Source organism: Bos taurus, chromosome 8 (assembly GCF_002263795.3).
Source record: "Bos taurus isolate L1 Dominette 01449 registration number 42190680 breed Hereford chromosome 8, ARS-UCD2.0, whole genome shotgun sequence".
Lineage (NCBI taxonomy): Eukaryota > Metazoa > Chordata > Mammalia > Artiodactyla > Bovidae > Bos > Bos taurus.
The window spans coordinates 79,448,132-79,592,310 of record NC_037335.1 but is presented as its reverse complement, the minus strand read 5'-3'; the positions used below and the strand labels follow the sequence as shown (position 1 = coordinate 79,592,310).

Sequence of the window (144,179 nt, the reverse complement as noted above, 5' to 3'; positions counted from 1 at the left end):
GAGGGAAATGGCAGGTGCCATGTAGCATCCAGGAAGCACATGGATCCATGTGGATTTCTTCCAATACTATCTAAGAAGAATTTGAGAATCTGGAATTTTCAGAGTTTGTAGAGGTAGAGCCTATTTGTGACTTATTTTCATCTTCATATTACCCCTAAGCCAGTGTGACTTTGGAAGGGCAAGTAAAACTGAAAAACAGGGCTACCCAAGTAAAGAAAAAATAAATTTTAAAACTCCCCCCGTTTCCCCATGCATGAAAAAGTATCTATATCCAGCCACCCTCATAATGCAGAAGTTTCTGATTTTTTCTATTAAAAATGACATAACCATTCCCTTTCCACCCCTGGTAATTAAATGCTTACAGCAGTTGTTTGTCTCAAAAGCTCTCTTGTAGTCATATGGGCCCCTTTTGCTTCAAGACAAGAAAGAAGAATCTTGTAGGATCCTGCTTTCTAATACTCATAGTGATCAGAAAAGCACGAGTCCTTAGAGAATTCAAGGTAAACCTGATACACAATAGCAGGCACTGTTCTCACAGCTAATTGGCGGAACCTGGATGGTGCCCAGGTTTGAACCACACAGAAGTAATTATTCCTTTCCCTTCACAGATAACTTTAGAAAAGCACTCCCTTACATTCATGAACTTTTCCCACTACAACATGAGAAATGCAGGAATGTAGCTCAGCCTGCCTTGCTTAGAGATGTTTCCCAAAATTGAGTGCATTTGTTTAAGCTCGTTTCCAAAAAAAAAATTGAAAGTTTAGCTCAAAATTTTCTTTTGGGGAGTGGAGGGATGGAATTTTATCAGATTGGTGGGAAAGTCATGGTGAGTGTGCCAAAGAATCATATTGCTTTCTTTTTCTTTAACAAAAAAAATACCAAAAAAAAACCCCTCATGCTGATTTTGCAGTGGGAAGCCTGCCCAAATGACAAATTAGGCAAGATGAAATGCAGTGGTTTGGCCTTTCTGGAAATTTAATTCTCAGGTTTCGAAAAATCTGGGGAAAACAAGAAATCTTATTGTTAAAGGACAGTAAATTAGCATACGGCAGCAACCCTAGTAAGAAAAGCTTGCCTGCAAAACAGGAAAAGTATGGAGACATTTTGAAATGCAAAGGCTGCCTATGAAACAGCCATTTAAAATAACTACATGGAGATAATCCAAAACATGGAGAGAAAGAAGCACAGGAGTAAAAGCAAGAATGAGGAAATGATGTCCAAGGAACTGAAAGTCTTATATGGTTTTCAGCCTTTGCTTTCATTTTGCCCAAATGTCAGGAGGACCCAGGTGCCTTAGGCTGAGATTTTAAACCGAGTTTAGATCAGTAAAAACTTAGAGATAAAAAATCTAAACCAAGGGATTCCCTGGTGATCCAATGGTTAGGATTCCGAGCTCTCACTACTGAGGGCCCAGGGTTCAATCCCTTGTCAGGGAACTAAAATCCCAATAAGTTGTGAGGTGCAGGCAAAAAAAAAAAAAAATCCGAATCAGAAAGAATCAGAAAAGAAGAAGAAAGGTCAAGAACGCAAGAGGTGAGAACCAAGTGGCCAAGGCAAGGCCAGAAACACTCAGAGTCATAGGAAAGGGACAGAAGACCACCATGTTCAAGTTCACTTACTAAAAGAGACCAAAGCCAAAGAGGCCAAGGGGTGGCTTTAACACTGGCCTTTTCAGACTTTTCCAAAGAAACCATAGATAGAGGAGAGTAGATTCACATCCCCTAGAGATCCCGAAGCACTTAGCCAGCATTTGTAAACATCATATAGCTTAAAAATTAATGAAAATTTCGCATTGTCCCCATACAGCAACCTTGTTCTTATCAATATAAAGTTAATATAAGGTCAGTTTCTCCCACTGAGCAAAACAGAATGCTCAAGAGGACACACCATATGCAAAAGCACAGGAGAACCCCCACCCTTGTGCTAAATGAATTTTTTAAAGGAGAAGAAATCAGTCCAAGAAAGAAGAAATAAAAGAACAAAAACTATAATTCATGTCCTAACTTAGTGAAGCTATTTTTCATAGATTCTCCATTTTAGTAAAGGACAAAGGCAGACCGGGTACAGAACAGAGTTTGGGTGTTGGTTACCCAGAAAGCAGTAATCAAGGCCAAAGTTAATGAACAAAACATTACTGCGGTGTGGGATGGGGGTTAGATAAAGAGTTATTATTCCATGGAAATGGGGATTCAGCTGTATAAAATGAAAAGTTCTGGATGGTGGTGATATTTGCACAACAATAAAATGTATTTAATACAACTGAACTGTATACTTTAAAATGGTTTAAAATGGGATATACACACACATATATAGGAATATTATTCAACCATAACAAAGAAGAAAATCCTGCCATTTATAATAATATGGATGGGTCTTGAGGGAATTATGCTAAGTAAAATGTCAGACATAGAAAGATAAATACTGTATGATCTTGTTAATGTGAAATTAAAAAAAAAAAAACTGAACTCATAAATACAGAGAAAAGATTGGTGGTTGCAAGGTGGGAGGTGAGCAAAATGCATGAAAGTGATCAAAAGGTACAAACTTCCACATGTACAATGTGGCGACTATAGTTAATAATACTGTATTATATGTTTGAAAGTTACTAAGACAGCAGATCTTAAAAGTTCTCATTATAAGAAAAAAGATTAATTGTGTGAGCTGATGGATATTGACTTACTGTTGTGATCATTTTGCAATATATACAAATATCAAATTATCATGTTGTACACCTGAAACTAATATGAAGTTATGTGTCAATTATATCACAATTAATAAGGTAAATTTTATATTATGTATGCATGCATGCTAAGTTGCTAAGTCATGTCCAATTCTGTGAGACCCTATGGACTATATCCTGCCAGGCTCCTCTGTCCATGGAATTTTCCAGGCAGGAATACTGGAGTGGGTTGCCATGCCCTCCTCCAGGGGATCTTCCTGACCAGGGATTGAACCCATGTCTCATGTCTCCCGCATTGGTAGGCAGCTTCTTTACCATTAGTGCCACTTGGGAAGCCCTACATTATGTACCATTGCTGTGTTCAGTCACGAAGTCTTGTCTGACTCTTTGTGACCCCACGGCTGCAATCATGCTAGGCCTCCCTGTCCCTCACTATCTCCTAGAGTTTGCTCAAACTCATGTCCATTGAGTCAGTGATGCTATCTAACCGTCTCATCCTCTGTACCTCTTCTCCTCCCCTCAATCTTTTCCAGCATCAGGGTCTTTTCCAATGAGTTGGTGCACATCAGTAGGAATCAAGTGGTTTGATTGTACGGAGCAAGACACAGTTGAGTGGCACACATGTGTAACTACTCAGAGTCCTATAGCAGTAGGGGGCTAGAGGAGGCCATAGGGACCTGAAATGATGTTCAATCCACAGACGAGATGTAAAAACAGAGGGAGACAGTAATACTCTAAGTAATGATCTCATGGATGAAGGAGCCTGGTGGGCTGCGGTCCATGGGGTCACTAAGAGTCGGACATGACTGAGTGACTTCACTTTCACTTTTCACTTTAATGCATTGGAGAAGGAAATGGCAACCCACTCCAGTGTTCCTGCCTGGAGAATCCCAGGGACAGGGGAGCTTGGTGGGCTGCCGTCTATGGGGTCGCACAGAGTCAGACACGACTGAAGTGACTTAGCAGCAGCAGCAGCAGCAGCAGCAGCATACCATATCTTCTACCATTCTTTGAGAAACATCAAGTGGATTTGACTGGGCTAGGCTGGGAGTCCGTGTAAACTAGGATGAGACCATCAGGTGGATGTGAAAAGCACAGGCAAGCATCAGCTGCTAGAAACAGAGGTGAGATGGAGTCTACCATACAGACAAAGGAGTCTATCATGATCAGGTAGGTGGGCAATGGGAACAGAGGACTCATAAAGAACTGAGCCCTGGAATCCCAGGCAAGTGTTCCTTGATTTAGACCCAGGGTTTATGGGCTATTTACAATCTCTGTGTGGACACTGGCCAGAATAGGGGAATGATCTTACTCAGAACTTCTAGAATAACAGACTGGTGTCCAAGAGAAGGACTCAAACTTGGGGAATAAGTCTGGTTTCCAGTTAGTTCATTCTCTTGTTCAAGAAATATTTATTGAGCACTTACTATGTGCCAGGCACTATTTGTGAGTTTCAGGGATACAACACTGAAGAGAAAAAGCAAGTCTTCAGTGGAGTTTACATTCTAGACTTATAGACAATCAATCCATGAATATATAATATGATTTCAGACAGTGATGGGCTTTCCAGGTGGCACTAGTTGTAAAGAACCCACCTGCCAGTGCAGGAGGCATAAGAGACCTGGGTGGCATCCCTGGGTTGGGAAGATCCTCTGGAGGAGGTCATGGCAACCACTCCAGTATTCTTGCCTGGAGACTCCCATGGACAGAGGACCCCGGTAGGCTACAGTCCATAGGGTTGCAAAGAGATGGACACAACTGAAGAACAGCATGCACACATGCACAGACAATCATAAGTCCTAGTTACGATAGGAGCGCTCTTCCTCACTCACAGACAGCTTCTTTCTTGCTGCTTTTCCATTCGGTCTTTGCTCACTACAAGTGCATGAAGTGAGAGAGAGAGGGCAGTCTGTGGTATCTATTTAAAAGAGCACTAATCTCACTGGACCAAGAACCCACCTTCATGATCTCATCTGATCCTAATTACTTCCCAATTAAGGCCCAATTTCTAAATACACACCATATTGGAGATTAGAGCTTCAACATATGAATGTGAGGAAACACAAACATTTGATATTTAACAGGCCATAATTTTTTAAGTGAAAACCAATGTTTTAACCAAGTCTCATTTTATTAGTTGCAACTTTGCAGGTAGCTCAGTGGTAAAGAATCTGTCTGCCAAACAGGAGACACAGGTTCTTTCCCTGGGTCAGGAAGATCTTGTGGAGAAGGGCATGGCAACTGACTCCAGTATTCTTGCCTGGAAAATCCCCTAAACAGAGAAGTCTAGTAAGGTACAGTCCATGGGGTCACAAAGAATCAGACACGACTGGGGGGCCAAGCACACGTTTTATCAGTTAGGTGTTTTGTTTTTTTTTTAACCCATCCTCTGAAGAATCACAACAAAGAACCTCTTTTCAGAGTCAGCACAGAAAGTGCTGAGTATCACTTCATCTTTCAGTTAAAAATAGGTCTTTTATTCAATGTAGGAGCAAAGGAGGTCTTATACTACCTCTAAATGTCAGTAAGTACTCATTTAGATCCCACAGCGCATCAGGCACATAGGAGATTACAACTTGGAATTCAAACTAACCTTCTTTACTTTGCTGCCTTTTCATTTTCTTCCCCTCCCATCTCACTCTAGCCCCATAATATTGTTCTACTTATTCTTCACCAATAGGTAAATCACCAGAGATAGAAAACCTAACTGAAAAAGCTACCGAATCAAGAGCTGTGATGAAAGTTAATGTGTGTTTTCCTCCTTGTGATCCAAATAGAGAAACATCTACTCTTACAATTGTGTTCATCTGTTTGTCTTCTAAACCCACAAGTCCCATTCATCTCTGAGAGCAATTTGGAGAAAATAGGTAAAAAAAAAATCTATCTGAGCAGGAGCTAAAGGGGACTTGTGTTTGGGCTGTATACAATTTCTAAGTTCTCATCTCAAGAACAAATTAAGATCAGATGGGAATAATTTAAGCTATTTATTTATATCATATTTTAAAATAAGGAGCCAGCTAGAAAGGTGGCAGCTTAAAGTCAGCATATTCCCTAATATCCCTTTCTAAAGTAATATTTCTAAAATAAAGTAATATTTCTAAAGTAATATTAACAACTTGAGAAAACAAGGTAATATGAAGTGCTTTACCTCTTAGGGAAGGTAATCTGCCACTCTCTATTAAAAAGTAAAAAAAGCATATCCTCTAACTCAGGAACCCCACTTTGAGTAATGTGGCAGTACATAAAGATTTATGCAGTAGTCCTTTGATTGCTGGTTATTTGTAGTGATTTAAGTATTGTGAAAGAAAATGCTAACCCAAAACACAGTGCATTATATTTGGGTTTACAGACAAAAATTGCCTTTTTTAAATCTACTACAGTAAGAGATATCCAAGTGTATTGCTCATCTAACAGCCCCAAGACAAAATGAGCTTCACTAGATTTTAAGTACAATGGACATTTATGAAAGATTTAATAAGCTTCCTGGTGAACCATTTACATTAGCTGTTACATTTTTAAATCATTATCAATTTTCACAATAACCACTGTTTCATGGCTTATTAATTATCTAACAGTATTCCTAAAATGTTTGAAATAAGAAACCTCTATAAAGAGTGTATACATGTGTACAAAATAAAGTTTAGAGGAAAGTTCTTGCCTTTTTCCTCTTATGTGTTAGGACCTTGAAACAAAGCTTAAATGCACTTTTCTCCCCTAAGAAGTGAGGATGCATTTCTTATGTAATATCTATCCATTACCTGAATAAATTGTGATAGCTACGTAATATGAAATATTACAGTTTTGTTTTTTAAAGTGAGTTTGGATCTATATTCATCACCCCACAGAAAATCCTATGTTATGTAAAGTGAAAAAAGAAACTCGTTGAATTTCTTCAAGAAAGAAAATTTGGGGTACAGCAAAGAAAAATGGAAGCATAGGCCAAAAGAGAATCCAGCATAATAGATACAGAATCTGTAATATTGTAATCCTAATTTTAAAAAATAACCAAAAATTACCTCCATGTAGATATATGAATATATGTGTTTTATATACATACATAAAAATATATATAAAGATATATATGCATATGTATATGTCTATCAAGATATATATATGCATATATATCTTAGTATGGATCACAAAAAGGAACCAAAAAAACATTTATTCTAGGCTACTGAAAGTGAAAGTCACTCAGTCATGTCCAACTCTTTGAGACCCCATGGACTATACAGTCCATGGAATTTTCCAGGCCAGAATACTGGAGTGGATAGCCTTTCCCTTCTCCAGGGGATCTTTCCAACCCAGGGATCGAACCCAGGGGTCCTGCATTGCAGGCAGATTCTTTACCAGCTGAGCCACAAGGGAAGCCCATTAATAGTTGGAGAGAGGGGATATCATAAAAGTTTTCTTTATACATCTTTATATTATTTAGTTATCATGATCATAAATTACCCTTACAAATAACAACAGAAGAAACAAAAGTAAAAAAGGAAAATGAAGGGGGAAGGGAGCATAAATGGTGCCAAAAGATTTTTTCAAAGTTTCAAATGCAAATAATTTATTTCCAGTAGCCTATATTTGCCCTTATTTTAGTATTTTCTTCCTTAGGTTAATTCTTTCTACCTTGAATTCATTCAGGATTATTTTTTATAAATTAGATTTATCTAATTTAACAGTTCTCAGCTTTATAAAAAGGATTTATACATATTCATGAATAATCTAGCATTAAATAATGCTGTGTAAAAAGGAAGAACACCAGAGATCAAATTGCCAACATCTGCTGGATCATCAAAAAAGCAAGGGAGTTCCAGAAAAACATCTATTTCTGCTTTATCGACTATGCCAAAGCCTTTGACTATGTGGTTCATAATAAACTGTGGAAAGTTCTGAAAGAGATGGGAATACCAGACCACCTGACCTGCCTCTTGAGGAACCTGTATGCAGGTCAGGAAGCAACAGTTAGAACTGGATATGGAACAACAGACTGGTTCCAAATAGGAAAAGGAGTACGTCAAGGCTGTATATTGTCACCCTGCTTATTTAACTTCTATGCAGAGTACATCATTAGAAACACTGGGCTGGAAGAAGCACAAGCTGGAATCAAGATTGCCGGGAGAAATATCAATAACCTCAGATATGCAGATGACACCACCCTTATGGTAGAAAGTGAAGAGGAACTAAAAAGCCTCTTGATGAAAGTGAAAGAGGAGAGTGACAAAGTTGGCTTAAAGCTCAACATTCAGAAAACGAAGATCATGGCATCTGGTCCCATCACTTCATGGGAAATAGATGGGGAAACAGTGGCTGACTTTATTTTTTGTGGCTCCTAAATCACTGCAGATGGTGATTGCAGCAATGAAATTAAAAGACGCTTACTCCTTGGAAGGAAAGTTATCACCAAACTAGACAGCATATTAAAAAGCAGAGACATTACTTTGTCAACAAAGGTCCACCTAGACAAGGCTATGGTTTTTCCAGTAGTCATGTATGGATGTGTGAGTTGGACTATAAAGAATGCTGAGTGCCGAAAAATTGATGCTTTTGAACTGTGGTGTTGGAGAAGACTCCCGAGATTCCCTTGGACTGCAAGGAGATCCAACCAGTCCATCCTAAAGGAGATCAGTCCTGGGTGTTCATTGGAAGGACTGATGCTGAAGCTGAAACTCCAATACTTTGGCCACCTCATGCAAAGAGCTGACTCATTGGAAAAGACCCTGATGCTAGAAAAGATTGAGGGCAAGAGGAGAAGGGATGACAGAGGATGAGATGGTTGGACGGCATCACTGACTCAATGGACATGAGTTTGGGAGTTGGTGATGGACAGGGAGGCCTGGCATGCTGCGGTTCATGGGGCCGCAGAGTCGAACACAACTGAAGGACTGAACTGAACTGAAGTTGTAAGCAATCAGTTTACATGTTTCTAATGTGAGAGAGAGAAAAAAAAAAAAAAAAACTTGAAGAATGAATCAGGGGCCATAGCACTTTGATTTCAATACATTCATCTATAATTTGCCAGTGCCTTCAGATCAATCCTTATAGGTATATATTAAGTTGCTGAGATTTATCAGGACTTCCCAGGTGGTGCCGGTGATAAAGAATCTACCTGCCAATGCAGGAGATGCAAGAAAGGCATGTTTGATCCCTGGGTTGGGAAGATCCCTGGGTTGGGAGCAGGAGATGGCAACCCACTCCAGTTTTCTTGCCTGGAAAATTCCAAGGATAGACGAGATACTGAGATTTATCAAGTAAAATCACTCTCCAAAGTTCAAGTAAGTACGTATAAATGTGTCCACTAGTGAAAACATTAAATAACATTTGGGGAGGATTGTAGAGAAAGGTGAGTACTCCCTTAAGTACCATAGCTTAAAAGGGTGCTCTTTGGGAGACTGACCTTGAGAACTGGAATAAAATGATATAAGGACAAAGATGCCCACAACCTTCAGTACCCTACTGTTAAACACCTCCTTTGTCTTTAGGCAGGATCAAGCACAATTCTGACTCCATGGTCTGCTCTGGAAGCCTGAGGCTATGGGGTGCTGGGAAGGGCAGAAAAAGCAACCTTAGTCACAGGCTGTCTGATGACAATGACCTTGGGCCAAAGTACTCAGAACACCTGAGAGGAAATACGTGCTTCTTCCCTGGCTTAATCCTTGCCTGTTGAGTAGAATATACAAGATAATGTGAATATGTAACTTCATGATTTTGATCAAAGGCAGAAGAGCAATTACAGATAAGCATTTCTAGGAGCTCTCTACAACTTCAAGTTGACTCTCTTTATAACTCAAATTCCTCCCCTCATGACCTCCTTCTTCAGGGAACAAATCTTCCCAAAACTCATCCCAAGAACTTTCTTCATGGTGAGCTAACTAGATCACATGTACTTGCTGTCACTCAATCATGTCCGACTCTTTGCAACCCCATGGACTATAGCCCACCAGCCTCCCCGTCCATGATATTTTTCTGACAAGAATACTAGAGTGAGTTGCCATTTCCTCCTCCAGGGGATCTTCCCGACTCAGGGACCAAACCCTTGTCTCTTGCATCTCCTGCAATGGCCGGCAGATTCTCTACCACTAGCCACCTGGGAAGCTCAGATCACGTGTAACTCTGCCTTCAATTACTGCTTATGATATTTGCATATGGTTTCATGTATTGGAATCCTATTACCAAAAAGAACCAAGAAAATTGGAGACAAGGAAAGCACAGACAGATTTTTAACTCCACTTGGTCAGATTTCTATCAGGTAAATAAGTCCAGAGCTCTGCCTAGTTTCTCAATATGATGTTAATAATATACCCTTTATTACAGTTCTTTACTCTGATTTATGTAAGATGTTAATTATCCCATCTTCATAAGGTGACAGACATCTTCTTAATCAGGCCCAATTACTGCGTTGAAAAGCATAGTTATGACTACTGATAACTCTGAGATAACTCAAATTATTTCATTGTTCTGTGCTCCCCCACTTTGTAAGGTTTCCATCATTCCTTTACAGAACTGTTTGACTTTGTTGTTTTGGATCACCACTCCAACTCCCAGCTGGGGTAGGTAGGACTTCTCATACTCCTCAAAAGAGATCAGATCTCAGTCACTTATCTCTGATTATTGGGTTTCATCTTGCCCTAATTCCACTTCAAGACCAGTCCCTGTAAAGTGTTCAGTTCCAGACAACTCAGGACATGTCTCAGAGGATCCAGGAAGCATCCCACAGCCACATCAACCTCCCTCCTATGTAGGTCAACACTGGTTACCTAAGAAGTGCATAATGGGGATCACTCTGAATGCCCATGGTTGAGTTACAAAAACCACAGAAAGAGCCATTACACCACTCAACACATAACTATTATGAAAGTTACTTGGGATAAATATGGTGGCCTGTTCTAGGCTCCATTTAGTCATTAAAATAAGCTCTTTCATCTGATGAGCAAGACCTATATTCTTAACTCCCACTCCCACTCTAATGCCACAAGCTGGAAAGTGCCGGCTAATTTACTTCTTCTTGGTGAGGAGATGCTGGCTTGAGTTTTTGCTTCAAATTTTCATTGACAGCAAACATTATCTTGAGCTCTTTCTCTGCTGGGAAAAGGGTGACGTTGGTTTTGATTTCCTGCCCCATGATTTGTGTCATTTTCCAAGAAAATGTGTGAATATTCACAGCTGACAAACAAACTCGGGTATACGTAAAATCCTTACTCATGTGTGGTTCATACTTTCCTCACCTCTGCAAATGGGGGCTGTCAAAAACAAATTAAGTAATTACAGAGTGTTGCTGCAGCTGTGTGTATCCTTCATTACATTATATGACTGTGGTTAAGGGATGACTCTCTCCTGCCTAGTTTTTAAAATATTTATAATGGAAGGTGGATTGTCAGGGCATGTTCCACTGTTGCCAGAAAAAACAAAAAGTAAATGAAAATGACGTCAATGGCATGGCATGGCTGTGTGTGTGTGTGTGTGTCTGTCTGTCTGTCTGTGCATCTACACTAAATGTTCTGCTATGCTATAAAAGTTACTCTACTTACCTATTTCTTCTAATTTATATAAAGATGTTCTATTTTCATAAAAACAGAACAAATTTTTAAAAATAGAACAAATTGTCAATTCTCAAAAGACTCGATAAATAAAATATACTTAGTACAAACAGTAGGATTAATTAACCCAAATTTATCATTTCTTTTAAAAATGGGCTATCTCCACTGAAAAATAATATATAATTATAACAAATATTTATCCAAGAAAATAGCACCTTTAATACCTAATAATCTTACAAGATGAGAGGTTGATTTACTTTTTGTTGTTTGAAATATATAAGAGGAGAATAAAAGGTAAAAAGGAATGAAAAATGGTTGATTATTCTAGAATGTCTTGCTTTAAAAATCCTACATTAACCTTTGGACACGGATATCCTCAAAATTCTTAATTTCAGCATTCTAAACTAATAAGAATGAGAGAAGAAAATTTATCATTTAATAATGTGTGTCTACTTTCTTAGAGAAAGTTCTCCATCTCTTGGTGGGCAATTTTCAACAAACTGGATTTTCACAACTGTAAGAATACTTTCACTTAATCTAAATACAAGACAAAAGGCATCTGTATAAAAGAGAAGTTGTTCTACAAGTATTGTGAATTAAATTTATACCAAATTTGTAAGATAATACAGCTTATTTTAAAATATATCACACAAAGAATGTTAGAGTTTCAGTTAGAAGCAACAAAAAAAGGTCAAAATTAAAAGGCAACAAAGAAACGTAAGCATAAACCAAGAAATGGACCATAACCAAATGAATAAAATGTAGCAAAAACAAAGAAAATAAGACATAACCACTCTAGAAAAAAACAGAAAATCCCCATTGTGCCAAATAAACAGAGAAACCAAGGCCAGAGGAGAGAGAGGACCCAACAGCAGCTTCAACTTCAATCACAGACAATAGAGGCTCAGGATTAATGAATGTTTCTACAGGGACCAGAGATAGAATGTCTTCACGGGGCGAGACCTGTAGTTGGACTTCCCAGGTAAGGCATGGAGCCTTGAAGAACTACCTCCTCCATGAAGAGACGAAAGTAACTTCTTCCACCTAACTGTAAAAGCAGTTCAAAAGATTGCCACCTTTCCAGGGCCTTGAGTGAAAAACAAATCAACTGTGAGAAATCAAAATGCAAGGTACCCATTAACACAGACGTAGGGTAAGTGTGTAACACCCACATGATTAAGACACCACAAACCATGCAATTGATATGAACATAAAAATTGTTGCTATAAAAAGCACTTTTCGCATCCTAAAAAATGTGAAATCATTCTTTGGGAATACCTTAAAAATAAGGATTTAAGAAAATTCCAGGAAAGTGGGGGTGGAATGGAGGTGGGGAAGTTACCATAGCTGAAAATCATTTATAAGTTCAGTGAGAAATCAAGACACAATAGAAGAGATTAAGAAAATGCAGTCAATAGGAAAATTAAGCACTCCCAAAATATAGATCATATACAGTATGAAAGGGACTACAAGGAAGTATAATAAGATACTTAAAGGAGATAATGAAGGAACAAAAACCATAAGGAAAAGCTTAGAAACAGAAAATGAACAGACCAACTTAAAAAAAAAATTATATATATATATATATATATATATATATATATATATATGTGACTTACAACATCTAGAAAAGAAGGGCAAACTCTTTGAAGTTAAAAACAAAAATATCCACACCCAGATATGTTATAGAAAACTTTCCAAATTTCAATTATAAAGGAATAAGAAAGTAAAGACAAGTTATCTATAAATAAATGGTGATTAGAATGACAGTAGACTTCTTATTAGCAATCATGATTCCAGAAGGCAATGAGACATCTTGAAGCAATGAGGGAAAATAACCCAAGCAGAGGATACACATGGCTTCCCTGGTGGCTCAGTGGTAAAGAATCTGCCTGCAGTGCAGGAGATGCAGGTTCAATCCCTGGGTGGGAAGATCCCCTGGAGGAGGGCATGGCTACCCACTCCAGTTTTCTTGCCTGGAGAATCCCTATGGACAGAGGAGCCTGGCGGGCTATAGCCCATAGGGTCATACAGAGTCGAACACAACTGAAGCGACTAAGCAGCAGCAGCAGCAGAGGATACACAGAGCTAAACTATATAGACGTGATGGTGAAATGAAAACATTTTTAGATTTTTAAATTGAAAAAGTTTACTGCCCAGTTTTTCCGAGAAATGACTATTAGATTGAACCACATGAAATGTCTGATATTCAGCTATTTTTGATGCACAAAAATGTCAACGTCTTATGATTCAACTAAAAGACATGTGCTTTAAGGAGAAGAAAAGTGAAGCATTGATGAGCAGTTATTTGTAAATCTAAACAAACATTGACTAATAAGGGTGGCTCAGTGCAAAGAATATATCTGCAGTGCAGGAGACTCAAGTTCCATCCCTGGGTCGGGAAGATCCCCTGGAGAAGGAAATGGCAACCCACTCCACTATTCTTGCCTGGGAAATCCCAAGGACGGAGGAACCTGGTGGGCTACAGTCCATGGGGTTGCAAAAGAGTTGCACAGGACTTAGTTACTAAACAACAATAAATAAAAATATTATTTAAAAAATAATAAAATAACCATGGAAGTTGGAATGAGAGGAGAAAGCTAATATGTATCTAAGGGTATGAGCATAAAGCTACTAATTAATATTAAATCATATTAAGTCATGTGTTGATGTTAAGATGTTTTAAGATCGACTCTTTAAAGGTCAGAAATAAAATATAGAACTTCCAAATTGGTAGTTGGAATGGGGGATAGGAATACAGAAAACTCAGTCTTTCCAAGATAAGTTAGGAAAAGAAAGTGAAGTTGGTCAGTCATGTCCAACTCTTTGCGACCCTATGGGCTATAGCCCACCAGGCTTCTCTGTCCATGGGAATACTCCAGGCAAGAATACTGAAGTGGGTTGCCATTTCCTTCTCCTGAGAATCTTCCCAATCGAGAGATCAAACCTAGTCCCCCACATTGCAGGCAGACTCTTTACCCTCTGAGCCACCAGGAGAGCCCCAAGTTAGGAAAGCAGAAAGTGAAAGCAAAAATAAAAGCCATGAGATATAGACACATAAGCACAATGTTCTAGTAATCAAAGCAACTGTGTAATGAAACAAATAACCCTATAAGGGAGAAGATTCCCAGGCAAGATTTTAAAGAACAGACCAGCAAAACCAGCTATGTGCTTTATATAAACATATCTACAATGGCTCAAAAATGTCAAGAATAAATTAATAAGAGGATGAAAGAAGATACACTAGGCAAATACTTAGAAAGAAGAGGAAGATAAGGATGAGGAAGAAGAGGAGGAGAGGAGAAGGAAAGAGAAGGAAGAACAGGTAAAGGGAAAGAAAGGGGAGGAGAGAGGGAGAGGTGGAAAGGAGAGGGGACCAGGGCAGGAAGAAACCAGTATAACAATATCAGACAGAGACTAACATCAAAAAAGATATGATTTCACAGGAAAAGTCTTTGAAAGTGAAAGTGTTAGTCTCTCAGTCGCGACTTGTTGCGACCCCATGGACTGTAGCTCACCGGGCTCCTCTATCCATGGAACTCTCCAGGCAAGAATATGGGAGTGGGTTGCCATTACTTTCTCCAAAGAAAGTCTTTATGTAATGATAAAAAGAACAATACACCAAGAAAATACACTTGCTTTAAATTTGTATGCACCTAACCCAGTAGTCACAAAACATGTTAAATAAATATTAATAGTCTTGAAGAAATACTGACTGAAATTAAGACCACATTTTATTTCTTCTGTTTACAAAAATATTTTCCACTATCAATTAGTTTTAATTATGTATTAGCTTGTTCATTGAAAAAGATGTTGGTGACAATTATGTCCTCAACTAGAAATTAATGGTGCACAAAACAATGTCCCTGTCCTCATGGAGCTTAAATTCCAGTGAGCAGAAAAAACATTTATTTAAAAGTAAATTTGAAAACACATGGCTCACATGCGAGAAATTATATCTAAAATAATACATAGTGCTCAAATTACTTATTCAGTCATATTGCCCAATATCTAAATGGTTCTCTGATAATAAATCAGATATCATTAAGAGATTTGTTAATGTTTTAAGAGCTTCACTTTGTTCAATGAGTTTCATATGTTTGTTCACATATTTGCTTCTCACTTTTATTGAACATGTTTACAAGGATGATACCCCACAAGATGAAAAGTAAAAGACAGTAAGAATTATCTAATGTTAAATATACAAACCATTTTAAAAAATAAGATATTACTGCCAAACTGTGTTTGTAGCCAAACAATAATGGTTATAAAAATAATTGTTGTTGTTGTTGTTGTTCAGTCGCTCAGTCATGTCCAACTCTTTGCGACCATGTGGACTGCAACATGCCAGGCTTCCCTGTCCTTCACCTCTCCCGGAGCTTGCTCAAACTCATGTCCATGGAGTCAGTGATGCCATCCAACCATCTCATCCTCTGTTGTCCCCCTCTCCTCCTGCCTTCAACCTTTCCCAGCATCAGGGACTTTTCCAATGAGTCAGCTCTTTGCATCAGGTGTCCAAAGTATTAGAGCTTCAACATCAGTCCTTCCAATGAACACCCAGGACTGATCTCCTTTAGGATGGACTGGTTGGATCTCCTTGCAGTCCAAGGGAATCTTGGGAAAACACCACAGTTTGAAAGCATCAATTCTTTGGCTCTCAGCTTTCTTTATGGTCCACTTTTCACATCCATACACGACGACTGGAAAAATCATAGCTTTGACTATATGGACCTTTGCTGGCAAAGAAATATCTCTGCTTTTTAATATACTATCTAGATTTGTTATAGCTTTTCTACCAAAGAGCAAGTGTCTTTTAATTTTATGGCTGCAGTCACCATCTGCAGTGTGTTAGAGCCCCAAAAATTAAAGTCTGTCACTGTTTCCATTGTTTTCATAATTACCAACTTGTTACATGAGAAATGTAGCTAAGATCCACTACAGTTACATGGTTTAGGAAGTATAAATAGCAACACAGCACTGTAGGACACTTTCATCATTTGCTTTATTCTCCTAATATAAAAAGCATAGATCCATTTACAGTTCTTCTTTGTACATGTGTGTGTGTTTCCATTGAATCATATATTAAGATGATATAAGAATGTAAATACTTAAATCTTCATGAAGCATATCTCTTTTCATTAACTGCCAAAGTATACCTAATATATTCCAAAAGAACAAATTACAGCATAAGTTTTTTAGATATGGTCAAAACATAGTTGGCATAAGCTACCAAAAGAAAGGTAGTCAAGCGGCAAGGGATATTTAATTTACATCCTGAAATATTTACAGAAACTATCAAGTATTGATGATGATTGACAAAATGACACAAATAACCTCTGCTGTAAATAACATGAATAGTTTTAGCTAGTATAAACACAGTTGTAACAATCAGAATGAAAAAAAGTCCTGAGATTACATCTGGTTCCCCAAAAAACAACTTGATATGAAAAAAAGAAGTTTCCATATGCTTAGAAAGCTTACCTTGAATAGAAATGAACATTTCAAATTAACCTGGCATTTATGGAGCCCCATTTCTCTGTGCATGCATGCTAAGTCACTTCAGTTGTGTCTGACTGTTTGCTATCCTATGGACTGTAGCCTGCCGGGCTCCTCTGTCCATGGGATTTTCCAGGCAAGAATATTGTAGTGGGTTGCTGTGCCCTCCTCCAGGGGATCTTCCCGACCCAGGGATCAAACCCACATTTCTTACATCTCTTGCAATGGCAAGCTGATTCTTTACCACCTGGGAAGCCCCTATTTTGCTGTATGAATGATTATTTGTAATCTCTGCATTAGTGATCATTTCTAAAAGCTATGTTTTCCTCATCACCGTTGATGAGGTCAAGTAATAGAGAGTTAAATCCGAGAATCTATGTCCACAGATGGTCCTGCATTTGATTGAAAGAAGCTTTCCTTGGATTTAATTTTCTGGTCATCACGCACTGAAATGAGTCATGATGCTTTTGCCTATTTTATCCAGCCAGGTCCACCCAGAATCTCTATGTGTGAGTTACTTAACTTGTACCAATTCTGAGGAAGAGGGAAATGCCAGGTCTGCCATTACCTGAAGTTTCCTGTGCATTCCTTGAGCCACTGAGTTTCCCTTTTTGTGTCTTCTAGGAGGAAGTGGTGCAGAGAGAGAGGTGGTGAAGCCCAAGTTCTGCCAAGGTGAAGAGTGTGACAGAAGATCCCTGCATAAAGTTGAGGCCCCACAGGGTATCACCTACCTAGTGAAACTGAAAAAGAGCTAAACTCCACCACACAGGAAGAGGACAGCATGTAAACCTGCCCACCCCATCTTTGAAGCTAAGGAAAGGGAGAGGAGGGAAAACTCTCCTGGCAGTGAGACTCACTAGGTGGTCCTCAGTGGCGTTTGCAGTACCAATTCTTAGTGCTTTAGACAGTCCAAAGAATCTTAAGTGGAGGAGTCAGCTTAAAGTAATTGCATAAGGAATTACTAGTGAGAATAAAGAAGAAATTATATTTAAAAGGATAAGATTTTTCAGAATTGCTGACAGATAACAGTCTTCAGATCATGGTGTTCAGTGAAACCCAAGAAAACACACACTAGACACATCACTGAACAATGTCAGAGATGAAAAGAATTTTTAAAAACAGCCACAGCAGGTAGATAGATCTACAGAGAATTGGCATTAGGATTGATGACTGACTTCTTGATATCCAGCCACTGGAAGTCAGAATAAAAGCCACTGAAAGAAAGAAAATAACCAGCAAACTGGAACTCTATATCCAGTAAATATCCTTTTCAAATAATAATGGTAGAATCTAGGTAGGTATATGGGTATTCACTACAACACTCTTTCAACTTTGCTATATGTTTGAAAATCTTCATAATAAAATGCTAGAAAAATACTTTTCAAGAATGAGTTACAATAAAGATATTTTCAGAAAACTGAAACATTATAAGGACTATACTTCAGACAAGAGAAATGTCTAACATCAAAAGGATTTAATGTAAAAACAAATGGTGAGCAGAGATATTGTAGTAGTAAATAGGCAAATAAATTTTTAAAATTCTCTGTCTAAACCAATGATAATACTCTGGTTTGTGGCAGAAAACATTCTAGAGATAAAATACAACTGCAGTAGTATATAAAGGGGAAGGAGAATGGAGTTTAAGCATTCTGAGGTCTCTTTTATCAGAGAACAATAAGGATACTGATTAACTTAAACTTTGATAAGCATATACATGAAAGTAGCTTTGATAGTGACATAAAAATAGAGAAGGCATAACTTGCAAACAAAAGCAGAAAAAAATTCAAAGACAAACACCCATGTCATTGCAGATGGAATTATTTCATTCTTTCTTATGATTGAGTAATAGTCCATTGTGTTCCATTCCAATATACATATACCATATTTTCTTTATCCATTCATTCAAATAACCAGATGATGGACATTTAGGTTGCATCCATGTCTTGACTATTGTAAACAGTCCTGCAACGAACATTAGGATGCACATATCTATATCTTTACAAATTATGTTTTTCTCCAGATATATGCCCAAGAGTGGGATCACAGGATCACATGGGGGCTATATTTTTACTTTTTCAAGGAAACTGCCTACTGTTCTCCATCAGATCAGATTAGTCGCTCAGTCATGTCCGACTCTTTGCAACCCCATGAATAGCAGCACGCCAGGCCTCCCTGTCCATCACCAACTCCCGGAGTTCACCCAGACTCACGTCCATCGAGTCAGTGATGCCATCCAGCCATCTCATCCTCTGTCGTCCCCTTCTCCTCCTACCCCCAATCCCTCCCAGCATCAGAGTCTTTTCCAATGAATCAACTCTTCGCATGAGGTGGCCAAAGTACTGGAGTTTCAGCTTCAGCATCATTTCTTCCAAAGAAATCCCAGGACTGATCTCCTTCAGAATGGACTGGTTGGATCTCTTTGCAGTCCAAGGGACTCTCAAGAGTCTTCTCCAACACCAGAGTTCAAAAGCATCAATTCTTCGACACTCAGCCTTCTTCACAGTCCAACTCTCACATCCATACATGACCACAGGAAAAACCATAGCCTTGACTAGATGGATCTTTGTTGGCAAAGTAATGTCTCTGCTTTTGAATATGCTATCTAGGTTGGTCATAACTTTCCTTCCAAGGAGTAAGCGTCTTTTAATTTCATGGCTGAAGTCACCATCTGCAGTGATTTGGGACCCCCAAAAAATAAAGTCAGCCACTGTTTCCACTGTTTCCCCATCTATTTCCCATGAAGTGATGGGACCAGATGCCATGATCTTTGTTTTCTGAATGTTGAGCTTTAAGCCAACTTTGTCACTCTCCACTTTCGCTTTCATCAAGAGGCTTTTGAGTTCCTCTTCACTTTCTGCCATAAGGGTGGTGTCATCTGTATATCTAAGGTTATTGAGATTTCTCCCGGCAATCTTGATTCCAGCTTGTGTTTCTTCCAGTCCAGTGTTTCTCATGATGTACTCTGCATAGAAGTTAAATAAGCAGGGTGACAATATACAGCCTTGACATACTCCTTTTCCTATTTGGAACCAGTCTGTTGTGCCATGTCCAGTTCTAACTGTTGCTTGTTGACCTGCATACAAATTTCTCAAGAGGCAGATCAGGTGGTCTGGTATTCCCATCTCTTTCAGAATTTTCCAGTTTATTGTGGTCCACACAGTCAAAGGCTTTGGCATAGGCAATAAAGCAGAAATAGATGTTTTTCTAGAACTCTCTTGCTTTTTCGATGATCCAGCGGATGTTGGCAATTTGATCTCTGGTTCCTCTGCCTTTTCTAAAACCAGCTTGAACATCAGGAGGCTCACGGTTCACATATTGCTGAAGCCTGGCTTGGAGAATTTTGAGCATTTCTTTACTAGCATGTGAGATGAGTGCAATTGTGTGGTAGTTTGAGCATTCTTTGGCATTGCCTTTCTTTGGGATTGGAATGAAAACTGACCTTTTCCAGTCCTGTGGCCACTGCTGAGTTTTCCAAATTTGCTGGCATATTGAGTGCAGCACTTTCACAGCATCATCTTTCAGGATTTGGAATAGCTCAACTGGAATCCCATCACCTCCACTAGCTTTGTTCGTAGTGATGCTTTCTAAGGCCCACTTGACTTCACATTCCAGGATGTCTGGCTCTAGGTCAGTGACCACACCATTGTGATTATCTGGGTCATGAATATCTTTTTTGTACAGTTCTTCTGTGTATTCTTGCCATCTCTTCTTAATATCTTCTGCTTCTGTTAGGTCCATACCATTTCTGTCCTTTATCGAGCTCATCTTTGCATGAAATGTTCCTTTGGTATCTCTGATTTTCTTGACGAGATCCCTAGTCTTTCCCATTCTGTTGTTTTCCTCTATTTCTTTGCATTGATCTCAGAGTAGAATGATGAATTTCCTTCACCGAACTGAAACTCCCAAGTCGCCAGTAATGACTCTTTAGACATGGTAACTTTGTTTTTAATCCTCACTCTCTACAACCCTCTGCCTTTATTTCCCTTTGACACAAGACATACCTGGAGTCCTCACAAAATATGGTCCCTCATTCTGAGTGCTCTGTCCCAGTTCTTCCACCTCTATTATAATAACCTTAACCTCTAATATTCTGTCCTTCTCCAATCCTATTCCACTTCAGCAACCCTCAAAACTGAACTTTTCCAGGAATTTTTTTGGTGGTCCAGTGGTTAAGACTCAGTGCTTTCACTGCCTGGGCCTTGGTTCAATTCCTGATCAGAGAACTAAGATCCCACAAGTCATGCGGCATGGCCAAAAAAAGAAAAAACAAGCAAACAAACACCTTAACTTTTCCATCACAATCCTGGTGCTGGGGATTAGACAGATTAGACAGACCCAGATCCCTTCTTGATCTCTAAGCCAACTGCAGTATTGAGTAAAACTGCTTTAAAGGATAAAGCTGCTTTCCAAATTCTTATATATTTAAGATATTTTCTGAATACAGTAGCCAAAGACATTTGTAATGATTTTGTCACTACAGCTATACTTTAAGAATAGCCAACAGTTAGTCTATCTCACAAAGCATGTCACATGAGAGTGATTAGTGATTAACCAAGCAGTAAACTGGAATTCTTGCAAGCATCCTGACCCGAAACAAGCAGAGGGCAGATTCTGACCTGGTAGGAGAAAGAAATGGGAGAGGGGCAGTGGCTAAAGGTGATGGTGAGAAAGAACCAAGGAGAAGGAGAACAAAACAGAGTCTACTTACTTTTTAACCTGGATCAACTCTGAAAATGTTAACTTATTATTGGAGTGGAACATTTACCAAAACCTGTCAAAAGGGAAGGAGAAAATAAGTTGATCCCCAAAAGTACAAATCCCTTTTCTTTAAAGGGTAGAGGACAGAATTACTGATTAGTATTGAATTTCCATATTTTTTTTTCTCTGAAATACTTTTAGCCAAATGAGAAAGGCCTTAACTCTCATGTAGAAGACCAGGATCCTAGGTCAAAAGAGCTTCTTTTCAGCCACAAGTATTAATTCACCTTCTAGCTGGATTCAGAGAGACAGCATAAACCAGGGGGTGGGGGGGGAAGCTAAATTAAAAGGAGAGATTTAAACACCTGCTCAAGAAATACAAGAGATATCACAAGACAAAAAGTGAATGTCAAAAGCATAAGATCCCCAAGAAATGCTAAAAAAAAAAAAAGATGGACTGATAATACTATTACTACATTCATTTCCATGCTGAAAGGTAAGTGAAGGGAAAGAAAAGACCTCACATGAACCCCTCTGAATAAGTACCTGGAAACTTGGAGAATTTGATGGAGAAAGAATGAGCAAAATGTTGCATAAACAGACAGCTTCAGAAGGGGGTGAGCTGGCAAGCGGGGGGTGCTGCCTCATTTGCTCAGCCCACCGCCCTGTTGCTAGGGGAGAATAACACTGTGGGAGTGAGTCAGGCAAGAAAGAAGAGAACAGGAGGCGTCCTATCTCTGCTAAGTCAGCTGTGGAGATAAAGTAGCACAGACACTGGAGACTCACGGAATGGAAGCTGATGAGCCAGAGGGGAAGAATGCATCCTAGCTCCCAGTCAGCAGCCACATCAAAGATTTCAAGGATTAGCAAAAATGCCCAACCCATTACGCAAGCAATCCTGGATACCCAGAATCTAATCTGGTTGATGAGTTTAATCAGGCCAGTTTTTTGTGGACTTGGTACAAAATGCTCAAATGACTTTTCACCAGGGAAGCAAAACAAAAACAGTCTTCATAAAGCACCATCCTCAGCATTCTCCAATGGTAATAAAACGATTCTATATATCTGCTAATTCCTGAATATAAAATCGAAATCACCAAAGACCAAATCATAGTCCCAGACTCCTTTCTCTCTAGATGAAATGAAGTCTTGTTTATCTAGGCTATTTGAGGAGTATCCAACCTATGCACTTATTTGCAATCCCAGAAATCAAAGGATAGGTACACTGCACCCTCTACTGGCTTTGCGACTGCTGTTCAGTTCAGTTCAGTTCAGTCACTCAGTCGCTTCCACTCTTCGCGACCCCATGGACTGCAGCACACCAGGCTTCCCTGTCCATCACCAACTCCCGAAGCCTGCTCAAACTCATGTCCATTGAGTCGGTGATGCCATCCAACCATCTCATCCTCTGTTGTCCCCATCTCCTCCAGCCTTCAATCTTTCCCAGCATCAGGGTCTTTTCAAATGAGTCAGCTCTTCACATCAGGTGGCCAAAGTATTGGAGTTTCAGCTTCAACCTCAGTCCTTCTAATGAATATTCAGGATTGACTTTCTTTAGGATTGACTGATTTGATCTCCTTGCAGTCCAAGGGACTCCCAAGAGACTTCTCCAACACCACAGTTCAAAAGCATCAATTCTTTGGTGCTCATCTTTCTTTATAGTCCAACTCTCACATCCATACATGACTACTGGAAAAACCATAGTTTTGACTAGACAGACCTTTGTCGGCAAAGTCAGCAAAGCAATTGCAATTAAAGAGAAATTTAACCTCAACTTTCAGCCTTTAGCTAGATTCCTTTCTCCAGTGGCCAAGAAATTGAAGGATGAAGCAAATTACTTTAAGGTTAACTTTAAGTTAACCTTAACCAAAGATTTATACAACATAAAATCTATAAATATACAAGATTTATCTCATTAAGAGCTAACAAAAAAATGTTCAAACCCTTAAAAATAAACTCTATTCATGTATTTTTGCTGATATTTGCTGGAATTATTGAAGTTTTCTGCTTCTGATGACCCTGGAGAGCCAAGGACTAGAAAGTGAATTAAAGAAAGGAAAGTAATAGAGCCGTTTCAGATGTTTCAAAGCAATGTTCCCACATATTTCTTATTATCTCTCTTCTCAATATTTGCAGAACTTTTGTCACCCCATTTCTATCACTGAAATGTACAGACACAAAAGTATCTACCTTCAATTTCTCTGAACTCCCAGAAAAGAATTCAGAGTAGAGATTTTAAGTAAAAGTGAAAATTTTGCAGTGTCCCTAATAATTGAAAAAGAATAGGCTATTTCCCTCTTATCAATTACCTAGCAAATAGTCCAAAGGTAATGTTTCAGAATGTATCATCTCTCTTCCAAGGTTTCAGTTACACCCCTAACTGATGTATTCAACCAAATTCACTCATTTTGTCATCTGGTCAATATTTACCGAGCACCTCTAATGTGTCAGGCAATGCTCTGGGTCCTACAGACAAACAGTAAACAGATAGCCTCATCCCCGGTTTCACTGAAAAGACAGAAGACAGCTTAGAGAGTTCCCATTCATTCTCTTACATTTCAGTGAGTTTGTACACCTCCACACCTACTAGATCCAATTCCAACTCCTTAAAGTCTTCTTTGATCATCTTCACACCGACTCTGATTTTCCTGAAATGTCCTGTTATTAAGCCACTACACATCTCCTATCTAGACATGTGTAGGTGTACAACTGTAGGTTAATAAATTAGTTGTTACTCATGTCTGTTATTGTCTTGAATTAATATTTAAATATCTCATTGTCACTGGACTTGACATATATCTGTGTTTTTTCCTAAACTAAATTAAAAGTTCTTTGAAGCAAGACATACACGACTTGACATGGAATTATATAAGAAATGTTAAAAGAATATAAAAATAAATCATATTTAACAACTCATGTGTTATGAAAAGAATAATATTACATTAAATACAATCCATCAGCAGAGTTTTATATACTGTGATAGTAAGCTGGTTATTAATAAAAATTAGGTTGTTTTATGCTAAGATGTTAATTGTAATCCTCAGGGCAACCGCTAATAAAATAATGCATCAGTTCAGTTCGGTTCAGTTCAGTTCAGTTGCTCAGTCATGTCCGACTCTTTGTGACCCCATGAATTGCACCACACCAGGCCTCCCTGTCCATCAGCAACTCCCAGAGTTCACCCAGACTCACGTCCATCGAGTCAGTGATGCCATCCAGCCATCTCATCCTCTGTTGTCCCCTTCTCCTCCTGCCCCCAATCCCTCCCAGCATCAGGGTCTTTTCCAATGAGTCAACTCTTCGCATGAGGTGGCCAAAGTACTGGAGTTTCAGCTTCAGCATCAGTCCTTCCAACAAACACCCAGGACTGATCTCCTTTAGGATGGACTGGTTGGATCTCCTTGTAGTCCAAGGGACTCTCAAGAGTCTTCTCCAACACCACAGTTCAAAAGCGTCAATTCTTCGGCGCTCAGCTTTCTTCACAGTCCAACTCTCACATCCATACATGATAATGCATAAAACATAGTAAAAGAAAAAACAGCAAGAGAATTTAAATGGGATACTAGAATCTATCTATTTAGTACAAAAAAGGCAATAGAGAAATTAGAGGAACAGAAAGGATATAAGATGTATAGAAAGCGAAAGAAAGTGAAAGTGAAGTCGCTCAGTCGTGTCCGACTCTTTGCAACCCGGTGGACTATAGCCTACCAGGCTTCTCTGTCCATGGGATTTTCCAGGCAAGAATACTGGAGTGGGTTACCATCCTCCTCCAAGGGATCTTCCTGATCCAGGGATCAAACCAGGTCCCCCACATTGGAGGCAGACGCTTTAACCTCTGAGCCAGCATAAATGCTAACTTAGCAGTAATTATATTAAATGCAAATGGACTAAATATTCCAATCAAACTCACTGGATCTTTTTAATGATCCAATTATATTGTGCCTACAAGAGACATTTTATTCAAATACACAAATATATTAAAAGTTTAAAAAGGAAAAATGATATAGTATGCAACCAGTAACAAAAAGAGAGCTGGAATCCTATATTAATATTACATAAAATTGACTTTAAGGGCTGGAGGAATCAACCTTCCTAACTTCAGATTATACTACAAGTCATCAAGGCAGTATGGTACTGGCACAAAAATAGAAATATAGACGAGAGGAACAAAATAGAAAGTCCAGAAATAAACCCATGCACCTGTGGGTACCTTATTTTTTACAAATGAGGCAATAATATACAATGAAGCAAAGACAGTCTCATCAATAAATAATGCTGGGAAAACTGGACAGCTACATGTAAAAGAAATTAGAACACTTCCTAACACCACAGACAAAGATAAACTCAAAATGGATTAAAGACCTAAATGTAAGACCAGAAACTATAAAACTCTTAGAGAAAAACATAGGCAGAACACTCAATGACATAAATCAAAGCAAGATTCTCTATGGCCACCTCCTAGAGTAACGGAAATAAAAACAAAAGAAGTGGGACCTGATTAAACTTAAAAGCTTTTGCACAGCAAAGGAAACTTTAAGCAAGGTAAAACCCTCAGAATGGGAGAAAATAATAGCAAATGAAACAACTGACAGAGGATTACTTTCCAAAATATACAAGCAGCTCATACAACTCAATCCCAGAAAAACAAACAACCCAATCAAAAAGTGGGGAAAACACCTAAATAGACAGTTCTCCAAAGAAGACATACAGATGGCTAAAAAACACAAGAAAAGATGCTCAACATCGCTCATTATTAAAGAAATACAAATCAAAACTACAATGAGATATCACCTCATACAAGTCAAAATGGCCATCATCAGAAAGTCTACAAACAATAAGTGCTGGAGAGGGTGTGGAGAAAAAGGAACGCTCTTGCACTGTTGGTGGGAATGTAAACTGATACAGCCATTATGGAAGATGGTATGGAGATTCCTTAAAAAACTAGGAAAAAAAACACCATATGACCCAGCAATCCCACTCCTAGGCATACAACCTGAGGAAACCAAAATTGAAAAAGCACATGTATCCCATTGTTCATTGCAGCACTATTTACAATAGAAGGCAATGGCACCCCACTCCAGTACTCTTGCCTGGAAAATCCCATGGACAGAGGAGCCTGATGGGCTACAGTTCATGGGGTTGCGAAGAGTCAGACACAACTGAGCGACTTCCCTTTCACTTTTCACTTTCATGCTTTAGAGAAGGAAATGGCAACCCACTCCAGTGTTCTTGTCTGGAGAATCCCAGGGACAGCAGAGCCTGGTGGGCTGCCGTCTATGGGTCGCACAGAGTCAGACACGACTGAAGCAACTTAGCAGCAGAACATGAAAACAACCTAGATGTCCATCCACAGATGAATGGATAAAGAAGTTGTGGTACATATACACAATGGAATATTATTCAGCCATTAAAAGGAATGCATTTGAATCAGTTCTGATGAGGTGGATGAACCTAGAACCTATTATATGCAGTGAAGTGAGTCAGAAAGAGAAAGATAAATATTGTATTCTAACACACATATATGGAATCTAGAAAAATGGTACTGAAGAATTTATTGGAGAAAGAAATGGCACCCCACTCCAGTACTTTTGCCTGGAAAATCCCATGGACGGAGAAGCCTGGTAGGCTACAGTCCATGGGGTAGCTAAGAGTCGGACACGACTGAGTGACTTTACTTTCACTTTTCACTTTCATGCATTGGAGAAGGAAATGGCAACCCACTCCAATGTTCTTGCCTGGAGAATCCCAGAGACGGGGAAGCCTGGTGGGCTACCGTCTATGGGGTTGCACAGAGTTGGACACGACTGAAGCGACTTAGCAGCAGCAGCAGTCACTTTTCCTGTAAAAAAAAAATGTTGGCCTAAAGCTCAACATTCAGAAAACCAAGATCATGGCATCTGGTCCTATCAGTTCATGGCAAACAGATGGGGAAACAGTGGAAACAGTGGCTGACTTTATTTTGGGGGGCTCCAAAATCACTGCAGATGGTGATTGCAGCCATGAAATTAAAAGATGCTTACTCGTTGGAAGAAAAGTTATGACCAACCTAAACAGCATATTAAAAAGCAGAGACATTTCTTTGCCAACAAAGGTCCATCTAGTCAAGGCTATGGTTTTTCCAGTAGTCATGTATGGATGTGAGAGTTGGACTATAAAGAAAGAATTGAAGATTTTGAACTGTGGTGTTGGAGAAGACTCTTGAGAGTCCCTTGGACTGCAAGGACATCCAACCAGTCCATCCTAAAGGAAATCAGTCCTGAATATGCATTGGAAGGACTGATGTTGAAGCTAAAACTCCAAAACTTTGGCCACCTGATGCAAAGAACTAACTCATTGGGAAAGACCCTGATGCTGGGAAAGATTGAAGGTGAGAGAATAAGGGGATGACAGAGGATGAGATGGTTGGATGGCATCACCGACTCAGTGGACATGAGTTTGAGTAAACTCCAGGAGTTGGTGATGGACAGGGAGACCTGGCATGCTGCAGTCCACTGAATTGCAAAGAGTTGGATACAACTGAGTGACTGAACTGAACTATCCAGGGAGGACTCTGAAGTCAGACTATCTATGTTGAAATCCAACTTCTATGGCTTAATAATGCTATGGTCTTAGATGAATAGCTTATCCTCTGTGAGGCTTGTTTTCTCTAAGGACAGGATTAATGATAATAGTAACCACCTTTTAGGGCTGTGTGAGGCTTAAATGAGGCAAGGTGTGTAAAGCACTAAAATGGCCTTATTCATCATAGAGCTGCTCAACATTCATTGAGTGTGGAATTTAATGCTCTGTCCCCAATGGACAGAAGTAGAAGATATGTAAATAAATTAATGCAGTGAAGCACTCTAACTCTGAAAGACATCCAAAGAACACAAGAGGGGTTCCCAAGGGGTGAGAGACCCTGTGTGTAAGTGGGATGGTCAGGGGCACAGGATATAGGAGTTTTATGGAAGAAGTACCACTCGAACAGAGCATTTATTTAACATCAAAGAAAATTATTCTATTTCCCAGGTTGAGAGAAATAGGGAAATAGGACATTTCAAGTGAATGGAGGGAGTGATAAGAGGAAATCACCATTTGTTCAGGGGGCTGTGATTAGCTCAGCACAAAAACAGATCCAAGGTGAAAAGCAGTCACTCTTTGTGACCCCATGGATTGTAGCCTGCCAGGTTCCCATGTCCATGGGATCTTCAGGCAAGAATACTGGAGTGGGTTGCCATTTCCTTCTCCAGGGGATCTAAGGGATCGAATCCGGGACATCTGCATTGCAGGCAGATTCTCTACTGTCTAAGCCACCAGGAAAGCCCCAAAGGCTAGGTAGGCAGGAGCTAAAATCCTTGTTTTCCCCCTCACGAGGGCAAAATGAATCACCCCTTTCCCACTCCAACAGAGGCATCTGCTTTGGTTGGTTTTCTTTCCAAAGATCATAGAGAAAAACAGAGGAAGGACTAAACCCGGAGCCAGCTTGTGTATTTCCAGAGTGTTCTGGTCATGTCAATGCTGATAAGGAGAGTCATTGTTGGCCTGTCATCACTGAGCGTTCAAAGGCCACAGGACAATGATTATGAGTGACGAATTTCCTTGATAAATGCATCTGCACTTTGCACAATTCCCAGTTTGCCTTGTGTGCCTCCAGCATGCACTACTTCCACTGGACACCAGAGGCTGACACAAGATGGCAGCTCCCAGAGGAGTGCCTTCAGTTACCTACAGCAAATATCTAGGCATAAGCCCTCATCATAGGTGATTATGGCCACAGGTCAACCTAGCGGTTTCTCCTAATTAATAGCTTGGAGTATTGAAGAAGCCAGAACTGACCACAACTCTCCAAGTTTTTGGAAAAGCCCAGCTGGCTGAGTGTCAGCCTTCTGTAGACCAAACCTTAGTGTGTTGTTTAACCACATCACCCTTTCCTGGAATCTGGCCCTTTGGCTGACACTCCTCTGTGGAGACACAGTGTCCCTCTTGCGGTTCAGAAATGCCATTTAGGTTTTTCGTCTGCCTCAGCATTCCCAGTTCTCATTCTTTCGATTTCTTCCAACCCATTCTTCTCTCAGAAATAAGCTCAGTCTTTTCTCACTCATTTCTTCAGTTTATTTCTTCAGACTTGCTTTATTTTTTTTCTTTTCCCTCAAAAGACCTGATGTCCCATTCTTTTCTGACTCTCTGATTTTTCCATTTCTCTTTCCCTCTGCCCTCTCTCACTTACCATTTTTTTTTCTAAATTGACCTCAGATGAAAACAAATAGATTAATCATGTTATATGTCTCATGACACTCTCAGCACATTCTATGTATGGCCCTCATTTATTTGGCTCATGCTTTTTCTAATTTCTTGTTTTTAATAATGTAATAAGCACCAGTGAATCTAATAACTGCTGAAACAAAAAGGGGGGGGGGGGTCTCACAATATTCTACTAGACAACATTTAGTAGCCTTCTATCCTACCCCCTGGTTCCCCAACCCAGAATGGCAAGCATACCAAATCCTGGCCATCATCCCCTCCTTTAATACAATTTTATTGTTTCTATATGTAGTTCTTTTTTAGAACATCTTACTCTAGTATCTTAAGTCTATGAAAGGTATAGTGCTATATCTACTGTTTTGTTTTAGCTTTATTTTATAGATTTTTTCCTTTTTATTTTGAAATAAGTTCAAAATTACAAAAATATTTCAAGGATAGCACAAAGAACTCCCCATATAGCCCTGATATAACTTTATTTATATTTGATTTATATATTTGTTTATAGAGTTATTATTCTCCAACTCATTTGAAAATAAGTTGCATATATCTTGCCTCTTCACCCCCTAACACACCAGTGTGTATGTCCTAAGAACAAAGAAAATCTCCTACATAACCACAAATGAGAACATGTAACACTGATTCTATACTTATATTTTAGCAACAGTCCATTTTTAAGTTTTTTCAACTGTCCCAATGATAGTGTTTACAGCAATTTTTTCAAGTACAAAAATCTGATCCAGATTCAAAAAGCATTTAGTTGTGTGTCTCTAGTCTTCTTTAGGAGAAGGCAATGGCACCCCACTCCAGTACTCTCGCCTGGAAAATCCCATGGATGGAGGAGCCTGGTAGGCTGCAGTCCATGGAGTCACTAAGAGTCGGACACGACTGAGCGATTTCACTTTTTCACTTTAATGCATTGGAGAAGGAAATGGAAACCCACTCCAGTGTTCTTGCCTGGAGAATCCCAGGGACGGGGGAGCCTGGTGGGCTGCTGTCTATGGGGTCACACAGAGTCGGACATGACTGAAGCAACTTAGCAGCAGCAGCAGCAGTCTTCTTTAATCTCAAACATTTCCTTCACCATTCTTTGCTCTTCACGACATTTAATATTTGTCTGGTATTTTATTAACATCACTCAATTTGGGTTCTCCTGATGTTTCCTTTCTATTGCATTCAGGATTTATATTTTGGCAGGAATATCACAGAAGTGATGCTATGTGCTATGTTTTTCTCAGTAAATCACATTCAGAGGCCCCTCACTGGTGACATTAGGTGCCCTGTTTCTCCAGTTGGTATGTTAGCATATATTCTTTGGGGAATCACTATTGCACTTAATATTATACTGCTAAGATTCACCCATAATAATAATGTCACTTTTCTCTTTCTCTCCCACACACACATATTTTCTTATTTTCTTTCTCCCTTTCATTTTCCAGCCACATTCTTACTCAAAATCAGTTTGGAAGTATACAACTCTTAGTTGAAGTATATACCTTCTGTTATTCAATTACTACAGACTAAATCTCCAAAGATTGGTGTATAACATGCCAAAGATATGTGTTATTATGAAAACAGGTGGCTTAGCAAAGCAACAGATGACAAAAAGATCAAAAGGGGCCCCTCCAACCTGTCAACATTTATTAACTGAGTAACTATATATTCCCAGCACCATGCTTGACTACAAGGGGCCATATAAGGTACAAAACCACAAAGGGCTTAGAAGCCCAGCGTGTTGTGCGCCTCCTCCCACCAGCAGTGCACCGTGGACACCTTTCTCACACGTCAAGGCTCAGCTCAAAAGTCACTTTCTCCATGAAGCTACCCTTCCCTGCACCAATCCTGGGTACTTAACTGAGAGCCTACGACTTGCCAAGCATAGTATTACCATATATGCTCTCCTCACAACGTTTAAGAGGGCTCTGCCTTCTTATTTCAGCTTTCATGATACAAACTGTGTCTTTTCCTTGTCTATGTAGTGCCAGGATTTTCACAACTTTTTGCTTTTATTGATGCTTTCACTGTTTAAAATGACCCCCAAGCATAGTGCAGAAGTGCTGTCCAGTATTCCAAAGTGCAAGAAGGCTGTGATGTACCTTACAGAGAAAGAATATGTGTCAGATAAGCTTCCTTCAGGCATGAGTTTTAGTGCTATCAATGTGAATTCAATTTTAATAAATCAACAATAATACATTAAATAAAATCTCCTTAAACAAAAACAAGTTTATGTATTGACCAATTTACCTAGCTGTGTAAATATTATGACCAGAGATGGTTAGGATCCTGTATTTTCCCTAAGAGTAATGCTTTGGTGTTGCTAATTCAGTGTTCCTGGTGACTGTAGAAAATAACAATACTGTAATAAAAATAAAAGATGAAAACATGAAGAAAAGAAGCCATTTGTTGGAGACATGATATTAACAGATGAAAAGTTGCTTCATGAACGAACCCACACAAAGCCCAAAATATATAGAATTTATTATTGATATGATAAAGAAGTGCCAGAAAGTGGATTATCATATAATAAATAAAACATATAAAGGGGAAGGAGTACATTTCCTACTCAATGGGAAGAAAATATTCTGTAACAATTTCTTTCCAAAAGAGTGAATATTTATTATGCAAATTGAAGTATATCAGGCTGCCCTGAATTTAACACTCCATAATTAACAACTTTTCTCTTTGTATTTCATTGAGCACATTAGAAATCTGAACGTCTCACATTTGCAAAAATATAATAGCACCACACTTTTAACCACAAGTATTTTCAAGGGCCCACTATAACTCTCTCCCAAATTTTTATGAATACTTTTTTCTTATTAAAAAAAAACAACATTATCTCCATTGTTTTAAGAAATGCACTGGAATATTTATCTCTGACCTCTTCATAAAGCAAGAAGAGAGTTTTCCATTGACTTTATAAAGCAGATTCTACATTGTTGCATGATGGGAGAGGGCCTGACCTGACAGTTCCTTATCCATATGATTGTGGTAAAAGTAGACATAACATTATGGCTCAAACAGAACAAAGATGAGCTTCCAAAGTACATGGTTTAAATAATTCCAGAGCTTTGGGACACAGATCTCTTTTTTTAAGACACGAATCTCATGTAACCATAATCATGATTGGTGGTAGGGAAGTTTAAAAACAGAGTGTCCCCCAAAACCTCCAGACTTAGTTATACCACAGCTAAATCAGGTGATTCCAACACATGATTCATATCCCACAAAAAATGAAATGTTTACAAAAAAAGGCTCCCAAAGTAGCTTTTTCTCAAAATCCATTCAAATTTTTAAGCCAATCTTTCTATATTTTGTTTGCCATAACTACCATGTTTCCTATTCTAAAATAAAAGGTTCATTCAAACACACATACACACACAATTTTCACATCTAAGTTTTAGCATTCTGACATATTTTAAAAGCAAATTTGCAGATGTAGGTTGCAAGGCAAGCCTATTACTATAGTGATGTGTATACACATACATTGTTTTATCATGGAAACTTTTTAGTTCAGTTCAGTTGCTCAGTCGTGTCCGACTCTTTGCAACCCCATGAATCGCAGCACGCCAGGCCTCCCTGTCCATCACCAACTCCCGGAGTTTACCCAAACTCGTGTTCATCGAGTCAGTGATGCCATCCAGCCATCTCATCCTCTGTCGTCCCCTTCTCCTTCTGCCCCCAATCCCTCCCAGCATCAGAGTCTTTTCCAATGAGTCAACTCTTCGCATGAGGTGGCCAAAGTACTGGAGTTTCAGCTTTAGCATCATTCCTTCCAAAGAACACCCAGGACTAATCTCCTTCAGAATGGACTGGTTGGATCTCCTGGCAGTCCAAGGGACTCTCAAGAGTCTTCTCCAACACCACAGTTCAAAAGCTTTACACATACACAAAAATGGAAGAGGGAATAGGATAGCAAATTTCTATACACCAATCACCCAGTTTCAAAAATTATTAGAGATTATATTTTTAAATGCAAAGAAAAAAATTTCACAGCATCATACCTTTTCCTACCTACAACTGTAGAAACAATAAGATGACCACCAACACTGAATGCTTTGCAGAATATGAGCTGTTTGACCTGCAAACACATTAAATTTTGACCTGAAATGCCCAGGGGAATAGCTGCATAGAGCAATTTTCCTAAATCCTTTATATAAAATTGCTTAAATCCCTTGCATAAAATTAATGCTAAAAATTCATGTTGACTTTAACAACATCTGATTTTTTAAAGAAATTTTTTAGTGTTACAATGTTACGCATTTTCATTTTGTGAAGTTTGCAAATGCAGTTACACAAATTTGCATACGGTTGGGTATTCTATGGTATTATAAAATAATTGTTCATTTCTTGGTACAATAACAATATTACATTTAGGTAAGTACTGTTTTTTTCTTAGGAGATGCATTAATAAAGTTAACTGAGGGAGAAATGTTATAATGTCTGCAACTTGCTTTTCAAATGATTCAGCAAAACTCTGCTTGTGTGTGTGTGTGTGTGTGTATACATGTGTCTGTAGATCCAAGGCTGGCAAAATTTTTCTGTAAAGGACCAGATAGTAACAGTTTTAGGCTTTGTAGATCAAAAGACAAAATCAAGGATGTTTTGGAGGCAACTGTGTAACTAGTTAAAATGTTGCTGCTTAAAAATGTAAAAAACCTTTGTACAAAAACAGGTAATGAGCCAGATCTGGCCTTGACTTTAGTTTGCCAACTGTGACACACAGATACATACAGATAGATATACTTAGGGCAAATATGAGAGAGCTAACAATTGTTGAAACTACAAATACGTGGGGGTGTTCATTGTATTAGTCTTTCAAATTTTCCGAATGTTTGAAAGAATTCCATAATAAAAAGTTGGGGAAATGTAAATACATAAAAACACAATGAAAATAAATCTCTTCCACCGTAATAAGCACCTAGAGATTAACATCGTGGTAAAGTAGCTTTTATTTTTAGTTCCTGGAATGTGTGTTTCTTGCAACGATAATGAGATCCTACTCCATATAAAGTTTTATAGCCTGCCATTTTCATTCACCATTTAGTCATAAGCATTTTCACATATTATCGTATAATAGACATATATTCTATTGAACAAATGTTTTAAGATGTTTTAACTATCTCCCAATTATTGAACATTCCACCTACACTAGTTTGTTTTTGTTTTGTTTTTTTCTATTTTCTATTCTTTACTTTAAAAAATTTTAAAGCTCTGGAAAAGTTACAAGAGCAATATAACAATGAACATCATATACCTTCCACCTGGGTTCACCAACTACTAACAGTTCAACAAATTTGCATTATCTCCACTCTGTATAATTATTTTTATTGCTATTTTGAGAATCTTCAGTACATTAGTCTTAAATTTCTTACTAAAATATTTGAAAACCACTGATGAGCTGATTTCCTCAGGGTTTCCAATGTTCACATTAAACGTCCTCTGAGACCTAACTGATCTCGCAGGAAGAAGACTCGAAAATACCCATATATACTAACAAACCCAGGAACTATTTTTAAAGGAAACTCAAAATCTTCACCTTGCCAACCAAAAGTTACATCATGAATCAGGAGTTAGATTTAACAGGTCCCTAATGCTTTACTTACTCTGTAAAGAGACATGGCACCAAACATATTTTTTCCAAAATGAGCATGTGACATGTCAGAGTGTCAATCACACCTCTGTAGTAATTTAACCTTCTCTTCATACTATTTGTCTTGGTCCCCATCTTCATCCCAGCCTTATGGAAAAATTCACCTAAACTGCTTTGAATGTTTCTCTTTGACTCTACTGCCGCCTAGCGTGGAGAAAAAAGAATTCTGGGCTCTGTAAAAAGAGAAATTGAATGTGCTTGTCTGGATTCAAAGCCTGTTTTATTGCAGAATATACTCTTGGGAACTAAATCCACCATGGTCTTCTTGCTTTGCATCATGTAACATTTCTAAGAAAAAAGTCATACTTCAAAAAGTAGACTATATTTCACATTATGGTGCGAAGAAGGAAATGGCACCCCACTCCAGTACTCTTGCCAGGAAAATCCCATGGACGGAGGAGCCTGGTAGCCTACAGTCCATGGGGTCGCAAAGAGTCGGACACGACTGTGCGACTTCACTCACTTTTCACTTTCATGCATTGGAGAAGGAAATGACAACCCACTCCAGTGTTCTTGCCTGAAGAATCCCAGGGACGGCGGAGCCTGGTGGGCTGCCGTCTATGGGGTCGCACAGAGTCAGACACGACTGAAGTGACTTAGCAGCAGCAGCAGCACATTATGGTGAAACAAGTTAGATGATAAGGCTTTGTTTTTCCAATGTCATGTGGCCTGTTTGGCCCTTTCACTCCAATCATGTACTTGTGCCTTTCAGATGGTATTTTCCTTCTTTCCAGTGTGACAAGTTGGAAGGAGGGTGGAAAAAAGAGGGAAAGGAGAAATTCAAAGGAAAGAGAAGAATGAGATAGGGACATAGATGACAGGAAAAAATAATAATAACACTAAAGATGGGGTATAGACACAGGAAAGAAAATGGGAGAGGGAAAGCACAGGGGGAAATGCCAAACAGCCAATGTATAAAGAGGAAAGGAAAGAAATGGAGACGGCGAGGGGGGGCCAAGATCAGGTGATCATTCACTGATCAGCCTTGGGAAGGACCACAGGGCCAGGCCTGCACACATTCGACAGTTTAGAGAGCTCAGGCCTCGCTGAGGCCCCATATCCCAACCCAGTGCACACTGGCTCCTGCTCCCCCTCACCCTGCTCCATCCTTTCCCTCCCCACCGCCTTTCCCACAGGACAACGGTGTTATTTGTTACATATGCTGTCCTCCTGCACTAAAATGTAAGTTCCAGGAGGGCAGAGATCTTGGCCTTTTTTCTTTCTGTTTTGTTCTTTGACATATCCCAAATGTGTAGAGCAATGGATGCTACATTATGACATGATTTAATAAACATTTATTGAATAAATGAAGACATGGGGAGCACTCTAGAAATGGACAAGATGTATTTATAACATTTGTTTTGCTTTATGACAGTGATACCTGTTCTCCTGGGTAGAACACATTTTCCATCACAGGTTGCTGCTGCTGCTGCTTCTGCTGCTGCTGCGTCACTTCAGTCGTGTCCGACTCTGACCCCACAGACAGCAGCCCACCAGGCTCCCCCGTCCCTGGGATTCTCCAGGCAAGAACACTGGAGTGGGTTGCCATTTCCTTCTCCAATGCATGAAAGAAAAGTGAAAGTGAAGTCGTTCGGTTGTGTCCGACCCTCAGTGACCCCATGGACTGCAGCCTTCCAGGCTCCTCCATCCATGGGATTTTCCAGGCAGGAGTACTGGAGTGGGGTGCCATTGCCTTCTCCACCATCACAGGTTACCACCTAGTTTTTAACACATCCTGCTAAAGACTGAATATTTTTGCCCCCCCCCCGCCCCCATTTATATAAGGAAACTTAAGGCCCAATGTGATGGATGGTATTAGGAGGTGGGGCCTATGGGAGGTGCTTAGCTCATGAGGGTGGAGTCCTCAAGAATGGGATTAGTGCCCATATGAGAGACCCCACAGAGCTCCCTCAGCCATTCCACCATGTGAGGACACAGGGAAAAGTCTGCCCAACCACGCTGGCACTTTGATCTTGGACTTTCAACTCCAGAATGTGAGTAATAAACTATTTTTCGTAAGCCACACAGTATTTCACTATCAGTTCAGTTCAGTCGCTCAGTTGTGTCCGACTCTTTGTGACCCCATGAATCGCAGCACGCCAGGCCTCCCTGTCCATCACCAACTCCCGGAATTCACCCAGACTCACGTCCATCGAGTCAGTGATGCCATCCAGCCATCTCATCCTCTGTCATCCCCTTCTCCTCCTGCCCCCAACCCTCCCAGCATCAGAGTCTTTTCCAATGAGTTAACTCTTCGCATGAGGTGGCCAAAGTACTGGAGTTTCAGCTTTAGCATCATTCCTTCCAAAGAAATTCCAGGGCTGATCTCCTTCAGAATGGACTGGTTGGATCTCCTTGCAGTCCAAGGGACTCTCAAGAGTCTTCTCCAACACCACAGTTCAAAAGCATCAATTCTTCGGCGCTCAGCCTTCTTCACAGTCCAACTCTCACATCCATACATGACCACAGGAAAAACCATAGCCTTGACTAGACGGACCTTTGTTGGCAAAGTAATGTCTCTGCTTCTGAATATGCTATCTAGGTTGGTCATAACTTTCCTTCCAAGGACTAAGCGACTTTTAATTTCATGGCTGCAGTCACATTTCCCTTCTGAGGAGATAAGCACTTCCTAGAAATTATCTTTGGAACGTTGTTTTTAGTCGCTAAGTTGTGTCCGACTCTTTTGCAACCCCATGAACTGTAGCCCACCAGGCTCCTCTTGTCCATGAGATTTCCCAGGGAAGAATACTGGGGTGGGTTGCCATTTCCCCCTCCAGGGGATCTTCCTGACCCAGGGATCAAACCCACCTCTTCTGCATAACAGGTGAATTCTTTACCACTGAGCCACTAGGAAGTCCAATTGGAAACATTAGGAGCAGCTGAATTCACAAGTCAAAAATCAATGAAACAATGTTTTCAAGTATCTCATGGGTGGATATTCACTAGATAGATATACAAAGGCTGATCTGGAAATGTGGCCCTTGAGGCCTGCTTGTAAAACGATGCTGACTCGACAAGTGCTCACACAAGAAAGTCTTGCCAGCCAGATGCTAACGCTACTTTCAGATTGCACATCATAAATTTCAACTACTGTTCTGTGGCTTTAAAGGAGGGGAAACTGGATTTACCCTATTTCTCCCTTTCCATCTTGGCCTCCCATGTCATGGACATGATAGTCATGACAGCCCAGGGCCAGGGGTCTCTCCCACCTTCCAGCAGACCACTGTGAGTCCTGCAGCAATTATCATGGTGTTACCAATCCTAGTGGGTGAAAATAGTGGGGTTCTATAACTCAAATGGGACTTGTAAACAGTTTGGATGAAACTGCCAGTATAGTTTGGCAACCGTCTGTGACCATGGGCAAGTTAAGTAAACTCTTTAGGCTTCTGATTCCTCATTTGTAAAGCAATCATGTAGTTCTGTGTGGTTTTTAAGATAGTGGAGTCCAGACAATGAGTCCATTGGTCAGTTAGAAAAAAAAATTTTTGGATGACCCAGAGGGGTGGGGAGGGAGGTGGATGGGGGGTTCAGGATGGGGAACACATGTACACCCGTGGCAGATGCATGTTGATGTATGGCAAAACCAACACAATATTGTAAAGTAAAAAAAAAAAAATAATAATAATATAAAAAAATTTTTTTTTCACTTTAAGGATTCACATGGGCTTGCTAACCCTTTATGTTCAAAATAGATTAAAGATGTCGACAACTACAATCATCTATCACCCTTCCTCTCACCCTCACTACAACCAGTGAAGAATGGACAGATCCTAATGAGGACCCAAAAGTAATTTTACTAGGGGGCTGGTTACATGCCAATACTCCACATAGTAACAGGGAGCCTCACAAAGCTGAATAAGGGGACACTGGCTGGCATCTCTGGAGGAGCTGGGCTTAGCAACCACACCTGATGCCAAATCAGACACAGCACAGCCTATTGGATAAGTGCCTCCTTTGCCCAGACAAGCTGGACCTTGCTCTCCACACCTGCCCTGGGGGCTGTGAAGTGGGCACCTCAGCTACTGCCCCAGAAGACCCCAAAACAGGTCAGAACAGAATGTTAAGATAGCTTCAATGCCACACACTGTAAGCCAAAATTCATTGCCTTTTCTGTTTTCCATTCCACACGATATTCCATTTAATGCTCAACATCACTCACCAGATGTCCTGCAATGAACATCAGAAAAAAAGTCTAAAATACTCTAAATAACACAAAGCCTGTGACACAAAAACACCCAAATATTAACATAAGCCTACATTAATGATTTGGAGAAGGCAATGGTACCCCACTCCAGCACTCTTGCCTGGAAAATCTCATGGATGAAGGAGCCTGGTGGGCTGCAGTCCATGGGGTCACTAAGAGTCGGACATGACTGAGTGACTTCACTTTCACTTTTCACTTTAATGCATTGGAGAAGGAAATGGCAACCCACTCCAGTGTTCTTGCCTGGAGAATCCCAGGGATGGGGGGAGCCTGGTGGGCTGCCGTCTGTGGGGTCGCACAGAGTTGGACACAACTGAAGTGACTTAGCAGCAGTAGCAGCAGCACATTAATGATTAGATATCCAGAGAGGTTGAACTGTTCTGTGGTAGGAATCTTCTTCTCAAGAATATAATTCTGACAGCAGAACTGTCTCTCTCATGAGTGTTACAGACAGAAGGTCCTGGATCCCAATGGCACAAAAGGCACTTTTAGGATCAAGTCAGAAGTTAGAGGTACCATCCATATGCTAGCTTCCCAAGGGATGGATCCTGAGAGAGGAACCATAGAAATGGTGGCACCCCTGTATCTCCTTGATCGCTCTGTGCTTCTCAGTTGAGGTAAAGAATGTATCTTACATTTGGTTTTTTAGGTCACATGAGGCACCTTTGCTCATGACCTAAGCATCATGATATACGATGTGTGATATATGAATGATATCGTAATATACGAGTGTGTTGGGTATGAACTGTCACGGGTGGTGTCTCTGGCCCTGAAGAGTGTTTTAAGACAGCAGGTGTTGATGGTGGACAATGGAAATGTGGGTGCTGTGATTCAGAGACCATGTCAGTATGCAGGGTCTTCTTCCACTGCTCTCTGAGCCACAGGTCCATGCAACACCATCCATCCATACAGGAGCCAGATCACAAGACTGAGATCTGCACCTGAATGACAAGGAATGGAGGGCAGGAGTCGCAGACCCCATGGGTGCTTCCATATTTAGTCCAACAAGTACTGTCATTTATGCTTTTATACATGAATATATCTGTGTAACCACAATTCAGATCAAGACATAGAACAGACACAAAACAACTTCTGAATGCCGGCAGAGGACATCAGGCACCCAGAAAAGCAATCCAACTCTTCGAAAGGAGGTAGGAAAAAATATAAAAGACAAAAAAAGAGACAAAAGAGGGAGGGACGGAGTTCTGTCCCGGGAAGGGAGTCTTAAAAAGAGAGAAGTTTCCAAACACCAGGAAACCTTCTCACTGCCGAATCTGTGCCGAGCTTTGGAAGCACAGAGGGCAACATAACAGGAAGAAAAAATAAATAAACAATTAAAACTCGAAGATTTCGAGTCCTACGGTAACTCCCCCAGCGGAGAAGCAGCGCAGACGCCTGCATGCGCCATTAGCAAGCGGGGGCTGGGCAGGGAGGCGCAGTGCGGGCTGCATCGCTTAGAGTAAGAATCTGGCCTGAATACCCTGAGCACTATCTGAGCGAAATAATTTGGGCTAGCAAACCAGACTGTGGGATATCTACCACGCGAAAAGCCAGCCCCAACCTAAGACACCGCCAGGCCCGCGCACGGAACAAAGAATTGAACAGAGATAGCCGGCTGCAGACCTTCCCCCTCCGGTGACAGGCAGCCAGAGCCGGAAGGGGGCAATTGCAGCCCCAGAGAGACATTATCTATAAAACTGTAAGCAGGCTTCTTTGCTAACTAAAACTTCTTGGGGGATTGGACGGTTAACATCTGCCTGAGAAGGTGCGCCGGTTTTACACCCAGATAACCGAGTGGCGGGGAGGCGATAAGTCGCAGCATTGGCGCTCGCCAAACACCTCATCACTTGAGCTGCTCGGACCTGGGAAGAGCACAAAACTCAGGCCCAGCTGAGTCTGCGCCTCTGAGGACTACCCGAGTGCCTGAACCTGAGCGGCTTGGATCTGGGAGGTACATGCAACCCAGGGCCAGCCTCAGATTGTTCCCGGCGGAACAACCTAGAGCCCGAGCAGTGTGGGCAGGGAGGCTACATGCGCCGTGAGCGGGGGCAGACCCAGTGTGGCTGAGGCACTGCGAGCGCACGCCAGTGTTATTTGTTTGCAGCATCCCTCCCTCCCTCCCCACAGCGCAACTGAACAAAGAGAAGAAATACAGCTCCACCCATCAGAACACCGACACAAGCTTCCCTAACCAGGAAACCTTAACAAGCCACCTGTACAAACCCACACACAGCGAGGAAAAGCCACAATAAAGAGAACTCCACAAACTGCCAGAATACAGAAAGGACACCCCAAACTCAGCAATTTAAACAAGATGAAGAGACAGAGGAATAGCCAGCAGATAAAGGAACAGGATAAATGCCCACCAAACCAAACAAAAGAGGAAGAGATAGGGAATCTACCTGATAAAGAATTCCGAATAATGATAGTGAAATTGATCCAAAATCTTGAAATTAAAATGGAATCACAGATAAATAGCTTGGAGACAAGGATTGAGAAGATGCAAGAAAGGTTTAACAAGGACCTAGAAGAAATAAAAAAGAGTCAATATATAATGAATAATGCAATAAATGAAATTAAAAACACTCTGGAGGCAACAAATAGTAGAATAACAGAGGCAGAAGATAGGATTAGTGAATTAGAAGATAGAATGGTAGAAATAAATGAATCAGAGAGAATAAAAGAAAAACGAATTAAAAGAAATGAGGACAATCTCAGAGACCTCCAGGACAATATTAAACGCTACAACATTCGAATCATAGGGGTTCCAGAAGAAGAAGACAAAAAGAAAGACCATGAGAAAATACTTGAGGAGATAATAGTTGAAAACTTCCCTAAACTGGGGAAGGAAATAATCACCCAAGTCCAAGAAACCCAGAGAATCCCAAACAGGATAAACCCAAGGCGAAACACCCCAAGACACATATTAATCAAATTAACAAAGATCAAACACAAAGAACAAATATTAAAAGCAGCAAGGGAAAAACAACAAATAACACACAAGGGAATTCCCATAAGGATAACAGCTGATCTTTCAATAGAAACTCTTCAAGCCAGGAGGGAATGGCAAGACATACTTAAAATGATGAAAGAAAATAACCTACAGCCCAGATTATTGTACCCCGCAAGGATTTCATTCAAGTATGAAGGAGAAATCAAAAGCTTCTCAGACAAGCAAAAGCTGAGAGAATTCTGCACCACCAAACCAGCTCTCCAACAAATACTAAAGGATATTCTCTAGACAGGAAACACAAAAATGGTGTATAAATTCGAACCCCAAACAATAAAGTAAATGGCAACGGGATCATACTTATCAGTAATTACCTTAAACGTAAATGGGTTGAATGCCCCAACCAAAAGACAAAGACTGGCTGAATGGATACAAAAACAAGACCCCTACATATGTTGTCTACAAGAGACCCACCTCAAAACAGGGGACACATACAGACTGAAAGTGAAGGGCTGGAAAAAGATTTTCCATGCAAATAGGGACCAAAAGAAAGCAGGAGTAGCAATACTCATATCAGATAAAATAGACTTTAAAACAAAGGCTGTGAAAAGAGACAAAGAAGGTCACTACATAATGATCAAAGGATCAATCCAAGAAGAAGATATAACAATTATAAATATATATGCACCCAACACGGTAGCACCGCAGTATGTAAGACAAATGCTAACAAGTATGAAAGGAGAAATTAACAATAACACAATAATAGTGGGAGACTTTAATACCCCACTCACACCTATGGATAGATCAACTAAACAGAAAATTAACAAGGAAACACAAACTTTAAACAATACAATAGACCAGTTAGACCTAATTGATATCTATAGGACATTTCATCCCAAAACAATGAACTTCACCTTTTTCTCAAACGCACATGGAACCTTCTCCAGGATAGATCACATCCTGGGCCATAAAGCTAGCCTTGGTAAATTCAAAAAAATAGAAATCATTCCAAGCATCTTTTCTGACCACAATGCAGTAAGATTAGATCTCAACTACAGGGGAAAAACTATTAAAAATTCCAACATATGGAGGATGAACAACCAACAAATGAATAACCATGAATAACCAACAAATAACCAACAAACCACAGAAGAAATCAAAAAAGAAATCAAAATTTGCATAGAAAGGAATGAAAATGAAAACACAACAACCCAAAACCTGTGGGACACAGTAAAAGCAGTCCTAAGGGGAAAGTTCATAGCAATACAGGCACACCTCAAGAAACAAGAAAAAAGTCAAATAAATAACCTAACTCTACACCTAAAGCAACTAGAAAAGGAAGAAATGAAGAACCCCAGGGTTAGTAGAAGGAAAGAAATCTTAAAAATTAGAGCAGAAATAAATGCAAAAGAAACAAAAGAGACCATAGCAAAAATCAACAAAGCCAAAAGCTGGTTCTTTGAAAGGATAAATAAAATTGATAAACCATTAGCCAGACTCATCAAGAAACAAAGGGAGAAAAATCAAATCAATAAAATTAGAAACGAAAATGGAGAGATCACAACAGACAACACAGAAATACAAAGGATCATAAGAGACTATTATCAACAATTATATGCCAATAAAATGGACAACGAGGAAGAAATGGACAAATTCTTAGAAAAGTACAACTTTCCAAAACTCGACCAGGAAGAAATAGAAAACCTTAACAGACCCATCACAAGCACGGAAATTGAAACTGTAATCAAAAATCTTCCAGCAAACAAAAGCCCAGGTCCAGACGGCTTCACAGCTGAATTCTACCAAAAATTTAGAGAAGAGCTAACACCTATCCTGCTCAAACTCTTCCAGAAAATTGCAGAGGAAGGTAAACTTCCAAACTCATTCTATGAGGCCACCATCACCCTAATACCAAAACCTGACAAAGATCCCACAAAAAAAGAAAACTACAGGCCAATATCACTGAGGAACATAGATGCAAAAATCCTAAACAAAATTCTAGCAATCAGAATCCAACAACACATTAAAAAGATCATACACCATGACCAAGTGGGCTTTATCCCAGGGATGCAAGGATTCTTCAATATCCGCAAATCAATCAATGTAATACACCACATTAACAAATTGAAAAACAAAAACCATATGATTATCTCAATAGATGCAGAGAAAGCCTTTGACAAAATTCAACACCCATTTATGATAAAAACTCTCCAGAAAGCAGGAATAGAAGGAACATACCTCAACATAATAAAAGCTATATATGACAAACCCACAGCAAACATTATCCTCAATGGTGAAATTTTGAAAGCATTTCCTCTAAAGTCAGGAACAAGACAAGGGTGCCCACTTTCACTATTACTATTCAACATAGTTTTGGAAGTTTTGGCCACAGCAATCAGAGCAGAAAAAGAAATAAAAGGAATCCAAATTGGAAAAGAAGAAGTAAAACTCTCACTATTTGCAGATGACATGATCCTCTACATAGAAAACCCTAAAGACTCCACCAGAAAATTACTAGAACTAATCAATGATTATAGTAAAGTTGCAGGATATAAAATCAACACACAGAAATCCCTTGCATTCCTATACACTAATAATGAGAAAACAGAAAGAGAAATTAAGGAAACAATTCCATTCACCATTGCAACAAAAAGAATAAAATACTTAGGAATACATCTACCTAAAGAAACTAAAGACCTATATATAGAAAACTATAAAACACTGGTGAAAGAAATCAAAGAGGACACTAATAGATGGAGAAATATACCATGTTCATGGATTGGAAGAATCAATATAGTGAAAATGAGTATACTACCCAAAGCAATTTATAGATTCAATGCAATCCCTATCAAGCTACCAACAGTATTCTTCACAGAGCTAGAACAAATAATTTCCCAATTTGTATGGAAATACAAAAAACCTCGAATAGCCAAAGCGATCTTGAGAAATAAAAATGGAACTGGAGGAATCAACCTACCTGACTTCAGGCTCTACTACAAAGCCACAGTTATCAAGACAGTATGGTACTGGCACAAAGACAGAAATATAGATCAATGGAACAAAATAGAAAGCCCAGAGATAAATCCACGCACATATGGACACTTTATCTTTGACAAAGGAGGCAAGAATATACAATGGATTAAAGACAATCTCTTTAACAAGTGGTGCTGGGAAATCTGGTCAACCACTTGTAAAAGAATGAAACTAGAACACTTTCTAACACCATATACAAAAATAAACTCAAAATGGATTAAAGAGCTCAATGTAACACCAGAAACTATAAAACTCCTAGAGGAGAACATAGGCAAAACACTCTCTGACATACATCACAGCAGGATCCTCTATGACCCACCTCCCAGAATATTGGAAATAAAAGCAAAAATAAACAAATGGGACCTAATTAAAATTAAAAGCTTCTGTACATCAAAGGAAACTATTAGCAAGGTGAAAAGACAGCCTTCAGAATGGGAGAAAATAATAGCAAATGAAGCAACCAACAAACAACTAATCTCAAAAATATACAAGCAACTCCTACAGCTCAACTCTAGAAAAATAAATGACCCAATCAAAAAATGGGCCAAAGATCTAAATAGACATTTCTCCAAAGAAGACATACAGATGGCTAACAAACACATGAAAAGATGCTCAACATCACTCATTATCAGAGAAATGCAAATCAAAACCACTATGAGATACCATTTCACACCAGTCAGAATGGCTGCGATCCAAAAGTCTACAAGCAATAAATGCTGGAGAGGGTGTGGAGAAAAGGGAACCCTCTTACACTGTTGGTGGGAATGCAAACTAGTACAGCCACTATGGAGAACAGTGTGGAGATTCCTTAAAAAACTGGAAATAGAACTGCCTTATGATCCAGCAATCCCACTGCTGGGCATACACACTGAGGAAACCAGAAGGGAAAGAGACACGTGTACCCCAATGTTCATCGCAGCACTGTTTATAATAGCCAGGACATGGAAACAACCTAGATGTCCATCAGCAGATGAATGGATAAGAAATCTGTGGTACATATACACAATGGAGTATTACTCAGCCATTAAAAAGAATACATTTGAATCAGTTCTAATGAGGTGGATGAAACTGGAGCCTATTATACAGAGTGAAGTAAGCCAGAAGGAAAAACACCAATACAGTATACTAACGCATATATATGGAATTTAGAAAGATGGTAATGATAACCCTGTATACAAGACAGCAAAAGAGACACTGATGTATAGAACAGGCTTATGGACTCTGTGGGAGAGGGAGAGGGTGGGAAGATTTGGGAGAATGGCATTGAAACATGTGAAATGTCATGTATGAAATGAGATGCCAGTCCAGGTTCAATGCATGATGCTGGATGCTTGGGGCTGGTGCACTGGGACGACCCAGAGGGATGGTATGGGGAGGGAGGAGGGAGGAGGGTTCAGGATGGGGAACACATGTATAATTTTTTTTTAATTAAAATTGAATAAAAAAAAAAAAAAACTAAAAAAAAAAAGACATAGAACATTTTCACCAATCTAGAAACCTCTTTCTGCCCCTTCCCATTCAATATACTGCCCCCCGCCACCAGAGTAGCCACTATTCTAAATTCGGCCACTGTATATTATTTTCTCTGTTATTTCACAGAAATGAAACCATATAGTAACTCTCAAAAAAAAAAAAAAATGTATCTTACAACTCCCAGTCCCCAGCTCTATGCATCAGGAAGATGCTAGGACTCTGGTATTTTTAAGCCATTCTTAGAACTATTGGTTCAACAGGTACCAGCTGCCATGTTGAAGCTCCAACTCAAGTTTCCACAGAGAACAGTCAGTTAAATACATACAATGGAATTATTAGCTAGTCTTAAAAAGGAAGGAAATTCCAACACCTACTACAGTAGAAATCAACCTTGAAGACATTATGCTAAGTGAAAGAAGCTACTCACAAGAGGATATACAAGGTATTTATCTTTGTATATAGGGCATTTGGCCACCTGATGTGAGGAGCTGACTCATTTGAAAAGACCCTGATGCTGGGAAGGATTGAGGGCAGGAGGAGAAGGGGATGACAGAGGATGAGATGGTGGGATGGCATCACCAACTCAATGGACATGAGTTTAGGTAGACTCCAGCAGTTGGTGATGAACAGGGAGGCCTGGCGTACTGTGGTTCACAGGGTTGCAAAGAGTTGGACACGACTGAGCAACTGAACTGAATTGAGAAGGAATATATATTATTCCTCTAACATGTGGTACTTAGAATAAGCAACTTAATAGAGGCAGAAAGTAGAACAGTGGTTGTCAGGAGCTGGAGGAAGGAGGGAGTTATTGTTTCATTAGTTCAGTTCAGTTCAGTCGCTCAGTCATATCCAACTCTTTGCGACCCCATGAATTGTAGCATGCCAGGCCTCCCTGTCCATCACCAACTCCCGGAGTTTACTCAAACTCACATCCATCAAGTCGGTGATGCCATGCAGCCATCTCATCCTCTGTCGACCCCTTCTCCTCCTGCCCCCAGTCCCTCCCAGCATCAGAGTCTTTTCCAATGAGTCAACTCTTCGCATGAGGTGGCCAAAGTACTGGAGTTTCAACTTCAGCATCATTCCCTCCAAAGAAATCCCAGGGCTGATTTCCTTCAGAACGGACTGGTTGGATCTCCTTGCAGTCCAAGGGACTCTCAAGAGTCTTCTCCAACACCACAGTTCAAAAGCATCAATTCTTCAGTGCTCAGCTTTCTTGTGAAAGTCCAACTTTCACATCCATACATGACCACTGGAAAAACCATAGCCTTGACTAGACGGACCTTTGTTGGCAAAGTAACGTCTCTGCTTTTTAACATGCTATCTAGTTTGGTCATATGGGACCAGATGCCATGAATCTGTTTTCTGAATGTTGAGCTTTAAGCCAACTTTTTCACTCTCCTCTTTCATTTTCATCAAGAGGCTCTTTAGTTCCTCTTCACTTTCTGCCATAAGGGTGGTGTCATCTGCATATCTGAGGTTATTGAGATTTCTCCCAGCAATCTTGATTCCAGCTTATGCTTCTTCCAGCCCAGCGTTTCTCATGATGTACTCTGCATAGAAGTTAAGTAAGTAGGGTGACAATATATAGCCTTGATGTACTCCTTTTCCTATTTGGAACCAGTCTGTTGTTCTATGTCCCGTTCTAACTGTTGCTTCCTGACCTGCATATAGGTTTCTCAAGAGGCAGGTCAGGTGGTCTGGTATTCCCATCTCGTGAAGAATTTTCCACAGTTTATTGTGATCCACACAGTCAAAGGTTTTGGCATAGTCAATAATTTCATTGGTACAGAGTTTCAATTTGAGATGAAAAAGTTCTAGAGATATATGATGGTTATTGTTACCCAACAATGTGAATATACCTAATATCACTGAACTGTGCACTTAAAATGGAGAAGGCAATGGCACCCCACTCCAGTACTCTTGCCTGGAAAATCCCATGGACGGAGGAGCCTGGTGGGCTGCAGTCCATGAGGTTGCTAAGAGTCAGACACGACTGAGCGACTTCACTTTCACTTTTCACTTTCATGCATTGGAGAAGGAAGTGGCAACCCACTCCAGTGTTCTTGCTTGGAGAATCCCAGGGACAGAGGAGCCTGGTAGGAGGCCATCTATGGGGTCACACAGAGTCGGACACGACTGAAGCAACTTAGCAGCAGCAGCAGCAGTGCACTTAAAAATGGTCGTCTGTAAATTTCATATAGATTTCACAATTTTAAAATTTTTAATTATGAAAAATCTCTTAGTCTGATTGTGGAACTACAAACTCCATTCTATGATTCTCTCCAACTCTCAGCTATGCAGTAATGCCAGACACAATGAAACTGTCAAAGCACTGAGGCTCTTTCAGTAAATTCTATAGCTAGCCCCGCCCTCTTGAACTCTCCATTTTGGCTCATGGAGGATCTTCCTCCAACATTTCCACATCTAGGCCAATGATGGAAAGAGAGTTTCCACTCCACACTCACGCCATCCAAAAGGAAGAGAACCACCAACAGATGAGCTGACATTTACTGCGCATGGCTCACTGGTGGGCAAGGTCTGCGTAAGAGTTCACTGCACCTGTGTCTCTTTCAGTGGTTAAGCAGGCTAAGCCCAGCCCACTATGTTGTTGTTTAGCTGCTAAGTCGTGTCCAACTCTTTTGTGACCCCATGGACTGTAGCCCATCAGGCTCTTCTGTCCATGGGATTTTCCAGGCAAAAACACTGGAGTGGGTTGCCATTTCCTTCTCCAGGGGTTCTTCCCAACCCAGGGATTCAACCCACATCTCCCACATTGCAGGCAGATTCTTTACCATTGAGCCCCCTGGGAAGCCTGGCCCACTCTAGCAAGCCATTATTCTGTCTCTGCTCCACCTCCTCTGCTTGTGATTGGGTATGAGTCAGATTAGCCTTGTGGAGAGGATTTGGTTGAATCTGGTTGCAAAGGAGGGAGGAGACTGCCCTCTGGACTGGATTTACAGTGTTACTGAGCCCTTGCCCAGCCCAGGGACAAAGTGATACTTTGGGTCTGACCCACCTGGGTCTCAGTTTCTTGAGCCTCTTCTCCTCTGACAGGTGCAAGAGACGTAAAACTTTAGGGATCTTAGGTTTTCAGCTGGGGCTCTTAACAACAACAACAAATTAACAAGAGAAAAACGAAGCATGCAGCTCACATCAGTCAGGAGAAACCTAAAAGAAGAGCAACTCAAAGCAATGGCTGAGAACTCCAGATTGTATAGCAACTTCGACAAAGAACAACAAGTCTTTAGAGAAATGGGACAAAAGAAAGTAATTTTAGGCTTCAAAAGTGGCAGGCTGTGGGGAGGTAACTATACGGGAAGACACGAGTGGAGTAAGGTTTGTTCCTACATTTCTCTGGTGTCTCTGGGCTGGTAAGAGCCTATCTCCAGTAAAAGGAGAATTTATACCCTGACTTTAGGCACAAAAGGCGGAGCTTTTCCTACATTTGTGCTTCTTAATTGCTTTCAGCTTAAAATAATTTTTCCTGTCAAAAAGACATATTTTGGGGTGACACATTCTAGTTTCATTCACAGAAAAGGGGGCAGCAAAGAAAAGGTAGAATATGAAGGTTTCATTCCTCCCAAATTAGAAAAGTAGGACAAATATTCTTTTCTTTAATCTCCTTTTAAATTGAATACATGTTGCGTTACACAAAATATACTTTATTTGCTTTTCATTTTGTTCAAATGCTGAAAATCTCCTAATTATCATCAGTTCATGCAGATACATTTGAGGGACATTTGAGGAGCATTTCCTCTGAAGCACATTTTGATCTAAAATTCTGTGATACTAATATTGTTGCCTTTTCTTCCACTGGGGCTTCCCTTGTAGCTCAGATGGTAAAGAATCTGCCTGCAACACAGGAGACCCAGGTTCAATTCCTGGGTTGGGAAGATCCCCTGGAGAAGGAAGTGGCAACCCACTCCAGTATTCTTGCCTGGAGAATCCTATGAACAGAGAAGCCTGGCAGGCTACAGTCCATGGGGTCACAAGAGTTGGACACGACTTAGCGACTAAACCACAACCACCTTTTCCACCACTCATCCCAGAATCCCAGGAAATGAGGGGGTAATAAAAGATGAGAGTGGAAACCAGGATTTAGTGCCTTACAGAATGCTTTAGTAAAGACAAATACTTGACAAATAGAAGAATAAGCTTTTCTCCTGTGCTAGCACAATCCAGGACCTCATCTGATTTATCTAAAAAGAAACCGTCTGTTTATCTAAATCCAGGATCTGCTTAGACTGGGACACTCTTATGTAGATGGAAAAAAATACCAGGAGTGACAGAGCCCAGGGCATACTGCACCAAAAATGATTTCACAATAGGTACCCAGTTTATTTTTGCTTCACAAGGCTATGCACAAATTCAGGTTTCTCTGGTTCATCTCCTTTGTGTTAGTATTTATCTATTAAAGTGAAATAACCATGTCTTCATCACTTTATACACCCCAGGACTAAAGTTAAAATGAAATGACTTCATTTTATGAAGTTCTCCAGGTGTCTGGGTTCATAACTCATCTCTTTCTCTGAGAATTATTAACTCATTCTCTTCACCATGTTCCCACATGGAGAGGAAGAAAGAGAACTCTGTGTCCCCATCCCCACATAAAAAGTATGTGCAAAGTACTCTTTGCAAGTAACTTTTCTTTCAGCTGACATGTACTAGATTGTTCTAAAAAGAGCAATGGCATAATACAAGAACAGATGATTCAAAGACTCCCTGGGAATTGCCACAGCCAGCTCCTAACTTAAAATGCAAGGGTAGGCGAAACATCTGTATTCTGAGTCAGTCCATTTTTCAAGAAGGGAGCCTGTCATTAGCCATCCTGTTGCATAAATCTTTGTGGAAAGTGGGCTCCAGAGCTGGTTCACAGTGTGCTCGATCTTGACACTGCAACTGACCCCCACCCCACTCTCACACAAACTCAACATATTTTGAAGTCATTTTAATAGACTACCTGAACCCAAGAGTTTTAAGTTTACATTTTTAATAACCATGAGGCAGTGTGTGTGTGCGCACTTGCACACACGCACATGTATGGAGGGGGGAGCGGGGAGAAAGAAGTCAGTTACCTTAAAAACCTACACAGGTTTCTGACCCTGGTTCACTAATGCCAGGAATGATACAAATTCAAGGATATTGCCTTTTGTGGGAAGAGATCTTATAAAAAAGTGAAAAGGGAAGCAGATTTTCCTCTAGAAAACTATAGACAGTTTTTCCAGATGAGAGCTTGGTTGAGACACTTTGATTAACGAAGAAAAAAAGATGATGGCAAAAGAAAAGACACTGATGCACAAAAAAAGCTAACAGCAGTTAAGACAGTCAAGTTCACCAGTGTGCTTTTAGGACTTACTGCCTCTTCTGATGTGACTCCTGTGGGGAAATTTCACTGTTTATAGGGATAGTGTAAACATATCTGTTGATATAACAAAATACTGGTTTTCATTCCTCATCCCCTCCTCCCCCAGCCATGGTAAATAGCTTCACATTTAGGCTCACAGGCTTTGGGGTGAGTTGGAGGTTCATAACCTGGCTCTGCTATTCATAGTTGTGTGTCTTAGGACACGATTACTATCCCCTCTGAATCCCAGTTTCTGCCCCTATGTGATGGAGATAATGGTCGGGTCTGTCTTGAAGGGCAGTTGTAAGGATATAAGGAGATAATGCAAGTAACCACCACAGTTCAGCTCCTGGCACATAAAAAGGGCTCCATAATGGTTTAAAGTGGAGTGAGATGGCAGTTTGTTGTTGATTTATCTAGAGAAAGGCTCACTCTTATGAGCACCTGGAACAGAATAAAACTAAAGCTCTCCAGGGTAGGCACCAAAACCTCAGACCCTAAAGTGACAGTAACACAAGACATGCTTATTAAGATAGCCTTGGATGAAGAGATGCAACAAAACTTGAAAGAAGAACTGAGGATGGCAGAAACACCTACTTTGAAAATTCCAGCAGGCTCAAATGATTGCAAGAGGAAGATGGCACGTTACTGCCTCAGCAGTACCTGAAGCAAAAATTTCCAGATGTACAAGCTGGGTTTTGAAGAGGCAGAAGAACCAGAGACCATATTACTAACATTCATTGGGTCATGCCAAATGCGAGGGAATTCCAGAAAAACAACTACTTCTGCTTCATTGACTACCCTAAAGCCTTTGACTCTGTGGATCACAACAAACTGTGGAAAATTCTTAAACAGATGGGAATACCAGACCATGTTACCTGTCTTCTGAGAAACCTGTAAGCTGGTCAAAAAGGAACAATTAGAACTAGACATGGAACAACAGATTGGTTCAAAACTGAGAAAGGAGTATGACAAGGCTATATATTGTCACCCTGCTTATTTAACTTATATGTAGAGTACATCATGAGAAATGCAAGGCTGGATAAGTCACAAGCTGAATCAAGATTGCTGGGAGAAATATCAATAACCTCTGATATGTAGATGATACCACTCTAATGACACAAAGTGAAGAGGAACTAAAGAGCCTCTTGATGAGAGTGACAGATAAGAGTGGAAAAGCTGGCTTGAAACAACACTAAAAAAAACTATCACTTCATGGCAAAGAGAAACAGAAAAAGTGGAAACAGTGGTAGATTTTACTTTCTTGGACTCCAAAACCACTGCAGACAATGACTGCAGCCATGAAATTAAAAGACGCTTGCTCCCTGGAAGGAAAACTATGACAAACCTAGACATCATATTAAGAAGCAGAGACATCACTTTCAACAAAGGTCCATAGAGTCAAAGCTATGGTTTTTCCAGTAGTCATGTACAGATGTGAGATGGACCATAAAGAAGGCTGAGTTCCAAAGAACCAATGCTTCAAATTGTGATGCTAGAGAAGACTTTTGAGAGTCCCTTGGACTGCAAGGAGATCAAACCAGTCAATCCTAAAATAAACCAACCTGAATATTCATTGGAAGGACTTTTGCTGAAGTTCAATACTTTGGCCACCTGATGCAAGGAGCCAACTCACTGGAAAAAGACCCTGATGCTGGGAAAGACTGAAGGCAAAAGGAGAAGGAAATGGCAGAGTATAAGATTGTTAGATACCATCACTGGCTCAATGGACATGAATTTCAGCAAACTCTGGGAGTTAGTGGAATACAGAGAAGCCTGGCGTGTTCCAGTACATGGGGTTGTAAAGAGTCAGACATGACTTAGTGACTGAACAAGAAAGAACATGTCTTAGGAAGTGTGAGTTATTCACTACCCTCACTTCCTCTTATCCTCCCTTCCACCAATCTCTCCTCAGATGCCATGGGCTAGAGCACTGGACAGTCTTCAAACTTTGACCAGAAATGATATTCTAATATAGCACAGCAACACTGTATTTCTCTGTTATTATACTTACCTTTAATAGCTGGTACTAGACTTCATCTTGCACAAAGTCTACCTTTGCTGGGAAAGGGTCTGGGGGGTCACAGATGTTGGCTGGAATCATGGCTTCTGCTAAATGATCCTGCATGGGGTGAGATGCCTGTTACACTGCTGGAGTGGAAGAGAAAGAGTCAGGAGGGAAGAGGAAACTGGGATAGAGAGAGAATAAAGAAGAGTCAGTGAAATGATGTGAGGGTAGGTAGCAATGGAAGAGACAGCTCCTCAAATTCTCACCAAAACTGCTAAATCCATGAAAGCTTGAGTGGGTTATGGTATGTGTGGGGTTTATGTCTGAGCTGAGAAGTTACAAAAGAGAATACACCTGCAGAATCAGGAGCTAGAGAGGCAACATGATTACACAAACATGTATCTACTAAAGACCATGTCATGAGCAGATATGCAAAAGTCAAAAAGACCTAGAGAAAATGAAAGTGAAAAGTGAAAGTGAAGTCGCTCAGTCCTCCGACTCTTTGTGACCCCATGGAATGTAGCCTACCAGGCTCCTCTGTCCATGGGATTTTCCAGGCAAGAGTACTGGAGTGGGTTGCCATTTCCTTCTTCAGGGGATCTTCCCAATCCAGGGATCAAACTCTGGTCTCCTGCATTGCAAGCAGACGTTTTACCATCTGAGCTACCAGGGAAGATGGGAAGGTATGAAAGTGGTGCATCAAGCAAGGGAAGTGCCCAGGTTCATGCATGCATGCAACCATGCGCACCATCACTGATACATCAGTACTGGCTGAACTCTTTATTATGCACTGGGCACCGCACCAGGCTGTGGAACACCATGGAGACAAAACCAGAGTTCTTGTTCTCCTGGTGTTTGTGCACAAGTGGGAGAGATGGACATTGATCAAGTGATTGCACAAACTTTGGTAACACTGTGACTATGAGGGGACCTATAAAGGAGTACATGACACAATGAGAGGAGATAACAGAGAGACTGGCCCAGCCAGAGAAGTCAGAGAAGCTTCCCTGAACAAGTGATCTTACTGATGTGAGCACTGAGTGATGAGACATTAACTGGGTGAAGAAAGGAGAGAAAAGCATCCTGGGAAGACAAGTACATATACAGGCCCTGGGTGGCAGGTTTGAAGACTGAAAGAAGGCCAAGTGTGGCTAGGGCAGACAGCCCAAGAAAATGGGCAGCGTGGCACTGGAAGGCAGGGAAGGACCAGCCAGGTTCCTTGGGGCCTGTGGATCATGTGATGGTATCAGTCTTTATTTTAAGGGCTGCTGCTGCTGCTGCTGCTAAGTTGCTTCTGTCATGTCTGACTCTGTGCGACCCCATTGACGGCAGCCCACCAGGCTCCCCCGTCCCTGGGATTCTCCAGGCAAGAACACTGGAGTGGGTTGCCATTTCCTTCTCCAATGCATTAAAGTGAAAAGTGAAAGGGAAGTCGCTCAGTCGTGTCTGACCCTCAGCGACCCCATGGACTCCAGCCTTCCCGGCTCCTCCATCCATGGGATTTTCCAGGCAAGAGTACTGGAGTCGGGTGCCATTGCCTTCTCCGATTTTAAGGGCAGTCAAAGGGAAATCGACAGAAATCCCCAGGAAAGTCTGAAAATGGCAAATGAAACGTGTTTATACTTTATTTCTAGTTTTCTCATCATTCCTACTGACCACCAATCAATGTGTAACAGCACACCCCAAATCAGAAAAGTAAACATTTGTTAACCCAGTAATTCCATTTAAATCATTTGTATTTTTAAATGAACTATCCATCAACATACAAGGAAAAACTCCCAATTTTGAATTACCATCAAAACATAAACTCCAAGTGTGTAAATTCATAATTCAGTATTTAGTCATCAGTTACTGAAAGAATACTGAATTAGAAATCAAACAACCTGAGATTTTAGTTCTGACCCTGGCAGTTATTAGTCAAATGGCTTTGGATTAGTCCCCCAAACTCACTCAGTTTCAATTTCCTCATCTATATAATAGGGTAATAACTCTTGCCCAATGTACCTCACAGAATTAAAGTGAGAGCCTTTTGTAACACCAAGTAGATTATTATTAACCTTTCACCAAACTGCAAAGCAAATACACAACTTACTTAAACCAGAAAACGTTTCATTTTTAACCTATCAAACTGTTTTGCAATACTGTTACAAAATGAAGCGTCATCTTTAAGGTCATTGCCCTCAAGCTCCTTATAAAACTTATTCTTTTGTACATAAAATTACTGCTGCTGCTAAGTCACTTCAGTCATGTCCGACTCTGTGCGACCCCATAGAGAGCAGCCCACCAGGCTCCGCCGTCCTTGGAATTCTCCAGGCAAGAACACTGGAATGGGCTGCCATTTCCTCCTCCAATGCATGAAAGTGAAAAGTGAAAGTGAAGTCACTTAGTCGTGTCCAACTCGTAGTGACTTCATGGACTGCAGCCCACCAGGCTCCTTCGTCCATGGGATTTTCCAGGCAAGAGTACTGGAGTGGGTTGCCATTGCCTTCTCCACATAAAACTACAGACAGACTGAAAATTTTATCTCATTTGATTGTAGCATGCTGCTGCTGCTAAGTCACTTCAGTCATGTCCGACTCTGTGGGACCCCATAGACGGCAGCCCACCAGGCTCCCCCGTCCCTGGGGTTCTCCAGGCAAGAACACTGGAGTGGGTTGCCATTTCCTTCTCCAAGGCATGAAAGTGAAAAGTGAAAGTGAAGTCACTCAGTCGTGTCCGACCCTCAGCGACCCAATGGACTGCAGCCTACCAGGCTCCTCCGTCCATGGGATTTTCCAGGCAAGAATACTGGAGTGGGGTGCCATTCTGTTCAAAGTTCTGTTCAAATATATAATAGGACCCTGTTGGTTAATTTTTATGTAGTTGGCCTTCCAAGGTGGCTCAGTGGTAAAGAACTCATCTGCCAATGCAGGACGCAGGTTCCATCCCTGGGTTGGGAAGATATCCTAAGGAAATGGCAACACACTCCAGTATTCTTACCTGGAAAATCCCATGGACAGAGGAGCCTGGCGGGGTAGACATGATTTAGCAACTAGAACAAAACAAACAATTGTATATGTTAATTCCAAAATCCTGATTTATCACTTCCCCCTCTCCTCTTTGATAGCCGTAAGTTTGTTTTCTATGTCTGCAAGTCTATTTCTGATTAATTTGTACGATAATCTCCAGGCTCATCCATGTTACTGTGTCATTATCTCCTTCTTTTTATGGCTGAATAATATTCCTGTGTGTGTGTGTGTGTGTGTGTGTACATATGCTACATATTCTTTATCCATTCATCTGTCATTGGACATTCAGATTGCTTCCATGTTTGGCTATTGTAATTAGTGATACAATGAATGTTAGGGTACATGTATCACTATACAAAAAATAAACACAGAAAAGATTAACAGGAAACAAGTTTGATTATCTATGGGGATTGGGAAATAAAATGGAAGAGATGGAAAGGGGACAGGACCTGTCTGAATATAATTTTTATATAGTTTCCAATTTTGAACCATGTTAACATTTTATATATTAAAAAAATAAATTATATAAACAAGAATGGGTGGGTAGGAGGACCTTAAAGTGAAACAAATGAATAAGCTTGATTATAACCAAGTTAATAAGACAATTACAAAGAAAAAAGAATCCAAAAAACATCTGAACATAGTAACAAATTATTCTGACTATACACTTTCAGTGGGATATATTCTAAGGACAAAAAATCTTGACCTTTACTTGGTAAGCTTGTTTTGGATAATGTTGATGAAGCAGTTCTGAAACTGTTTTGTGTATATTGTAGAAAAGAGCAAATTAGTAAACACAGCCATGCTCTGAGGAAGCAGGGAGTTCACTGTGGGAGACAAAGATACAAACATGAATGGAGGTAGAATTCTATCAGATTGGGTATCAATTACAGCATCATTATGAACTCATGATCTTTAAGTGTTTCTAGTCCTGTCCATTGAGAGGACCTAAAAGCAATTTCACTCCAGAGCAATAAGCACACAAGGGCGTGTTTTCTAAACACCATTCTCTAAGCCCTTTGGAAAACTAATTTCAAGCTAAACACCATTCTCCAAGTCCTTTGGAAAATTCCTAATTTCAAGGTAAGCATGGAACATTTTCTTGTGCCAGAAATTAAGGAAGTACCCCAAACTGAGGAAGATATGTCAGAGATATAAGAACACATTTAAGGGGCTGCCACTTGCCAAATTTGGGACAATATGAGCATCAAGGTAAATAATGACAGGATTATAACACACTAAATAAAACAGAATCCATGAGTCCACAGGTGGTGGTGGTGGTGGTTTTTTTTTTTTTTTTTTTTGAAGCAATTAGAAGAGAAAGCCCTCCTTTAGAGAAGAATGCCAATAAACATAAAAGAGATGAGAGAAATAAAAAAGCACTATTTCATAACCACCACAGTAATATATGATGGATACTAAAACCATTGGGTGAAATACAGTGAAACAGGATCTTCACATAGCCCAGAGTATTCCATCACAAGTCACTTATTAATGACAAAGGGAAAAGGAGTCTTTATAATGGAGAAAAACAGTAGATAACACCTTAATCAAATAATCCAACTTATCATCATTAAAAAGACATACTCGCGTCTTAAGTCCTCTGTTGTGACACGCTCAGATGTGTGATGCATCACTCTTATGTTGTGACACTCAAGATGTGTGATACATCATCTATGTAGCACTCCTGCCAAAAATGTTTAACGTTAAGTCTAACCATGGGGAACACTTAAGACATCTGCAAAATAATGGGCCTGGACTCTTCAAAAATATCAATATTACAAATGAAATACTAAAAAAAGAAGAAAATACTGTCAACCTGTACTATAATAAAGAATACTAAAAAGACATGAAAATAAATCCAATACAATGTATGATCCTTTCTCAAATCTTTAATACAAAAAAAATAATAAAACAATGCTAAAGGACATTACTGGAACAATTGCAGAAATTGAAATATGGACTGCATATTTAAAAAGTAGTATTACATCAATAATACTAAGAGTGGTAACTGCATTATGGTTACATAGGAAAATATCCTCACTTTTAAAAGATACATGCTGAGTCTGGGGGCCAAGGCATCCAGATATCTGCAACTAACTCTCAAATGGTTCAGCTGAAGAATATACATATGTACAAAGGGAAGAAAAGAGGAACAGCAGGAAAGGAAGAAAATGTGACACCAACAAGTAACTCCAGTTTGGCGGATCTTTGCCTAGAGTTTAAGCTCTAGCAGAAAGCCTCCCAGAAATATTGGAGACAGCCAAAGTTAGCAACAAAAAAATTAACTAATTAATACAGGACACCCAGTAAAGTCTGAATTTCAGCTAAACAAGCAATTGTTTTAATATAAGTATGTCCCAAGTATTTTATCTGGCAGCCCCACCCTGAGAAGCACTTCAGACTGTTCCATGCCTAGGGGATAAAGTACAACAGTTAAAGAATACTAGGACAGTTCAAGATTAGAGCCATTAATATTTTTGTTTACTATTTTTATCAAACTCTACTCCATTTTCTTTAATGAAGACTACTCTTCAAGTTATACTTTATCCTTACATATTGTTGGTACAATCCTAATTTAGGCTTCATTTTTCTCACTGCATTGCAAAACCTTCCCACACTTCCACCAACTTTGACTTCTAAATACTTTTCCCATCCCCTTCATTTTTCTCCCTTCTGTTTCCACCTGTTTGGCCCAGGACAGGATAGTTGCAAAGCAATAGATGTTACTTGGCAGGGACTGCTTCAGGAAATTTTTGTTAACCCCACCCAATACTGGGCTTCCCTGGTGGCTCAGATGGTAACGAATCCGCTTGCAATGCAGGAGAACTGGGTTCAATCCCTGAGTTGAGAAGATTCCCTGGAGGAGAGCATGGCAACCCACTCCAGTATTACTGCCTGGAGAATCCTCATAGACAGAGGAGCCTGGACAGTCCATGGGGTCGCAAAGAGTCAGACATGACTGAGCAACTAAGCACAACAAAGCACAGAACCCAGTGTTATTAAATGTCTTGACCTAGGCTGGTTAGGGATCCTCCCCTTCTAAGGGAACATAGCAGTTTTGGTACATTTGGCATCCATCAGGCCAGAACAGCTCATTACACTCTCTTAAAAGCCCTCTTATCACTGATTCTCTTCCTTCTTTGGTCTTATCAGCTTATCTTATTTTTCTTAATGTCTAACTGTTGGACAGCCTCAGTGTTTAATTCTGGGCATTTTCTCTCTCCATTTGGGGTCCAGTGCTTCCCAAAGGTCAATCATATGTATATCATCCTCATTTTTGAAACCCCTCAATAATTATTACATTTTCTTTAAATGGGTAAGATTTTTTAAACTCATATTATTTGAAAAAAAGATTTTATATCAAAGCTATAGAGAAAGATTTAATATCATAAATACAAGATAATCTAAAAATAAACCTCAAATACATAAATGCAATCTTCTTAGATTTAAAATAATCAAGTCATTATTAATATATATATATATACACTAAAATGCACACCCCAAAATTAGTTACTAATGAGAACTGAGCTGTTCACAATCAGTCAAGAATACTGACTGGATTATTGGCATTATGTTTCTTTTCATGCTTACAGTCAAGGAACCTGAAGACCACGAGGGAAGATAATTTGCTGAAAATCAAAGTAGAGGCAGAGCTGAAGCCATGGCCCAAGACGACTAAACTGCAGTTTCAGACAGTGGTCTCAAGGAAGGAGAATTCAGAAACACTGGCTCCTGTGGGTACTGAAAGGTTGTTGCTGAATCACGCAAAGATGCAGGGATTCTTGGCCTCCAGAGGAGAAGAATTCAATCCAGGGCCAGAGACAAGGCTTGATCGCTCAGAGCTTTTGTGTAATAAAGTTTTATTAAAGTATAAAGGAGATAGAGAAAGCTTCTAACATAGACATAAGAAGAGGGTAGAAAGAGTACCCACTTGCTAGTGTTCAGTCAGTCCAGTCACTCAGTTGTGTCAGACTCTTTGCAACCCTATGAATCACAGCACGCCAGGCCTCCCTGTCCATCACCAACTCCCAGAGTTCACTCAAACTCATGTCCATCGAGTCGGTGATGCCATCCAGCCTTCTCATCCTCTGTCATCCCCTTCTCCTCCTGCCCCCAATCCCTCCCACATCAGGGTCTTTTCCAATGAGTCAACACTTCGCATGAGGTGGCCAAAGTACTGGAGTTTCAGCTTTAGCATCAGTCCCTCCAATGAACACCCAGGACTGATCTCCTTTAGGATGGACTGGTTGGATCTCCTTGCAGTCCAAGGGACTCTCAAGAGTCTTCTCCAACACCACAGTTCAAAAGCATCAAATCTTTGGTGCTCAGCATTCTTCACAGTCCAACTCTCACATTCATACATGACCACTGGAAAAACCATAGCCTGGACTAGACGGACCTTTGTTGGCAAAGTAATGTCTCTGCTTTACAATATGCTATCAAGGTTGGTCATAACTTTCCTTCCAAAGAGTAAGCAGCTTTTGATTTCATGCCTGCAGTCACCATCTGCAGTGATTTTGGAGCCTCAAAAAATAAAGTCAGCCACTGTTTACACTGTTTCCCCATCTATCTGCCATGAAGTGATGGGACCAGATGCCATGATCTTAGTTTTCTGAACGTTGAGCTTTAAGCCAACTTTTTCACTCTCCTCTTTCACTTTCATCAAGAGGCTTTTTAGTTCTTCTTCACTTTCTGCCATAAGAGTGGTGTCAGCTGCATATCTGAGGTTACTGATATTTCTCCCGGCAATCTTGATTCCAGCCTGTGCTTCTTCCAGCCCAGCATTTCTCATGATGTACTTTGCATAGAAGTTAAATAAGCAGGGTGACATTATACAGCCTTGACATACTCCTTTTCCTATTTGGAACCAGTCTGTTGTTCCATGTCCAGTTCTAACTGTTGCTTCCTGACCTGCATATAGGTTTCTCAAGAGGCAGGTCAGGTGGTCTAGTATTCCCATCTCTTTCAGAATTTTCCACAGTTTATTGTGGTCCACACAGTCAAAGGCTTTGGCATAGTCAATAAAGCAGAAATAGATGTTTTTCTGGAACTCTCTTGCTTTTTCCATGATCCAGCAGATGTTGGCAATTTGATCTCTGGTTCCTCTGCCTTTTCTAAAACCAGCTTGAACATCTGGAAATTCACAGTTCACGTACTGCTGAAGCCTGGCTTGGAGAATTTTGAGCATTACTTTACTAGTGTGTGAGATGAATGCAACTGTGCGGTAGTTTGAGCATTCTTTGGCATTGCCTTTCTTTGGGATTGGAATGAAAACTGACCTTTTCCAGTCCTGTGGCCACTGCTGAGTTTTCCAAATTTGTTGGCATATTGAGTGCAGAACTTTCACAGCATCATCTTTTCAGGATTTGAAATAGCACAACTGGAATTCCATCACCTCCACTAGCTTTGTTCATAGTGATGCTTTCTAAGACACAGTTGACTTCACATTCCAGGATGTCTGGCTCTAGATGAGTGATAACACCATCATGATTATCTGGGTCATGAAGCTCTTTTTTATACAGTTCTTCTGTGTATTCTTGCCACCTCTTAATATCTTCTGCTTCTGTTAGGTCCATACCATTTCTGTCCTTTATCGAGCCCATCTTTGCATGACATGTTCCCTTGGTATCTCTAAATTTCTTGAAGAGATATCTAGTCTTTCCCATTCTGTTGTTTTCCTCTATTTCTTTGCATTGATTGCTGAGGTAGGCTTTCTTATCTCTCTTTGCTATTCTTTGGAACTCTGCATTCAGATGCTTATATCTTTTCTTTTCTCCTTTGCTTTTCACTACTCTTCTTTTCCCAGCTATTTGTAAGGCCTCCTCGACAGCCATTTTGCTTTTTTGCATTTCTTTTCTGACAGAATGTGGTCCACTGGAGAAGGGAATGGCAAACCACTTCAGTCTTCTTGCCTTGAGAACCCCATGAACAGTATAAAAAGGCAAAATGATAGGATACTGAAAGAACTCCCCGGGTCGGTAGGTGCCCAATATGCTACTGGAGATCAGTGGAGAAATAACTCCAGAAAGAATGAAGGGATGGAGCCAAAGCAAAAACAATACCCAGTTGTGGATGTGACTGATGACAGAAGCAAGGTCCAATGCTGTAAAGAGCAATATTGCATAGGAACCCGGAATGTCAGGTCCATGAATCAAGGCAAATTGAAAGTGATCAAACAGGAGATAGCAAGAGTGAACGTCGATATTCTAGGAATCAGTGAACTAAAATGGACTGGAATGGGTGAATTTAACTCAGATGACCATTACATCTACTACTGTGGGCAGGAATCCCTTAGAAGAAATGGAGTAGCCATCATGGTCAGCAAAAGAGTCCGAAATGCCGTATTTGGATGCAATCTCAAAAATGACAGAATGATCTCTGTTCGTTTCAAAGGCAAACCATTCAGTACCATGGTAACCCAAGCCTATGCCCCAAACAGTAACGCTGAAGAGGCTGAAGTTGAATGGTTCTATGAAAACCTACAAGACCCTTTAAAACTAACACCCAAAAAAGATGTCTTTTTCATTATAGGGGACTGGAATGCAAAAGCAGGAAGCCAAGAAACACCTGGAGTAAGAGGCAAATTTGACCTTGTAGTACAGAATGAAGCAGGGCAAAGACTAATAGAGTTTTGCCAAGAGAACGCACTGGTCATAGCAAACACCATCTTCCAACAACACAAGAGAAGACTCTACACATGGACATCAGCAGATGGTCAACACTGAAATCAGACTGATTATATTCTTTGCAGCCAAAGATAGAGAAGCTCTATACAGTCAGCAAAAACAAGACCAGGAGCTGACTGTGGCTCAGATCATGAACTCCTTATCGCCAAATTTAGACTTAAATTGAAGAAAGTGGGGAAAACCATGAGACCATTCATGTATGACCTAAATCAAATCCCTTATGATTATACAGTGGAAGTGAGAAATAGATTTAAGGGACTAGATCTGATAGATAGAGTGCCTGATGAACTATGGACAGATAACAGAATTAGCCAGGTTTAATCCAGAGACTGTACTCAGGCAGGATATATTATTGTTATATAATCCTAAGGAACAATAATATATCCTGCCTGAGTATAGTCTCTGGATTAAACCCTCTGGCTAATCCTGTTATCTTAAAATGTAAATTATGGGAGTAGGTCTGGTCTTTACAAGGATTATATAACAATAATGTATCCTGCCTGAGGACAGTCTCTGGATTAAACCTGGCTAATTCTGTTATCTTAAAATGTAAATTATGGGAGTAGGTCTGGTCTTTACAAGGATTATATAACAATAATGTATCCTGCCTGAGGACAGTCTCTGGATTAAACCGGGCTAATTCTGTTATCTTAAAATGTAAATTAGGTCTGGTGAAGTCTTTACAACCTTCAGATATTCTTTGGAATTGTTATATAATCCTAAGGAAAGGGGCTTCCCTGGTGGCTCAGAATGCGGGAGACCCAGGTTCGATTCCTGGGTCGGGAAGATTCCCCTGGAGAAGGAAAGGGCAATCCACTCCAGCACTCTTGCCTGGAAAATCTCATGGACGGAGGAACCTGATAGGCTACAGTCCATGGGGTCGCAAAGAGTCGGACACAACTGAGCAACTTCACTTTCAATCCTAAGGAATGTAGAGGAAAAAAAAGTTTATCCTTTCTTCCTCCTTGAGAATTCCAGACCCCTCTCTCCTTGGAGACCCCTAGACTTCTTATCAACCTGCCTAGGAAATGAGTCTCTTTTATCAGGCTTCAGTCAGGGGAGAGAAGCTTGGTGCATGGTAGAATTAAAAAAAAAAAAAAAAAAAGTGAAGTGCTAAAGGTTGTGGTCACATTGCATACAGACCAGTTAAGCCATGTTACTATACGCCTATGACTTTACCCTTTGAACCTGTTTCCTGGCATAACTCAGGAACGGTGGAATTGTGAGAAATCAGACACACAGTACTGATTGCTCAGCCCAGTTGGTTACACAGTCAGTAGCAGTTTCCTTTCTTCCTCTCTCATTTTTGTATCACCAACATTGCCACAGACCTATGCATCAACCAGCTCTATCTCCTTTTGAAGACATAGCTAATTTCCCTCCACTGCCTTGTGTCCAGTGCTGGGAGAAAGGACCTCATCTGTGCTGGGCTGGTTGGCAAGGAGATGCAACAGCTTCCTGGTGTCTTTTGTGGGCTGAGTCTGTAAAGACAAAGATGGCCTAGAGACAAATTTTGCAGCCTCAGATAACCCCCAATTTTCAGTTGCAATGGGAGAGCTGCAGGCTCTATGGGGTAAGTATATGAAGCCAAGGATATTCTCAGGTTCCTGATTCAGTGAATGCTGAGGCCTCTTGGGAAGTTAAACCCAAAAAAAGCCCTGGCAGAGCAGGGCTGTGGGGAACCTAAAGTCAAGCAGAGGAAGCTGAAATTGGCACTTTCGGGCGTATCTTGGGATTTCATGTGTCCCTGAAAAGAGTTAAGATGTTTCTGGATTCTTCTTGATATCAAGGAAGACAGATGGTAAAGCAGCCAGGAGACTGCCAATTAGGAAGTAGTTGACCACACACACTGAAAATCTCCTGGAAGTTGCAGCTAAATCTCAGGAGAGATGCATGATGCCATCAAGGGCAGGATGGGTCAAAGTTGGCAAACCACTGGAGATGGACTAAGCTGGGTGAACTAACCATGAGTCCCTGAGTATCACACTTCAGTATCAGATACCCAGCAACAAGGCAAAGAACAGAGACTGGAAAGACCAGAGAAGCAAGAAAACCCCTTAAAGAGCTTGTGGATATGCATCCAAGGACACTTCTTTTCAATGACTCCAGATCATCACAACCCCACATGGCATGCAAAGGGAATGGAGAAAGAAATGTGAACTATGGGGCATATATCCAAGAAACCAAATCATCAAAGATGTCACTTAAATTAGCAAAGACTTGAGATATGTTAACTGACAAGTTAAAATTTTTTCCTCATAGTTCCCAGAGGGAAGGAGAGCCCAGGGTAAGATTAGCTCAGTTTTGGGGGGTCTTGGGGGTGGGGTGGGAGGAGTACATTCATCTAAGCAAAGTCCTAAATTTTCAATTTCAGGACATTCTGTACCTTTACTGTATTTTTCAACACTTTGAGAACAGAGACTATTTCCATATATCAGGCACATATCAGGCGTTCAACATTTGTTGAAAAAACGAAAAGGATGAATGACCCTAAATAAATGGCTGATTCTGGAACAGTACAGTCTAGGTTTTAATTATTTGCATATACCAACACACCAATTTTCCCAAGGTTTAAAAACACATACTGGAAATAAAATTTTTCACTTTACACAACTTCTTAGATCATAAATATAAGATCCTGAAATAATTTACCTAAGAGATTTTATAGCAGGCAGAAGCAGGAGATTTTGTTAGACCTTTGCAATTTGTTAATGACCTCTAAACCAGTTAGCCCCCACAATGCTAATTCAAATTGTTGGAAACACGTCTGGACCATGAAGCAATCATCTCAAAGATTCAAAGTGAAAGTTGCTCAATCCTGTCGGACTCTTTACGACCCCATGGACTATATCGTCCTTGGAATTCTCCAGGCCAGAATACTAGAGTGGGCAGCCTTTACCTTCTCCAGGGGATCTTCCCAACCCAGGGACTGAACCCAGGTCTCCCGCATTGCAGGCGGATTCTTTACCAGCTGAGCCACAAGGGAAGCCCTCAAAGATTCAAAGAAACTCAGTATTCCCTCCAATGACATCCCAAAAGGAATCAAACCAAACTTAAAAATGCAAATACAAATACTTTAGACTCTTAAAAAGATGTATCTTCTACTACTCCTCCAGAACTCTAAACAGTCAAGACCAACTTTTCCTAAACCAGTTCTTCCATATAGAATTACTCGACTAGGTGTGGTGGCCCATGTAATAAATGCAGTTATGTATCATCACACTTCCTTTGGACTCTTTATAAAAGGTCAGTCTGCCTGTCAGATCCTTGGCTTGTCATATATTTTCAGAACCAAAGCATCTAGAAAAAGCATTATACAAAAGTTGTACCTACCCGTTTTAAATCACCTTTATACTAAAGGTTAAGTGGTTAAGAACAGAGTTATCAGTGTTTGGACTCCAGTGGTTCTATTTACTTCACCATAAACACTATTTCCCCACCTTTAAAATGGAGATAATGATATTTTCCCAGTGGAGCTGTCGTGAGGATTAAATGAGTAATTATTTGTAAAGCACTCACAACGGTGCCTGGCAACAGCCAGTACGTACGTGTGGGGATTAAGGCTATAATCCCCACAGAATCTCAAGGATTCAAATTTAAATGCTCTTAAAAAGCAGATAAATTAAAACTGTCGCATTTTCTAGACACTCCCTAATTAGTTGCGCGAGGCTTTCAAAGTATTTATAACGCGGCAGATAGCAAGGAAGGTAAACTCAACAGAAAAGAGAGAGGGGAAAAAGGAACACAGGTTGTTTGCTTATTCCATTAGGAAATTCTCCGTTCAAAAATTCCCGTGTATGAATGTCCTCCTTGGTCATTCTACGCGATTATACTTTTTTTTTTTTTTTCAAAAGAAGATTTTGTTTTTAAGAGAAACTAACTCGCACACAATCTAAGGTGGGGGGTGTCTCTCCCTGAGCCACACGGAGACCTGGGTGAACAGTGGACGCTTAAACGTTAGCGTTTCTAGAGAGTCGGTAACTAAGACCTCACAGAGACGGTCAGTTATTCGAATTATCAGAAAAACAGCAAGTGCTACGAGGCCTCAGACCCAGGCTGAACTTGCCCACAGACAACCCCAAGCATCCAGGGGTAAAGCCGAGCCTCCGAGCCGACCCAGGCGTATTGCTGCGCCCAGACCGCGAGCTTCGCGTCTCCCCGTGGAGAACCAGAGGCTTCCTCCGCACGCTTTCCCGGTGCTTTCGAGGTCCAGGAGAAAAAGGAAGCGAGGTAAGTACACCTCCAAGCGAACAAGAGCTGACAGCCGAAGCCCCGAACCCGACCGAACGCCCGACACCCGTAAAACGCGCGGGCGCAGCAGCGTCTGCGACGGCGGAAGCGGGAGGGGCCGGGCGGTGGGCGGCCCTCCGGGTGAGGCGGGCGTTTCCGGCGTGCGCAACGGAGCGCTCGGGCGGGGGCACCGCCGGCTCCCAATCGCGCACAATGAGACAGCGCTGAGCGCCGGAAGTGGGGCTGAAGGAAAACACGGAGAGGGAGCCCGGCCGGGACAGGAAGAGGCGGGGGGCCGCGGCGGAGGTGGTGAGTGTTCCTGGGCGCCTTTTCCCCTGTGTCCCTTTCAGACTCGCGTCCGGGGTGGCTCTCCGGTGGGTTCTCCGGTCTCCAGAATTGAGGGCGGGCCTGGCCCGAGAGGTACGTTGACTACATCCTCTGCCGGCCTCCTCGCCTCAGTTCCGAGGACCAGGGATCCCCCAGGCCGGCGAGGACTGAGCTCTCAGGCTTGAGTCCGCACCTTCACTTTGTGTCAAACCCTGCGGGGACTGGAGGAAAAGGGATCGGGGTGGAGGCACTCGCCCCCAGCCCCCTGTCCGGCTGGGGGGCACCCCGGAACCCCATCGAGGAGGCAGGTCACTTCCTGCTTCCTGGTCCCCGCGGTGGCTTCGTGGCCAGGAGTGCGGAGACGCCTCCTGTTTCTCCGTCTCCAACTCAAAGGATGGAAACTGAGGCAGATCGGGGGTGGGGCGGTCACTTGGGGATCGAGGAAGGAGAATTGCTGTTTCATGACAAAACCAAAGTTGTTTGGGGTGGGGAAATGAGAACTGGGGTGGTTACCGGGAGTTGACCCTTGGTCGTAAAGCCAGCCCCTATGACCGAAGCGGAGCCTTGGTCGGAAGCCCAGCGTCTCCCGTAGCCCAAGCGATCGGAGCCTGTCGGTCTGAATAGAGGCGAGCGGAGCCGAGGCCCCAGGGTACCGAGAAGGGACTGAAAAGTGGAGTTGAGAGAAGTACTGCCTTCACAAAGTTTCGGTTACTCTCTATTAACACTTAAAAGTAATTGCCAGCTTGTTTTTTAAAAGACTGGGGAGTTCTCTGAAGTATAGGCTCGGGGTGAGGTATTTGGTTTTTATGGGGGAGGGGGGGATGTTCTGAAGAAAAGAGCTTTCGTTATATAGGTAAACGCCAACCAGCTTGGTATGAGTGACATTTTTTAATATTACAGTTTTTAAGACAGATTTAGTTTTATCTTCATATTAAATAGTACTAATTTCTATGAAGATATTATAAAACTAAGCCTCCCACTTCTAACATAATGCACTGATTATTGGAATGTGATGGAAATTAGGAAAAGGGTTTCTTGCAGGCTTTAATACATCTGTACAATGTGTGTGATATTTTGTGAATTTGATATGATGCCTTGTTATATTGATAGTTTGATGTTTCTCCAAAACACCTTCTTTCAGGTGAAGAGGAAGAAAACTGAAGTCAAAGACCATGGGAGATGCCACAAAACCTTATTTTGTGAGACGTCCTAAAGAGCGAGGGACTACAGATGATGATGATTTCAGAAGGGGTCACCCCCAACAAGATTATTTAATAATGGATGATTATGCTAAAGGCCATAGCAGTAAAATGGAAAAAGGCCTTCCCAAAAAAAAAGTAACACCGGGGAACTATGGGAATACCCCCAGAAAAGGACCCTATGCTGTTTCTAGCAATCCATATGCATTTAAGAACCCAATTTACAGTCAACCCACTTGGATCAATGACAACCACAGAGATCAGAGTAAGAGATGGCTATCTGATGAACTTGCCAATAATTCAGACAGTTGGAGAGAATACAAACCTGGACCTAGAATCCCTGTTATAAACCGACCAAGAAGAGACTCTTTTCAAGAAAGTGAAGATGGATATAGGTGGCAAGATGGAAGAGGCTGCAGAACTGTAAGACGACTATTTCATAAAGAGCTGACAAACCTGGACACCATGTCAGAAATGGAAGCGGGAAGCCCTGGTAATGTTTCCAACTTGTCAAGTTACAACCCTGAAGTCAGCAGTGTCTTATTTTTCATTCAGAGGAGCTTTATTATTTTCAGCAATGCAGTTCCAATTTTTCATAGTTTTGGCTTATTTAATGTGATTATTTTAAGGATAATCACGTTATTTGGGAAGCTTCAACACACTGCATATATTGATCCCTTTAAAAGTTAACTTTGCCACAAGGCTCATTTTACCTTAGTAAAAAGTATGTTTCCCATTGGTGCTTTTTAAAGAAGAGGGTGTGATCATATCCCCCTAGGGATATATCATAATTTCTGAGTGGTATGTATGTGTTTTCTAAATTATATATTGTAATTTTGTACTTGAATTATGTATGTATCCATAATATAAATGACAGAATGTAAAGCTTAAAAAAAAATTTATTCGATATAAAAACATAGTATAGACTGCATGTATCTCCTGGTACAGAGGAATACACATCTTTTGTGTGAAGTATCAATGTCTAGAGGAGGAGAGTGCAAGATTTTTTTTTTCTCAAAAGTGAACATGGCAAACAGGTTGAAAAACATTGGTTAAAAAGTTGGAAATTCAGTTAAAAGCTTTGCCTTTTAGATCCCTTCTTCCAAAACACAAATAGATTTTGTCCACGTAGCAGAGAAACAGAATAATCAAACAGCCTTGTAAATCTTTAAGCTGAAAAGAACTTGAAGGAATTGCAGTGCTGTCATGATGTATCAAAGGTAGAATCACAGTTTTACAGAGCAGGTAGCTATGTCTCCGGTGAGGTTAAATTTGTCCCCACTTGTTTACGCAAAGTGGTAGATGAGGAAGTGAAACTGAAATCATGTACTGTGCTGCTCTGGCCATGAACTCAGCCTCACTGACCTGGAATCTGACAGAGAGAAATGAACATGTATTCATAATTTCTGGGCTTTCAAAGTTTGTGTATATTTAAGTAGTTCTTTATTACTGTGTCCAAGTGGGACATGGACATTTTAATTTAGTTACCAATTGTTGGTCTTTCAGAAAAGGTTGATTTTGAGCAGCATTATAAAAAGAAAGGTTTACAAGTCAAAAGTTTGCCACCAGATAGATATTATAAGAGACTGAAAATCTGTTTTTCTGTATTCCTGTCTAGTCTTAAAAGGAAACCTTAAGTGATATTGAATGGGACCTGCATTTTTACTGTCTTTTTGTTGAAGTCAATCCAAAATGCCAGTGTTTTCTCTATAATGAAATTACAGGCGTTTGCTTTCAGTTTGGAAATTAAGGACTGTTCAGTTTTTATTCCTTTAAAAATCTTCGCAAAGAAAATATTAAGCTTTGGATAATATTACTTACTGTAGCAAGAAGTTCAGTTTAAAGTATAAACTTTAAAGTATAACCTAAGGATACTCAGAGTATCCTTAAAAGGCTCTCATTAAAGGAACTGAAATTTTCTTAAATCAAACTTATACCTTAATAACAAAGGTTCTATTAAATGATATGAAAAGATGTAATGAAAATTACTGTAGCATTGCTTTGTTTTTTGATACTGTTTCTATTTTTCAGTTCACTTTACTGCCCCTACCTCAAATTCATTCCTCAAATATCCTAGATTGCCAACTTAATATAGTTGGGACAGTGCCATTAATGATCTTAGCTGGAAACATCCATTCAGATACATGTCTTTTGTAAATGGCATAATGGACCATATTCAAATAAAATATGAGAAACTTGGAATACTGTATGTAGATAATTCATATTACTTACCTAGAGCCTGGGAGGAGCCAGGTAGTCTTCCTCTAAGTAATTAGGAAATTTTTTTTAGCAATACCCAGGTTTGCTATTTGACTGTTTAATTACCATGCAGGACTATGAGATTCAGTTTAGGATTTTTATAACCTTGTCAGTTCTGCTTAATTTAATTAATATTTTTCTTGTATTGTTATATAGATGAATTTCAGAATTCCATCCATGCGCTAATCTCTATTTCAAATCCCTTTATTTACTTTAGTCATGTGTGCCTGGACAAGATACTTTCTTGGACCAGCATTTTGTGCATCTGTATCCTGGGGATAATATTAGCATCCATGATAGGATCACTTCAGGGATTAATCTGAAGCCACCTAAAGTGCTTACGTTGCATCTGTTGCATGAAAAAATACTCAGTATTGGTAGCTGCAGTTGTCATCATCAGGCAAAATTTCTGCAGCCCTCCATTTCTCTTTGTAAAATAAGTTAACTACTTTTGAAGAGAAATTAAAGTCACTCTCTCTAGAAAAATTATATAGCAAATATAGCAAGAAGCCTTTGTAATCGAGAGAGAGAAGTGAAAAAAGTAATTTGGTTCCATATCAATTTTTGTTTTGGTGAACCAACAGTGGATTTTTCTGATTGTGTTACATGTGTCAGTGTAAATCCTTAAAGAGTTTTGCCTAAGAAACTTCTGCCTGGAATACTGAAGTTAGATGCAGTTATTCAGAGTTTGTAATGATAAATTAGAATAGACACACCTCTGAGTTAAAAGAATTGCTTACCTCAAAGCTTTATTCAGACCAGGAGTACCACGCTTAAAAGATTATGCTAATTTAGTTGTGAATAGAGGGAGTGTTAAAAAGCAATAGACTGATCTTAACTATTTGTCTTTTACTATTTTGTTTGGTCTATTTTGATTCCTATTTTTTAAAAAAACTATTTGTCCTAATACTTCTTTATTTTTTTAATTGCTGCTTTATTGTCGTATCGAAGCTGTTTGCAGAATTTCATTATATTCATCTCAGGGTAGTTTGAGTACAATGTGTGCTGCTTTTCCTTCAGAGTTGTTGGTGATAGCTTTTTTTCCTAAATTAAGGGCCCTATACCTCCCTTTCCCGACATAATTTCTTTTCAATTAACTGATTCATTGTACCTGCTCTACAAGGAATGAGTTCCACTGAAAACCTGTCGTGGCAGCTGCTTCATGCAGAGCATTTCAGTTGGTTTATATTTTCAGAGAATAATTTTTGGTAAGCCATTTAAAAACTATTCAGTCCACTTAATCATAATTTTAATTGAGGAAATGAATTTCATTTTACTTTTATATGGTACTAGCAACTTCATTTTCAGAAGTTGTTGGAAATTACCAAAGCTATTTAGAACAGTTTTTTTTTGTAGATGAATTGCACAAACGTCTTCAGTTTTACTGAAGTTGAAAAGTCCTAAGTCTTAAAAAAGGAACAGATTTTGTTTATTATAAGGACTATAGAACTAACAGCAGAGTTTATAACCAGATGAATTAGTCTGTATTTGCAGAAAACTTTTATTTCAATTGCTAATTTGTTTTTGTTTTTTCATTTGAAATGTGCTCTGTGCAGGCTCATCAAAGAAGCTAAAATGAAAGTAAAGATAAAATGGTTAATAGTTGTCTTCAGTAAATAAAATTTTGGCTTCAATTTCTTGAGGTTAACACGGGGGAGGGCCCAATTCTATGATTGCATGATTTACAATTTAGTGATGGACTTTCACTCCAGATAAGAATGAAGTTGATTTCTGAGTTCTTTGGAGATACACTGTCCATCTTTACTCCGTTGGGGTTGTTTACTTAGAAAAAATGAAAGCAAATGTGGACAGTTTTCTTTTGAATACCAAGTATCCTTCCAGGTATATTAGAAATTATTAAATAGAAATTATTAAATATATGTACATTATACATTATATTATGATATATTAATTACATTAGAATTACTGATGTACTTGCTTTCAAGTGATAATTTTTACTATTGCTTGAGTAAGCTCAGCAGTATACCAGGAAGAAATGATAGAATCAGATTTTATGGTTGAAGTAGAAGTCTTTTGTTTTCCAAAAAGATGGCTTCCATGGATTAGTATATCCACATGTTGAGGTGCTTAATGAGCATTTAAGCATTTTATCCATGGGAGAGGTGTACCTTCCCTTTTGCTCTGTGTTCAGATGTCATTCAGCTATCACGTGAGTTCATGAATAAATATGTAAGTTCTGCTTTTGACTTGGGGTTATTCAGTATTGCCAATAATATTTTCCCCCTAACTTAAGAAAACAAGAAACCGAGGTCCAGACCTCGGAAGCCACGGAGAACTAGAAATGATGAAAACGAACAGGATGGAGACTTGGAAGGCCCTGTGATCGATGAGTCTGTGCTTTCAACGAAGGAGCTGCTGGGCTTACAGCAGGCTGAGGAGCGGCTGAAAAGAGACTGCATCGACAGGCTGAAAAGGGTAACAGCTTTATTTGTTAGTTAAAATCCTTGTTTTGGTTTAAACTATGTTAGTAATTGGAACATGTGCTTTAATGAATTATATATCCTACTTTAGTATATAAGCACTATAGATCAAAAGTGATATTCAGTTTGACTTTTTAGTTTCTTTTTTTAGGATTTCTTTTAAAAAACAATCATTAGCATAATGATAGTGACAGTAATTTATTAACAATTTAATAAGTGTACAGGAAATCATCTTCTGGCCAGCTTTTGTTTACCTGTATTTTGTCTCTGTACATCTTTCTCTCTACATGTCTCTCTAAATATGTATTTATATACAAGTATATACATGTCTGTAAATCTCTTCAAATTGTAGCGACCAAGAAACTACCCTACAGCAAAGTACACCTGCAAACTTTGTGCTGTTTTAATTGAATCCATTGCATTTGCTCATAAGCATATCAAAGAGAAGAGGCACAAGAAAAACATTAAGGTAAGTGTAATGTAACCTAAACACGTATGTTTGTCAATTATTACTTGTCATCTTTATGACTTTCCTTAAGACTGTGATACTAATAATTTGGTTATTTATATTACTGAATTTATGTTAACCAGAATACTTTATACTGGTCAGATAGTTTTGCTGGGTAGTCTTGTGAATTTCCTTAGGACAGTATCAGGACAAATGAAGCCAATGCTAGGACCTAGATATGTGTCCTTATGCCAGTAATAACAAAGTAAATAATTTGCCATTACTGTTTCTAATGTTCTTTCCTTACACTTTTTCCTTATTCCTCCCTTCCCTCTATTATCATTTTATGTGCATAAAGAAGTGTGTGCGTGTTTGATAAGATGAAGACTAACACAGCTAAAGGGAGAAGGAGGGCTGAGAAAAATATTCAAGGGTACTGTGCAGGGTGTTGTCTCAGTGACTGGTAGAAGGTAAAAATGGTGTGAGTCATTTTTAATCTCAACATTGATCTTAAAAGGAGAAGCACGAGGAAGAGTTGCTCACCACGTTACCCCCGCCTACACCCTCCCAGATAAATGCAATTGGTATTGCCATTGACAAAGTGGTACAGGAGTTTGGCTTACACAATGAGAACTTGGAACAGAGACTAGAAATTAAACGTATCATGGAAAATGTGTTCCAACACAAGTTACCAGGTATTTTCTAGATTTGCTTTTCTTTTTAGCTACCTAAAATACCCCATTCATTTTTCTTACCATTAGTAATTTTTGCCTAATAGAAATCAATTTGCCATGTTCTAAAGCTCTCAGTTTTTTGTTTTTTATGTTTTTGTACTGAAGCTCTTTATGTTTTTGTTTTTCCTGGCTTACTCTAGGGTAGCAAAGACTTTTACATATGTTGTTATTAACCTGTCTTCATTGTGAATTTCATTGTGTTCGTTTACATGTCCCACATTATTAGAGCACCGTGGGACTCTTGTGTATATGTTTTGTTTACCTTTCTATTTTCCATCTCTAAGTTCAGTTCCCTTTTTAGTTGAAGTATAATTGGCTTACAGTATATCAGTTTCAGGTGTACAGCATAGTGATAATATTTTTTATACATTACAAAATGATCACCACACCTTTCTACCTATGTACATTGACAGAATATTTTGAATTAAAGTGTCTTGGAGTCATTTTCAAGTTATCTCTTTCCAGAAAAAGTTCTGTTTAACCATGCTTAAAAGAATTGCACCATCTAAAATGAGCTTTGAAAACTAATGTATGATAAATTTTGTGCACTGTTGAATTGATGTTTCTAAGTTATATCTATGGAGCCATGAAAAACTATTTTTTTATAGAAAGCTCCACAAGTGATTCTAATACACAGCCAGGGTTGAAATCACTATTTGAGTTTATCATTGGACTACCCATCAAACTATTCATTTTATTGAAATATTCATATAGTATGATTCATATTCATATATTTGTGTTCAGAAAAATAAAGAACAAGAATCTGTTCATTTCCTTATATTAGATATCTCATCTTTGTTGTAGACAAGTTCCTGAGATGTCATTTGTAATTTTGATTTTTTTCATAGATTTCCATTGTAAAATTGAGTGAACTTTGTCTTGGAAAAAATTGTTAAAACCCAAATAAATTACTTTACTTAACCTGGGAAAGAGAAAAGATACAAAGTTCCCTTTTTTGGCCCAACAGTAGTAAAACATTGGGGGGGAAATGCCATAAAATAAATATAGGTGGTACCCATACACATATCTTCCTCTAAAGAGTGACTCACTTGCTGCCTAACATTTTAAGTTATATCAGTGATATTATAATCACTTTCTAAAGTTTTCCTGAAAAGATTGTATTATGTTAAATTAAACTTTTTGTTCATAATATAATGAGTATTCATATTGAAAATAATGTAATGCTGATTTTTATGATTATTGTTTTACTGAACCATGATCTTTATAGTAAATTACACCTATGTATGCTTTCAAAAAGGTGAATGAAGTATCTGCATTAACTCTTCAGTGTACTCAGGTTTATAAACATATAACAAAGTTAGACATCTCTTTTCGACTTCCATATTTTAAAAATCATTTCAGCCAGTATTTTCTCTGAAAAATGTGAAGTAATAAAGGAAGTATTAATGTATTTTACAACTGGTATGAAAAGAGTGGCTATTAAAGTAAACTGCATTCAATGCAGTCTTCCCTTTTAAATAAAATAACAGTGAAAGCAAGAGCAGAGAGTCACCCATTCGTGTCCTTTCATTGTGCCAGACTTGAATACTGTTTTTCTTTTGTGTGTAGTTTTAATTGATGGTTCCATTTCTGAAATAGCAGTGTCTTGCATTAACTTTTGAGAAATTTTACTTTATAAATGACTTCTATTTATTTAAAAAAAATTTTTTTTTTAGATTGTTCTCTGAGATTATATGGGTCATCCTGTAGCAGATTGGGTTTCAAAAATTCGGATATAAACATTGACATTCAATTTCCAGCCATTGTAAGTACAAAATAAATCTTAGAATTTTCACAGAGTGGTATGGAAGTTCTATTTTTTTTCTAAATGTGAGCTATATGTGGATATATTTTAGATGTTTGAGGACAGTTTAAGTGTAATGTTGGGTTTTTTTTCCTAAAACTACTTTGTTTTTAAAAGTATAGTTTTTTCCCAAAAAATTTTTTTTAAGGTTCTAATGCATGCCTTCAATTTTAACGAGTATTTCTTCTTATTCTACATATCTTTCATGCTTTCTTCAAACACTGGTTTTTTTAACCATGTGAATCTGATGGTGTTACTTGGCTCTATTAACTTGAAAAGATTACATTGTCTTGACAATTCAGCTTTGCAGTGGCAGCAAAGGATTTCAGATTTCAAACGGGTGTGGTGTGTGTGTATATATGTACACATATATATATATAAACATTTAAGACCTGCAAGCTCGATTTGTTCCTGAGTTCCCTCTTACATACACCCACCTTGTAAAAATAATTACACTTTTGAAGAACTGCACCTAGCCTAAATTTCTGGTTTAAACAGGGTTCAGAAAGATGTTAATGAGTCAGAACTTTAAAACTGGAAGGCACTTTAATAGGTTATTCATTTACTTACTGGTGGTTCCTGCAGGCCAGTTTGCAAATGGTTTATGCCCATTTACTTGGGTTACTGCTTAAAAATAGAAATAAAGATTTCTGACCTCCTCCCCCAGATCTTCTATTTCACACTCTCTCATTCCTTGCCATTCCCAATTGCTATAGCTACCTGGTCAGTTGACCAAGATTTTACTTTTCTTTTAATCTTAAATTCTAATTAGTATTTTATCAGCATGGCAGTTATTTTGATTTCATGTCATTCATTCTTTGAGTCTGTGTGATATGCCAGGCACTATACTAGGTTCTAGAGGACAAAAAAAGTATGATTGCTTCTTCATGAAATTCATACCTAGTGAAGGAGATAAGTAATTATGTATAGATAATTTATTATAATAAGAGCAATTCAGGAAAACAAGGTTCTGTGACAGAATACAAGCAGTCCTGAAGCCCCTTTGAATGGATAACATTTAAGCTGAACTCTGAAAGATGAAAAGGGATGGAGAGAGTGAAGGAGTGTTTTAGCTTGAGGGCACATCATTTGCAGGCATTAAGCATGGCCTGTTCAGGGAGCTAAAGGGAAAATTGTTAGGGCTGTGAAGGGACCTAGAGAAAGAGGAGCATAAGATTAGGATAGAGATGTAGCCTGGATCCCAAAATAGGGGAAGCTGGAATTTCCTTTTGGCCTAAAGGCATTAAGTAGCCAGACTGAGAGTTTTAAGGAGGGTCAGGACTGGATCTAATGCATGGTTTTAAGTGGTTTTGGTTCCCTGTGTAGCAAGGATTAGAGAAAGGCAAGACAGAAGTGAACACCGGTAAGCAATTTGTTGAAGTAGTCTCACAGAATAATAGTATAGTATTAACAGTTTGACAGCTTCTAGCTACAGCTTCAGAGAAGGCAATGGTACCCCACTCCAGTACTCTTGCCTGGAGAATCCCGTGGACGGAGGAGCCTGGTAGGCTGCAGTCCATGGGGTTTCGAAGAGTTGGACACAACTGAGCGACTTCACTTTCATGCATTGGAGAAGGAAATGGCAACCCACTCCAGTGTTCTTGCCTGGAGAATCCCAGGGACGGGGGAGCCTGGTGGGCTGCCGTCTAGGGTCGCACAGAGTCGGACACGACTGAAGCGACTTAGCAGCAGCAGCAGCCACAACGTGGGAGATTTGCTGAGAGGCTAATTAACTCAGGAATTAGGAGTTAACTGAGTAGTCAGTCTTTTTGCCCATGGTCGTCATCTTTCAGTGCTCATCTTTCTGTGTCTGACTGTGTGCACATAGCATAATGATTAGTTCCTTTACTCAGGTAGTAAGGTGCTTTCTAGTTTGGAGAGGCATTTGGATAAATTCAGATGACTGTATTATCTCAGTGAAGCCAAAGTACTTATGAATTATTTGATGTATTCATTGATTTATTTCCTAGATGTCTCAGCCAGATGTTCTCTTACTTGTCCAAGAATGTTTAAAGAACAATGGTAAGGCCAAATTCCTTCCACATTTTGTTGTTAAATTTTTTTTTTGTCTATAATTTAAATATATCTTATTTCTCAAGCTTTGAAAATAGGAAGTCGTGTTTTTTGATTTACTTATATGAGGAATAGCCAAGAAAAAAACTAAAGCAAATGCCCATGAATTATTAGCAGGTTAATTGGAGTCTTGTTCTACTATGCAATTGTTCTACTATGCAGAATAACTATTTTGTAAGTAAAGCTTTTTGCTTGGTGATAATGTCACAATTTGTAAAGATTATACAGGTCCTAGCCTAAGACTGATAAGAGTCAAAATATGTAAAATTTACTCTTGAGGTTAAAACTAAAGGATGTTCATCTGTATTCCATGGCTCAAATTAATACTTTATGAATAATAAATAGTGTGACTCAACTCAGATTAATGAATCAGCAAATAATTGTTCCTAGGTATGTTATCATATGTCCAAAGTAATGTCCAACTGGGACTTGACAGCTTGTGTGCTTTCCATAGGCCTGGTTAAATCGTCTCATCCCTGAATTAGTCTTTCCCATCCTTTTTGTTTTGACTGAATGAAATGTTTAAACTTTTCTTCTTACTTCAGTCAGTATGTATTTTGACCCCACATGTTTTAGTAGCTTTTGCAGCAGTTTTGTTTTTTATTGTCCTATCCATATTTATAATTATGTTACTGACCTAACATTTAAATGTTCTAGTTCAATAATGTAGCCATTTCTAATCAGACATTAATTTTGTAAAATAAGGGTTTTAAATTAATGTGATTACTTGATTCTTGAGTAGAATACTTTTTCCTTTTCAAGTCATTTTTATTTCATAATCATCTCTTAAGAGCTTTATTTCATAATGGTCTTTTGAAAGACCCAACAGATGATGCACAGCTGGTACTTGTACTTTATCTAATTGTGCTTTTATACAAAGGCTTAATTAACTAATCTGTGTAATATTCTTTTCTTTTTCCAGACTCTTTTATTGATGTTGATGCAGATTTCCATGCTCGGGTGCCAGTGGTGGTGTGCAGAGAAAAGCAAAGGTCTCTGTCTTTTTAAGCTGTTTATTAAGTATCAGCTTGCCAAAAGCACTTGTACTTTACTACATCTTAATGTCCAGTTTCTAGAATTACAAGCTCCTATGTGGTTAATTTCATAAGCTTACTATTAGCTTTCTCCCTCTACTGTTGGTGTTTAACCCAAGAGGGAAAAGTGTTTTATCTTAAAAAGAAGAAAAGTACTTAAAAGGAAAAAATATAGAAAGGAAGCATTTTGATCCATTTCAGTAAAAAAAAAAAAACTATCAAATAGTTACTTGCTCTGATCACCTTTATTTGCCATTCTTTTTAGCAGCATTTTAAACAGTACTGGAAATAGTTGGTATGACTTCACCCAGCTCTCTCTCTCCATCTGGAAACACTCCCATTCCCACTGTAGATGGGTGGTTTGTAGGCTGTAATGAGTCACCATCAAGCAGATTCCTCCAGCTAGGGAAAACACTTTTGCTCCTACTAAGATGAATTCATACTCCCGTTTGAAACATTTTACACTTCTTTGTATTTCCCCCTAAAAACTGTTTTAATATAAGAAAACGTGACAGTTTTAGTTCTTAAAAAAAAAAGTTTACCCAGAAAATAGCTGCCCTATCTTTTTAAAGCCAGTTATTTAAATGACCTATAAGGGTTTAATGAGTTTTTTATTTTCATTTTTAAGGTATTTATTTTCAGTGTAAATTAGTTGGTGGTAGTGTAAAAGAAACCTGATACCTGTATAACACTTTATCTTTCTCTTTTTCCTTCCCATTGTCACCCTCTACCCCCCACCAGTGGTCTTCTTTGTAAAGTGAGTGCAGGAAATGAAAATGCTTGTCTGACAACAAATCATTTAACTGCCCTTGGAAAACTAGAATCAAAGCTGGTTCCTCTGGTGATTGCATTTAGGTACTGGGCAAAGGTAGGTTTGAGTTCTTTAAATGAATGAATACATTCTACATATGCCTAAGCAGTACATTTTGATTTTTACGTGGTTCATTTAATCTTAAATGTTTGGATGCATATTTATAGACATCAAGAGAGTTGGCATCTGAGTATTAGAAATTTTAATATATATATAGAAAGAAAAACGTACTGTTTCTGTTTGACTATAGCATATTGTTCAAAAGATCAATGATTTATGATACTTATTAAAAATTAGATTTGTAGGTCAAATCTGAGTTATAGCCTACAAGTTTACATTTTAACTAGTTTCCTGAAGTGAGTCTCAGATACAGGAGAATTGAGATAAAGTCTCTCATACCATCCAGTAATAAACCCATGCTTAGTCAGTCATGTTGACACTTTGCAACCCCATGGACTGCAACCCTCCAGGCTCCTCAGTCCGTGGAATCTTGACAAGAATACTGGAGTGGGTTGCTGTTTCCCCCTCCAAAGTATCTTCCCAACCCAGGGATCTAACCTGCATCTCCTGTATTGGCAGGTGGATTCTTTACCACTGAGCCACCTGGGAAGCCCCGATAATATACCCAAAGACTCCCAAAAAATGAAAGCCACTATCTAATCTTGCTTTACATTTCTACGGTATTTTAAACATGGTATCCTAATGAAATGCTCAGATGAACACCAGAGTATCTTAACGTTTCTCCAAAATGTAAGGTCCCATCACGATTATAAACTTGAGATTCTGTGTAGAAAAAAGCCAAAGGCTTTATGGATTCGGACATGGCAGTGACAATACATAATTCCTGTTGCTTGAGTCAAAGATGCAACAGGGACAGAGGATGCCCCACTCTTAAGTGAGTGAATTGGTAATCACAATATGATGTGCTTTGAAAGCAGCCTCCTGCTTCATCACTAAGTTGTTATTTTCTGCTAATGCTAATCGGTTTGTCTGCTTTCTTTCCTCTAATTATGGTTCTGACCAAAGCATGCATTTTCGAGGTAGCAGCTAAGCATGAGGGGGCCATTAAACTGAGCAAAGCCAGTTGGCTTACGTTTATTTTATGAATCATTATTTTGACTTAATTAACAAGTTTTTGAACCAAGTGAATGGACTTAGCATGGATATCAAAAAATAAATAGATTTTTAGAGCCTTTCACAAGTGAGTTTAGTTAACAAAATGAAAAATTTGAAGTGGAACTGTCACTGAAAACCACAATATGTGTTTACAACACAAGTATAAGGAAGTTGGGTATTTTGTCATTGTGGAGTTTCATTTTGAAGAGTAAATCACGTGATAAATGGAAATGAATTAACAGATTTTAGACCAGATTGCATAAATGACAAGCTGGTACAAAAGAATGCTTATCCTCTTTTCTCTCATTTGTAGCTTTGCAGTATAGATCGCCCTGAAGAAGGAGGTTTACCACCTTATGTGTTTGCTCTGATGGCTATTTTCTTCCTTCAACAGAGGAAAGAACCCCTTCTGCCTGTTTATCTAGGATCATGGGTATAAAACATTTTTTGCTTATGTATCCAATATTGATTTTATTATGGGGCCACAATCCCTTGTGCGTAATTTCAAAGTCTAAAAACCTAACCAGAACTGACATGAATTTATTTATCCTATTATTGTGAAAATTCATGCCTCTCACTGCTGAAATATTAATGTATTTGGCTACAAGATGCTGCCATATACTCTGCTAGGGAGACTGTTACTTTTCTAAACTGAAGAAACTTATAATTTATGGAGCACATGATCTTGAGGTTTACAGACAAAGAATGTGAACCTACATTGTCATTTGCTACACATTTTCTTTGGGTACAGTTTTATAATTTGATACTTGAATTTATGTATCACCTCCAGACAGACCATAGAAAGCATTCAGTTGGCTATCACTTTCTTTTACTGGTCTTTTTGTTCTCTTTCTATCCTGTTCCCTGTGAAACAAAAGAAAATGTAAGTGCTGAGATTGCTACTCATACTACAAGATGCAGAACTTAGAAGTCACCTCTTAAATAATATTTTGCTGTAATCTTTAATGTGAAAAAGACTTCAGTAAGGTGACCACTCTTTCTTTCTGGATAAATTAAAGTTGAGCTGATTTATTCAAGTAGTAAGATTTAAGAAGGAGCCATCTCAAAGTCAAAATGAGGTTATTTTCATTCTCTTGAAATGCCTCACTTTTAATCCCTCGGTAAAATTCCTTCATAAAAGTCTTATGTGTATCCTTATTTTATAAAAAGCCTCACTTGGTAAAAGCTTACTGTGATACATCCAATATTTTAACTACTTGTCTTCTTACCATATGCAGGATTCTCATCATTTAAGGAGGAGATGTTCCAGAGCTGTAGTTCTTAATTATGGATATTATGTGTGTGTATATATATATATATATATATATATATAAAAATAAGATTTTACAGAATTTTTTTCTTTACACTAAATATGTTGAGAATTAAGCAAGGACCTTTATCAGGCAGGCCCTGAGAACAAAGGCTGAAACAGAAACACTGTCCTGGCTTTAGGAATTGCAGTCTGCTGTGCTGCAACCCAGTTGCCTAAAGGGAGTTCTCCTTGTGCTTGTGGTACTGAAATGAAAAAATTCAGGGTATCCTTTCTAGTCTGTTCTGGTGAAAAAAAGGGTCAGAGAACAAAGTCAACCCTTAGTTGACAAATAACCCTTTTCATCAGACCTAAGTCTGATATGAAAGTCTTTGAAAAAGTCTTTGAACTTTTCTTTTCACTTTGATCCAAGAGAGATAGGAGTTTAAGATACAACCAAACCAGTTGGACTCCTGGGCAAAAAAAAAAATGCCTGAGAAGAGGTTGGCTGTGTTGCCATATCACTGCTGTTTTAGTGAAATCTGCCTTTTCTTGTGTCTTCATCATCTCTGAAGTGGGCATCTGTCACTGATGTGAAGATGCAGGAAAAAAAGCATTTCTCTTCTGGTGATGGGAATCTCCTCAGGATTTGCTTAAGAGAAGCCTGAATACCTTTGTCTATAGCCAAGTGTATTATTTCCTTGGCAGTAATACTAGAAGTTCTCTAAGATGACAGAATTTGGTTTTGATTATGCCATTTATTTATTGAAAATGTAATGACAAAAACAAGTATATAGTGGTCAAACACTGGATTGAACTGTATATATCAAATAAGACAGACTACTGCCTGAGCCAAAGTGATCTTAGTTTTCAGCTTTTTAAACTAGTCAGGTATCGGTGTGCTGGTTTCTGCTAGAGTATTAATCAAAAATATACAGCAAGTGACAGAAAAGAAATTCAGTGCCTTGTTCATGCCAAATATTTTTTATCACTGTTTCTGTAGAAAATCTACTGAAAACCTCAAAATTATGTATATGAAAGTATCCAAACTGTTAACTTCTTCAAAATCTTTAAATCACTCTGTATGTTAGTCATTGTACTAAGCCCTGAAAGTAATACATGAGTGAATAATATTAGATTCTTTGTCAAGAAGTTTAGAATATCATATTTCTGTGCTCTGATCTGTGTTTTCAAAATCTTTTGGCCATTCTCTCCCAACCTACTCAGGTCTCTTTCATGTTGTAGACTGTCTCTCTGACCTTTTACTCCCAATTAAAATTTCCGTTTTATTATCATTTGATACTGATATGTGAGTTGTGAATGATGACTAGCTGTAACCCTGTCTTCTTAGCCTCTTTTATCCCCTACAACAATATTTTACTAGTCTCCTAGTAAATATTTTTTTGAATTGTTCTTATTTTAGATTATATAAAGTTAACCCTTAGGAAACAAATATTTTCGCTTTAAGAATGCCAGATAATACAGTAGAAAGAAGAGCAGCGTCAAGTGTTAAAAGTTTGCCAGCCCTGAGAGTCACCCAGGATTTGCCACTAAAATCCTTATAACCTTGAGCAAGTTGTTTAATCTCTGAGCCTTGGGGAAAGACTCATGTGAGAAATTTTGAAATGAGATCATGAATGTGGAACTCCTAGAACAAGGTAGGAGAACAGATGTGATCTTTTTCCCCTTCAGTAGAAAGTCAAGTTCCTCTTATTGGGTGGAGGCTTGAACTCCTAAACAAGTGATCCTTCTGGAAATAACAGCTGTAAATTCTCAACAAAACACATAAAATAACAACCTGAAGGCTCTGGAGACTGAAAAACTCAGACAGACTTTAGAGAGAAGCCAAAAATTAAGCAAATGACCAACACAGTGAGTTCCTGTTTTTCAGTGGCTTTACCCTAAAGGCTTTACTAGTAGAAAACCCATTCCTCTTTCTGGGCAGAGGACCTTGGGCCACCAAATAATAAGGGGAAAAAGAACAAAGAGGGAAAATACAGAGAAGTGGAACCCTTAATTCTTTCTGGCAACTTAGCACGTCTCTGACTGATTGTTGACCAGTCCAGTGTACCATATAAGGATCTTGGAAGTCATCACTCCATCCTCACAAAAAGAAAAAGGCTGAGCATGCTGAAAATCAACAACTCTTATTAGATCCTTCAGAGAAGTGGGGTCATGGAGAAAACCACTGGCCCCCAAATTGGAGAGACAGGCAGGTATATAACTTGTCAGAGCAGAAACCCAGGAACAGAATCCTGCCACTGGAACGACTACCAGGCTAAAAAAAAAACTGTGATTCTGGAAGTTCAGTTTGGATAAGTGTGAAAGTGGAAAAACAGCAGAGGGCCCATTCATAGGGTGCTCATTTCATGAGTTTTATCTCCAGAAATACCCACCAGGTTCTCAGGGTAAAGATCCAGGAAAAATCCTCTATCCAGGAAATAGGTTGTCAATTTGACATTACCTAGAACATTCTGCTGTCTTAGGTAAAAGCCTGCCCTCAAGGGAAACAATTTTACCAGAGCCACGTTGGACTATAAAGAAAGCTGAGCGCCAAAGAATTGATGCTTTTGAACTGTGGTGTTGGAGAAGACTCTTGAGAGTCCCTTGGACTGCAAAGAGATCAAACCAGTCCATCCTAAAGGAGAACATTCCTGAGTGTTCATTGGAAGGACTGATGTTGAAGCTGAAACTCCAATACTTTGGCCACCTGATGTGAAGAGCTGACTCATTTGGAAAGACCCTGATGCTGGGAAAGATTGAGGGCAGGAGGAGAAGGGGATGATAGAGGATGAGATGGTTGGATGGCATCACCGACTCAATGGACATGAGTTTGAGTAAACTCCCGGAGTTGGTGATGGACAGGGAGACCTGGTGTGCTGCAGTCCATGGGGTCACAAAGAGTCGAACACGACTGAGCAACTGAACTGAACTGAACCTCCTTATAAAGTGCTGAACTCAATATACCAGCCAATTTGGAAAACTCAGCAGTGGCCACAGGACTGGAAAAGGTCAGTTTTCATACCAGTCCCAAAAAAAGGCAATGCCAAAGAATGTTCAAACAACCCCACAATCGCAGTCATCTCACACACTAACAAAGTAATGCTCAAAACTCTACAAGCCAGACTTCAACAGTAAGTGAACTGTGAACTTCCAGATGTTCAAGCTGCATTTAGAAAAGGCAGAGGAACCAGAGATCAGATTGCCGGCATCTACTGGATCATCAAAACAGCAAGAGAGTTCCAGAAAAACATCTACTTCTGCTTTATTGACTATGCCAGAGCCTTTGTGTGGATCACAACAAACTGGAAAATTCTTAAAGAGATTGGGAAAACCAGACCACCTTAACCTGCCTCCTGAGAAATCTGTTGCAGGTCAAGAAACAACAGTTAGAACCAGATATGGAACAATGGACTGGTTCCAAGTTGGGAAAGGAGTACGTCAAGGATGTATATTGTCACCCTGTTTATTTAACTTATATGCAGAGTATATCATGCGAAATACCAGGCTGGATGAAGCACAAACTGGAATCAAGATTGCTGGGAGAAATATCAATAACCTCAGATGTGGAGATGACACCACCCTTATGGCAGAAAGCAAAGAAGAACTAAGAGCCTCTTAACGAAAGTGAAAGAGGAGAGTGAAAAAGTTGGCTTAAAACTCAACATTCAGAAAACTAAGATCATGGCATCTGGTCCCATCACTTCATGGCAAATAGATGGGAAAACAATGTAAGCAGTAAGAGACTTTATTTTGGGGGGCTAAAAAATCACTGCATATGGTGATTGCAGCCATGAAATTAAAAGACGCTTGCTCCTTGGAAGAAAAGCTGTGACCAACCTAGATAGCATATTAAAAAGCAGAGACATTACTTTGCCAACAAAGGTCCATCTAGTCAAAGTTATCGTTTTTCCAAGTAGTCTTGCGTGGATGTGAGTTGGACTATAAAGAAAGCTGAGCAGCGCCAAATTAATGCTTTTGAACTGTGGTGTTGGAGAAGACTCTTGAGAGTTCCTTGACTGCTAGGAGATCCTAAAGGAAATCAGTCCTGAATATACATTGGAAGGACTATGCTGAAGCTGAAACTCCAGTACTTTGGCTACCTGTTGTGAAGACCTGACTCATTGGAAAAGACCCTGGTGCTGGAAAGATTGAAGGCTGGAGGAGAAGGGGATGACAGAGGATGAGATGGTTGGATGCCATCACCGACTCAATGGACATGAGTTTGAGCAAGCTCTAGGAGTTGGGATGCATAGGGAAGCCTGGTGTGCTGCAGTCCATGGGGTCACAGAGTCGGACACAACTAAGCAACTAATCTGAACTGAACCACCTTGAGATTTATCAGGGCCTGACTGACCTGGGGCAAGGAAAAATACCCGACTCCAACGTTCTGTTGTTCCCTGTCTCACCTCAGATTGGCAGGACTACTAAGAAACACGAAGTGACGGTTGAGCCCAGGATCACAGTCTCACTAAAAGACTGAGACATCATAGAACTGTAGGATATCTCCCCTCTCTTCACAGCTCACTGCAGCATCATTCGGCATACTGTGTAATAATGAGGTTACAGTAGAAAGAGTTCATTTAAGAAGTCTCTTGGGAAACCCAAAAACAGTAGAGCAGACAAAAACAAGGATACCAACAGAAGTTATAGCCCCTTGATGTCTACAGCTACAAAAACAGTACATTGCCTGACTCCAGCCAGATAAAGGGAAAAAACCTCACACCACAGGGTTTTACCCAGCTTTCAACAAAAAAATTATAAGGCGTACTAAAAGGCAAAGTCATAGGTTTGAAGAAACAGCAAGCATTGGAATTATTTCACCAGGAATTTTAATAATAAGACTTAATATGTTTAGGGCTCTAGAGGAAAAAAAAATCAGTAAACTTTACTCAGTAGAAACTTCTTAAACTGAAAAGCAAGGATGAAGAAAAGAATGAATAAGAAATAGAATATCTAAGAGTTGCAGGACAATTACTAAGGGTTATAGGCTGCACTGTCTGTGGGATATCCTAGGCAAGAATGCTGGAGTGGGTTGTCATTTCCTGCCACCAGGGATCTTCCCAGCCCCAGGATTGAACCCACATCTTCATTTCAGATGAACTCTTTTTTTTACTACTGAGCCACCTGGGAAGCACCACCTAGGCCCTAGAAAAGACCACATTTCATCCTGAGTTAGAAGGAAATTTTTTTGAGCAGGGGAGCGACATGATGTCTTATGGTTTAGGATTGTTCTGTCAGGTAAACCACAGAAGTTGTCCATTTAATGTGAAAATACTTTGGAGAATCAGGCTACCACAGTCATACCCTAACCCATAATTCATTATGTACGTTAGCATGTTTAAAGGCTGTGAAAAATCCCACTATACCTAGAGTAAAGAAATCTGTTCACGTTTGTTCCACATTTCTTAGACCTTTTGAGCCTATGGTTTTCTTTAGCATCTTAACCATGTCCAAAGAAATGCTTTATGTTTATTGAGCGCTTACTATATGCCATGCCCTGTCTAAATGCTTTATGTCCATTATTTTTTCCATAACTGTCCCATTAAGGAGATGCTAGTGTTACCCCTTTTTACAAGAACCTGAGACATAAAACAAGGACCTTACTGAAAGTGTCACAGCTAGCACCTAAGAGAGTGAGGTTTGGGCCTAGGTGGTTTTACACCAGAACCATGGCCTTAGGCCTAGGCCGTGGTCTGTTAGACTATTTACTAAAAAATTATTTCCAAAAGGGCTTCCATTGTGGCTCAGCTGGTAAAGAATCCACCTGCAATGCCGGAGACCTGGGTTGGGAAGATCCCCTGGAGAAGGGAAATGCTACCTACTCTGGTGTTCTGGCCTGAAGAATTCCATAGACTGTATAGTCCATGGGGGTTGCAAAAAGTTGGACATGACCGAGCAACTTTCACTTCACTATTTCCAAAAATCACCATTTCTTTTGTAAATCAAAACCTTGAATTTTTCTCTTTAAATTTACAGATGTCTCAAAGATAATCTTTTGATAAAAGATGCCTTTCATATTTTCAGTGAACTGTGTTACTTTTCATTTCTTCCAGGATTTATGCTCTGATTGTTTTAAAAATCATTTCTGCCTTATAATGTGTGTTTAATTTTTCCTAGATTGAAGGATTCTCACTAAACAAATTAGGAAACTTCAACCTTAAAGAAATTGAGAAAGACTCTGTGGTCTGGGAATACACTGATAATGTTGCAGGGGATGTGGACTCAACAAAAGAGGAGGCACCAAAGGAAATGGCCATTAAAAGGGGACAGGTCTGTTCTCTCTCATGTCTGGTCTTACCATTTATTTTTAATTCAGTTGTTAATTGTGGAGTTTATGTGTTAGTCTTCTTTTCTTCTTTTCTCAACTATCTTTAATTATTTCATAACTGTTTAATTTCTAGTCTGTTCAGTTCTTTGAATAGACAAGGAATAAAAGGTAAAATTGCAAATCATTGAATCCACAGTTACATGGTTTCTTCTCTGTGTAAGGTGCTATGAAAGAGGCTGAGAATTCAAAAATAAGTTCCTATCTATCCTGCAAGAGCTTAGGTCTTAGGTTATATTATGAGGTTTAAATATAAGAAAAGTTAACTAACCTCAAATTGCTAAAATAACAGTGAATAAGCCTATGCTAGTATACTTGTCCTTACTCATACAGTTAGTAGTGAGAAGGAGAATTTATGAACAAGGAACAAGCTGTCATTAGAATTTCAAACAAAAATCTAAGCAACATAACAGTAGGATTCTGACCCAAATTGGTAAACAGTCCTTGACTCCATGAGCTTTCCCATATCCCTTTGGGATAAAATGACAGTAATATCCACAAAATACCTCTGAGACTCAGATTCTAATCCTAGCTCTTCACAAAGAGGTCATGTCACTCCTGTAGCCCTTGTTTACTCTGGCCTAAAATGGGGAGATATTGGTGAATCACATATTCTTGGTTTTGTTGAGGGGAAGAGAATGGTGGTGGCACCTACCTGAGCTGCCACCAGAACACACCACTTGTGTCATTTGTCTGTGTGGGTTGTTGGCACAGTGTTGGCTAAGAGCACAGACTGTGGAGCCAGAATATTTGAATTTGTATCCCAGCTCACCCACTTCTAGCTTTGTGACTTTGGGCAGGTGATTTAATCTTTCTGTGTCCCAGTTTCCTCACCTGTAAATGGAGATGATACTGTACCTTCTCATAGGGTCATCGATTTATAGAATGCTTAACTCAGTGCCGAGCATATGGTGGTTCAGTTCAGTTCAGTCGCTCAGTCATGTCCGACTCTTTGCAACCCCACCAATCGCAGCACACCAGGCCTCCCTATCCATCACCAATTCCCAGAGTTCACTTAAACTCACTTCCATTGAGTCAAGGATGCCATCCAGCCATCTCATCCTCTGTCGTCCCCTTTTCCTCCTGCCCGCAATCCCTCCCAGCATCAGAGTCTTTTCCAGTGAGTGAACTCTTTGCATGAGGTGGGCAAAGTAGTGGAGTTTTCCGCTTTAGCATCATTCCTTCCAAAGAACACCCAGGGCTGATCTCCTGGAGAATGGACTGGTTGGATCTCCTTGCAGTCCAAGGGACTCTCAAGAGTCTTCTCCAACACCACAGTTCAAAAGCATCAATTGTTTGGCCCTCAGCTTTCTTTACAGTCCAACTCTCACATCCATACATGGCCACTGGAAAAACCATAGCCTTGACTAGACGGACCTTTGTTGGCAAAGTAATGTCTCTGCTTTTGAATATGCTATCTAGGTTGGTCATAACTTTTCTTCCAAGGAGTAAGCATCTTTTAATTTCATGGCTGCAGTCACCATCTGCAGTGATTTTGGACCCCAAAAATATAAAGTCTGACCCTGTTTCCACTGTTTCCCCATCTATTTCCCATGAAGTGTATATGGTAAAGCATTTAGTAAATGCTAGCTACTAGTCTTACTTTATTTGAAAAATACAGTGTTCTCTGTTTTAAAAAAAATAACAATAATGTAAGTACCACTAGTCTAGGTATGTCAGAGGTCTCTTAAGTTCCGTGTTATGATATTGTGAAGTCATTTCACAATATGAGATGTTGAATATATGGATAAAGAGGTGAGATCTAATGGAACTTTCCATTTCTGGGGTTTTCTCCGTGTCCTCAGCTGTTGTTTGTGGGACCAAAACAACTACATTTTTAATCTGGTTTAGTTTTTAAATCCACCTGATGATTTTATTTCACAGAACCTTTGTGTTGAGATTTTCTGAATAAATCTGTGACCACACCACTTATTTTGAAGCTTAATATACTAAAGTGCAACTGGAAGCAAATTTGTATACCCTAGAAGGAAAGGCTACTGCTGAAAGACTACTTAAATACTTTTATCTTCGCATTTGAATGCTAATTGGAGAGATTAATCATGCTGCCACTTCTAAAATTAAGTGAGGTCTGGACAGTGTTGACATTTCATAGTGTGGTGAAAGAGCACTGGCCTGGGATCAGGAGACGTTGTTCTTCTGCCACACAAGCCACATAAACTCTTTGGGTTTCAGTTCCTTCTCTTGTAGCATATGGGAGTTGAACTAAATTACCTCTTAAGAGCATCTTACAGTTGTGACATGGTTTCAATGATAAATGGATTTCTTGTATTTAAAAAGACTATATCTAAATGAAAAAATACAGACAGCAACCAGTCTACCAGATGCTTTCCCTTGTTTCTGATTTAATCCTCATAACTATCCTGTGTTATAGGTGGTATCATCCCTACTCTGCAGATAATGATAGCGACCATTTTTTGAACATGTGTGCCAGGCACTGTGCTAAGCTCTTAACAGCCTCTCTCTCACTCAGTCCTCCCAACAGCCCTATGAGGTGGGTACTATGATCCTCATTGTTCAGATGAGGAAACCGAGGCTTAGACAGCTTATATACCATCACCAGGATCAGACACAGCTAGTAAATGGAAGAGCTGGATTTGAAAGCTTAGCATGTACTATTCAAAAGCCAGTTCTCTTCGCTTCTGAGCTATACTGCCAGTCCAAGAATGAAGAAGCTAAGTCACAAAGCAGTCAAAACCTGTGACGTGACAAAGTCAGTATTTGGACCCTCTTTTTCTTTTCTAAGTCCTTTGAACTTTCCACTGTATTATATCACAGTATGTCACATCATGAGTCTGTGAGTGGAAAACTTGTATTAATTTCTGATATCAAGGGTTATTTATTCGACTTTAAAATCAGTTGCTGCTGGAAGAACCAATGAACTTAATGTAACTTCTCAGAGCAAGTGAGAGGAACATTTTTCCTTCTACTCTATGCAAACAACTGCAGTCCATTTCTGTGTCTTAACGGTGTAAAGGCGCCCTCCGGCGGCAGGAACAGGAAGAACTCAGTGCTGAGAGTAGTAGCAGTGAAGCACAGTTCTCTCCACCGGCCCTTAAGACTTCAAAATTAGAAGTGCTGCTTGGTTATGTGCTGCCTGTCTATTCCTATGATACTGACTAGGTTTTAACATAACTTTAATCCCGGAATTCAGTGAAGGAATGCTGTTCCTCACAATCAAAATAGAACCTAGAATGTGATTTATCAAGATAGACTGCCGATTCATATCCTTGCTAAGGTTTTTCAGATATATTTAATTTGATGCTTGAAGATCTCTGATTTTTCAGATTGTACTGACATCTGAAATAACCTGTGTATTTTCTCTTTGCTGTTAATAGGTACCATTAATATTTGATTCAAAACAGCAGCCTTCAGTACCAATTGGGCAACTCTGGGTGGAATTGCTTCGATTCTATGCTTTAGAATTTAATTTGGCTGATTTAGTGATAAGTATCCGTGTCAAAGAATCGATATCTCGTGAATCAAAGGATTGGCCCAAAAAACGCATTGCCATTGAAGGTATCTCAAAATATTTATCTTTAATTCCCATCCCCACCCCACCCCCTTTTTTTAAGGTATCAGTCTAACAGCATGCTTTTTTATTTCGATCTTTTTTCAGCTTCTACGTGTAAGGTAGGCCTGACCCCAAAGGTGAAGTAGATAGCGAGAATCTTGCATGCATTACAGTAGATCTTTCCAAGGGACCAAATTGTTCATCCTGAGTTTTTTAAGTGCTGTGATAAAAAATAATTATTCATGCAACTAAAAGGAATAGCTGTCTGTGTCCTTATTTTCTTTGTAAATTGCTTAATAACTTTAAATGCTTAAAAAGTCTTTTCCAAGTGACATGTAAATCCCCCTTTCCTCTTCGCTGTTATCATTTCTGAATCTTTAGATTCAGTCCTTTCATGAATTGTTATTGATGTTGTTTAGTTTTACAGAGGTTGAGGAAAATACCTTTTCTCATGAAAAACCGCATTCTTCATTAAATTTCTCTCCATGGAGAGAGTTTGTTTTTGGAATACCTGCAGTAATATTTAGAACTTATTCATAAAAACACCTTTTCTCTTTAAAAACACTTAGCTCTTAAATGAGTTTGAAACCATTATATGAAAGACATACTGTTGTGCCCTGTAGACTCCTTTAAGTGGACGAGCTCCTATCAGCTTTACAAAGTCAGGAGATGGGAACCCCGCTAGAAATCTTAATTCTCCTCCTTCAAATAATTTAAAGAACCTCCTAAATTGAATTCTCTTATTTTTGCTTGATTTTTTTCAAGCCTTATATTGCATAAGAGGGTTTTTTGCATTTTGCATAAATTCTGTGTGCAGTCATGGGGATCTCACATTTTTAAACCCTCCCCTGCAGTTTCTCTGGCTCAGCTCTTCTGGCCAATTGCCTAACCTGCTGGAGTTCTAGGGGAGGAGAAAAGATTGAGAGAAGTGGTGTCTCCTCCTGGTGCCTCCCTCTCGCCCCTGAATTCAGTCCAGCCAGTTCAGTGATGGGGCTTCCCAGGGCAGAAGAGTGGAGGTAAGCTCTACAAACCACAGGGCCTGGCTGAGTGGGGAGGCAGAGCACTCAGCAGAGCCCGGAGGGAAGACCCCGCTTCCCAAGGGCATGAGAGCCACACTGATGACTTTTTTTTTTTTACCTCCACAGTCATAGGACAGAGTAGGGAAGGGGTAATGGTTCTGAATAGAATGGGTTCTCTTCATAGAGCAGATGTTTAAGAAAGCATTTCTTTTTGTTTTTAAAACTGTATCTTCTTACTCCCCATCCCCAGTTTTTAAAAAAAAGCGCATAAGATAAATGATAAGTTGTACTGTTAACTTATTTGTTGTCTTTATCTATGTAGCAGGCTGGTTTTTAAAACATAAAATAGAAGTGTGTGAAGTAGTGGATTTTTTTTTTTCATTACAGATCCCTACTCTATAAAAAGAAATGTGGCAAGGACCCTAAATAATCAACCTGTGTTTGAATATATACTTCATTGTTTAAGGACAACATATAAATATTTTGCTCTTCCACACAAAGTTATGAAATCCAGCCTTCCAAAGCCTCTGAGTACTGTCAGCTGTACTTCTGAACGTTCTAAAGAAATAGCAAAACATGATCCAGAGGTACAAGCGAAAGGTGATAAACTCAAAAACTCAGTTTTGGCTCAAGGTTCTGGTGCTGCCAGTTCAACTGCAAACACCTGCAAGGCCCAGCCACTTACTCTTAAAGAGACTGATGAAAACTTTGAAAGCCCATCAGCAGAGAAAATGGGAAACTCACACATCAGTGTCCACCTGGAAAACTCTGACTGTATTAAGGCAAAAGTCAGTTCTGGTGACTCTAAGGACATTGAAGTACATCATCAAGAAACAGGAAGTAAAAATAAGAAAGAAAAAAATGGAAAGGAAAGCAAGCATCCTTTGACTGCTGATGATCAGGCTTTAAGTAGTAGCAAGTGTGGAGCGCTTGTCACCTGTGGCAGCTCAGGAACTAAGGAGACAGATACCACTTTGGATCTAGAAGGCTTCAGAAATCCTATAGCTACAGAGTATGATGAATTTCCTCCTTCATATGCCAAGGCTGATGTTGATGAAGAAAGCATAGAAGGTACCAATGAACTTGGAGATGCTGTAAGCCACTTTACCCCTTTAAGACAGAGCCAGATATCAGGAATCCTTCACTCTGATGAGGAAGAGGAGGACGAGGAGGAGGAAGAAGAACCCCGGCTCTCCATTTCCCGAAGGGAAGATGAGGATGACATTGCTAATGGAGATGAATTAGACAACACCTTCACTGGATCAGGTGATGAGGATGCCCTGTCTGAAGAGGATGTGGAATTAGATGGATCTGCTAAGTATGAAGACTTGAAAGAATGTGGAAAACACCATGTAGATGGAAACCTACTAACGGAACTTAATAAAATCAGCCTTAAAGAAGAAAGTGTATGTGAGGAAAATTCAACTGTGAACCAGTCTGATTTCTTCTATGAATTTAGTAAACTCACCTTCACCAGAGGCAAGGTAATCAGTACCACTCCTATACATGGAACTAGGAGATTTGAAAGAGTTTTAATGCATGTACTTTGGATTTTCATGTACTAAACCAGGGCTCTCACCTGTCTCAGTAGTGGTTCACTCCAGTGCAGCCACTAGGTCCACTGCCCTCATTAATCTCTTGGGAATTTGCAGAGGAGAAAGGAAATGCTGTTGGTAGTCAAAATAACTACCTTTTTCTCCTGAGTGTGTTTGGAGTGGCCATGCCACTATATTTTCGTTCCTTTGGAATGTGAGGTGGACAATGTGTACTTTGGAAAAAAGATTCAAGGCTCCATTATTTAAGTGTTATTTTGCTTTGCCATCTTCCTGCAGTCTCCTACAGTAGTTTGCAGTTTATGCAAACGAGAGGGTCATCTAAAGAAGGACTGTCCTGAAGACTTCAAAAGAATTCAGCTGGAACCTTTGCCACCATTAACACCCAAATTTTCAAATATCTTAGATCAAGTTTGCATTCAGTGTTACAGTAAGTTATTAACATTTCTTTTTATTTGTCAAAATATTAAATTGATGTTTTCTCAAGAGTTAATCTAATTCACTAACCCATTAGCTTCATTATCCAGACTAAGTCTTTGGCATTGTGTATTGTATCCATAGTACTCAGTGTATCGTGTTCCATTTGGGACATGCAATAAATACTTGTTAAAGAAAGACAGGGAAGGAGAATCTTCTAAGTCTTATGATTGGAGTACTATCATTTTCCAACTAGTGTTCCTTGAAATGCTTTTCTAGGTACCTGCCATTAATAGTATTTAGTAACAAGAAGTATTCCAAAGGTCAGGGGGGAATAACTGTATATCCTGCCCCCTCCCTTAGAGATTTTCAGGGCATATTAGCATGATAAAGGCTCCTGGAAATGTTTAGGTAAAAAGCTTATTTAATAACTAATATTTCTAAAATGTGAGCTTAGAATACTTTTTAATTAATGCTAGTTAATAACCTTTAAGGAACATCAGTTTGGGGAAGTGTTGGTGTGCCGAGGTTTAAGTTCTACAAGGAAAACCATTTGATGAAGAGGCATGCAGCTGCTAAGAGTGGAAGATTATGACACATTACATTGCTGCATGTTAAGATGTCTGTCTGTGCCATAAGTCACTTGTTCTTAATTGGAGATTTGTTCTTTAAATCTCTTTGGAGAGTGTAAGTGATGAAAGAAAACTACTAGTTCTCCTTAGGGGGAAAAATGTGAATATATATATATATATATACACACAGACACACACACATATAAAATGTGTTTTATATATATGTATAAATACATGCTCACAAACTGTTGTGTTCACCCTCTGCCTTTTTCGGGCTCTTTTGGCCTCTGTGAAACCCAGGAACAGAAACCTTGTGAAGACTGGTTTCCATCTCAGGAACAGTTCTTGGTGATAGACTCTTTGAAAAAGGCATCTTTATTGTACATTGCTTGATACTGTCTACTAAAAAGACACAAAATTTAGGATTTGGTTGGTTGTTTGTTTTAGCTAATTAGGTTTATTGAAAAATATTTTTCAGAGAATGTGAACAATCTTTGTTTCTGAATGTATCTGTTTATTTTAAACAGAGGATTTTTCTCCAACTGTTCTAGAAGATCAGGCACGTGAACATATTCGGCAAAACCTAGAAAATTTCATAAGGCAGGAGTTTCCAGGTAAATAATTGTTTAGCTTTAGTAAAAGCATTAATTTTGAGCATAAGAGGGCAGTCTTGCAGTGATGGTGGGGACAGGGCCTCTTTGTTTTGTGATACTTCTAGGATGGTTTAGGTCTGTCCAGTCCTAGTTTGCCAACGGAGAAGACAGTTGCAGTGTAGTATTTCACTTAGCAGATACATGTGAACTTCATTTATTAGTTGAGAGTCAAGGTTCAGACCTCTAAAAAGTGAATTTATTTAGAAAGTAGTAAGCTTACATTATTAAATGTGCTGAGGTGATCCACATTTTCCTTGAAATGGCCTTGCATCTAACAATAAAGTGACATTTGATAGTCTTTCGTGTCTTCTATAGCTTGTATTTATTTATAGTAAATTTTGAGAGGAAGTAATTTATAATAAAAGACTAGTTAATAAAAGAAAATAATTATTATGAGATTATTATAGAACAGTTAATAACTGAGTACTTTTAATTCATAAGAGAGTTGCTTTGATCAGAAAATTAAATGTACTCAGGTTAGTTGTTACTTTTCATGTATCCCTAACAGGAACTAAATTGAGCTTGTTTGGCTCCTCCAAAAATGGATTTGGGTTCAAACAGAGTGACCTTGATGTCTGCATGACAATTAACGGACTTGAAACTGCTGAGGTACAGTGACCACATAAAACTTGGATTTGCTGTGGCGTGTGTTTTGACAATCTTGATTCACAATTCAGCATAGTATTTTCCTAATTTATCAGGGTATATCATATGGAGTATGCCATTTGGCACAGTCTGGCCAAATAAATACATTAGAAGTTTAGAGGTGAACATGAGGAGTAGAAAGGCTTGTGCTTCCAACCTGTAATGCAAACTGGATATGAAAGCCACATCTGGGAATTCTAGAAAGCCAAACTAACCTTTCCAGTGTCCCTTTGGCATAGCCACTAGGCTGACTCAGGTGCATAAGTACACCCACATAAGGTTTTCTGTGAAGTTTTAGCAGGCAGCCAGTGTGATACAGTGATGAAAGTGAAAGTCACTCAGTCGTGTTCGACTCTTTGTGACCCCATGGACTATACACTCCAGGGAATTCTCCAGGCCAGAATACTGGAGTGGGTAGCCTTTACTTTCTCCAGGGGATCTTCCTAACCCAGGGATCGAACCCAGGTCTCCTGCATTGCAGGCAGATTCTTTACCAGCTGAGCCACCAGGGAAGCCCATGGTACAGGGATAAAAGAGTGCTAGGATTCAAGACAGACTTGTCTGTCTTTGGTTGCTTATCTCTAATACAGAAATGAGATTTCCCTTGCCTCAGAAGGTTGTTGTGCACCTCAGCTTGGATCGTGTATGTCAGAAGTCAGTGAACTACAGCCTACAGCCTGTTATTTTATTTTTTTTTTTATGTCAGTTTCATTGGCATTCAGCTACACCCTTTCATATATGTATGGTCTACATCTGCTTTCACTCTAATTCCAGGATTGAGTCCTTGCAACATGGCCCACAAGGCAGAAAAGATTTGCCAACCTTGATGGCATTTGTCAAATATAAAATACTGTGAAAAGGTGTAAAGTTTAAGAAGTACTAAATCCATCGCCTTTTTTATTTACAACAGTAGTCCAAATACTGGGCATCCAAATCAGTGGTGCTGCTGTTGCTCTGGATCTTCTTATGCCTTTTCTGAGTTTCGGGGTTTTGTCCCTTGACGATGCATCTGATTTGAGAAAATAGCCACAGGTTATCTGGCGTGACTTTGATGAATAAGGTGGATAAGGACGATTGGGTCCAGTATATGAATGATCTGATTATACATCATTGAGATTGAATTTTTACATGATTAATAAACTAGTTGTGAGGGCATTTCTAAATTAAATTCCAAATTCTGGTAAGTATATAACCAACTAACCAACAAAAGGACTTAATGTTAAAAAGGTCAGCCCAAATGTTTTTAAATATTTGAAATGTTACTCATATTTGCTGTAGAACTTTCTTTTTGTGTGTTATATGTTCAACTAGTCCTCTGGAGAAATAATCTGAGCTTAATCACACCCCAAAGCAGTTCATCAGCTCTTAATTAAGCTATAATGAAGATCTACCCAGAATGAATAAGACAGGCCACAGAAGCTCTCTCTTATTAATTCTGTCACATAGAGGAAAGAAATTGGAGGTTCTTAGTGGTTCAGAGACTTTTCTGGGGACACTGATTTCAGCCTTTCCTGCTCTTTTAAGAGCAGTTAGCAAGTAGGGTGCATGAGGGTTTCTATATCCTTAGGATATTCCTATGCGTAGGGATTAATGCTCACCTAAAAAAGAAAAATCAATATACAACAATTTGAATTTAATTTTATTATTTCTGGAGGAAATGAAACCAAAACAGGGTTAAGAACCTGTCTTCTGTTTTTGATTCAGTCTCTGCCATTTTTGTTGCAGGAGTTGGACTGTGTAAGAACTATTGAAGAATTGGCAAGAGTCCTCAAAAAGCATTCAGGTACCTCTATAAGCTTTATCTAAAAAATATTCTCATCTTTTTTATTAATGTTTTGCATACTTAAAATTTACAAATGACTGAAACAGTGTAGTGGCTCATATAACATTTATAGCATTGGTGTCTTTGAAACAAATCTGTGTGGTTAAGTATGAAAAACTGAGGAATTGGTTATAATTTGTATGCATATTGTTGCCTTGGTTTTATTTCATGACAAAATGTATACTATACACACAAGAAACTTTGGGAATCATTTTGCCTTATCAACATAGTGTAAATCAAAGTGTAGGTAGAGGTTGCTGGCCATGACGTGAAGTTTAGTGAAAAGTGCTACAGACTGGGATGATGGATTGTACTTGCAGCTGTTCAGCAAGTTGTGCATGACCCTGGACAAGTATTTACGGCTGCAAAAAATGTACAGGTTCTGTAATTGTGCACAGAGCTGAAATGCCATTAACATATTCTTCTGCCTCTCTTTGTCAGAGGTAGCTGTGGATGCTGTTAACAGTGAGAGTCTTTTAAAATGTGGTACATCAAACGTCTGTGCTAAGAGTTAAAAATGAAAGTGAGCAAGATGTGGTCCTTGCCTTTGTGAAACTTAAATCTACGGACCATCCATAAAACGCTTTCTTATATCTTAGTCAAAAGTAGATTTAAATCCACAGCATGGGCATGCACACATAAGTATGCACCTGGAGTACCCCCTGTATTTGCATTTTTGATTTCCAGGAGTTTAAAGAGGATACCATGTGATTTTAAATAACAGGGGGAAAAATCTTAATTTTGTTTTATTCCTAATGAAAAGTAACCTAGAGCATCAGTGTTTTTTTTAATGTGCTTTGATATAATTTTTATGGTCATTGAAATAAGCATTATGGGAATTTTACCTCTCAAAACTATATGCTTTTTTATTTTTGTTTTTGAAGATTATACAAAGAAACTAGATTGCTATGTTGCCATGACTATTAGATATTTCATAGTGAGGTAGGTTTTGACTTTTGATTTTAAAATAATTTCATATGTAAAGGAAATCAGCAAAAATTGTACGAAGAATTCTGTCTGCCCTTCGTTCAGATGCACCAGTTGTTAACATTTTACCACATTTGATTTATCATCCTATCTCTTGCTTCCTCGTAATTTTTTTCTGGACCATTTGCAATTAAGCTGCAGACATCACTTCCCTTTCTCCTAAAAAAACCTATACTTTCTAAGAATGAACCATGTTAAAAATAGGTCATTTTTTAGACCTATTTTTAGACTAAAAATGACTTTTATATGCAGATTACAATGTAATACAGATTGCATGGAGCAAAAATTGAATAATAGCTAGAAAGCAGTGATTAAGAAAGCAATTTTCCCACATATTTTATTGGGTGTTTGTTATGTGCTCAGCACTGTGTTGGGCATGTAGGTAGGATAGAAAAATAAGTCTACAGGTCTTTCCTTTGACAACTTTCGGATCTCAAAGGTAAGATACTCTCATAGGGTATGGAATAATGTATGATGGTATTCATTTATTAAAATAACTTGTAGAGCCTACAGTAAGTATTAAATAACTTATGAGGAGAGAGAGATTTGGGGAAAGAGTTGGGTAGGGAAGGTTCATGGAAGAGATGGGCTTGTTCTGATCTCATGATATTGATGAACTTGATTTGAAAAGGATAAGATGAGAAGTCATTCCAAAGATGCATGGATGTGTCTATGAGAATCACTGTAATCAATTTTGTAGGACAATGAGAAGATTGATACATTTTGAGAGGAGTTTCAAGTGGGAACTAGTAAGAAAATGTGAATGAACTGTGTTCGAGAGAAGAAACCCAATAAAAGCAGAACTTTTTAGGCAGCTGGTATGCTCTTAGGGAAGATACAGTCTAAGGGACAGGGCAGAAGGATCTTAACCAGATGCCAGTGATCCTAAAAGGAAGAGAATATGAGAGATTCCAAAGGCATATTTCCTAGATTCAGAACCTGCAAGTAGGAAATATGGGTTTAGGCTGATATCTGAACTAAGAAATGGGAATGGGAATGTTTGTAGAGAACACCAGTGTGGAGTGATAGTTTGCCATGAAGCTATAATCTCTAAGAGTTAACAACAGTCCAGCAAGCAGTTAGAAACGTAGAGTTAGAAATGTAGAGTTGCCAGTTAAGATTGAAGAACAAAATGAAACAGTTTTGTATTGAAAACCTTGAAGGAAGAGGCCAAGAATAAAACAGTTCTGTGGGATTATGAGAGAGGTTGAGGACCAAGCTTTAATTTATAAATGTAGAAATTAAGCAAAGACACTGAAAAAGGAGCTGTTGGAATGGTAAAATAGGAACCAGGATGATATACTGTGAATAAATCCTAGAGGACAGGTTTATAAATGTCATAATGGTGAATTAACAGTGTCAAATTCTAGAATTTCTCCATCTAGGAAGGAGATGAAAAAAAAAGGATACTTAATTTAAAGCCACCATAGCAAAGTAATTTAATGGTGGCTTCTAAAATCAGACTCCCTAATTTTAAATCTTGGGTCCCTGCTTGCTGGCTGTGTGATTCCAAAAAGTCACTCACCTTCATTGTAAGCACTCAGTTTCTCATCTGTAAAGCAGGAACAACAACAATAGGATTTAAGATTAAGAAAAATAATACATTACAGTACAAGGCCTGACTTGTTGAGTGTTCAATAAATAGGAGCTTCCTTGCCCCTTCTCCCCATCAGTATAAGTTAGACTTCTTCTGTCTCCCATGCAGACCTTTTCTGCTGAAATTCCTTTCATCTGCATACTTTTTTTTCTGAATTCCAGATCACTAGGCATCTGTCCTTCTAGATGTCACCATTTAACTCTCTCAAAAGGAGCTCGGACCTTAGCACCCAGAATAAACACATCTTTCTCTCTTCCACTTCCCTTCTGCTACAACCGCCACTAGCTGTTCTTCCTTCTACATCCTCTTTCTTGGTTGTTGACATTGACATCCATGGAATCACCGAAATGAATGAAGTGATAATTAACCTGTCTTAGACTAGGTTCAATAGAGTTAGACATACCTAGATTTGAATTCCCACTCCACAGTTCACCAACTGCATATTCCTAAGCATGTTCATTTCTCTGGGTCTGTGTCATTTTTGGGGTGAGGGTGAATGGTCTTAGATGGTGATGTTTGTAAAGGAATCTGGGCGTTCAGGGAATGTTCTTTCTGTTATAGCCTTCCTTTCCCCTACTTCTTCTTCCCCAACCCATCCAGTTAGAGGTGCTCTCAAACATGTCTTGCTGCTTCTCTGCATTCCCATGCCACCATTATAATTCAATCCCAGGTCAATTTTTATAATGGTCATCCTGTCTCTCTTCCCGGTGCCTCCAATGGTCAGTGATTCTTCCCAGATTTTGCCAGTTCATTGGCATCTCTTTGCCTCCAAGGATATATTTGTTCCATATTTGGGCTCTTCTCAGTTTTTACCATTTATCCTGTTATTCATTATTTCTTTCCCTCAAGCACAATTCCATGGAAGTTCCCTGAGCTTGTCATTCTGTTTCAGGGAGCTCCCCTTTCCCTGTGCAGTTTTCCTTGCCTGGTCAATTCCCTCATCCTTCTCTTTTTTTGCCTATAGTGAAAACCTAGCTGAGGCAATATCCTTCTCTCCTGTTGACACTGATTCTTTTCTTACATTGACATAGCTTCTAGCTCCATGATGAGTAACTTTTGTTTTGGGCATTCAGATGATTACTCATATGATGTAGGGCTTTTCTTCATATAATGTGTGAATACGTAAGGCACACATAGTCCAGATTCTGTAGTAGTTTCCTCTGTTTTGAAGTTTATCAGACTGACAGCTCTATACACATACACAAGATCCGGAGTGTTCCTGAAGGGCAGGGTCTGCCTTATTGATTCTTGTACTTCAGATATTCATGTGTTTAACAAATGTAAACTTTGCCAGAAGTATCATGTTTGTTAATAAGAGAATTTTTTGACTAGTCTTAGTGACTCACTGAGACAAGCCAAAGCCAGGTTTACTTCATTCTATGTTGGAACATAAGAGCAACTTATACCCTCTGCTGCTTTGTTTAATAATACTATCTTGTTTCCCAACCTAGGATTGAGAAACATCTTGCCTATTACAACAGCAAAGGTGCCAATCGTAAAGTTCTTCCATTTGAGAAGCGGTCTGGAAGTGGACATCAGTTTGTATAACACATTGGTGAGATTTTCCCTAGACTTTTTCTTTATGGGGTTTAAGGGGAAGAAGTATCTCTTAATTTACTCAGTCTTTAAGTAAAATTAAGCCATTCATTTCATCCTATTCATTCTTTTAGTAGTTATTAGTGTTTACTAAGTGTCTGGCAGTGTTCTGAGACTGGGGATATAACACAGAATTGAGTTAATATTAGTATTCATTAAAAATGAGGTCAGAGTGGCAAGTTTTTTTTTGTTTTTTTGCTTGAACTTTGTTTAATTCTGGTGTGTGTGTATGTGTGTGTCTTTGGTCTCAGACCTGGTTTGTTTTCGAGGCTCTCTGGAACCTCTCTGGCCCCTAAGGACATTTAATATGAATAATAGGCAGGGATACAGATCTTATGTTGAGTTAAAGGGAACTGATTATTTTTATAGCCCATATTTTCTAGGTATGTTTAGACTAAGGTGACCTGAGATCAGATGTCACTTGTAATTATTATCTAGTAAGTTAGTAAAGCTACTCTGTAGGGGAAAAATATTAGTTTCAGTCTAAATGACTTCATCTTAAAAATGAATTTAAATGAATTACACTGTAAACCTATTCAGAATATTTCACCTTAAAACTTTTTTTTAAGGTAGTATAATTTCCCTTTTAACAGGCCCTTCATAACACAAGACTCTTATCTGCTTATTCAGCCATTGATCCCAGAGTGAAATATTTGTGCTATACTATGAAAGTATTTACAAAGGTAAGTATGCTTCCTCCTGAGATTTCCTCAGGAGATTTCTTTACATCTTTAAACCTTGTTGAAAACCTAAGAAACAAACTCAGTCATGTAGAAAACAAACTAGTGGTTACCAGTAGCGGAGACAGGGATATTTTGGGATAAAGAGAGACAAACTACCATATGTAAAGTAAATTAGCAACAAGGATATGTAGGGAATGTAGCCATTGTTTTGTAATAACTTTTATTTTTTTGGCTACACCGCAGAGCTTCTGGGATTTTAGCTTACTGACCAAGAATAGAACCTGGGCCCTCCACGGTGAGAGCATAAAGTCCTAAACACTGGACCACCAGACAGTTCCCTGTTTTGTAATAACTTTAAAAGGGAGTATAAAAATATTGCATTACTGTGTTACACACCTGAAACTAATATAATCTTGTAAACCAACTATACTTCAATTAAAAAAAAAAAAAGAAAACATAGGCCTATATTTTTAAAGAACCATAGCCTACTATTTGAGAAGCCCTACTGAACAAACGAAAATGTTACCTTAATTTTACATGATAACCTAATATTGCTTGTGGCTGATAGTTCCACAGCTTTGTTGGGGTTTGTTTTACTTTTTGATTTTTTTTTTTTGTGGTTGGTGTTATTTGGTGTTGTTGACATATATTAGCATTTGAAAAGTGTGATTTTTATGTTAGTGCCCTCTAGAAGCACCTTACTTTTAGTGACAATAGAAGAGCTGCAAGTGTAGCAGAAGACATTGGTGATCTTGCCTTTGTTCCTCCTTTTCCTTACCCCCAGATGTGCGATATTGGCGATGCTTCTAGAGGCAGCTTATCGTCATACGCATATACGCTCATGGTGCTATATTTTCTCCAGCAGAGGAATCCACCAGTTATTCCTGTTCTTCAAGAGGTATTAGTAAAGGAAATTGTATTTGTCATCTGTAGAGCTGGATGATTTTTGAGCCCTCTTCCTTCTCTAAAATTCTGTGGTTCTGTAGTTAAAATTTTTACTATTTTCCTACAAGTTTTTGTATCAATGCGCTAAGTTTGTAATCCATACTAATAGTTTAAAAATTAATTTCAGATATACAAAGGTGAAAAGAAACCTGAAATATTTGTTGATGGCTGGAATATTTATTTTTTTGATCAAATAGATGAACTGGTACGTATTTTAATAGTAAAGATTTTTTACATCCTTGACTGAAAGTTAGCTATACTGTGCTGTAGTGTAGATGGTCAACAATTATATTATCACTTGTTATATTTATTTATATTGTGATAGTAAAAAAAAAAAAACTAGCATATACAGATGATTCCTTTGAAGTTGAAAATATTTTTTAAGCCAGGTGAGTTTCTAGGGACTGTATCCAGGACTTCTTTACTGACTAATAATTCAAAAGGTTAAGTAGCTTTATTCCAAATGAACAAATAATTTGCTCTGTGATTTCCTACAGAATTTAGAAAAACTCTTGAGTTACAGAGGTATAATAACTAGGTGTCACCAAGGCTCTAAAATTTATTTCTAGATTCTTCCACAGACATGCATTCTGAGGTTTGACCTTTAAAACCCAGAGCACTTTCTGTCTCTGGGTCATAGGGTAGAGATTAATAAACTCATGTAAATGATACTTTAAAATAGAAAAGTTTTATAATTGTTTTTATATATATTTTAACTCTAGTTAATTAAAATCCAGATTTATTCCCTAAGATACAAATGACTATTAACACTTTACTATAGAGCATGATATCTCTTGTTCCTTCTATTTCTAGCCCAACTATTGGCCAGAATATGGAAAAAATACAGAATCTGTTGGGCAGCTATGGTTGGGACTTCTTCGTTTCTACACAGAGGAATTTGATTTTAAAGAACATGTAATTAGCATCAGGAGAAAAAGTCTGCTTACAACTTTTAAGAAACAGTGGACATCAAAATACATTGTTATTGAAGGTACTAATAAAATCTAACTTAAAACTGAATAGAATATAGGGATTGAACTGTTGAGGGTACTCTTGGTCCTTGCAGAGCTCTTCCCACGCCACCATGAGCCACTAATCAGAATGCGCCTAGCAGTTGCCCCGTTACTGTCCATGTCAGGCAGACTTATCTGTTTCCTTTTTTTTTTTTTTTAATGACTGATGCCTTCGTGTGGGGTTTCTTACAAATCCAAAAATCTTTGTTCACCATAATAAGTCCTTTATCTTTGTTTAACAAGCTCTGCAGAATAAGGTTGCTGTAGAGATAAGCCAGCTTCAAAAATTTGTCATTTAGTTTGCCCATGCTGAATGCTAGGATTCCTGGGCCATTCGTGTTTGTATTTGATTGTTTATTTCCAATTTGGGGGATTTTTGTTTTTATCTTTGTAGATTTTTTATATTGACTTTATATATATTTGTATGTACCCAGATAAATTTATATATACATACACTTTTTTCTTTTAGATGTTTGTGGTCATTATTCTGAGACTTGCTTTTTACACTGAATGGTTTTACTTTGATCCTCTATTCTGTCTATACACCAAATTACTTTCAGTGGTTGCTCAGTATTGATTTATATAGTTGATTTACAATGTTATACTAGTTCCTGTGTACACAGTAGTGTTTCAGTGTTTTTATGGATTATACTCCATTTAAAGTTATTATAAAATACTGGCTGTATCCTTCGCGCTGTACAGTATATTCTTGTTGCTTATTTATTTTATACATAGTAGTTTGTGTCTCTTAATTCCATAGCTCATCTTGCCCCTCCACACTTCACTTTCCCTACTGGCAACCACTAGCTTGTTCTCTATATCTGTGAGTCTGTTTCTGTTTTGTTACATTCATTTGTTTGTTTTATTTTTTAGATTCCACCTGTAAGTGATCAATTTGTGTGATTGTAATTTTAAAGACAAAATGGAGATTAAATGCTTAAAAATGGAATTGAAAATGCTTGAAATGTTTTGTTGATTTTAGTCTTATAATTTTTTCAACTGTTATCACCTAAATAATGTATTACTTTAGATGTTCTATTGTCATTACTTCTGCTTATTGACATTATTAAAATACAATGACTACTTACAAAATTAAATTCAGATGACCATGGATTGTGGCTATGGTTATAACTTTTTAGTATCCCATAGCTAAATACAGAACTTTGTCTTAAACCTTTCCATTATCACAGTGGATTCTTACGGTCTGCCAATTATTAATTTTTTTTTTTTTAATTTTTGAAGCCTCATTACGTTTTGCTTTTAACTTTATTTATAAATGAGCCATTAGTAATAGGCTGTCTTAGAAGGAAGACTTCTGACTAGTTTTTCGAGAAATGTCGATGGTGGTAGTTTGTAGTGTTTATACAGTAACTAATATTGTAGCATCTCTGCTACACCAAGCAAACACCAAAAACACTTCCACGTAGCACACACATAAAGTCACCAGAGGAAAGCATGACCAAACCTACTAGAAAGGTAACCTTATAGCAATTATTAGTATAGGGTTAAACTGAGTGAAGGGTGCTTTTCTCCAGTAAACTCATAGTGGGTCTAAATCCCAAATGGTATACCCCAGTTACTGTACATTAGAAGCATAGCAAGACAACCAGAAGGATGCCTCTTTTTACTTCTTTACTCTTCTTATATGTACTGTATACATCCTCCATTTTCTTAAGTAATGAGATGATCCTCAAAAAAGGTTTTGTTTTGTTTTCCCTTTGCTTGTTTTTGGTTTTGTTTTGTTTGTTTTGTTTTGTTTTTAAGATTTATTTTTGGCTGCATGGGTCTTGTTGCCATGCACAGGCTTTGTCTAGTTCCGGAGACTGCAGGGCACTTTGCAGCTGCAGAGAGTGCAAGGGCTTCTCATTATGGTGGCTTCTCTTGTTGTGGAGCATGGGCTCTAGGGCTTCAGTACTTGCAGTGAGTGGGCTCAGTAGTTGTGGTACACAGGCTTAGTTGCCCTGCAACATGTGGAATCTTATTTCCCCAACCAGGGATCTAATCTTAGTCCCCTGCATTGGAAGGCAGATTCTTAACCACTGGACCAACAGGGAAGTCCCAATAAATGTATTTTCCAAAATGATTTTTTGTAAGGCTGTTAATTAGCAGGAACATTCAGTGGTAGAATGTTTTAAATGTATTTGTGTCCTCTATATGCCTCTAAAACTAGTATGATTTGGTGATATCAGACTTAAATGTCTTTTCCAAATAGTATTTTGTTGTCCAAAATGAAGCGCCTTCTCATAATATGAAGGACTCTTTAAGAATTCAGATATAAAGCAATATCCTAATTTTTGATGGATACTTTTAGGGAAAAACTTTCCATATATTTAGAAATATATAGCACTTAGCTGTATTATAGACTTGAAGCTCATTAAAAAGGCACTCATTTTAATACTTTTAAGTATGTAACTCTTTTTGTTATATAGACTTCACTTAATGTATAAATAGTGGTATTTCCTATTTATCCTTTTTTTGTTTTCATTAATTTTCTTTACTTAGATCCATTTGATTTGAATCATAATCTTGGAGCCGGATTATCCAGGAAAAGTAAGTTTTGCTTTGTTTTTAAATAATAATGCTTTCTCTTTTCCTGTTAATCCATTTAATTGAGACTTTACTCTTTTTTTCTAGTGACAAATTTTATAATGAAAGCATTTATTAATGGGAGAAGAGTATTTGGGATTCCAGTCAAAGGATTTCCAAAGGACTACCCCTCAAAAATGGTAAGTGACTGTTGGAAATACCAAAAAACCAGTTCCAAAAACCTTTTAAGCACCTAATTTGTATACATTACTTCAATAATAACCTAAATACTCGAAAGTTTGGTGAGTCTAGCCACGATGAAAGCCTTTTCATAAACATAGCTATTTTGAAGCCATTTGTCAGCAGCATGGGGAGAGATAGCCAGAAGTGAAGTTTGGGTGGATTTTCCTAGATTTAGGAAAATCTAAATTTTCCAGTCTGCTTGCAAAGAGTAAGAAATACCTTAATGAAGCTAGGAGAGACATAGTGCTCCCTGTGCTAAAAATCTGTCCTCATATAACCTGATACTCAGGTTTTTATGGAACCACACTCAATAAAAGCAAAATAAAATTACATTATAAAAATTCATTTCAGTGAGAAAAAAGGGAAGGGGCTAGGAACTAGAGTGTTGCGTGTTAAAAATAAAGGGGTTTTTCTCCTGCATTAATTTTCCTAATTAAGACTTTTTAAATGAACCTTATCAGGTGTGTAAGCATGTTCAGCATTTTATCACATCTCTGCATCTAGCTTTTGCTAGATATTACTGTGGCAGTCTTCTATACCCTGCTTCTGAAACTTGTTCTAACAGACCACCTGGGGATTTTGTTAAAATGCAGAGTCTAATTCAGGAGGTCTGGGGTGGGGCCCAATACTGCATGTCGTGCAAACCCCCAGGTGATGCCACCTCTGCTGGTACCCAGCTTCATTTCAGTGGTAAGGAGGCTAGAATCCAGGCCCTTGTCTTTCCTTTCCTCTGATACTTTGCTTCAGAAGCCACAGCAAAGCAACACATAGCTTCTTTCTTTTTAGGTTTTAGCCTTTTCTTTTTATGAGAAAATGAAGTTTTTGTACCTGGCCGCAGTTTTCCCCAAGTCCTAGGAAACTGACTCACAGGCATATGTAATGCTCATGTTTAGAGTTGTGCTGAGGGAAAAGATAGGGTTAAAGTGTTCTTCACGGTGAAAAGGAATGAACCAAAATGAATTCAGGTAAACCTATCCTGAATTACACTTCTTAGTGATTTTAGATTTTTGGATTTAAACAGTATAATAATAATTATTAAAAATAATGATTTGTCAGTGTTGAGATATAAGATCCCTGATTGATACTGGTTAGTTTTTGTGTTTGGATCTGATATTAGTAGTTTAGGTTTTTATGTATTTATATTCTGCTAGGAGTACTTTTTTGATCCAGATGTACTAACTGAAGGAGAGCTGGCCCCAAATGATAGATGTTGCCGCATTTGTGGGAAAATCGGACACTTCATGAAGGACTGTCCTATGAGGAGAAAGTAAGTGAACATTCAAAAGGGTGGTTTTGTTTTTATTTTCTTACTGTACCAGTTTTCAAATGAGGTTCTCTTGTACCAGGAAATAAACTTATATTAAACCCAGAAGTTCTCAGATAACTTTGAGATTTTTTACAAGGAAAATGAAGTGATTTAAAACCTGGCTTTAAGTCAGATAGCTAGGATTAACTTGAGTGTACAGGAGACAGTCTTCCAGGCCTCATCCCTTTTCCTAATTTTGGGCACATCCCTAATCACCCCTTGATCATTTGATTATTACGCTGTCCAACAAGGATGGAAGAGCAGAAGAGGAAACTGAAATTCTTCCATTTTACAGCAGTGAGAAGTCCAGAATCATTTCAGTCATTGAAAAGTAAAATGGGTTTGTTTTTAGGATCTCAGTTATATTCTGATGCACAATATCTGGGGTGTACTGTGTGGGAATTTAGACTCAGTAATACTGTACTGTGCTATAGGACCCTTCACTTGTATTCATTTTAATTCTTAATAATTGTTGTGGTGACCTACTCGATTTCGTCATCATGCTTTCTTCTGATAATGTTTTCAGGAGAGCAAAGGGAGATGTTTTTGGTTGCTTGCTTGGGACATGTTTTGTGGTCGTGGTATTTTTAAGTGGATGATAATATTCTCATTTAAAAACATGGTACTTACATCACCATCTGGAATTCGAGGCTCTTATTTATTACTTTTATTTTTTATTCAGATAATAGCCACTGATTCTGTAGGGAAAGGAAAAAATAATTTTGACAATTTAAGAGCACAAAGCTCCTTCTAACCATTGTTCCATTGTGAACCTAAAGTTTTGTGTCTCAAGTTTCCAGTGCTAGTAAAGAATTCTGCTGCTGCTGCCGTTAAGTCACTTCAGTCGTGTCTGACTCTGTGCAATCCCATAGACAGCAGCCCACCAGGCTCCCTGTCCCTGGGATTCTCCAGGCAAGAGCACTGGAGAGGGTTGCCATTTCCTTCTCCAATGCATGAAAGTGAAAAATGAAAGTGAAGTCACTCAGTCGTGTCCGACTCTTAGCGACCCCTAGTGGGCCAGAAAGTTTTAAGAAATCATTCCAAAGATAATTTGAGTTTCATAACATCAGTACCAGAGTAGGTATTAAGGAGTTCCGCTAATTGCAAAAACTGGTTTCACAGCATTAGAGTAATTGTGAAAATGAACAACTACACCCTTAAGCTCTGAGGGTACTTTTTAACACATTATTAACCAGAGACGTATTAATGCCACAGGTGATAGTTTCTGCAGAAATCCCCCAGTCAAAAATATGTTAATAGAGAAGATGGACTTAAATTCTTATTTTTCCCTCTGATGCCTTCTGTATCTAGTTGTCTCCTAACCTGGAGGGGTCTTAATACTTTGTTAGGTTTCTGTTCAGATTTTTCCTACTAGTATTATATCTTCTACAGAGTGAGGCGACGGCGAGATCAGGAAGATACCCTGAACCAAAGATACCCCGAGAACAAAGACAAAAGAAGCAAAGAAGATAAAGAAATTCAAAACAAGTACACAGAGAGAGAGGTATCAACAAAAGAAGATAAACCCATGCAGTGTACACCTCAGAAAGCCAAGCCATTGAGGGCAGCTGCTGAGCCAGGGAGAGAAAAAATCCTCAGGCCACCAGTGGAAAAGTGGAAGAGACAGGAGGACAGAGACTTAAGAGAAAAACGTTGTTTTATTTGTGGAAGAGAAGGGCACATTAAAAAGGAATGCCCTCAGTTTAAAGGCTCTTCAGGTATGGATGCCCATCATGCCTTGATGTTTGCACTCACATCTCAAGGGAAATCTCTTTTTTAGGGTTCTTAACTATTTTAGTTATATGTACAGATCTATTTACTGGATAAGATTTTGTTTTTCAGAAGGTAAACCCACCTCCCCCACCTTTACTTCTAATTCTCTATGTGTTTTTAAACACTTACTCCTGGTTTTTTTAAGAGGCTTGTCAGTCTGGTTGATTCGGATAAGTTTGGTTGACTTTTCAGATAAGATTATCAATGAATTGAAGACCTAGTAATCCCCAGTACTTAAAAAATGTAACTTAAGACAGGGGTCCCCAGCACCCCCCAGGCCATGGACCAGTACTGGTCTGTGACCTGTTAGGAACAGGGCTGCACAGTGGGAAGTGAGCAGTGGGTGAGCAAGTGAAGCTTCGTGTGCTGCTCTCCATCACTCCCCATGGCTGTCATTACCTCCTGAACTACCACCGCCCTGCCCACCGTCCACCATCCCCCAGTACCCAGGCCATGGAAAAATTGTCTTCCATGAAACTGGTCCCTGGTACCAGAAAGGTTAGGGACTGCTGACCTAATTGACCAGAAAACAAGCTACCACTTACTTGAGCTTTCCCAACTATATTATGTACATTTCTGAAATGGAAGAGCCATGGGTAGGCATAGCTGAAGTGATCTCAGGACACCATACTTTGTGTGCAGGAGCCACTTATATTGTTGTGTAAACACATGTGCTCACAGCTAAAAAGGGGAGTAGAAGAAGGGTGACAGAGTTAACAGTGCCTCTACTGCAGACAATTCCCTTTGCATCTCATCATTCCTTCAGTGAGCATGTTACTCTTACAATGAGGAAGAAAGTATTTTCTGTCTATAGTTGAACATCATCCATAGATCTTGCCCCTGTAAGTTGTTGGATCTTAATTTGCTTTTTCTATGAAATGGGTGAAGCATCTGTTTGGGGCGTATTTTTAACAGACTTAAAAGTAAGGGTACCTTGGAGAGGGGAGGGTAAGTTACAGTTTACAAGGCAGTTTATACACTCTCAGTTTTTTCTCAGAAAAAACCTGTGAAAGTGGATGAAATTTATTTAGCATAAAAATGAAACCCTGAGAAATAATGTTTTTTTATTAAAGTAGTGACTCTGTTCATGTCCTCAACTGTTAAGTGTTCATGGACAGCATAAAAAACGTCAGCACTGAAAGTTTCCTTAAAATACTCACTCTAGTCCTTGTCGTTCCTGGAAACACTGATACCTCTCTTCCACTTTATGATACCATATCAGCAATATAGTATCTCTTTTTTTAAGATAGGAAAGTTTAGATCAGCCATCCTTATTTTTTTAAATGAGCTTTATATAAAAAGTTCTTAAATTGTTTTATTATTAATTTTAAAATACAGTGTAAATGTTTATGAAATGTTTTTACAGCTTCAGCTTGTCCTACTTCTAAGGAATTCAAACTTTTATTGCCCTCACAAGGGACATATAGCAGAATAAAATGATGTTATAATTATAAGGGTAAAATGTTTAAAAGAAATTAAAAGCAATAGCTAACGTTCATTGAGCACTTTCAGTGGGTCAGGCACTATTTAAGTACTTTACATGGGTAAACTCGTCTAATTTTCACCAGAGCCCCATTAACTGTGGTATTATTTTGATATCCTCAGTTACAGATGAGGAAACTGTAAACAGTATATATAGATAAAATGTAATACAGTCTCATCAAAATTCCTTTTGTAGGCTCCCCTTCAGAACAGCTCACTGTCTGCTTTTACTCAGAGCAGGAAGTACATGGGCATTGCCTTCCTCTTTGGTACAGCAAAGTGGTGCAGGGATGCTCCTGCACTCCCCCGGCTGGATGGATCTCTTCTTACTAGCTCGTAGCAAGTTTTAAGTTGCCAGTAGTAAGTGGAGTAAATAAAATAAGTAAAGCTCTCAAAATAGTAAAAATAGGGAATTCCCTGGCGGTCAAGTGGTTTGAACTTGGCACTTTTACTGCCGTGGGCCTGGGTTCAATCCCTGGTCAGGGAACTAAGATCCTACCAAAATTTTTAAAACATAGAGCAATGATCCTGGCCATCTAGAGGTTAGCAGCCAATCAAGAGGGACAGGGAATGTCCTGGGACACGGATGAGGTATTATCAAATGTACAGAAAACACTAGAATCTTGGTTCCTTCAGACTGCCATGTTTTCATATTAAATCGGGTAGTCATAATGTAAAACAAAAAGAGGAAGGGCTTCCCTGGTATCTCAAACAGTAAAGAATCTGCCTGCAATGCAGGAGACCTGGGTTCAATTCCTGAGTCAGGAAGATCCCCTGGAGAAGGGAATGGCTACCCACTCCAGTATTCTTGCCAGGAGAATTCCAGAACAGCCTGGCAGGCTACAGTCCATAGGTATACAAAGAGTCAGACACGACTGAGCGACTAACACACACACACACAGTAAAAGGAATTAAAAGAGGAGTGGAGCTAAAGTATGGTGAATTTCCTCCAATAGCAATTAAAAATAATCAGCTTCTGTCTAAAGATTATGTTCTTCCATTTCATTTCTTCTAATACATTAGAATTTTGTCCACATAATAATTTGAGTAGAGCTTCTGTCATCTCAACAGAAAATCTTTCTGTGAAAGTTTGAAACAGGGCCACTGCTTTCAGTTTAAAGTAGGAACAAAAAGTGCTCATTTCTTTCTCAGGTCTGTCTAAATCAGATTGTGTATTTGGATCCCCTTCTTCACCTAACCCTTTGAGACCAGCTGGCACATTTGTTCAGGTAAACCTAGCTCAGACCCGAGCAGGAAACCCTCCCGTCTCTGCCTCTCCCGCAAACACTCTGAGTACGAGCAGCTCTGGGCCAGGTGCTCGGGAGGGGCTGGGCAGTTCAGGTGGCTCCTCCACTCTGCCTGAGGTGCCGTGTGCGGTGAGCTTGCTGTGCACCGGCTGCCCGGCGTGCCTTTCGGGGTCCTGCAGATGTGTCTTGCTTGTCGATTAACTTGCAAAGTTCTGCCACCCACATGCCTAATTTCAGCTCTCCTTGGATTTGGTTACAGTTTTCAGACTGTTTCGGATGCTGTTCCTTTCGACTTTGTAAACCAGTCTATTTCGTTTTTTAGGCAGTGCTTTTACATGAAGACCAAAAGCAACAAAAAACATCTATATTTTTGAGTCCCCAGTCAGGTATGTGGGCTTTTTAAAAAAACAAATGTGTGTTGTTTTATTTACTGCATAGCGTACCACATGCCTTTTGAGGCACTTCCTTTGAATAAGTGGTTTTAACAGCGATTGGACATCAGAATAACTTGGGGAGCTTTTAAAAATACACTTGCCCTCGACCTTCATTTCCCAAATCAGATTCTTCGAGGGTTAGGCTTAAGCCTGTTTTTGTTTTTCTTTTTAAATGTTCTAGGTGATTCTTATATTATACCATCCTTGAATAGGAACCATAGGGAACCATAGTCTCTAATTATTTGTTCCTCTTCTACACTTTTTGTTTCTGCTTTGAAATTGCCACTGTCTTGTCAGCAGTGTATTCTCCTCATGGAGATTATTTGCCACCAAAGAAAGTAATTGTGGGCCTGAACACTCTGTCTCAACTATGTCACTTATTTTCTGGTTCCTTCAACAAATATTAAGCTACACCTCCCACCCACCCGCCCCCTCCAAGTGTGGGGTGTGGGCCTAAATACTGAAGATAAAAGCCCCTTCTCTCATTTACTCTGCCTTCTTGTCAGAAAAGACACAGACATATTTCATGTGGCGACAGATGTTAAAAAATATAAAGAAGGAAACGGAAAAGAGAATGATGGGAAGGAGGCAGCCTCTGATAAAGTAACATTTCAGCAAAGAATCAAAGTAAAAGGAAGACGCAAGTCAAGAAGAACTTGGATTTAGACTCTTACAACAGAGCTGAAAACAGTTTTGTCCCAAGTGGTGACACTAAGCCGGATGAGGGAGAGGAGGGTAACTGGAGCTGAGGTCAGGGTACACGACTGTGGGTCACACAGCTCCTTCAGCAGTGGCAGGGATGGGTTTTTTTCTCTACATGAGAGGGGCAGCTGTTGGAGGCAAAGGAGTGGTAGAACTGTCTTAAAAGGTTCACTATGACTGCTGAGGAGGCAAGGGTGAAAAACCAACAAGGAGGCTCCTTCTGTAGTTCAGGGGAGAGATGAGGACAGCTTGGACAGGGGTGGAAGGGATGGAGGAAGTGAGGTCTGCTCATCTCCTGGAGACTTTAAAGGTAGTACCGACATGATAATTGATGAGTTGGATGATAAGACATGACAGAAAATCGTGAGATTTTGAGACTCAGAGGTGACACTGTGATTTTTTGTCCTGAGCAGCTAGAAGAGTGAAGTTTGAATTTCCTGTGCTGAGGAACCATGAGGAAGAACAGATTATGGGGAGAAATAGAGTTCAGCTTTAAATGTGTAAGTTTTAAGAGACCTGCTGGATATTGTGGTAGAGGTATTGAATAGCCAAGTAGATATAGGAAGGAGCCTGGCATTTAGAACAGAAGTCCCATCTGCAGATACAAATTTGAGGATGATCAGTATGTAATTGATGATAGTTAAGCCCTGGATCTGACTGCAGTCACGTAGGAAATACATGCAGATAGAAAAGAGAAAAGCATGTAGAGGCTTAGGCAAAATAAAGGAGACAGAAACACACCCCCAGAAAAAAATGTTTAACAGTGGGGATGGAGAAGCAGCAAGTTTGATCTTTTAATGGAGTTTTAATATAGAAAGTGCCTCAAAGAGGGGGCAGTTGGCTTTATGCAAATTGCTTCTGACAGGTCTGTTCAACGAGGACTGAGAATGCTGCATTTTATTTGGCAACACAGAAGTCCCTCACTGTGACTTTGAAAAGAGCCATTTCTTTGAAATAGGGGGCAGAAAAACCTGATTGTAGGGAGTTGTGCTGAGAAGTGCTGGAAGAATTATAGGGTACCTGACCTCAGCTATGGCTGCATAGTGCCAGGGCCCCCATCCCTACCCAGTCCCCCCAGGCCCAAGGAAAGATGCTAAAAGGGAGGGGAAAATAGGATGCTATGAAGGCCTCTCTTGGTGTTTCAAGAGTAGTTTTAATCCTGAAATAGAAGGGAGAAATTTGAAGAGTAAAAGAAAAATCAAAGTAACTTTAACATATAATGAATCACTTTTTCAGCTTTTTTTTTTTTTAAGGACATGAAACTATAAATCATGATGCAAACCTCTGGCCTTTAGACACTTAACTAGTTTTGTTTAATATCTCTTTCTCTTCCCCTCTCTAATTTTCAATAAAGTAGGATTAAAGAAGGGAAATTGTTTAAAAGAAATAGAGCATGTGTACTCTTTTTAAATTGATTGTATAGTTGGTGAGAAAAGTTTTGGAAATTTTAAAGCTTCATTGATAAAACCTGACAGTTTTATATATAATGTAAAACAAGCCGCCTATTTTGTGGTCAGCTTTTATGTGTTGTATGTTACTGCTAAGGTGCAAATAATGTTTGCTTGTAGGTTGGAGAGATGCCTGTGTTAGTTATAAAGAATGAAGAGGCTAAGCCATCTCTCCAATCAGGTGTCAGTTTCTGAGAGAGAGTGCTCCCAGAGCCTCGGCAGCCTCCCCAGCCCCGCAGCAGATAAGAGCTCTTCCCTGCTGTCGCCAGCCCAGGCTGCAATAAGCCAGGGCGCTGTGGTCTCACCCTGGGAAAGCTAAGGAAGCTCCAGGCGAAGGGCATTTGGTTGTCTCTACTTCGAATGTTAACAAGGAAAATAAATTGAATTATTAAATTATTTAAGTACTTTTTAAGATGAATTATCTCAAGTATATAAAATGATCTTCTTAGAAATAGGCATTTATTTTTATAATACGTGAATATTTTACAGTTGTGTTTTTTTAATGATTGGGAAAAACATTCAAAATGGCATCAAGTTTCTCTACAATCAGACTGAGGTAGGACGTCCCAAAGAGAAACAGAAATCTTCAAAGAATTGTCACACTTACCCAAAAGGGGAACGTGGTATCCATGAAAGGTGAAGACATAGGAGATTGTGTAAGAACAGGCAAGAGCAGCTCTTTCCTGGGAAGGTTTTGTAATTGTTCTCATTGGAATGCATGGACTTAAAAATAAAAAAAGTTCTACTGGGAAAACCCTCAAAATGAAATAGAGTGAAATGAGAATGGGGTCTGTTCTGAGAGGATTTGATTGACAGTGGGAGTAGCCATGAAACACGGAGGAGGAGATTGACAAGCTGCCTTGGAAGCTACTTTGGCAAATGAAAGTGTATTGGAGACAGACTCCACTGCAGTTTGTGGGGTTGTTTCCCATAGATCCTCTGAGAGTTTGAAGGTCACATAGTTAACAGATGTAAAGAAGCCAAAAGACTTGTTTTTACAAGCTTCAGCCTCGAATAGGCATTTCCAGAACACTTTACTTAAGAAAATACTGGTCCGTCCTTAGTTGAGATTTGTTTTGTCAAAGATAAGATGTTTATGAATAACAGCTTTTGCCGTCAGATTGCACAGTGTGATTTCTAGCTGTGATGTTATCCTCCATTGCTTCAGTTTCCTCTTCTGTTAAAGGGGATAATAATAATACTAATCTTGTGGGACTGTTGCAAAATCTATGTAAAAGCACTTAGAACAGTACCTGCATGATTTGAGAGCAGAGGTTGGTGGGCGCCAGTGGCGTTTGGTGTTCTGCAGGACATCTGTCAGCATTGCTTATGCTAAAGATTTTACGCATCTTGAAAGTAAAATTTTAATATAATTTCTTAAGTGGGGGATAAGTACAGATGTTAGACATATACCTAGAAATGGCAATACCAATTGACAGTAGGCTAGGATTTCAGTAAATTATCTTCTGAGTGAAAGATTTACATATTTATAAATCTTTTGAGTAACCATAAAACTTAAGCTTACTACAGAAAAAAAAATGTTATTGCAATAAATAAGGTTTGCTTTCTACCAGGAAAAAAAAAAATCACAGGTGGTTAAAACTTATCTTTTCTAATAAACTCTTCAAGTTAATGACAACTGTTAATACTGTCAAATTTATCCATGAAAAATTTATACAAGTTATGTATGTTGTTCTGTGAAATGTCTCAACATTAAGTAGGATTAAGTTTCCAGAAAGCTCTTTCTTTTCACAGACTATTTATCTGTGATGCGTGGGTGGTTTCCTAAGGAGAAGCTGCTAGTGTGTACAGCCCCTGCTCTTCCGCAATAGCTGAATTGACCTTAGAAGACAGAGGTGAGCTCCTCTGAGCTCCAGGTGTCCCGTTTATAAAATTGGCAAAAGCACCATCTGTCTCGGGCTGCTGTGCTTAAAGCAGCCACCCACATCCAATAATCAACCAAGTTCTCTTTCCTCTCCTGATACTTCCTCCATTCCACTAAGCTGCATATTGTTCTGAGTCTCAAATGAGACAGCAGTAGATAGAAGATCCCACAAGTTTCCTTGCTCTTTTCCTCCCTCCCTCACATACACACACTAACAGTGCCTTAGATGTTCAGTAAGTTTTATTGATTAGAGGTGGACTCATTTTGACAGAGTAAAGAAGAGTGGGACTGTGATCAAGAACATGAGCTTTAAAGTCAGACTTACTCTAGTTTGACATCCAGCCCAATCATTTACTAGCTTTGTTACCTCTGTCACGTTAGTGAGCCTCTCTGCCTCAGTTTCCTTGTCCATAAATTGGGGCTAATAGCTCACAGGGCAACTGTAAGGATTAGTTTCATATATGTAAAACCCTTTACACTGTATCCGGCACACATCACTCGATAAATTATTACTACTCTTATTGCTGTAGTTAACAGAAAGTCTCCAACTATGCTCTGACTGTCTAACTCCTAGGACAAATACATAATGAAAACTTTTAACGAAAGAAGAGTATGTGGAGATTGAAGAACCATAGTCATAAACTGTTCGGTATGGAGAATCTCAAGACTAACATTTTTCTATTTCTTAATCCACTACTGTTTTTTGGAAAGAAAATTATTTTTCAGAAGAAACTACCTCTGTGTCTTTGTTTATTCCATTTTAATCCAAGGGTTTGAAATTTTAAATATTGGAGATGCTATAAGAGATTGGTGAATATCTTTTCTCCTTTATGATAATGTATACTTTTTTCCTTGACGAGAATGTTATAGCTTACTTATTAAAAACAAAAGCACAGTGGTCTTTATGACAGTAAATTTAAAATAATAGAAGCACTTTTTATTCAGTGAATATATGGGAAGATCTTATCAGTGAATATATAGATCATTGTTTTTCATACCCTTCTTGATATTCCAGTATATGAACATACATTATGTATTTAACCATTCTTTATTAATGGAACTAGTTCTCTTCAAATATTTGTTATATCAGTGTCTTCAAAACTTTTTTGCTTGCATACTCGCTCCCAAAATGTTGAACCACCCATAAATCTCCTTGTATGTGTTTAAGTTGACATCTGTTTTTCATCGTAGTTGCAAAACATGTAATTTCTGGAGGTTTTTTTAAAAATACTGGCATTTTTAAAACAAAACTTTTAAATCAGTCTTTTTAAATGTATCAAATGAAATATAAATATTATTGCAGAAATTTTACATCTTTTTTTTTTCTCCTTGAATTCTTTTGTTTCACTTCCATGGAATTTTATCTTAAGATGATATATTTTTATCATATATATTTCAAGCATTTTATTGACTGGCCCACAAAAGTGTTCATATAAATTGAATTTTTCAGCTTTTTGTTAAATCTCAAAGTGTAAAAATGTCTTCTAAATTGTTTTTATAGTTGGTAGAAGAATATAATTGACCAAAACCAATGTTACAAATTTTGATTAAAAATTGCTTCCTATGTTTACTTACTGAAAATGCCTTTCATTTAATTAGATGAGATTTTTATCCCATGCATTCATTTATCTTCGGAGTAGTACTGCTTACTGCATGAATGAAACAGTGAATCATTTCTATTCCTAATCTTTTTGTTTTATACTTCATAAACATTGTGAAGCCTCATTAGTCTTTATAATGGCATATTAAAAGGGATAGAAAGGGGTTTTGGAGTCTGGGAGGGGAAGAGACACAGCAGTGCCACTCAGTTGTTTCCATTCCTTTTTAATCAAATCACCAAAAAATCACGTAAATCGTATCATCAGAAGTTATTCTGATGGGCATCAGCTATCAGTGCAATTTTATGAAAGCTAAATTTGGGCTTTTATTAGATGTATTCCCATTTTGCTACAGATCCCAGCATTTTGTGTGCTTCTCTGCCTCCCAAGGGTTTTTTTTTTTTCACCCTAGGGTAATGTGCCACATTAAGAGATGAATGGTTAGAACACACGTGTCTCTCTCTCTCTCTATCTTGTGAAAGGGTAAAGAGAAAGTGGTATGATTCCTGAGAACCACCCCAAAGCCTGGTCCACAAAGACATTCTCAGAAAGAACTCAGATAAAAATTGAAGCATGTGGGCAGCTCTCTTAAAACTCTACCCACTTGTCCTCTTACGCTGTTCAGGAATAGCTTAATCCCGTGTACCCAAGGTGGAAGACCACTGTCTATATAAAACACTGCAACGCCAGTTTGCATATTTGTCTAGTTATTTCCTCAGGACAAATCCCACTTAGGAGAATAATAGATTTAAAAGTAACCATACTTTGATGGTGATGCCAATAATGCCACATTGTGATTGTGGACAGTTTCAGAGTCAGTCACAATTTTCCCACACGCTTGCATCATTGAGAATAGTCTTTTTTTGCCAGTCTGCTTGAAGTTCTGTTATTACCATTGAATGCTAACAATTTCCCACATTTTCATTTGTATTTCTTCATGTTACATCTTGGTATTTTTGAGTATTCATTTTTGTCTTTAGTTCTTTCTACTTAGAAATTTATTCATGCTTTGTCAAATATGTTACAGTATCCTTCATCACCAGTTTATTATTTTTTCAGCCTCATTTATGATTTATTTTGCCATGCATACACTTGTTCTAGTAGTTTGATCTAGCCAACTTTATGGTAGTTTCGAGTCATGCTTACACATTTTTAAGAATTTCATGTTCTTCCCCCAGATTACATAAAAATTCATATTTTATTTATAGTAGTTTTATCTTTTTTTCTTGACTGAACCGTGTGGCATGCAAGTTCTTAGTTCCCAACCAGGGGATCAAACCCTGCAGTGGAAGCACAGAGTCCCAACCACTGAACCAGGGAAGTCCCATAGTTTTATCTTTTTATGTGTAAATTTTTTTACATGAAGCTTCTTCAGGTATGTTGAGATTTTTATATACATATATACACACACACCCATATATATATATATATATATATATATATATATATATATATATATATACACACACACACATACACACACACACAGGGGGTTACATGTTTAAGTGATAAGTAATAAAACTATAAGTATTATTAGAATGGTTTCTTAACATTTGGGCAAAAAATTTTTTAAGATCTAAATAATATAACAACTACTCATCTACTAGAGAATAGGCTTTATTTTTTCATATTTTCTTTTCACTCATTTATTATTAATAAGAATTCAGGTACCCATTCTTTTTTAAACTCTTACATATGTATCCTTTAACATATGTATCCTTTAATATACATATCCTTGGTGAATTTTTAAATTTAAATGACTCACTATATAATATGAATGTTTTATAACTTGATTTTTTATATCTAACAAAATGATTTTGAAATTTATATATGTTATATATGGATTTAGTCTCTCTTTACAGTATTGCATCTTATGAATACAAAATATTTTATGTAAACATCACCTAGTACATGAGCATTTAGATTATGTCTGGTGTTTTGCTGTTAAGCAGTGTTGTAGCGAACACTCTTGTGTGAGTCTTCTTGAGCATATTTGAGAGATTGTATAGGATTTGAGTTCCGAGAAATCAATTTGTTGTGTCGTAGAGCATTTTCATATGTGTATATGTGCCTTTTCAACTTTGTTAGATACTGTCAGATACCCCCTCATTGGCTGAAACAGTTGCCACTTATATCAACAGTGTTTATTCATACAAATATGATGAGTGAAAAAAATACTGTGGTGTTCTAATGGATTTTTTTTTAACTCTGGTGATGCTGAGCACCTTTTTATGTGCTTACTAGCTGTGAATACCATGTATTATTATTATATACATTCTAAATATTTTCCTCCAGTATATCTTGTCTTACATCACTTCAGTTTTTAATTTTGAAATAGATGATTGGTTTTCCCTGATTAGTTTTCATGAACATGTGATTCATGATTTTAGGGTTGTCTTTCAGAAATTGTTCCTCACCTGAAGTTGTAAAGATATCCATCTATATTTTTTTTCTAATAGCTTTAAAACTTTATTTTTCTTATTTAGATCTTGATTCTATCTGGTTGTATGTAGAGTATGAGGTACTGATACAAATTTTTGTCCCTTAAGTGAAAAGCCTTTCCTCAGTACTTCATGCAGTTTAGAATGTCACAGACGGGTATTTTTGACCAATAGACACTCTGTGGTATGAATATGGTATTTATACCTATAGATACTTTGATTCTTCCTGCCATATCACTGATTTTTCACTGTGAGTTGACTCTCAGGATATCTTGCTTTGGAAAGTTTGCTTTCGAGGGGGCATAAGTTTGTTTGCATACTTAATAAGTTGACTTTGGACATTTTAGAAAGTATAGTTTAGGCAAATTGAAAATAAAAGCCATTTATACTTGTCCCATTTTAGAGCATTAACTATTATTTCAGTTTTGGAGATAAAATCTTCCCATCTTTTTACATCAATGTAATGATAATAGTTAGCATTGATTGAGCACTTTCTATGTGCCAGGTACTGTTCGGTTGTTTTACCTATATTAATGTATTTAATCTTTACAGTAACTCCAAGGGGGATAGGTATTATTGTCTTCATTTTACAGATAAGCAAAAATGAGGCAATACATATCTGATTAGTGGTGTTTTTCAAATGTGTTTTTTTAATTAATTTTTAGTTTAATGAAAATTCTTGAGGATTTATAACCTTCATTTTTCATGTTATTAATTATCCTTCTCTGCATACCTAATATGTTATTGTGTTTATAATATAATTAGGCATATTCCAAGTTCTGGACATTTGAGTTATTTGCATGCTTTACAAGGTTTCTCTGGTTTATATGAATATTCCTTTAGCAAAATTTCTGTGTACCTACCTGTCCTCCTGCTCTTCTTTCAGCAGTTAGTGGTTAAGAATTGATACCTTGTTTTACTTTGCATCTCTTTGATTACCCACTGATATTGATTAATTTTTATCTACTTACATGCTTTTTTTTCTCTTTCATATGTTGCTTTTTCTTTCACCAGCTGTCTATTAGTATTTGTCTTTTTTCTATGGATTTGTAATTTCTTTAGTGCTAAGAATAGAAAGCCCTTTTAATAAGTAAAGCATAATGTGGTATACTGAGGAAACTCTTTCCCCCTCCAGAATATTCACTACTTCTTATACTTTGACTCTCTCATATTTAATTCTATAATTCATTTGAAATTAGGTGAGGAGGAAAGGTATGATGTGAGGAAGGAAACTTCTCTATCCCTTTCCTTCCAAAATTACTTGTTTGACAAAATACCAGTTTTGAACAACCCATACTTTCCACCATTGGTTTGAAATGTGTATAATCAATGTGTGTATATCCTTTGTCAGATACTACTTTCTTGTAAGTAATCACTTAAGAATTTTTCAATTTTATTGTTTCATTGAACTATTTGTTTTGACTCCAAAACAAAATTTATTAACTGTTCTGTGGTGTGCATGTAATTAGCAGTCCTCATTTCTGTCCTGCAGCTGTAAATACAATAAATTTCCTTTTTTTCTTTTAAATCAATAAGTTATGGCTACCATGTCACCATTCACAGCTTCATGTCTGCAGAGTAATGACACAAGATATTTATTTCTGACCAAAGAATTCTTTAGAGTTTATTCTGTTTGGTTGCAGATGCAAAGCAGAGCTTTAAGAAGTTCTCCTGGCCTCTGTACCAGTAGTGAGCATGCATGTCATAACATGACGTCACTCTAGCAGCTCATCTGCGTTTAGAAAGAATATGACGAGGCTTTTGTTATACCTTTTTATATCTAGCCAGATGACTTGATTCAAAACAAGTGACAAGTATGAGGTTTCTGTAAATAATTAACCATAAGAAGTAATTGTATAGCGTTTACGATAAAGTGAGGCCTGTTTCATTTATGTTGGGTTTTGTTTTTTCCCCTCCTCTAGGTAGCCTTTCCAGTAAATATATGACTCAGGGAAAAGCCTCAGCGAAGAGGACCCAGCAGGAATCATGAGGGAAGGAAAATGCCGCATTCTAAATGGCCACTCAGGCGTTCTATTCACTTTGAAAATTAGGTTCATTTCACAGGACACAGCAGCATAGATCAGGCTTCGACTTAACATTTAAGGGAAATGTCAGATTTTTTTAACTTAATGAAATTGTTAATGAGGAAAAAATGTTTAATATAGTCTTACCTACTACAGATCCCTATAGATTTAAGGATTTCAATAGAAAGCCATGATGTATGTATTTAAGACAGGTTTAAAAAAAAATGTAACTATGGGCCAGTATTCATTGAATACAATTTCAAGCTTTTTAATTATTTCAGAGCACACTAAAAATAGTGGGCTGATAAACTCCAAGTAAATTAATCCTTTATAAATCCTTTTTGTTTGTTTTAAAGAGGGGAAATTATATTTATTGTTGTCAACTGAATCCTTGTGAAAGCGTGTCAAACGTGTGAACTGCTACTGCTGTATTTACGATTTACAAACCTTATTTTATTGATATTTGTAGAATTGATAACGTGAACATGAGTACCTATTATGTGAGCCTCCTACAGATGAGCAGAGCCACTGAAGGGCTTTTGATTTTTTCCCTCTCTAATTTTAAGTTGACATATAACTACTATGGTCATAAAAATGAAAAGACATATAAATACTATGGTCATAAAAATGAAGGAAAACAATAGTCCTGGTTGCTGCTAAAAACATTTGCAAAGGAAAAATGACAAAATAAAAGTAATTTTTACTTTTTATGATACTCCGAAATCAGGGTGGATGACTTTTAAAATCCCTGATGATTAAAGAGGCTATTTCTACCAATCACAAGTTTGATTGGTATCATTTTGATCTGACTGGAGCCTTCATGGAACTGTTTCTCTAATTCATGAGCCCTTCAGAAGTGGTCAGAGCCATGCCTCGGATTATCATTTTGAAATAAAATCAAGATTTCAACCTGTAATTTTATCCACCTTACTTTCCAATGAGAGTCCTAAATTTCATGAGGAAACCAGGTGAAGGATTAAGGGCGGTACAGCTCTGCTCCCCTTTATTCCTCGCTCCATCTCCATGTGCTCTTGCCGTCTGGTGTTCACTGACAGCCAGTGCCTGCCAAGTCCCGGGAGTGTGCAGATGAGTCCCACAGACTTCAGGGCATGAATGCATAGGGAGGGCTGCTGGGGGTGCTTGCTGGGCAAGCATTCCCAGATAGAAGAGGGCTCGAAAGGAGCACACCTGTATGCTTTTCTTTTAAACAAATTCCTTGAAGACATTTTCCAGCTGAAGAAGAATCATATCAAAATTAACTTTATTTATTTGGGGCGGCAGTGGGGAGGGCTTCCCAGAGGACCCAGTGGGTAAAGAATCGGTCTGCAGTGCAGGAGACACGGGTTCGATCCCTGGGCCAGGAAGATCCCCTGGAGGAGAGCATGGCAGCCCACTCCAGTAACCTTGTCCGGAGAGTCACATGGACAGAGGAGCCTGGTGGGCTACAGTCCATAGGGTCACAGAGTCTGACACGATTGAAGCCACTGAGCCTGCACGCACGCACACATTTCTTTTTTGGCTGTGTGGCTCTGCAAAGTTGACTGGACATAAAATTCTAGTCACTTTCCTTGAAAAGATTTGATACCATTCTGTTGTCTTCTGGCATAGTCACAGAAGACTACAACCAATCTTATTTTTGTTCCCTTATAGGTTTTATTTTTCTGTTTGGATGCTTCTGTGTTTATTTCTCCTTACACCTTTTGTATCAAACAAAGGTTTGACATTAACTTTTGTCTGAAACAAAAGTGAATCCAGTGTCTCTCCCCACCTAAGTTTTGTTGTTTGTTTTAGAATATATCTTTTTCATAATTTTATTTCTCAGAAATATTTTTCTTTCTGAAATGCCTCTCCCAATCATCTCCTTCCTTTCTGTTGGGAAAACTTGTCAAGCTTGATCTCCAGGTGACTGGCTTGATTTTTAGTGTCATTCTGCCATTTCTCACATTAATTTTTTATTACTGTACATTTAATTTTCTTGAACTTACCTAACTTACCACCCATCACCTTCCTGTTCCTGTCTTTTAGTTTTTTATCTTTCTTTTCAGGATGCCATTTTCATATATCCTTTTAAGAATGTTTAAAAGTTCCGTACATTTTATTCTGACTCCTAGAGTAGATTCTGTCCAATGAATTTGATAGCTTTTTCAATTCCTCACACTGCATGAGTGGGACAGTGACGAGTGCTTGCCAGCAGACCTGGATAATGTGTTGTCCTTGGTTCTTCACTCCCTTTACTTGGGTGCTGGTCCCAGCCCCTTCTCAGCACCTCAGCTAGGGGACAGGTATATCTGTTCCATGCTGAGTCCAGTTTCCAGGGCGTGGCTATCTTGCAAATGCAGCTGGCCTGTCTCTTACAAGATCCAAAAATGCCCCACTACCAGGGTTCTCCCTTCCTCTTCCTCTCAAAAACAAAAATATTGAAATCCATTTTCATACCTCCAATCTGCACTTTTTAATCTCTTGCTGAGTGTTCACAGTAGCAGCAGTATGCACAGTCAGAGGTACTATTAAGGTGTTCTGAAATACTTCAATTTATTTTAAATAAATAAATATATTACCCTAGTGGAAAAAATATCCTGTGTAGGTAAGTCAATAGGGTTCATGTTACAAGCAGAAAAATGTTGAAAAAGCTAACAGAATTTAACAAACCTCTCTAAAACTGCAGAGATGTGCTCAGTACTTATTTTTTCTTCTAAAGCTGGCTTATTTGGATAACAGCAGTCAAGAATTTAGCATGCTTTGCACTGACTGGAATTCTTGACTTAATTAGGTTCTGGCTCTGCCATTTTTCCCGGAGAAGGCACTGGCGACCCACTCCAGTACTCTTGCCTGGAAAATCCCATGGGCAGAGGAGCCTGGTAGGCTGCAGTCCATGGGGTCGCTAAGAGTCAGACAGGACTGAGCGACTTCACTTTCACTTTTCACTTTCATGCATTGGAGAAGGAAATGGCAACCCACTCCATTGTTCTTGCCTGGAGAATCCCAGGGACGGGAGCCTCGTGGGCTGCCGTCTATGGGGTCGCAGAGTCGGACACGACTGAAGCGACTTAGCAGCAGCAGCTGCTATTTTTCCAGCTGGAGAGTAGCAAATCCCCCTAACCTCTAAGCAGTTCATTTTCCTTGACTGCAAAATGGAAATCATACCTGCCTTTCCACAGTAGTGAAGATCCAGTGCAGTCTTACCCAGAGGACACTTTAATGTATAGAACTCTGAAATTAAATCCTGAAGTGCAGTGTTGAACATTTCCCCATTGTAAGTTTTTAACCTATTAGTGTAAATCTAGACGTGGTTATACCTTGCAACCACTTCCAACAGTTCCCACACATGCCTTATTTTGACCCCACAGAACAGCTGCTACTCTGAGATAAGCACATGGTTTTTTACATAGTCATGAAGACACTCCTCTAACGTGTCATTTTCTTTCAGGAATCTGCACCAGTTTCAAATAACATGAGGTATACCTCATCCACTGACAAGTAGATTATGTGATTGAGTATGTACATGCAAAACCGCCAACAAGTTAAAAACTGAGTTGTTCAGTCCAGTTGCTAAGTTGTGTCTCACTTTGTGAGCCCATGAACTGCAGCACACCAGGCTCCCCTGTCCTTTACTACCTCCCAGAGTTTGCACAAACCCATGTTCATTGAGTTGGTGATAGTATTTAAAAACTGAGTAGTGTGTATTAAATATTAGATTGGTGAAAAAGTAATTGTGATTTTGGACCCTGAATTTTAAATTACTATAACTAGGCTCAAACATCTTTATTAATTAGAATAGGAACCATTACAATCAACACAATTTTGCCAACAAGAAATGTTTGTTTACTCCTGTAGCATAAAAATCCATCCTTAGGGATTCGATGAACTCTTGCAAAGCATTTCCTGCATTCTGCGGGTTGTGTAAGTGTTTTTCCCTGCAAAAAGTTGTCATGATACTTGAAGTAGCTGGTTGCTGAGAGGTCAGGTGAATATGGTGAATGAGGGAAAACTTCATAGCCCAATTTGTTCAATTTTTGAAGTACTGGTTGTGTGACATGCATTGTCATGGGGAAGAATTGGGTGCTTTCTGTTGACCAATGCTGGCTGCAAGTGGCTGCAGATGTAGCAGTTTTCAGTACCTCTCATCAATTTACTGAGTATATTTCTCAGATGTAATGGTTTCACCAGGATTCAGAAAGCTGTAGTGGATTAGACCGACAGCAGACCACCAAACAGACCATGACTTTTTTTTTTGGTGCAAGTTTGCTTTGGAGCCTCTAGGTCCAACCACTGAGCTAGTCACTGCCGGTTGTATAAAATCCACTTTTCATCGCACGTCACAATCTGATCCAGAAATGGTTCGGTACAGTAGCATAGAATAAGAGACGATTCAAAAAGACGGTTTTTTTTATTTGCAGTCAGCTCCTGTGGCACCCACTTACCGAGCTTTTTCACCTTTCCAATTTGTTTCAATGCAAAACGACCCTAGAATGGTTGATGTTGAGTTCTTGGGCAACTTCGTATGTAATTATAAGAGGATCAGCTTCGATAATGCTCTCAATTGGTTGTTGTCAGCTTCTGATTGCTGGCCACTGCATTCCTCATCTTTAAGGCTCTGGTCTCCTTTGCAAAACTTCTTTACCCCCCACTGCCCTATATGTTTGCCCACTGCCCTATATGTTCGTTAGCAGTTCCTGAGCCAAAGGTGGTGTTGATGTTTCAAGTTGTCTCTGCTGCTTTACGACCCATTTTGAAGTCAAATAAGAAAGTCGCTCAAATTTGCTTTTTGCCTAACATCATTTCCATAGTCTAAAATCAGCAAGTAGTAATTAGCAAAAAACATAAAGTGAGAAATGCACATTAAAATGGTATATAACATAACCACATTTATTTAAGAATGTATCCCAGTATCAAATGGCTGCTGCTGCTAAGTCGCTTCAGTCGTGTCCAACTCTGTGCGACCCCATAGACGGCAGCCCACCAGGCTCCCCGGTTCCTGGGATTCTCCAGGCAAGAACACTGGAGTGGGTTGCCATTTCCTTCTCCAATGCATGAAAGGGAAAAGTGAAACTGAAGTGTCTCAGTCGTGTCTGACTCTTCACGACCCCATGGTCTGCAGCCTACCAGGCTCCTCCATCCATGGGATTTTCCAGGCAAGAGTACTGGAGTGGGGTGCCATTGCCTTCTCCAATCAGATGGCAGATTTCAATATTACAAAACCGCAAACACTTTTGCAGCAACCTAAAAAAGCTTCCCAGTTGTCGCTAGTGTTAAAAAACCGCTTGCAAATACAGGAGAAGACGTAAGAGATGGGGCTTTGATCCCTGAGTTAGGAAGATCCCTTGGAGGAGAGCATGGCAAGGCTTTTTTTTTTTAACTTTTTTATTAACCAACTTTACTTTTTAGAGCAGGTTTAGGTTCACAGTAAAACTGAGCAGAAAGCAGAGTTCCCTTAAGTGTGCAGTGCCCCAACCTCCACCACTGTCCACATGCTGTACCAGAATGGGACATTTGTTAACAATCCAAGAACCCACACAGGCACATCATTATCACCCAGAGTCCATTGTTTAAGATTCATTCTTGGCATAGCACATTCTGGGGGTTTAGACAAATGTATAATGGTATTGTACCATATAAAGTATTTTCACAATTTATGGCATCTTCCAGTATGCATTACCCATTAGCACAGTTCATGGAATGCTCCTGTATGCCCTGTACTCTTTCAAGAGCTTTTCGTTTAATTCTCACCATACCTGTAGTAGAAGGGATGAGAAGGAACATGCCTTGACCTAGATCACCCACCTAGTTGAAGATAAGCCAAAATTCCACGCTACCATCGCCTAATCCCAGTTTCTTATGTGTATAGCGGGGCTTAGAAAAATAACCATCCTCTTACTGTCAGTGTGATTGCATCTCAATAGCAGAGAGACAATCACTTGAATTCTTAACTAACCAATTATGTAGGATCTGAGGGATGAAATATAACTGGGCTCTAATAAACACTTCACACTCCACTCGCGGTGGTGCGCACAGCGAGGGACAAGCGGGAGCCCTCTCCTAGCCCAAACTCGTCACTCCAGCCCAGGCCCGGCATTTTTAAATTAAAAAAAAAACCAAAACACTGAACAATTCTTTCCACATCAAAACACTGCTCGAGAATCCATCCTCCTCCCCCCCCAAAAAAAATCCATCCTCCCCAGCACCACTCCACAGAACCCCTCCTTTCCCCCTTTACCTCTAGCACTTCCCCCGAGAAATGCCTCCTTTCCTGTGGTTTCCTCCCATCTGCAACCGCTGCTGCACTTCCTACCACGATCTCTTTCCTTCCATTTTACCGGGCTTCCTGTTAATAATGCCCAGGTATAGTGCCTGGGGTGGAGAAGGCAATGGCAACCCACTCCAGTACTCTTGCCTGGAAAATCCCATGGACGGGGCCCCGCATAGAGTCGGACACGACTGAAGCGACTTAGCAGCAGCAGCATAGTGCCTGGGGCTCGGGAAATATTTGTGGACTAAAAGGGAGCCACAAAATCTGACAAGCAACAGGTATTCAATAAAGTTATCGACTGATACTCGCTATAAGAGTATCCCCCAAGCTGTCCAGTCACATCTTACAGTAAGATTGGATTCCAACCTAAAGCGAACTTTGCATTAGTACCATCTTTCAACCTCCCTACCAGCTTGGGGAAGGCGGAAGGGTGGTTTATTGATCTGCGGTAATCCTACACTCCTAAAAACTGCCTCGCTGAACCAAAAAGGAAGACGGCAATGTGTGGAGCTGCCCGGGCCTCGGATCCATTCTGTCCTTGAAAGCTGCAGCTCCCCGGCCTGTGGACTTATCTGAGCTCTTAATCGGCGGCGCCGCACCTTGTCCAGAGGGCAGGGCGAGGTACCGCGCGCCCCCAGAGTCCACAAGGCGGAGCTCATTCCACGTGCCCCAGCGCCGCTAGAGACTGCGAGCCAAGACAGCCGGCAAAGAGACGACCTTTCTTTTGACCCTTGCGCCCCGCGTCACGTGACCGAGGCCCTAGCGTCGCGCCCCGCCCCCCGCCTGTCACTCACATGGATCGCCCAATAGCGATCGCGAGGGCGGGCCCTCGAGGGGTGGAGCCTGGGGCTCCGTGCGCAGGAGCTTGTGGCGTCAGAGCGCTCGCGGTGTCCATGGAGAGAGGTTGAGATGGCCGACCTCCAGCCCTAGACACCGGGGCGGCAGGACGGCGAGAATGTCGGCTTCGTTAGTCCGGGCCACTGTCCGGGCTGTGAGCAAGAGGAAGCTGCAGCCCACCCGGGCCGCCCTCACCCTGGTGAGTGGCTGGGGCGCGTGGCCGGGCCGGTGACATTGGTTCACCTCTGCCCCCCGCAAGGTGGGAGGTCAGGGTGGCGGGACACTGCACGGCCCGACGACTGCGCCCTAGACCCGTTCCGCAGCCGCCGCATCGCCCTCACCGCCTGCTCGCCCCTGCTGCTGAGATAAACAAGCGCGGGCGGGCGCGGCTCCGGGAACCTGGGCCCAGGAACTACGTTTCCCAGCAGGCCGCGCGCTGTAGCGTGCGGAGGGGGGAGGGGCGTTGTGAGCGTGGCCCCCGGCAGTCCAGCGCGGCTTTCCGGGACCCTGGGGCCGCGTAGGGGCTGCAGTGCTGGGGATCGTGGGTGGTTTAGAGGTTGATGTGCCAGGTTCCAGGCGTAACGGGTGAATGAACCAGCTTGAGGCCCTTATGAAGGAGCCGAGTCGAGCCCAGCCGGAGGACCTCAGTGGTGTGCGCGAGGGCCGTGAGAGCACAGACAACAAAGCCCACCACCCCCCTTGCGAAGATCAAAGCTGCAGTGCACAAAGGGTTGCTTCCTGATGTCTGAGGTGGAAGAGGCTTTGAGATACTCTGTGCTTCCAGCAGTCCTAGGCCGTAGTGACTCTGACAAAGAAGAAAGAAGGCTACATTTCTATCCTGAGTGAGTTTACAACGTACTCAGGGTGAAAGGTCAAACACACTCAAAGGGGACCAGAGTACGTGCTGTAGCTCCTTAACAGGATTAACTGTGCATGCTGGTTCCTCGTACTGCCCAGTTTTGTTTTGTTTTTAACTGAGGGAAAAGTCACAGAAGATTAACCATTCTTAAACGTTCGATTCGGTGACGTTTAATACATTCACAGTATTATGGAACTGTAGTTCATACACACACCTGGCCCCAAAGGAAAACCCTCTGCCCATTAAGCAGTCACTATTTGCAGTTTTAAAAGATTAATTTCATAAGAAAACTTACAATCAGCGTTCTTCTCACACACGACTCTTGGTTAAGAAACCTTTGCGCAAGCATTTCCTGAAGACTGGGGAAAAAAGATGAGAATGAATCATGGATTTCGTTCAATCTAATGCCATCAATAACCTCAGATATGCAGATGACACTACCCTTATGGCAGAAAATGAAGAGGAACTAAAAAGCCTCTTGATGAAAGAAGAGAGTGAAAAAGTTGGCTTAAAGCTCAACATTCAGAGAACAATGATTATGGTATCTGGTCCCGTCACTTCATGGGAAATAGATGTGGAAACAGTGTCAGACTTTTTGGGGGCGGGGGGGGGGGGGGCTCCACAATCACTGCAGATGGTGACTGCAGCCATGAAATTAAAACACACTTACTCCTTAGAAGAAAAGTTATGACCAACCTAGATAGCATGTTGAAAAGCAGAGACATTACTTTGCCAACAAAGGTCCGTCTAGTCAAGGCTATGGTTTTTCCAGTGGTCATGTATGGATGCGAGAGTTGAACTGTGAAGAAAGCTGAGTGCCGAAGAATTGATGCTTTTGAACTGTGGTGTCGGAGAAGACTCTTGAGAGTCCCTTGGACTACAAGGAGATCCAACCAGTCCATTCTAAAGGAAATCAGCCCTGGGTGTTCTTTGGAAGGAATAATGCTAAAGCTGAAACTCCAGTACTTTGGCCACCTCGTGTGAAGAGTTGACTCATTGGAAAAAGACTCTGATGCTGGGAGGGATTAGGGGCAGGAGGAAGAGGGGACGACAGAGGATGAGATGGCTGGATGGCATCACCGACTCGATGGACGTGAGTCTTAGTGAACTCCGGGAGATGGTGATGGACAGGGAGGCCTGGCGTGCTGCAGTTCATGGGGTCGCAAAGAGTTGGACACGACTGAGCGACTGAACTGAATGCCATAAGGCTTGCTGCCGGAAAATTAGGATTTAGCGAAACAGAATAAAGTCACAATCAGGTGGGAGAATTTGTTTTCATAATGGGTCAGTGTTTTAGGTCCATAAGGAGGTGATCCTGTATTCTGCATTCCTTTTTTCTGTGCCACCAAGCCCATTGTCATTTCTGAAGGATACACCATTAAGTCTAAGACCTACATTTCCCACCCTCCTGGGACACAGTCATGGGCCAGGCCTTTGGCACCTCTAGAAATGACTGGGAATGATAACCTAGCTCACTTTCTCAGACCTGAGCTCTCAATCCATGCTTGCTCCTTTATACCCGATTACTTGTTCTAGCTTACCAGGCCAATTCTGTCACCAGCACTGCTTTATCATATCAGTGCTCAGTTCACAAGGACTCTGTGTTGCCTTACTTATATCAACATTTCCAGTTAGCGTGCAGGAGTCTATTGTGTGAATTTATCCGACTTAACTCTCTAGTACACTTCAGTCCCTTTCCCTGTGATCTTAGCTGGTGCCAGAACACACTCCTGTTGCTTTCCACCAGAGGTCTGTGGTAGCAGGCTTGCAGTCATTTTAATCCTGGCATGTGTTGCCTAGTCTTAACACACTGGCTTTAACCACATGTATTGATATCTGCCTAATTTTCAAGTGTTTGCAAACATTTAACACCACCATGTTCATTTAAGTGCAAAAGGGGTGAAATCATCAAAGGACTAATGAGTGAAGAGAGATGAGAGCAAATTTAATGAGATAATAAAACTGGTAAGAAGAGAGAAATGTTAGCTAAATATATAAGCTTTGACATAGATATATTTTGACAAGAATTAGATGTATTGCAACCTTGGAGAAGTGCTATACCTGTCAGCAAGAAATATGATTCCATGTTTTCAGCACCAAATTATCAGCAGTAACTGATGTTAATCCAGGAGAAGTTGGCCGTTTGCTGGAAAGAGAGACTTAAAAGACTAGTCCCAGGCACTTTTATGCAGCCCAAGGTAGGTCCTTGATAGAATACCATAAGATTTCAACCCACCACATCAAAGGCAGTACCCTTGATACCTGCAGAGAACATCCAGGGCGGATGACGTCCCCTTCCCCTACTTCCCTGCAGACCCAGGAATTGATGAATGGTATTGAACATACAGGAGCCAGAGTAATTTTACTCTGGCTAACCAAAGAATTTGAAGATTTAACATTCCACTGTTGGCATGCATACATGCTCAGTCACTTCAGTCGTGACTGACTCTCTGCGACCCTATGAACTGTAGCCCGCCAGGCTCCTCTGTCCATGGGATTCTCCAGGCAAGAATACTAGAGCAGGTTGCCATGCCCTCCTCCAGGGGATCTTCCCAACCCAGGGATGGAACCCACGTGTCTTACATCTCCTCCGTTGGCAGGCAGGCTCTTCACCACTAGTGCCACCTGGGAAACCCCCACTGCTGGCAGAGCCCTTTATTTCCATTATACAAATTAGAATCATTGCAGCCCTAATTTGCTGTTAGAGATATACCCACAGCTGGCCTAAAGCTCAGCTAAAGCTGTAAAGATTAATGGCACATAGCCAGCATCATTCTTGATGCACCGGAGAGAAGTTGATTTATTATATACAGTGAGTGTCTTAAGGCTTAATTTTTAGCTGCACCTGGTTGAGAAGGGTATGGAAACAATATAAGTGAAATACACTGGGGCTCAAGGAAGTGTTCACTGAAGAACTAGCCCAGAAGTCCTTTGGAACAGTGACCAAGCTGTGGGATTTGTATATGGAGATAGTTTAAGGGGTATTACACAGGAAACAGTTGGAAGTAGCCTGAATATCTAACAATGAAAGGTCAGTTACATTAGAGTGAATCCTGTTGGTAGATAGGTAAATCATGATTGTAAATCATTATTTTTTTTTTAAAGGTTTGGGAGTCATAATTCTTCATTCTTTGACTTGGTAGTCCTGTGCAACTTTTTGAATATTTAATCTTTAATACCTAAATCACAGAATGATGATGTATATAAACCATTAAGCATCTGGAAAGTACTCAGCAAACAGTGAATATATGTATGTTATTATACTGTGTGTCAAATAAGAAGCATGTTAAACTTTCAAAAGTAGGCTACAAATTGTGAATAGATACAATGATTACCTGCAGACACAGAAATAGTAAAAGGCAAAAGGGAAACAGCACCATAATGCCATAGCTGTTAAAGAATGAATTAAACAGAGTATACTGTAATATTCACTGGCTACTTATCTGCCATCTTTTAAACTGTAAAATGTCAGATTTATTATGAAACTAAAATAGGTTGTAGCTGTTGGCTCATATTTAGTATACATAATCATGGAGTTAACTTTGGGTTTTAATCTTGTTTCCTTAAACAGCAAAAAATGAAAATTGCCTGGGGAATGACTAAGGAAATACAGTATTGAGGATGGAAAGTTTCTGCTACAAGGAATAGAAACCCTATGGCATTGGATAAAGTAAAAGTATGTTGCTATGAAGTAGTTAAAGTTTTTTCATCTACAGTGCCTTTTCCCGTAATTTCGGCAACAAAAACAGACTGGAACTCTTATTTTTTTAAGGCCAAAATGTCTCACTCAAAGATACTCTCACTTGAAAGAATGTGTTGTTCTGTGATACACGTATGAAAGACATCATTATATTTCATTGAGTTTCTGGGGCTGCTTAAATTTTAATTCACTGACCAAATCTCAGGTGAATTAGACTCATTAATTATACATAAATTTCTTGGACAGATGTGGGTTTCTGAATTGTTTGGGGGAGTATGTTGAAGTTGGAGAGCCATTAGGCATGCAGCGTGTTGTTTTGAAGTTTTTATATTATTTCCTGGAAGGATCTTAGATCCCAAATGTTTCCTGTTCAGTCGTTCTGACTTGTTCTGAAAATCTATCTCTTGGAAGATTCTTTCCCCTGAATTGAGTATTCAGCAAGGTTATCCATCCTCATTAATAGCACTCCTCCCAAGGGGGTACGTTTGGTTTCTGCCTGACACTAGACAGTGAAGACACGTTTTGATTCCTGTAATGACAGTTCCCCAACACAGGTTATTTTTCCCTCAAGCTCCTTTCAGTATGAGATGTTGAACATCAACCACTTTGTGATAAGTGAACCACTCTCTCTAAATTGTTTTTGTTTGGTTGCTTAAGTGTTTTCTACCAGGAGTTGAAAAAAAAAGGAAACATGTTACTTTTGTAAAGGCAAATTAGACAAGTTAGACAGTTATAGGGCTCAGGAGTTCCCTGGTTGTCCAGTGGTCAGGGTTTGTTGCTTTCACTGCCAGAGACTGGCCCAGGTCCAGTCTCTGGTTGGGATGAAAAGAAACACCAGGGGGTGTAGGAGCAGCGTAGCGTGCATGCCCCGATCTTATATCACACAGCGGCACACCTCCGAGCCACCAGCTATAAACCAAGGTTCCACATCAGGTTGGACTTGCAGCAGATATTTTCCGGTGGCTGTGACATGTATTTTTTAATTTACTGAAAATCTGTTGATTGTAATTTGATAGTAATTAGGTTAATTTCTCTCACAAGGGAAATTTGACCGGGAAATTTTGGAAAGCTAGTTTTTACTGGCAGTCATTTAGAAGGGTAAATAAGCACTTAAAATTTTTTTCACTAATATTTCTGTAACTATTTGAAGCTGACATACTGTAATCTCAAAAAAAAAAAAAAAAAATCCATAATCCTTCAGCATTTCCTCCTTTCCCCGACCACCATCCCATTCCAAGTTGTTGCTCTGTTGGCTCCTGTTCTGATAGAACTGTGGGAAATGGCCTTTTAAAACCTTAACCCACTGTGATTCATTTAACTTTTTTTTTCAATGATGCACAGTAAGAAATATGTACACAGCATGTATTAATAACCGAAGTCAAAGTTTCACAAACTGAATCAAGTTCAGTGCATTGATTTATCTTCTATTTTGGTGGGGAGGGAGAGGGTTGATTTTTTTAATGCCAGTCTCAACCTTCTAAATTGGTTTCATGACTTTTCTTGGGCCCAGACTCTGCTTCAGCATCTTCATTTCTGGCCAAGCCCCCACAAGACGGAGTGAAAGAGCGCACCCGGGCCATCCGTGGAGTCCGCTCCCCCAGCACAGGCATGAGTTACGGCCCCAGTGATGGTCATAATGTCCACTCAATTTAATAACCAGGGAAATGCATGTATAGAAATTAGAGAGCCAGCACAGCATTGCCAGCTGGAGGAGCTAGTAAAACAAAAAGTAGGAAAGATGCCTCTTCATGATGACATACTCTCATCATTGTAGTAACAGATGGCTTACGTTGAGCTCTTTGTTCCGGGCACTGTTCTAGATGCTCTTCATTAATTTGCTCATTTACTTTTCACAAGAATCCTGAGGAAGAGGGACTTTTATCCCTGTTTAAGCCAAGTACTGAGCTAAGACACAGCTAAGAAGTAGACTAAGAATGCCCTGGGACAGGCTTTCTCCCTGGAAAAGCTTTTTCCTCAAGGAAGTTTATCTATACACATGTAGTAAGTACATCGAGACATTTTATTTTGAGAAAACTAGACTCAGTTAAACAGCATTTCTCCTGAAAACTCTTATGTGTCCTTCTTTGTATCTTTGACTAGTGTAGTTCTGGTCGTTTAGATATCCGAGATGCTGATTTAGGAATCTGAACATTTGGTGGGATTGGCATGAGAGGCACACTCTGTGTTATTTGATGTGTTATTACTCTATGTTACTTTTTTCTCTTAAGTGTGCATTTGTTGGCTCTGAATAGGTTTAGGGTAAGCAGAATGAGCAACAGAGTTAATAATGACCAACAGGGAAAATGCCTGAAAGTTGCCTCTCCCAGTGCAGCGCTTGATGTCACTCACAGAGTGTTGAGTGCCTTCTGGGTGTCAGACAGTGTGCCTTTTGCTGAGCATCATGTAGGGATACAAAGTATATGCTGACCAGAAAAATTAAGTTTGTGATCTAAGTAGATAGTACCATAGAGATTATGACGGGAGCCCCTCCTTGACCAGAGTAGAGGAAGGAGGGATGAAGAGGATGTTGCTAGTAGATATATTTTTTTTTAATTTTAAAGTGTTTTTAATTGAGTAGAGTTCATATGCCTCCATAAAATCCAAAAGGTACTTTGGCAAGAATGGAACATAAATTCATCCCATGAATTTGTTAAAGATTAGTCCTGAATTCTTAAAGCCTAGGAAATACAATGCTTTGAAGAACGAAAAATTTGTAACTAACAACTTGATAACCTTTTCTTTTTTCAGACACCTTCAGCAGTAAACAAGATAAAACAACTTCTTAAAGATAAGCCTGAACATGTAAGTAAAACCAATCAGACAAATATTTCCTAACAAATTGAAGTTGTGTTTCCACAATATGTTTATCTTGTGATAAACAGTATACTTTCATTAATTAGGGGTTTTTATTTAAAAAGTGAAATATGCTCGTGATTGTTAAATGCAAATAACACAGGTTGTTATGAAAAGGAAGTCACTCTCTCACCCCACATTCTTTGTTCACTCTCCCTTCAAAGAGGCAGCCTCCTCGTGTCCTTGCAGAGACATCTGTAGTTTATTTATACCTCGACCAGGGTTTCTCAGCCTCAGCACCGGTGATGTCTTGGACTGGGTAGTTCTTTGTTGAGAGTGAATTGCAGGATGTTTAGCAGCACCTCTCGCCTCTGCCAGAGTAATTCCCTGAGGGGAACCACCAGCCTGGGCTTTGCTTTTTACGTTTGCATGTGTGTCTCTTTTCCTACCTGGGTGAAAACATATCATGCAGGCTGTGATAACGCTTTGCTTTGCCCCTGATAATATAGTGTGAACATCCTTCCCTGTCCTTATGTAAGGTCCTCATGCTTTTTCATGGCTGCATAGACTAGTATATTCCACTGAACAAGTTTATGTAGCCAGGCTCTCATATAAAAGGTCTTTGGGGTTGTTCTCTTTCGATGCTGCCACAAATATTATTCAGCATGTATTTACTGTCTGTAGCATGCCATTGCTCTAGACCTGTAGGCGTAGCTTAGTTCATCTATGTCGACTATATTCTTAGATGTAGAATTGTTCAACAAGGGGTGTGCATATCATCTTAGTGCATCATTAATTATCTAAGGGATATGTAAATGACTTCCAAAACAATCAATATTTGGTGATTAGACAACAGAGTAATTTCTGGGTTCTTTTGCACAATCTGTGTTACGGTATAATGGGAGTTCTAGCATGTTCCTCCTAAGAATTATTAAATCTAAAGTGTATCAGTGTTCCAACTCAGTTTGGGTAGACTAAAGACCAGAGCATAAATTGACGAGTTGACACAATTTTGCTTTGTAGTGTTGAGGCATGTTTGTTCACGATGTGAAAAGGGTTGACCAGGTGCTTCATCAGGTGTTACTTGTGGCGTAAGCACTTCCTTTTCCAAACTCTAGTTACCTAAAGTGCCTGAGTCTATTCCTGATAGTTGAACTTCCTGCTACTGTGAGTCTTCTGTTGTAAAGATAAAAGCTAAGTTAAATATTTATGACATGTGCTCCAGAATTTCAGTCAGGCAGTTTATTATTTATCATGTTGAGTATGTGGAATTTCCTCACAGATTCTCAAAGCTGTCCTCTGAAAGTGTGGTAAGACTACTGTCTCCTTGTTTGAGGACAGAAGAGAGTGCTCTGAGTGCTCCGGTTCCTCAGAACCCCCAGATGGCTTAGCATCTAACTCACGCTCTTCACCAGCTGTCTTCCCACGTTATAGTTACTTTACTGGAGCAAGCACATGTTACTGCTTTTCAGGGAAACAAGATGAGCTTACTAAAATGATACTTCTTATGATAATGCTATATACACACATGAAAAAGAAGATGGGACCCCAGAATAGAAATTGGGGAAATGTTAGAAAATTACACAGACGCAGACATTAGTATTTTAAAAGTGCTCTTTGATCACTTTTTAAATTTCCTGTGTCTGTGTTGACTGCAATCTTTTGCTTTCTGGTAGTCGAGAATGTTTACAGAATTACGGCCCCATGTCACGTAGAGGCAAAATGAGATTGCCAGGTGACGGCCTATGAACCTTGGTGAACCTGTAGGGAGACTTCTGGGAGCGTGGAGCAAAAACATTTTTGAGAAAGTCCAATTTTCTTAGATAGTCATCTCTGCTGTTGGATATTTTTTTCCTTTAAAAAAAGCAAAGGTGATTATTCCTTTTTGGATTAAAATTCTTCCCTTAAAAATGGTTATTCCCAGACTAAATGGCTAATAGTAATCGTTAAGTAGTGAACTTGGGTTTAGGTATAGTGGAATATTATAAAGGCATTAATTGCAAATGGTAATTATGCAAGTTAATTACATGGGGAAATGTTTTAAGTGGAAAAAACAGAGAGTAAACTTTTTTATTTCTACTCCTAATAAAAGCTATGCTTGGGGAATGCCCTGGAAGTCCATTGATTAGGACCTTGGGCTTTCACCGCCAAGGGGGCAGGTTCAGTCCCTGGTCAAGGAAGTAAGATCCTACGAGCTGTATGATGTAGCCAAAAGAAATTTAGGTTTTATATGACATAGGCTGAGAGAAAACAGGAAGAAACACATAGCTCATTTTTATAGTAGCGATGACTATAATTTTGGGGGGCAGTTTTCCCTTTGTATTTTTTCTTTGTATATAATTGGTTTTTATTCTTTTTCAGATCCCTGCCAGCATTGTAGTGATACGTGTAGATAATTGAGATGTTTATATGCTAGTTTCTCATTCTGCTTCCTAAAGGGACATTTTATAACAGAAATCTAATATTTATCTTTCACTTTTGAAGAAATGAATATCAGATAGGGCTTTTATTAATATAATTGTTTAATCTGTGCTACCTCAAAACCAAGTTTACTTTTACAATGCCTTTTCAGGTTGGTGTGAAAGTTGGTGTCCGAACCAGGGGTTGTAATGGCCTTTCCTACACTTTAGAATATACAAAGACAAAAGGAGACTCTGATGAAGAAGTTATTCAAGATGGTGAGCTTTAAACAAACTTTTTCTGGGCACTCTGTTCTACCTAAAATGTTGAGCCTTCTGAAGCCTGAAGAGTAATGATGATAATAGTAAGAATGGTGTCTAATGCTCACTATGAGGGAGACGTGGTTTAACAAGCTTTCATATGTTAACTGTTTTATGCACAGCAACTAAATGCAAATAGTTCTATATTGCCCCCATTTGGCAGATGAAGAAACTGAGGCACTAAGAGGTTAAATATGTTTGCGTAAGGTCACACAGCTAGGAAATGGCCTTGTGAACATTTGAACCCAATCAAGTTTACCCCGGAGCTGTCCTCTTAGTAACCAGTTGATATATTATTGGATAAACTTACTTGTTTCAGTTATGAAAGGTTATCATTGTGTGTCTAAAGATTTTAAGATGATAAAACTTCAACCACTTGAATGAACCAACCACTTTGGTGTGAAGCATCTACATCAAATAAGTAAATATTATTTTAAAATCAATGCATAAAAGTATCTTAATCCTGTAATCTTTTATCTGACTCAGTTTCTTGTAAGGAAGAAAGCTTTCTTAATCCATTTGTATTTATGAGGATACCTACCTCCACCTACATAGTAACTAGGAAGTTATGTTATCAGTTTTCCAATCCGTAAGTAGAAAAACAGAACTACTTGTCCTGATCACTCTGATTTCATCTTATTAAATCAGTCCATTGTATCATAGTCCTTTGTGTTTCTCTAGGCTTGGAGGTTTTTTGTGTGCACAGATGTCATTTCAGGATGTTCATTAATGTTATTGACTGCATCTTTACAGCACTCTTACTGAGAATATACAGATTTTCATCATGTGGCAAATTTCAGTTTTACATAGAATTGCCAT

The 144,179-nt window shown here is 39.3% G+C and overlaps 2 protein-coding genes across 16 annotated transcripts in view; both read left to right on the top strand.

Moving 5' to 3' along the window:
* Nucleotides 1–68,504: 68,504 nt before the first annotated feature.
* TUT7 (terminal uridylyl transferase 7) lies at nt 68,505–129,914 on the top strand. Of its 13 annotated transcripts, XM_024995653.2 has the most exons (30): nt 68,518–69,296; nt 69,707–70,257; nt 74,278–74,459; nt 74,817–74,933; nt 75,430–75,607; nt 77,323–77,411; nt 79,421–79,472; nt 80,446–80,515; nt 81,299–81,425; nt 82,798–82,917; nt 89,854–90,006; nt 93,418–93,598; nt 95,000–96,096; nt 96,445–96,595; nt 97,682–97,768; nt 98,316–98,416; nt 100,178–100,235; nt 104,310–104,413; nt 105,048–105,137; nt 105,922–106,035; nt 106,210–106,287; nt 106,896–107,073; nt 109,598–109,645; nt 109,730–109,821; nt 111,016–111,131; nt 112,563–112,888; nt 115,578–115,654; nt 115,995–116,058; nt 117,222–117,308; nt 126,103–129,914. In XM_024995653.2, exons 2-29 carry the CDS (start codon nt 69,738–69,740, stop codon nt 117,302–117,304), a joined length of 4,653 nt encoding a protein of 1,550 aa, XP_024851421.1. In that variant the 5' UTR covers nt 68,518–69,296; nt 69,707–69,737; the 3' UTR covers nt 117,305–117,308; nt 126,103–129,914. The 13 variants fall into 13 exon arrangements, 5 of the variants coding, with proteins under 5 accessions (NP_001192681.1, XP_024851421.1, XP_005210441.1 ...); XM_005210384.4 differs by lacking the exon at nt 117,222–117,308 and having other exon boundaries at nt 68,518–68,547; XM_059889049.1 differs by lacking the exon at nt 126,103–129,914 and having other exon boundaries at nt 117,222–125,708.
* A 3,412-nt stretch (nt 129,915–133,326) lies between these two features.
* The window catches only part of ISCA1 (iron-sulfur cluster assembly 1), a 12,911-nt gene continuing 2,058 nt past the window's right edge, over nt 133,327–144,179 (top strand). The window contains exons 1-5 of one of the 3 annotated variants that reach the window (XM_059889063.1): nt 133,327–133,487; nt 136,242–136,345; nt 137,719–137,823; nt 140,596–140,649; nt 143,213–143,318. In XM_059889063.1, the coding sequence (XP_059745046.1) occupies nt 137,803–137,823; nt 140,596–140,649; nt 143,213–143,318 (181 nt within the window). In that variant the 5' untranslated portion in view covers nt 133,327–133,487; nt 136,242–136,345; nt 137,719–137,802. The remainder of the gene's footprint in view (nt 133,488–136,241; nt 136,346–137,718; nt 137,824–140,595; nt 140,650–143,212; nt 143,319–144,179) is intronic. The other 2 variants (XM_024995688.2, NM_001034470.2) reach the window with 2 other exon arrangements.

Excerpts from the sequence above, each read along its gene's own strand:
- TUT7 (XM_024995653.2), top strand. The coding sequence starts at position 69,738 with ATGGGAGATGCCACAAAACCTTATTTTGTGAGACGTCCTAAAGAGCGA. Across the intron at positions 70,258-74,277 it reads AATGGAAGCGGGAAGCCCTG|AAAACAAGAAACCGAGGTCC; the intron begins GTAATGTTTCCA and ends CCCTAACTTAAG. Across the intron at positions 100,236-104,309 it reads AGTCCTCAAAAAGCATTCAG|GATTGAGAAACATCTTGCCT; the intron begins GTACCTCTATAA and ends TTCCCAACCTAG.